The 144,179-nt window shown below is 41.8% G+C and overlaps 1 protein-coding gene across 1 annotated transcript; it reads left to right on the top strand.

The window, feature by feature from the left end:
- The first annotated feature begins 89,317 nt into the window (after positions 1–89,317).
- ADAMTS5 (ADAM metallopeptidase with thrombospondin type 1 motif 5) lies at positions 89,318–125,272 on the top strand. Its single transcript, XM_079321389.1, has 8 exons — positions 89,318–90,235; positions 99,298–99,430; positions 110,100–110,267; positions 114,605–114,888; positions 116,087–116,270; positions 116,689–116,864; positions 117,509–117,684; positions 121,297–125,272. Exons 1-8 carry the CDS (start codon positions 89,390–89,392, stop codon positions 121,838–121,840), a joined length of 2,511 nt encoding a protein of 836 aa, XP_079177515.1. The 5' UTR covers positions 89,318–89,389; the 3' UTR covers positions 121,841–125,272.
- The last annotated feature ends 18,907 nt before the right edge of the window (positions 125,273–144,179 follow it).

Here is a 144,179-nt window from a genome sequence, read left to right as displayed (position 1 = left end):
TTGTGCTTGCAGTTTACCTTGCAAACTCTCTTGGAGGTAAGGCTGAGGAGCAAAAAATAAAGAATATATTCTTCCAAATGTTGTCACGACCAGTTTAGGAAAGATTGGTGAAGAGTGCTTTTAGAAATTTCAATATTTAAGTGGCCACGACTGATAATCAAAATGCTTTTTAGTCTGATCTATGCTGAAGCCTTTTAGCTCAGCACTCCACATTCTGTATTTTTCATATAAACAAGGAATTTTATTCTTTCATGGTAGTTTGCTAGTATGCTTTAGAATTTCAAGGCAGAAGCAAAGTAAAGAAGGCTGTGGAAATGTTGGTAATTTTGTTGGTAATTCTCCACATCTTCCATTTTTAGCACATTAAAATGTCTATATACCATATACATATATCCATACAAAGAATTACTGATGCTGGCTGGCTTACAAAACTGGATTTACAAAAACCAATTTGTTTTAGAAGCCTAAATCTCAGAGCAGTCTAGATCTTGAAAATTATGCAGAATTGTGAGGGACTCTATCCCCTTACAGCATATGATATGTGTCAGATAATCCAGTTTGGATGGGACCAAGGACACCGTAAAAATATCTACAAAGACATCAGTGGAAATATCTACAAAAATTGCAGTTGATCTTGGAATACAATCTGAGGGGTTTTTTAAAGATATTTCCTTGAGCTATGGCAGTGGTAGTGCCATCTATAATGAAAATTCTCCAAGCTACCAGAAGCTGTAGGGAGCCAGTGCCTTTTTCTCCATTTCCTATATTCCCCTGTTTACCTCTCACTATGTGTTATACTCACCAAGGTATAAACATGGAAATTTGTTATTCCATTTGCACACAATGACTGGGATATAGTCTGGAATTTTTCTCTTTATAACCTCTGATTTATAGAATTATAGTCTCTAATTTATTCTCTTTTCATGAATATCAATGTCATTCCTTTGAGTCTTGGCAGCACCATTTCCAATTACATCTTTACAAAGATAATTTTCAAAAAGAGCAAGGTAATTTCAAAATTGCTGCCCAGCCCAGTTTGCTACCTTGGGTGAGGTGTAGGACCCTGATACCCAGAGCTTGAAAAGAAACTCTGAGCTGGAGCAGACAAATGCACTTGTGGCATTTGGATACAGCAAACCAAACCAACTCAGGGGCACCTCCTGGCAAGTGGGAGATTTTGTTTGGGAGCTGTGCTAAACACTCCTTTTGCTGGATTCTGTTCATTTTAAATACTGAAGCTGCTTCAGAGTTTATTTTAGCAATTTCTGTTAGCCTTGTACAACATGTGTTCCTGCTGGTGTGGAAGCAGCAGGATTGCATTTCACTTTAATGGCCAAGTGTTTTTCTAAGTCTTCTTTTAACACACGTGGGCTCCTCACACTGTTCAGTGCTGCTCTGCTTCTCAGGGAGCAGAACTGGTTCTTCCAGACTCCCCAGATTATCCCATCCAGGGTTATGTCATATCAGGAACAGTCTGTTGAGGATTTTGAGCCCAGAGGGAATCTGATTTTTTTAGTCTTGCCAGCACTATTACTCAGCCAGCTGTGCCACACACTGCCACAAAGGCAGCAGAAACCAATCTCCTGGTAGGGCACTACCTGATAATCTAAACACCTTGCAGAGATTTAGTTAACCAAAATTACCAAAAAGCCTTTTCTGCATTTATTTTTCTTGAATTTGTGAGGGTATCTAAAGTAATAAGGACTTTTATCTATAATAATAATAATTAATAATTCTTTTTAAAAATAATAATGATATTTCAATTTTTATTTCTCATGCTAACTTTTAAATCCATTTCACTGTCAATGGAATAAGAGGAAACAGCCTCCAGTTGCCCAGGGGAGGTTGAGGTTGATGGATTAGATATAGATAGATTAGATAATGATATAGATAGATATAGATATAGATATAATGACAATAGATTATATTTTGTATCAAGATTTCTTTGCTTAACTGTAAAATATGTAAGTCTTAAGATTTTCTGGGAAGCAGAGATTGCATACCTACCCATTTTGTTGCCTGGATTGTTTTGAGACTTTTCAAGCACCTTCTTATTTGGAAATACTGGGTGGCAAGTCAGAAACTGTGTCTATTCCATGTAGGTCTTCATTCTGGATGTGATGATATTGCCAACCCCAAAGAATGATGAAGTTTAAAAATAATCTTTAAAATTAATGAAAAATTTTAGGTTTTTTTATTGCTGACTGCTAAATCCAACAAGCTGTTGGTGATTAAGGCATTGTCAAGTGTGCTGGCTTGTGTTCAGCTGCTGCCATCACCTTGTTCCCAAATTTTAAAGAATTTAGGATCTCTTTTCCATATTTAACAGCACCAAGCACCTTGGGGCCCACACCCATACCTGGGGTTCATTGGCATTTTGATAATTCAATGGTGCTAAAAACAAGAAATTACACAATTTCAGTGTCACTGAAAAAACACAAGGACACCTCATGTATCCCAGGCCACAGCAAAATCTTTAGCCCACACTTCCATGCAGCTCTTGGAGGAAGATCCTAAAGGAAATAGAGCTCTGTAACAAGCTTCAAATTCCCTTCAGGGCCCCTGGTTCTCTGATTTAATCTTGACAGAGTCAAGACTTTCAGGCTCTCTTCAGACAGAAATAGGATGTGGCATCAAATTCCCCTCAAGGGCTTTGTCCTGGGCTCTAGTACAGCTAAATAGATTTTCTTCCAGCTTTTATGAGCTTCCTCTCATATCAGTACTGATAATTTAATGCCACAAAAGTGATAGCTGAGACTTGGAGGAATAATTTAAATGAAATGCCACACTCTCAACGAGGCATTTTGTTCCGAGCCTCTCTGTGACTGAAATTTATGTTTAAGTGGATAAAATGGAGGAAGCCTCTTGCTAAATTGTTCTGCTCAGTAATTTTTGATTATTGATTAAGTAGAACAGTGTTCTGACATATAATTCAAACTCTATTTTGCTTTCTTGCAAATTCCCAAGAAGCATATGCTGGCATCTTTTCATTATACAGAGGGAAGTTACATTAAATTCAGGCCACATTTTTTTTTCTGGGAATAAAGTTACATCAATTTTTCTTTCTTTTAAGAATGGCTCCTCAGCATTTGTGTGTTATGTAAAGTTCATATGTCCTTAAACCTGCTCCCTGGAGGTTATCCAGGAGATGGAATCTTAGAATACTTCCCAGGATTGCTCAGTTAAAAGGAAAGATTAGTTTTTCCTCCTAACCCCAGCTCTAAGGATGGAAACCTCAAACAGTTCTTCCCCAGATGATATGAGAGTCATGGCACCATCATCCTGGTAAAGGAGCCCAATTGCAATGTTATGTCATGCTCCATACTCCTAATTAATTCCTAATTAATTAATACTCCTCTTTGGAACTCACAGTGGGGAGAGGTAGGGAGGTTTCCCCTTTCTGCAGCAAACTCAGGTTAAAATCATTTAACCATGTGCAACTTGTCCTTAACACACTTTGAAATTTTCCTGAGCCTGAAAGTAAAAAGATGAAATAAGAGATGGAGACTGATAGGACAGATTTGTGTTCTCACATCTGAGATAGCAGCAGGTTTACTCTAAATGAAGTGTCTATAATCAGGATGCCATTAACAATCCAATAGTACTAACACTGACAAGATATTTGTATTTACATTCTTTTCCCTTATTTATATTCTTCTCTTTCAGGATATGTTTACTTACACAGATACACACTTTCACCTTTTTTTTAATATATATTTTTTAATTCATACATTCAGTTGTTCCAAGACAGTCTAATCCCATTTGTGGGATGTTTGAAGTGGTTGTGTCTAGGTCAATAATGCCAGGATCACTGCAGAGCTCTGACAAGGAACCTGAAAATCCCATTGGGGTGGTAATGGTTGAGGCTTCTTCCCAAACTTTGGAAAAAAATTCTTTGCTGCTTGTTTTGTTGTGCCCATAAAACTTGGCTGTTACACTTAGAATAGTGAGAGGAAGCTGTGAAAGAAATTGTAATTTGAACTGCTGTTTTCTTGATAATCAGCTAGAATAAAGTAGCCTGCTCAGGGTAGAGAAAAATACCTTTAGATACTTTAAGGTATAAAGTATATTGAATTAAATGAAGAGCTATATGATCTCATGAAGATGTGAGATCTTTACCAGGGCTTGCCTGAAGCCTTTGGGGATTGAGTTTTTCCTAATTTATTCCATTAAAAAGCATTTTATTGTCAGCTGTTAAATTTTTCTGAACAGAAATTGCTCAGTGGCAAACATTAAGTAGATTTATCACTGACTCATCAGATCTCCTCTGGTGTTTTGTTTTCTTTTAATCCCCTTTGATAGCTTTTTTTCTTTCTAAATAAGAAGATAAAAATTACTTTATACCCAGCAGGTGGGACAATTTTTGATTTTTATATTCATTTTAACAGAAAGTTTCATTTGGACATAAGGTAATAGAGAGGTCAGTAGGCAAAGTGACTCATGATAAATACCAAGGAAGTGGGGTTTTAAACTGACTGCTTCCTTCTGCAAAGGTAGGATGAATCAAAAAGTGTTTTTAATGGATAAAAAAATTGGCATGCATGACTTTGTTTTCCTTATGAACATATGAGGAAGAGAGGAAAGTGCAACACTTATAAAAGGTGCTTATTTCCAAATAAACACTTCCTTGATAGGAGAAACCATCTGCAGGTGAACCATCAGAAAACAGAGCCAGGAGTGGCTTCAGCTGGATAATTTTCTAATTTTTCTAGAAGAGAGTCATGGAATCACAGAATGGCCTGGGTTGGGAGGGACCTTAAAGCTATGAAAATATTCACACTGTGTATTTAAATCGAATTAATTTTCACAACCACATTCAATTATCGACTGCTTATTAAGGCTCAAATCACTATTTCTAAGAAATCCTTGTTTTACCTTTGCTGAGACAAAAAATGGGACAAGTAAGTGTTTTCTTCTTCTTTGCCTGTGGTAAGTTTGCTCACTTCATATGAAAAAAAAGGATTTGGGCAAAGACTCAAGAAAGCTGGTGAACAGACTTTGTATTTTTAGACTTTGAGTGTTAATGCAACTGCAAAACAATGCACTATACAAGTCAGTAAATAGGACACAGACAGTGGAATATACAAATTACCCAAAAAGGGGACCAAGGAGATGAAAAATGAATTTTACAGATGACTCTGGAGAGGAAATTAAGTATTTTAGTAAGACAAAAATAGACTAGAATAAGCATTTGGAAACAGTGAAACTACTACAGTGTTTGCTTGCAAATTCCCTGCAGGGCTGCCTTGGAATGAAGCAGGATTTGTATTTTTTTTCAGTTCTGAATCTCTGCATGTACCTGTTCCTCAGGTCAGCAGAGACCAGACTCAGGTAGTTTCCTACATGATAAGAACAACACAGAAATTTCATTATTTTGTGAGGTTTCTCTCACAAGAATTTTAAGACTGCAAGAAAGGTTTCAGCTCCCTCCCAGGTGCCAGCTGAAGAATTCCTTCTCAATACCTGGATTATTCTTTTCTTTTAGGGTGCCTGTTGAACCCAGGTGCCTCTTAGGGGCCTAACAAGAATGAATTAAAATATAGTTTAAAATATCCTTGCCAGTAATATTACCCAGCTAGGAGTTAGTAGGTCAATCAAGCAGGGATTAGAAAATAGTTGAATTGTTTGTGGAATTAAATACTCACATTCTTTATGTTTAAAGGCATAAGTAGGAATTCTGCAATTACTTTGAGGCTATGTAACAGCTTAGATATTCCATACACTTGGAAACTCCTGTGACTCTTTCTTTGTAGTGCAAACAGGGATTCCATTTGTCTATTTTAATGATGTTACAATGGGGTAGTTATAAAAGTTCTGGGTGCATTTTTCACCTTCAGCATTATTTGATTTTCAGGATTATAGCATGGTTTGAGTTGGGAGCTTACAAATTGAATTACTACTAAATACCCATAGTCATATGTGAAATTCACTTGTGTTTTCTTGTGGAGTACATCAACAGCAAGAACAAGACAAATATTTGAAATTTTTAAAAAGAGAAAAGCATAAAAGTAAATTCTGCCTTAAACTTTTAGGCAGTGAAGTCTGGTGGAGTACAGGAAAGGAATAGCACAGGAAAAGGATGGCATGGGAATGTTTTAAATGGCATTTCATGTATCCAGATCCTCCAAACTATGAGCTTTAAGGTGGATCCAAGTTTAATTTTAGAAATCAGATGCTATAACTAGAAGCACTCGAGGGCTGGAGAGGGGGAGGACAGGAGAGGGAATTGCTTCTGGAGTGCTCTGCAAATAGCTCTTTGAATAAACAGTATGGTAACAATTAGCCAGTGGTCCTTTTTTATTTTGCTGGATTTTGAAAACCATAAAAATAGATTATGAATAAGCCTAGTGTAAGCCAAAAGTTACATTGCAACAGCTGCATTATCCTACCAATATGCAGTAATTTTATCAGATCTATTCACAACTTGCTGCTAATATCTGATAGGTGGTAAGGACACAGCTCAGATTACTCCTTCAGGGATGAATTCTCCTTTGGTATTTTCAGCTTCCACCTTCTATTTCCTGCATTTACATCTTAATAGAAGGAAACTTGCATGGAAGCAATTCATTTAAGAAAGCAATAAATTAAGTCCTGGTGCACATCCTTTATTGTTTCAAGATACATGGAGCTTTCAGAGACCTTTGGAAACAAAGATTTCTTCGGGGATTTTCTTGGGAATTTTGGATTTGTGAGCCACACAAATCACCCATCAAGAGCATTTCCATTCTTTTATCCAAAGTGTCTTCAAAGTCTGGTCTTGGAAATTTTACAACTCTATTTTTAGCAATGCCAACAGGTACCTTGTTGATGTCTGGTTTATTGATTAGCACCACATCTGCCTGCATGTTAATTAGTGTTCAGCTTCAGTACAATATCCAAATAATGGTCAGATTTGGGAGGGTTTGTTAATTTCTTGTGGGTTTTTTGTACCCATGGTTTATACATTTTAAAGACAAATTAATGCCTGTGGAAACTACTTGAAATGCTAAAGAGCAGGACAGAATTAATATATGGAATACTAAAGAAAAGAACTCTAGGGTATTTCATTTGATGTGCATTGGAGTAAAATCAGATTTATTAATAACTGTTTGGAAAAAAACTGCTAACATTGAAGCCTTGAATAGAGGGGATTTTTTTAAATTACATAATTTGGAAGTTATTTTAAGCAACATAGTCAAGTTTTTTAATTTTCTAGCATTTAGTGATTGAATTTGAATTGTTCTCTGGTGATTTTTGAAAACTTTTCATCCCCACCTTGGCCATATCAACAACATGATTTGTACAGCCTCAGACCTGGCACATTCTGTTTCTACATGACTTCATTTTACTTCTTCTGTGCTTTAAAAACTCTTATAACCAACCTGACCTTGGACATTTCCAGGGATCCAGGGGCAGCCACAGCTTCTCTGGGCACCTGTGCCAGCCCTGCCCACCCTCCCAGGCAGGAATTCCTTCCCAATACATGTTTATTTATTTACACACACACACTGACAAGCAGCATGTCACAACCATCATAAACATGTTATGGGTGTTGTTCCATGGATTCTGAGTGAAGTCCTTTTAGAGTAGCAGGGATATGGATCTGATTATTCTTGTGGTTTGGTTTGGGTTTTCCAGGGTCTTGGTTGAATGTTTTTTTCTAACAGAGGGAGCAAAGTGCTTTTCATGCATTCTCTCCTTTTAATGGAAGGGAGATTTGTGGAGGGATATGGTTGGTACCTGCAATTCCAGCCCTAGCTCTTTGCCAAGCTTCCAACATTCTTGAAGATTTGCAAATGGGAGAGGGAACCCTTGAAACAGATCTGTAGCTTGTGGTATAATTGACTCAAGACAGCCTCCTGTAAACTTTTTTGGTTGCTCCTATTCAGCTGTTTCCTAAGCATGTGGGCCAAGCATTTTAAGATATTTAGGAATGAGAGGGCCACTTTAATTTGGATCATCTCCTTTTATAAGGACACTTCTTGCCTTACATCTTTGTCAGATTAGCAAAGCTGGATATAGCTGAAACTTGTAAAAGGACAAGTATTCAGAACTAAAAACAGAACACAAGAACTTTCAAACTTTTAGGGAAATATAGAACTGATAAATAATGATGTCCAGCTATTTTTCTTGGGTTTGAGGGGTGGGGATACATTTGCTGTGTAGACAAAAGTGTGAAAGAAATGAAGAACACCCTGACTATATCAGTTATAAAAACAACCTGATGGGCTCTGTGTGCATTTTCAGGGCAGCTCCTTGAGGAGTCAGGACCATCAGTGGACACCATTTCACAGATTCTCTGTCCAAGCTGAGTCCGTGGTGTAGTTGCTCATGGTAAATATTATCAACATTGATTAATTTTGGTGCAATGGTTGATTTATCAGCAAGGTACAGCAGCAAGGAAGTGCAATTACATAGTAACAATATAATTGCTTTCTGTGGCTGGGGAGAATTTGCTGACACCATATCTGCAGTGAGGACAGGGCTACTGAGGGAACTGGTTATTCCTTTGTTTCCTTCTGGATATGCTGATGGTTTTAATTTTCATCACATAGCTCCTCACTTTCTCCCCTCTGGATTCTCTTTGTGAGCATCCAGGGAGCAAGGTTCTGGCTGGAATTTGATTTCTCCAGGCAGACCTTGGACACTGAGTGTTGTCTCTCCAAACCTTTGTTGTTCACAGGCTCTGATTTTCAGTACTTGATGTTAAATACCTCCATGAGGAGATTGGGCAATGCCAGTGCTTAGCTGGGCTTCAGTCTGAGAAACCTCAGAGCCCCATGAAGGCTGCTTTGATGACACTCAGCTTTTTCTCTTCTCACTAAAGCAGACAGAGATGCCAGTCTCACAGTTCCCTGCTGCCTCTGAGAAATTAATTTGCAGCCTAATTGTCTAAGGCTTGTGATAGTTTAATAGTTTAAAAAAGTGTAGCACAAAGCCTGCATGAAGACTCCTTAGAAGTCTTAATGAACTTGAATGAGGATTGCTTGTTTGCTTTCTCTGTGGAAAGGCACAAAATTTGGGGTTTTTGTCTTCCACAAAGCTATTAGGTCTGTACCTAGGAGATGACAGCCTTAATATTCATCCAAATGAGAAAAGAGAAAGAATTTTGACCCCCAGTAATTACAGTGGAACTTACACACTAAATTTCTGCATGTGTGCCATTATCAATGAATAAACATTCATGTTTCCAATTCCTATTGGATATTCAATTCCCACTGAGCATAAATATCTCCTGAAGTTCTAGAAAGAACATTTTTTTGCTACAGCAAACACCAGAAGGAGCTTTTCAGTTCTTCTCACGGCTGGCACTGTTGCTTGTCCTGTTTTGCATTCCTCCCCAGCTTAAAGAGCTTTTTCTTTGTCGTTTCTGATGTGTTACAGTTTCCAGACTCTATTCAAAATACCATTTGCACATTTAAATCCACTTCAACCACTGCTTGTAGACAGACTGAAGGAAAGTGCAACAGGGAAAACAATCCATTCTGTCATCAGAAAACTTTTCCAAAACTTTGAGAAACAGCAGAGATCTTGCTGGAAGCAGAGGTGCTCTGCTTGAAATGTAATCAGTTTTCCTCTTTAGATTTTTTTTTGCTTTTTTTCCTTACAGACAGTTAATCATCTCCACTGCACCTTCAGCCACCACTACATCTACATAAAATTAATCCTATTCTAATGAGTTTGCATCAGAAAAAGTGTAGAAAAAACATGGAAGCAGGAAGATGGGATTTAGGTCAGTGTAGCCTACTGAAATTTTTTAGCACTGTAATTATTTTTGTCTACTGAGTCCCTCCAGCCCCACCAATGTGTCAAGATTTTATTTGTCCTACAAAAGCTGCAATCAGGGGTGACAAACTATACTGAGAGGTGCATCTGAAAGAGACACCAATATTTTCTGATCCAGCCCTCAGCTCAGCACCACCACAATCACCTCACCCCAAAATCATATCCCCAGGAGGATTTAAAAGGACCCACAGCAGACAGACAGAAGGGCTTGTGTCAAGATGCTGAATTGGCCTGCAAACACATGGATTAGCCTAAGTACTTCTGGTGCCACTGCTGGAAACTTGGAAGTGGGAATTGGAAAGTCACCTCTGATGATGTAAAAGTTAAAGGATTTCAGTTTGAGTAAGATCCTGAGAGAAACAGCTCTGCTAGTTCACCTCACACAGGGTTTTGTAGGCAAAGAAAAGCCACATATTTGTGTTGGTGACACCATCTCTAAGCTCATGTGCCTCACAATCTCCAAAGAAATTCTAAGTTTAGTTTAGTGTTGTCACAAATGAAATTAGAGCATGGATACAACTCATTCAGGGTAAGCAAAAATCTGAAAATATCATGTGAGTTTGCCATTTAGATTAGGGACTGGTATGTAGTGAGGATCTTAGAAATCAATAGAAATAGCAGGATATTCACAAAATTGATGGGACCTGTCAGTCTGGTGCTTGGAGGAGCCTGAAGATGCAACACTCCTGATGCTGTCTGATGTCTGAGTCCTGGGGTTCCTAATTTTAACACTTGGTAATCAAAGAACCTCCCTTTAATCAGAGCTTTGCTCCTCATTGAGCAACCCTGAACCAAACATAAATTCTCCTCTCTTACAGTCTCATTTCTTGCATCATTAACCTGTTTACTCTTCAGTTTATGAACTTTTTCAATCTCTGAACCAACTTCTCTGAACTTTCTCAACCTCTGAACCAACCTAGTTTTTGATGGAATTTCTTTGCTTATGGGACAGAATGTCAGTCCCTCAGTAGAAAAAAAGTGTAAGATTTCTTGTTCTGTGCAAGATTTTTACAAGCCTCAAATATTTTTGGGGGTCTTATTTGAGTATTTTTCTCTTTTTTGAGGAAATCATTGAGGATTCATTCCATTGGATTTTTCCACTGTTGAGTCAAGTCATTTACATGAGAGGAGCTTTCAGAACTTTTTATTGTTGTTTGAACTTCCCATGCAAAGCATGACATAAAACCTAACAAAGGGAACAGATTGTTTACGACTGTAGCTTTATTTATTATTAGCCTAACATTGTTTTTGATTTATTTTGTGCAACAAAAACAACAGCTTTCTGTGCTAGAGACAATTAATGCTACGCTCTGGGAAATCTGGTACGTTTTTGCAGCATCTGAATCCATTTCACACTAACAGATTCAAATGTCACAAAGTCAAAAGCTGCTACATAAAAGACAAAAATTATAAATATCAAGGGCATATTTGTCACCTCTCTTATCTCATTTAGCATTCCAGAAGACTTCTCAGCCATAACCATTTGCTAGCTTTTTCTTTTTGCTCTTTTCTTGCTAAAAGCAGCATTCTGTATCTACACCTATTCTACATTAAAATGAAAAAAAACTGAATTTCTATAGCCACTCACTTCTGCCCTGAAATAATTTCCACTTGTGGTGTCTACCTGAAGGCAGAACTATTAGGAAAGGTCTTAAAAATTATTTTGTAACAGCATATTGTATTTTCTATTATGCTGAATGTTAATGGCTTGATTTGAAGAAAACTCTTGTAAGGAATTATTTTAATGTTTCATGAATTAAATCTTATACCAAAATCTTCTTGAATTTTAATTTAATCTTCAAGCATTTAATTCTTCCATATCTCCACATGGTCTCCATTATGACAGCAGGGCTTCAATAATGGAATACGACATGTTGATTCTGATACTATAAAAAATTCACAATAAATTTTCCAGTAAATACTGACTGCCACATTTTGGTCCATTTTTCAAAATAATAAACAGTTGTATCAAATCTGGGTACAACTTTGTGATCACCAGGTTTTTCTGGACAGCAATGTTGGAACATCTTGTGCTCTTACATTGTGATTTCTCAGCATAGTTCTGGTATGTTTGAAATTTTTCTGGACAAACTCTAGAGAAACCAATAAATCATCACTTGAGTGGTGGCTGTGACTCCTTAGCTACACAAAGGGATAAAACTGAGCCCAGTTTTTCTCAGCTGGGCTGGGGGAAGACTCCTCATGCAGCAGAACTTTATCTACAAGTAACAGATTTTGCCAGACACTCCTTATCCTGCAGTTGCAAACCAGTTGCCTGGAAATGACACGAACTGGAATGACATAATGGAACACTTCTCCTTAAAACTGGAATATCCAGCCAGAAGAACTGGCTGTGCAACTGCCTGGCTCACCTACCTGCCTTTTGAACACGTGCCTGCACCAAAACTACATGGATTAAAGTACAGAAACTGCCTTTACTCACAAATGCAGCTCCATCTGAGCACCATTCCAGGAGTGAATTTCCACATCTGCTGATCTCCCCACCTCGTGCAGCAGCTCCATCCCAGGGAGCCTCTGCACAGGGCTGGGTGTTCCAGGCATGACATCACTGGAAATGGTGCCAGATTAAATTACACATGGGCAGATGGATAGCTCAGGATTCAGCACATTCTTGACACGAGCACAGGCTCTGTGTTTTTTGCATCTATGGATTTAAAAGTTACATTTTAAACTCAATTTGCGAGCAGTTGTTCTCACATGCAAGGAATCTTTTACTTAGGGATCCACGTTAATCAGAGGAAGACAACAGCTCCTTGGAGGAAGTGTTTCCTATCAGGATTGCATTCATCCTTAACTGTTTGTGCAAACACAGCCCCTAAAATTCCTTTTTTTCAGGAGAATATATCCTCTTTATCCTGTGGCATGGGGGATTTGTTGCTCACCTGTAATCAAGAGCATCAAGAAAGTCATTAGAAAGTGTTTCACAGAAATCTGATTTTTTGCTGAGTTTTCACTCAAGGTTTTGGTTGAGTTTGGACTTTGAGTAGCATCTTGGATTTCCAAATACACCTTGGACTTCCCTCTTGGGATGTGATAGGGAAGGGGAGGTGAAGAATTCCTGTACCTGAGAAAATTACTTCCAAAATTCCGGGCATCTTCCTTATGGCACTCTGCTTCTATTCACTTTTAAAATGCTAAAGCACCTGGTTAGCCTCTCCTAAAAGTACCAGCAGCAGAGAGGCACAGCTGAACCTCCACCCACTGCTCCTCACACTGCAAGATTAGGGCTAAATTGGAGCAGATGAACATTTCTAGGGAGAAAAAAGCATAGGATCCTCTTTGGGGCTTTGGCAAGGTAAGGGGTTGCAGGAAAACACTTTGTGTTGCCCTCACCTCTGTATCTGAATTGGAGCTGATGCCATCAGGCCTCAAGCTTTGTAAGAGAATTGTTAAATAACCAGGGAGAAGCACTTGGGCATCCAGCAAGCATCAGATCCCAACAGGAAAACATCTGGAGGTACCACATTATCCTTGACCAGTGCAGCTGAGGAGAAACTTGGGACTTTCTTTAAGGCAAAAAAAGGAATCACTTTTGCACTTTTAATTTTCTTAGCAGCAAAGTGAAGCAAAATATATGAAGGAGATTACAAATAAATGGTGTGTCCAGCAAATTCTGCCACGTGATAGCTCCACTGGATTGGTAGGTCAAAGGAGAATGCAGATGCATTTTGCCTATACTGAGTCTGTGACCTTCACTGTCCCAAGAAACACAAATATTTAGGGAACAGCATTTACTGAGCATTTGTACATATCCAAGTCAGCTTTTCAGAAGGGATAAAATGTTATGCACTGACCATAAATAACCACTCTGCACAGTGAAGCTGAGCCTTCAGAGATGAGACATGTTACAGTAAGAACTGAAAAATAAACAAACAAAAACCACAGCCAACCAAACAAGCAACCAAAAAACCCAACCAAAGAAAAATTTAAAAAACACCTATCTCAAGATTTTATTTTCACTGCCATGGGAGGAAAATTTTGCCCTATAAACAACTTCTTTGGATTTCTCTAAGTGCAGTCACCACTGTGGGATTGCAATTAGGCAAAGGAATCCAGAAGACTAAAAAACTTTGGCCACAGTTTTGAAGGCTGAGTTAAAAGCAACTGATTATAGCTTTCCTCTTCTTTCCAGCCCAGAGTTAATTTAGCAATAACAAATAAGGGTGAATCTAGTGCAAGCTAAGTAACTGAAATGCTGTTCCCTTACCTCATGTTGATTTTACTTTCCTATCCCTATCCAGATTCAGATTTCTAAATAAGTTTTTAAAATAAATGGGAACAGCTCAGTGGTTTGGCAATAGACAGAAGGATGGTGAGGGAAAACTGCTTTAGTCCAGTAGTAGAGATATTACCACTTTACTCTATGGTTCCTCCTTTTGTTTAGAAAGGAGCACCTTTGAGAATTCCCAGACACTGGGGAAGAAAACCAAACATCAATCCAGGTGGAGTTTTTATATCTTTAAGGATAATCCCTACTCTAAAAGCCATGAAAAACAAAAGAATCACAGTTTTCAGAGTGAGGGTAAGAATACAGTGTGGTCTGCAAGAAATGCTGAAAGCTGGCAGGGGTCTCCTGAGCCAACAAAAACCTTCACATCTCCAAAGTACCCAACAGGAAAGTTTTGATGACACTTCCCAAGGCAATGTCCAAGGTAAATCTTCACTCAGAATGGCAGATTTCTGTCTGGTGATATTTCCTTCTCTGGTGTAAAATCAGCTTCAGCTTAGATGTGTAGCAGCAGATCTAGAATAGCCAAAGTATTTTGTCTTTCTCTTAGCTGAAGCTTATTGAAGAATACAAATCTACCTAACCAGATTTGGAATACTTTTTCATTAGAGACAAAAAGGAATAGGATACTCCCAAATATTTCCCAGTTGTTTCTGCTTTTGTAACTGGACATATCTTTGGATTTTCACCTCTCTTAAGTTTGACAATTGAGTAATCTGTCACTGTCAACTGCTGGTAGATTTTACTAACTTGTCATAAGCAGTTTAGTTGTCATCTCCAGAATATCTTTTCTATCTCTAGAGTTAGCCTTGAATGGTATTAGAGCCTGTCACATCCTATTCCTGATCATTCTAAAAAGGAGGGCAGCCAAGTCAGCAGAGTCAAGTGTGAGGTCCATGGAATGATGCTCTAAGTGGGAATTTTCAAGTGCAGCTGGGATATCACTGAGCAGCTGCTGTTTCAGTTCTTGGAGGGCACTACAGGACAGGATGCCACAACTGCTCACAACTCTGGGTAAGAATATTCTCAGTAGGTTTTCCCTTTTTCTTAATTTATCACATTGCTGCTGTTCAGTTCTGTGTAGGTTAAATGTGCCATTACCTGTTTAGCTTTGGGAGTTGATCCCTCTATTTTTTTCTATTTTTTTTTCTCCTCTGAAATCTCTTCATTTGCCTCCTCCCAAAAATAAAAATTCCAGAAATTGACTCAGTGTTTTTTAGGAGAGGCTTTCAGCCAATGTGAACTTATGTGGGTCTATAAAACCCTATGACAATTTCCTCTGGTTGAACATCAGCACCCTAAATGGCAACTCTGCTTATTAAAGCAAGTTTATGACATCACACTTCTGTTTCATGATTCTGTTGCAAGAGTAGTTGAGTCTTGTTCTGCCCTTTTAGATGCTATTTTACTTTGTTTGCTAATGAGCAATTTGCTGTTTTATGTCTGAAGATTTTTAGCAACCAGTTTTCTGGTCTCATTCTGGTGTGTGTTTTAGATTATGTGAATACACAGCACTCTCTCACTTCAGCTGAATATAAAACTGAATCACCCTGGCTGGGAAATACAGAGTTTAATTAAAGAGAAAATATTTTGCAAGTTTAAACAAGCTTTGTGAACCCTAAAGATGTTCCAGAGTTTCACAAGCACTCAACCACATTGGATTTAACTTGCCTTTGATCCTGAAAACTTTAAAAAGATATATTTGGGATATTTTGATGTCTTTAAAGGCAGGAGGCCAGATACTGCTTAGTCCATGTGGAGGAATGGAAGATGGAAGGAACAACTTCCAACCAGAGTTGGTGTTGTCTTTTTTTCTTTAGTTGAAGCATTGCTTTGTGGGTTTTAAGTCTAAAAAGTCAAGATATGACCCTTCCAGCTTCTGAGGAGGCTGTGGGGGTGGGGAGGCCCCTGGATCCCTGGAAATGCCCAAGGCCAGACTGGAAAGGTCTTGGAACAGCCTGGGAGAGTGAAAGGTGCCCATGGCAGGGGGATTGGAATGGGATGAGCTGTAAATCCCTTTCCAACCCAAATCATGATTCCAGTCTGTGAGGATTTCAGTCCTGCAGAAGTGATGCTGCATCTCCAGCCCCCAGGGTTTCCTTCCTCACAGCTCTGGGTGCTCCTGTAAAAAGCTCATCCAGAGCTCAGCCATTCCTGACCTGTCAGAACACACAGTCAGCACATCTGACATCTGTGCCTCACACATCATAGAGGGAAACTGTGCATTTCTGAGCTATGCAACTGAAAATCCATTTAAAATGAAAGCTGTTGGTGCAATCCAACCCATCCCTTTACCTTTGCCTGGCAGGTGGAGCCTCCCTTTCCCATTTAATGAGCACTTTTGCAGACTGGCCTCACCCTGCATGCAAACAATGGATCCCCTTCTAAACACAGAGCATCCCTCCCTGCTGCTTCCAGGTCTGCCAAAGCCAGAGGAGCAATGCAAGTGTGCAGGAGGAAGCTGAGGCCAACCAAGAGCAATTTTAATTCCTATTTTTACAATCCACTCCAAATATTTTAAGAGTTTGTGTCAACAGCCCGGTGCAAATGCTCAGTGGCCAAGTTAAACATCAAGATATCTTACAGGTTTCACGATTAGAAAAAGAAGAGATAGTTTTTAAAGTTGCAGTAGAAGAGATGTTTCAAGGTAAGTGTACATCACTAATAAGCTTTCCATGATGTAAGTCAATTTCACCTGCATTTGTAATTGATTTTTATTTGATTTACACATATGTCACTGATTTTCATTCTAATCTTTGGAGTAGTATTACTCAGAAGGATTCTGGTTTTTTTTCTCATCTCTTCCAAACTATGCTGTAAGGGTAATGCATTAGAATACAGTCCCTCACCTGGTTTATCCTATCTCTTTCATAAATGGAGCTGGCAGAACAAATTAGCATTTAAAACTATGTCTGCAAAAGATGTGGGACCGTGTTTGCATTTCAGTGTCACATCAGTTGCTGATGTGTTTTAGCTTACAGCAGATTTAAGTTTCCCTCATTTTGATGTTTTCTCAGCTGGTAGGAGAGAAGGACAGGAGTGCTCTATCAGACAGGGAATATTAAATAAATGTACTTTTGAAAGCCTGTGTCTGACACTATCTGCAAAAGTGTCCTGCATTATTAAACCCTGACCTCTATTTGATTACTGCATGTGAGGATTTGCCTTTTCTTCCTCAACAGCCATTAGAATTTTAAATTTCTACTTTCCCAACATTATTTTTGTGTCTTCTCTGTAGCTACAAGTTTTTTGCCAATGGTAACTATAGAGCAGGGCCTGCTTGTGGTGGTGGAATCCAAAGGAATTTGGACTGACAAAGCTCATCAAACCCAAAGGAATATTTGGGAAATATTTACTCTTGAGAAGTTTCTCATGGTAGCCTTGCTGATTTGGGTGGGTATATAAGGTTTATGTTCTTTGCTTTAATTCCCCAGGGATCTCAGCATCTTCCCACAAAACAAAAGGCCCCTCCAGAGTCACAAGGGTTGTTTGATGTGCATGAGGAGGCTGAGCAGCATTTCCTTGAGGAACTTCTCCTGAGCTCAGCCCCAGCTCAGAGATGCTGTGGAGGGAGGCAGGAGCTGTCTGTGTTTCTCTGGGAGGTGACTGCAGCTCTCAGCAGCTTTGATGGTGTCAGCAGAGGCCAAGAGGTGTCCAACCACCAGAAATCCCACCAAGCACAAGTGGTATTTGCACTGTCTTTCTCCCACTGCCTTGAAAAGCCAATTCCCTCCACATCAAAAGTGTCCCTGTTGAGCAATTGCTGTGTGTCAGCACTCTCCAGCCCTGAGCTGTTTGCCTGCCTCTGAAACATGGAAAACACAAGATGTCATAAAAGGAAAACAGTGTCTGCTTCCAGCCTGTTGATTTAGGAGGCAGAGCAGAGAAATAAAACAAACATGCTCCAAAAAGCCTGAGAGTGCAATCAGATGAACTGAACTGAAGGAGGAGCAGCTACATTTTCAGTTAGTGGTTCCTCTAAAAGCTTTGCCTGGATCACAGGACCTTTTCTATCAGAGCAGCAAGGCAGACAGCAAAGTCACAGCTATTAACAAGTCAGGAAAACATAATTTTCTGCCTTAAGTAGGATAATGGAGCTGAGATACCTCCAAGTAATTTCAGCTCTACATGTGTGAGTCCTTAAATTCGGGGGGAAAGGCAGTGATGGATGAGTCCCATTTGTTCTAATCACTGGGAAAGATCCCCTTGCATTTCTGTTTCCTGCAGTTCTGCACCCTGTGATCTCTTTGCCATATTTTCTCCCAAATCCTCCATGATTGAGCATGTGATAGCAATGCTTCCTATCTTCCCCTGCTATCTCAAATGTTCTTTCCCCCATGTTGCTCATTTCAAGAGTTTAATCTGCTTCTAGAGCTAATGATTAATGAAAGGTGAGGGTTAATTCAGCTGGACTCCAATATGAGATGTGCAGCTTTCTAAGCAACTTCTTGCAAGTTGCCAGCCCTCATATAGATCATGACAGAAATGTGGGCTCCAGAATTCAAAACAACACCAATGCTCAGTGTCCTGCTGCTCTTTACTGTGATAAACAAAATCCTAAGGATGTTTTGAGTGCTTTGGAACAGCAAGGTCATTAGCCAAACTGGAGCAATCATTTTCTAGGCTAGCAAAGGCAGACAGATGCAAGTTATTAAATGGGGCTTGTCACAGATTTGAACTCTGCACAGAGGAAAGCCAGGAACACGATGAACTGACCTAAGAACACTAAACTCATGTCAGTAAATCATTTGGTTTTCCAGTTTGCAGGCTCTCAGGACCTCGAGGTTTAGAATGCATCAAACCAAAAAGTGGAGTGCAGGATGTTCTGTATGTAACACAGTCAAAGGAGGAAAGTGAGCAAATATTTTAACAAAAAAAGTCTCCTTAAAATCTGTTTCCTGTATAAGCATGACTTTCCTTGTATTACTAATATTTATATCCTTTATACACACATGTAGATTTTTAATATCTAGTAAAAAAAAAATAAAACCATCTTATGCAGCATTCTCTGGACTTGAGTATTAAAACAACATTATAAATTCAGGAGGGGAAAAAGACTCCAAAACCAGTGAATGTTTTCAGGGATGCCATTTAGTACAACTTTATTGTTTAATTATAGTCCCCTGTTTCTCAAAACAGGTTGAACTCAATGATCTTAGAAATCTTTTCCAACCTTAATGACTTTATGATTCTAAAACCAAAAAATCTGGATACCATTGGCTAAAGATATGGGCCAAAATTTGTGCAGAGTAGTTCTGAGAATGTGACTAAAATCATAATTAAAGTTGTGCCTTGTCAGAGCTGGAACTCCATTGCTTCCCTGAGCACACTAAATAAATAAGGAGTAAAGAATAAGGAATAAGGAAAGTTCAAGGAGTGTGGATCACAAGAGGTGCAGTGCAGGACACACCTGAAACAGCAGCACAGCTGTGACTTTGCAGCCAGTTGGAAAAGTTTGACTCAGTGCAAAATCTGCTCCTGAATCAGCCTGGTTGAAGGGAATTGAAATCCCCAGGAGGGAGATTTTGGTCAGTCAGTCTGTTTGAGGATGCAGCTGCTCCCTCCCTCATTTCCTGCCCCTGGGTGGAAAGGTGGACACAACAGGAATGCCAAAAACCAGAAACCCCTGGGTCAAGATAAAACTCACATCTAAAAAGTTTCTTCCTCCCTGCTTTAACCAAGAGGATGGGAAGATTACTTTTTTTTTTTTTTTTTTTTTTTTTTTTTATTTTTAATGCTGTGATTCACGTTGGTTTGGTAATTGAGGAAACAGTCAGATTTTGAAACCTAAATGCCATGAGTAAAAACACTGAAAAGAACTTCCAAGAAGGCTGGTTTGATTTGTGGTGTGTGAGCTGGATAAACTGGTGAGAACCCCAGGAGAAATGAGACTTTCTGGAATTAGGGTTTCAGGGAATAATACAGAATTCATTCCTTAATTTGATTAAGGCATGAAACACTTAAGAATTCATTATTTGAGTGGGAGAGAAAAGCATCCTGTTTATTTAGCCTCAGTCTGACCTTCCTCATGAACTGCCAAGGGGTATCCCTCTTTCCTGTATTTATACACAAGTTTTTCCATACCAGGTGTATTTGTTTTTATTTCTGGAAGGACAGGGGGAAAAAAACCAATACTGTGACAGAGATACAAACATCTCACAAGGAAAGAGCTACTGGGAAATGGGCAACACACATTGCTACTTTGTTTTTTTCTGGGAGCAGAATCCAAATGGCCCAGAACTTCTACTCCTCTTAGATTTCTTCATGATAATTTCATGAAAAACATGGAGATAAGAAGCTAAATAAGCTTGGCTGTATATGGGCAGGAGTGCAAAAGCAAGGGATTTAAATGCAAATAAATTTTATGAAAGATTAGGACAGTTGCACATTTTAGACTTCTTGTCCTTCATAAGGTTTTAAAAAATAATTTAAAAACCCAAAAAATCCAACAAGAAAAACACTACCACAAAACTCCAACCTCTTAACTGGTTAATAAGCAATGACTATAAGTGATCCTAATGCCCCCCAGCAGTTCAGTTGTGGAGGCTCCTGATTTCTTAATAATCAAATAATCTTTCTAAATTGTAAACTGGACTGTAGTACATATCCAAATTTCCTTTTGGTAATAAGGGCATTGTAAGAAAGCATATTCTGCAGAATGCAGAACAAAGAAATTTTCATAAAATTACTTCCAAAATTTTACTTTGGACACTTGTGGCTTTTTAAAAACCAACATAAATATTAAGACCAGCAAGACCAAAAAATGTGACCTTTGATTTTTAAAAAAATTATTTAGAGCCTCTAGATGTGAAGTTCAGAGTGTGTTCAGCCCATAACTGCTGGATGAGTTACAGCATGTCCTGCAGAAATTTATCTTGATCTTAACTGCTCAAGTAACACAGAATGAAGTTTGTCCTTAGTAAAATTGTTCTAAGGGATTCATTGCCCCCAGGATTAAAAACCAGCTCCTTCTTGGGTATGTCTGGGGTTTGTTTTTTTCTTCAATAATGTTGCTTCCCATTCCTGTCTTCTCTACAGAGAATTGTCTCCCCTCATGTTTTTGTTTTTTGTAGTCAGTAGGAATCCTATTTAGTTTATAATTACAAAAGGAAAGTGCAAGGTCCAGGCCCACACTACCCAAATCTTTGTTAATATGCTTTCACTTTGTACCACATAACGAGAAAAAGAGGGAGAAACATCAAGCAAGTGATGTTGATGTGTTTAAAGTGATTTCTTTGGCCAGTCCTGAAGAGCACCAGGTTTCCTACAGCTCTGAGAGCTCCTCCTCATTTAGGTCTGGCCTGCAGCAGCAAATTAACTCACATGTAGCTCATGTTAGAGAATATTTGAACTGTTTCACATAGAGAAACATTCTCTGCTTTCAAAACAAATAGTGGCTGTGAGTATCCACCTGTGATTCATGGCAAAGACATCTGAGGCAAAAGAGCAACTATTTTCCAAGAGGTGAACTGCAGTTAACTGGGTTCAAGTTGGAAACACTCAGAGGAGCTCCAAATATTGCTCAGATGGTGTGCACTTAGTTTGAAGGCTTGTTAAAGATGGATTCTGCAGGATTTCAGCAAAGGGAAAAATGATTTTTTTTTCCTCAGAGGCACATGCACTTGGGATAATTTATTTATATTTTGGAAGTGCCCAAATGCTCCTTTTCTGTTTCATTTGCAGTGCTGAATTTATTGCACAGAGTTGAAAACAGGGTTTGTTTTAATTTGAAGTTAATGCCACAGCTAAAACTTTTTTTGAGTGATGGGTAGCTATGGATGATACACTCCTATCTTATTGTAATTAACCAATTAACCAGGTTTTTATATAGAATAACTGCTTGGAAGTGCATGCATCAGGGCTTGTCTGTCATCTTTAACAATCATCTGCTCCTTTATATAACTTGCTGCTGTATTAAATCTATTTGGGAGTTAATTATGTTAAAACTGATTAGATTCAGAGGAGGGTGTGCAGAAAGTGAGAGGGAGGAATATCTTATTATGTGCTGTGACATGAAATAGGTGACTCTAGTTAATCAGAACTACAAAGAACTTGGACAAACACATAGAAAAGGCCTCCAAAAAGGAAGATGAGAGTGAAATGCTTCCATTTGAGGAAGGCAACAAGCAGTTTTCCTAGATCTGAAAGAAATTTTATTTAAGCAAAACTGATTCTGTAGCTTTGAGGTGACAACTATAGGATGTTAATATATACATGGAGTCTACATCAGAAAGAAATTATATTGAAATTTTATTGTTTTCTCTTTGTTTCCATGAGGTAAAATTTATTGTCATCACCAGTTTCCTAAATTTTCTATGACATGTTTTTTCCAAAAATATCTATAAAAAGGATTCACTGACTCTGATATTTGAAATTTAGCTCACAGTATCAGTTAGCTGACATTTCTTTACCCATTTTCACCTCTTCAGTGGATGATCAGAGAGGTTTTCATAATATTTAAATTTAAATAGAGTAGGTTTAAATGTGATATTGGAAGGAATTGTTCCCTGGAGGGTGGGCAGGGCTGGCACAGGTGCCCAGAGCAGCTGTGGCTCCCCTGGATCCCTGGGGATGTCCAAGGCTGGACAGGGCTGGGAGCACCTGGGATGGTAGAAGGTGTCCCTGCCATGGCAGGGAATGGCACTGAATAATTTTGAAGCCACTTCAAACCCAAACCATTCCATGAGTCCATGAATATTTACTCTAAAAGGTGTGATGAAAAGCAGAAAAACTGGGAATAAAAAAATAGCATCTTCCTTTTAGTGAAACACTACTTTTAAGAAGTAAAGGAAAAGGTTTATTTCCTAGTTAAATATTTCAGCTCCAGTCATAGCTGGAGGGCAGCTGAAAATATTCCACACAAGCACTAGTGAAGAAGACAGAAAGTTTTGTGAAAATAGAACAACAAGGTTAAGGGTGGAAGTCACTCACTAGAGGGTTGCAATTTATAATACCTAAAAAAACCAGTGAGAAATTAAATATAAAAAATCTTTAACTTCATGAATATTACTTTTTTTAAGGTCTACAGTCACTTTTCCAGTGGATAGGAAAAGGGATTATGCTTGGCCTCCCCACCTTATACTAGAAGGGAAAATTGTGTCAGAATAACTGTTCCAGATCCTAGATGATGATAATCTCTTCACAAAGGCAACATATTGCACCAATAATGCATTTCTACACCTCTGTCTTCTTGCTGTAGCAGGTTTTGGTAATTTATCAGCTAATACATCAGGCATGAAGCTGAAAAAAGCTTTTAAATCTTCCTGAAATGGTTTGTCTTTTCCCTCCCATTTTGCTTCAGATCAGCTCTCACTCTTGTGAATGGACAAATAATTGCCAGACTCATTAAAATCTCATAAAAAGGAAAATAGTGAGTGCAGCTATTGGAAAGTGACAATCAGTGGGACTCAATGTGGCAAAACATCTTCAGAGAGATTTAGGGAGATATGGTGGAAATTATTAAGTACTTCAGATGGTGAATGTGCTTATAGGTACAGTATAAATGCTTAAATCTGCTCCTTTTTTACTGTTCAGGAAGTTAATTCCATTTTATTTCACTTCATTCAGTGCCCAGGCAGGAGCAGAAGGTGTTTCTGAGGCAGAGGATGTGATTTAAGTCTGCTTGCAAGTGGCTGAGGTGGAGAATAAAGCAGCACTTTGTGACATTATCATCATTTAGTGCCACACCACCTGCTCATACAGAACTTCTTGAACTTAAGTTCTGAGGAGCTCAGAAAAGAAGGGGCAGGGGGAGGAAGGAAGAAAGAGTTACCAGCTCTTTATTACACCTCCAGAGTTTGATTCATGTCTGCATCTTGACAATGGGAAAGGCTGGGAGAGGGTGGTGAATTGATGGCACACAAGGAGCTCATTGTAGAAATCCTGCTCCTTCTGAAAGCAGCATTAAACCCTGCAGACACTGGAGACTCATCACAGTGCTTGGCCCAGCCTTTGCAGACCAAGGTCTGTTCCAAAAGTCTTACCAGCTGTGCTCTGTGCTCTCCAGCTGATGGTCATTAGCAATTCCTAGATAATATTCCACAGTATTTTGGGAAAGACAGGATATGATTAATGCAAACTCATAGAGAGTATTTCTATCCCTGAATATCTGTATCTGCTATTTTGCAATATTGTTTACAGCTTTCCTTTCTTTAGATGACATATAAAACTGTGGGTATCACCATTGCACTTTTTACTGGACAGATTATTATTTAAACCTGCTTCCTGTAATTCTTATTAAGTTGTGATCTTTACTTCTGCAAGTCATCAGTGTTTCTCATCTTGCAACCCAGATTGCCATTTATTGGCATTTACTGTATCTGTTCCATGTAGAACAGCTAAAATATAGCTGGGTTTCATCATATCAAGCCAATTCTAACAAAATTCAGTTAGAAGATGCACATCTGATTTGTACCCTCCATCAGGACTGCAGACTTCCCTTCATGTTAAAACTGCATGCAATTAAGACTTTAAATTTTAATTTTTTTATTCTCTCTCTCATATTTATGTCTTGTTTTCCTTTGTATTTCTGGAAAGTTTTTTTAAATAGTTTCATTTTCTGATTGGTACCCTTGGGTGGATTCACTTCACAATAATTCTCAGGTACAAAATGGGACTAAGTATTTTCTGTACTGGGAAGTAGTTTCTGCCATTTCTGAATGGGGCACATTTGAAACTAATTAATATTCCCAGCACCTCATGGAGAGAGCAGTAATAGTATTCCCATTAATAGTATTTCCATTTTGTTGATGGTACAAACAGACAAATTTATTTGTAGAAAGTCACTCTGGAATCAAGGGTAAATAGGAGAATAAATAACAGAATTATTTTACCCCAGAAAACAGTGTTCTGACCACAAAGACACTCTCTTTTTCCTCAATAATAAAGTTAAATATGCGAAGTAAAATAATGAAGTTGTTCTACAGATTAAATTCACAGCAATAACAGATGTTCAACAGTTTTTAATTTCTCTTTTTGAGTAATGTGGTCTGTGTACTGCCTGCAGCAGGATTTAATTTGTCTCCTTGCTGCTATCAGACAACTAAGCTGCTGTCAAAACAGGCAGATCAGGAATTAATGAAAACATTTCTCTGCACAGTTCTGTGATTACAATACAGGCAGCTGCATTTTAATTTCCCAGCATTTAAGTTTCACATGCACAGATCTCAGTCTTAAATTGAGATCAGATAAGAATAAAGCTCACCTCAAATCCGAAAATCTGATCTCATTAGGAGGGAATCTACAGAGAGACCCCATAAATGCTCATTGATAATCACATTTCCCTTCCACAGCTGGCACTAAGGGGACTTTTCTTCAGTGGTTCATCCCACCAGCCAGCACAGGGATACACAGCAGGTTTTGCAACCCACACAGGAATGCTTCAAAAACATGTCTAAGCCAGAAAGGATAAGAAAACTGCCTAAATTTTACTATAATTGTAAAAATCTGTATGACCTTGACTGGGTTATCTTCTTATCTCTCATGGCAGGCCCATGCCCCTCAGTCTGGAGCAGTGTTCAGATCACTGCACTGTTCCAGGGGAGGAAAAGGGATGACAGATGTTCCTCAGGGCACTTTGTTCTCACAGTGAGTTTGTAATCTGGTGTGGTTTGAACCTCGTGTGTAATTTAGAACCAGCCTTAAAGCCTGGTTAGTTCTGGGAGCAGCTATGGAATGGAACTTGTTCAATGTTGACCTTTTAATAAGCAGCTACAAGCCTTGGGTCCTTAAAACCAGCCTTTGGGAGGTGCCTCTCCCTTTATTCTCCACAGCAAGAAGCAGAGGCATTTTGTTCTGCTGTTATAAAGAAGAAAGCTTTGGTTTATTCCTCAGAAGCATCTGAGTGTAATAAAGTTGGTGGCTGTCAAGACCCACAGAGATGTGCACTCAGCTATACTCAGATTAGATTCAGTTTGAAGTTTGGGGGTTTTTTGGGTTTTAATTGTAACACTGCTCCTTTTCAGTCCAAATGAGAAGTGTTGGTGCTGGATTCTGTGAAGCCTGTACTGATGTGATTGGGTTTGTGGTTCCTGGAGTTCTGTGTAAGCAATCTCCCTCTGTTCTAGCCACTATTCCTTCCTGATGATCCCTTTGATTATTCTGTGGCAAATACTTTTACTTGTACATAGGGAAATGGAATGGGAGACTAATCTGACTGAATTAAAGTCCAATCTACCCCCTCCTTGCCTCCTGCTCAAAAAAAAAAAAAAAAAATTTGCTGGCACAACAGAGAATGGCAGAAGGTAGAGATACCAACTGTATACATCCATCCTATCACCAAAATCCTTGCTCAGTAACTCTCAGCCTGGTCAAAGCCCATTCAAGGCTGCCCTTATTGTGGACCAGGTATTTATTCAGTGTAAAAAACATGCTGTGATCTCTATTCCTTTTCAATTTCTCATTGTTTTCTGATAGCTTGATAATTTTTAGTGCTTCATTCACCTTTAATGCTGTCAGGATCTGAATAAGGGGAGGCTACACATTGATGCAAGTAATACTTTCCAGGTTTATTACTTCCAAGGAAAATAACAACAAGAAACAGAATTCCACATAGCTCAATTAATGAGATAACCACTTGATGCAGTTAAATTAATACACTGCATTTTGAGAGACAAAGAAATAGGGATGATAATTTTGTCACTTATTGCAATAAAGAAAGAGGTTGAAAAAAGCAGGAATGTTACAATCTATGTAAGAATCAGAGATTTCTTTTAAAGTGTTGTGGTTTTCATGTTGTTGTTTATTATAAAAAATTGATCAAACATTTTGTATGAAAGTTCCAGGCCTTGTTAAGTGTTCTTTCAGGAAGGAAATTAATTAATAACTTGGTGCATTTAATTGTCCTGAAGATAGGACTTAATATTCTCTCTCAGAAGCTTTCTATTTCTTCCCCACATACACAAAAATGAAGACTATTTTAATTGTTTATTTATACCACACCTATACTGGAAGAAATAGCATTCAAGTCATTATTTGACTTTATTTTAAGACATCTTGAGTCCATGTGTTCATCCAGTCCCAGACAGCTGTTTAGAAATTTAACTGTCTGGCTGCTGACCAAAATAAATGGAATGCCCTTTGTGTAACATCCTTGTAAAATCTGTAGTCATGCACCAAAATCGATAAATCTTGAAGAGAAATGAAGAACTGAGCTCCAGGATTGCAAGACATCTTAAAAAACATGTCCCCTGTTTTTCACCCTTCCTCCAACGTTAGAATTTAATATATGTGCTGGCTCCAAGTAGCTGGAATATTCTCTTTAAATCCAAAGGTCACAGTGCTGTGGCTTGATAACATACCATTCTTGATTGCTGCCTGAACAAAACAAAAAATGCTGTTTGGCATAGTCAGAGGTAGAAAACCAAAATTATAGACCACAATAAAGCCTGCCTGTAATAATCTGCAGTCTTTAAGAAGAGAGAAAACATATGCTGTGATTTCAGTGTTCTCAGCTTGGCTGGGGCACACCAAAGAGCATTTCCCTTCTTTTGCTTTTCAGTCCAGTCACTTCATTAATATTTCATTATAAACCTGCAGATATAAAGGCTGGAAGCTGCTCTTCAGCCTCTGCAGTTCCTCCTGTGCACCTTTAGGAGGACTTTTCCTCACCCACCCAGGAAGTGGATGAGAGAATAAGGAAAATCAAAATGTTTAAATGTCCAGGGGGCTGCAAAGCTCTGTGAAAATCCTGAGGAACACATTTAGAAAATAAATTCAGTCAGATGAACTGTTCCAATAGGAGAGGATAAAATGACAAGGAGAATAGGAAAGTGCAGGGAACTAAAGAATTCTTGCACCATTTTGTGAGCAAGGTGCAATTCATTTGAGATTAAAGCTGCTTGCAAAAGGTTTCAGCCTGATCTCATAATAAGGTTATCTCTGGGATCCTGAGGCACACACAGTGTGACTGACAGATTTCCGCCTCCACCTGTTAAGATAAGGAAGTTGTTCCAGCAAAAATTAATCAGTGATGGAAATGGAAAGTGTTCCTTTTCCTTGTACAGCAGTCATGGAATGGGGGATGCTGCAGCCACTGAACTCTTCCCTGCAGGAGGCTGAAATCACCAGGAAGCAACACTTAGATATTTAAGTCCCTCATTTTCTGTCACTAAAGGAGGTACCCTGAAACATTTGGGTGCTCCACCACATCTTCTCACTCAACTGTTGTTTAATTTCACTGCAGCCCATATGAAGCAGGGAATATTTCCAGAAATAAAGTAGGAATTCCTGGTGAAGCTGGGTGAGGTGCAAGTTGGAGACAGGAACCATGCAGGAGTTTCTGGTGGCAAGTAGTGATTTACACCCTGCTAATTAACTCCTGGTGGTATTAAGGATTTTTTTTTTTTTTTTTTTCTCCTCCCTGCAGTTAATAAAATAATGAGGATCTGGTTAAACTAGTCCTTCACAGCTGGCATACCACAGTGCTTAGCAGATCAAGGAGATGGATTCCAGTGCCCCAAATCCCTTCTCCGTGCCCATCTGATAATCTTTAAATACTGAGCAGCAGCTCCTGTGTGGTTTTGGGCACCACTGAAGGGCTCTGAGCTGTGGAGGATTATTTATCCAGTGTCCACATCAGCTGTAGTGGCTGTGTGAAACTTGAGCCAGGCTTTGGGATGCCCAGTGATTCCAGTCCTCCCAGTAAAGCCAGGTCTACCATGAACAGCTCATGCATGAACTTTCTGACACACCCTCTGGATTAGGAGAGCCCTCACAACTCTGTGGTATTTTTTATGTTAGAGCTTTGATGCTCACACCTGTTTCAGGATCCTACCTGGAATTTGTTATGGGGTGGGAGAAATAAAGTAGGAGGGATTATTTTTCCATCCCTGGAAGTTTCCAAGGCCAGGGCTTGGAGCACCCTGGGACAGTGGAAGGTCCCAGGCAGGGGGTGGAACTGGATGATTTAAGGTCCTTTCCAAGCCAAACTATTCCATGATTCTATGAAATTGCCCTGATGAATATCCCCTATGAGAAAATGAGTTTGTGCATCCTTTTAACCCCAGTGCTTTGCTACCCACGTTCAACAGACTAAAATGGACAGAAATAAGTATTAGGTACTTCCTCTGCTACCTATCTCCATGCAAAACAACTGTAAATTTTGTTTTCACTGTTCTCCAAAACCCAGATTGAGATCAGTGAACCCATATTTTTTTAATTAATTGTGAACTGACGCATGAACATATTTTATGGACAGTTTTCTATGCAGGCAAACCCAAAAAGTTTTGAAAGGAACATTGCAATTGCTCTCCTGCCAACCTGTTCAGCCCTGTCCTTGAATGCAAAGGCTGGAGCAGAGGGTCCCTCCCTCCCCTCTGAGAGGGATGTAGGATGGGAGGGATCCATCCCTGGCAGCTCCCAACCATCCCAGGCTCTCCTGAAGGGAAGAGAAACTCCAGGGCTGGCCCAGCAACCTGACCTGGCCCCAGGGCAAAGGAGAATTTCCCTTTCCAGTGCTTGGCAGAGCAGAGTCCAACTCACAAGCGGGGAAGCTTTGCTTAACAACTTTTAGAATTCCCTGGAAAAATGCCTTTTTCTGGGCTGGGGAGTGTTTTGGAGGTTTTTATAGGGCCAGAAGGTACAGGGATGAACTCATCCACCTCACTGGCCCTGTGGCTTGGGATGTGTTCACTGGAGTCAGGCTTGGCAAAACAATCTGAAAACACCAACCAAGAAACACAAATGTCACCTTTTCCTTCTTTATGGCCATGTCAAACAATGGAAAAATTATAAATAATTATAATTTCAATAGCCTTTTTTTTTAATTGCAGTTGTAGAAGTAGGAAGAAGAAATACCTCATTCTCACAAAGACTAAATACAAATGCATAAAGCACTGGCCTGCCAAAGTGTGTTTCTACTGTTGGGACAAGATGATTTTCAAAATATAACTCTGTTCTGAACAATTTACTGCAGTTCCCTTCTGTGCTATCTGATTTATAGCTCAGCTACTTATGATAAATGGGTGGTGTTCATCTTTAGAGGGAGATTGCATCTGCTGATAGGACAGAACCTGACAAATTCCACCAGGCTGTTTGCTTATTGGCAGGACTTGTAATTATTAACATGAATCCTCCAAGGAGCCAAATTCCTTATCACTGATGCTCTTCCTTTATGAGTCCCTCCCCTCCAAAAATTGAAGTTTTCAGCTTTCCAGCAATGAGCTCTGCCTTTATTGGGATTGCTCAAGCCGTGTCTTGGAAGCTCCTTCTTTGTTTTTTCTTCAATAATTTGCAAAAAGTACTACCATGTGTAACCATAATGTAGCAAAATATTTTAGTATATACTTAAAATTAATCCTGCAAACCTAGGAAAGAAAAATGAGAATTTGCTAAATCAGCTCTTCCAAAAGAAAAGGGGAAGAGAGAAAGTGCCATATCCATTGCTGAAAAAAAAAACATTTATGTGATTTATTTGAAATGAGAAAGTGAGGATCTGGGTTAGGTTTTTTAGTTCTTCTGCTTGATTTTTCTGAAATCAGGGTAAAGAACTGTTCTAATCTGATATTTTATATCTCTGTTTATCTGGCTAAATGGTTGTAAAGGAACCAGAGAAAATATAGTACCCTCAGTACTTTTCATTCTTGTGATGACTTAGTATTTTCATAATACAATTTTTTAAACTTTCCTATATACTTTTTTACCTTTAATATTGATTCATTTTTACTCTTTATTGAGAGAATTATCAGGTATTTCCTTATGACTGGGCAGACATCAACAGTGACAATACTTTCATTTAGTAAATTGTGTTTCTTGAATAATATACACTATAAACAAAAGGAGTGTTTTTTCTTACTCTATTCTGTTGGTTTTGGCCTTAATTGAAGCAACATTTCTGATGTGTTTTAATTTTAGGCACCACCATCCCTCTCACATCAGTGATGATTCTTCAAAAAGAAACTAATGTACAAAACAAGAAAAAAAATTCTCATATGAAGATCCTTGAAAGACTGACACCTGGAAATAGGAATATGGATCTCCAGCCATATCTCTGGTCTTGTTATCTCCCTTTAGGTGTTTTTACCTGTCCTGAGACATCTTGGCCACAGTGGAAGCTTTGTGCCCAGTTGGGGCAGCTGACTTGCTAATGGAGACTTTTTTCCAGGAGGTAAGAAGAGAGCTCTTGTCCTTTTTATGCTAAACTGGTATGAAATTCCCAGGTCAAAATACATGCTGAGCAACACTTGCTGTACTTTCTTACTCAAGCAGCTTTCTCTTAGTAAATATCTTTTCCACCACAGCTACAGGTTACTTTTTACTAGGGGAATATGACCACTGGCTCCCCAAAAGGGAAAGGCTCGTTTCCATATTGCTTTCCAGACCACTCCCTTCCCTGGGAATTAAATGTGGCCTGCTTGCAACAGTAAAATAGCTCTGAGCTCATGTGAAAAAGCCATTTGAATCCTGGATGGATTTCACAAAACTGCAGTTCATTGGGTAATTAAACAGGCAGTGACATAATGGGTTCCATATTTTATAATCAGCAGCAGCACCTTGCCTAATTAGATAAGATTCAGTAAGGCTGAAAGGCATCAATATATTGATTTAATAATTGCATGGGAGTCACTGCCATTTTATTGACCAGCTGCTGTACAGGACAACAGATTTGTTTCTCTAGATCAGTAACTTTGAAATCACATATTCCACACACTCCCTTGCTTCATTCACTGCGAGTATTTTTGATACAAGGACACGAAGTGAAATGGCTTCAAACTAAAAAAAAAAAAGTAGGTTTAGTATTTTTATATTAGAAAGAAATTCCTGGCTGTGAGGTTGGGCAGGGCTGGCAGAGCTGTGGCTGCCCCTGGATCCCTCTAAGTGCCCAAGACCACAGTTCCTGCCTTCTTTACCTCCCTAGCAGGGGATTGCCACAGTGTACCAGGCACAAAAATACATTTCAAGTCTATAAACAAAAATAGGAGTGTAAATGTTTCATTGGCATGAATGTTTTAATATGGGCTGTTGCTAAGGAGGAGCTAATTGCTTCCCCATAGTGACAGCCACTGAAATAAGATTGATTCATTTTTTTAATCCTGTTTATCCTAGCACCCAGTGGCTTTTCTGTTTTTCAGTGTAAACTGTTGGGCATTATCTTCTAAATGTTCTTGCAGAAAAACAAACCCAAAAAAGGCATTAGTGTCCTTCTCCTGTGACCGAAACTCTCAAGAAAATTACAATTGCCTAAATATTTTCCTCAAAATAGCTGTGATTTTTAACATTAAGTTACCAGTTATCTACTGTGGTGTCTAATCCTCTTTTAGGTCACTCCTTCAAACCCAAGCTGCCATTTCATGATTTCTCACCTTGGAGAGGAAAAACTGGTACAAACCAATTCCCCTTGCATGGTTACACCACAGAAAACACCAGCTCAGCTTCTACTAGCTGTGCCCACATAAATTTTTTCAGACTTATTAAAGAGGACTGGACACCAGCTGGGATTAGCCACACGCCTTTGAGGAAGTCTTGGGAGTTGGTGCTGAAGTTCTTTTTGCAGTTTAGTGGAGAAAAAAATCCCCTGCATTCCTCTGCCTTGTGGTGCATTTGATCTGTGGGCAAAACAAGGAGTCTAATTTAGTTTTACGGCGTGCTGTGATATTTTTATGGAGGGTGTGAGGCGTGCACTGTTTGAGGTTGTTTCCCTGCTCCTTGGGCCATCAGCCTAACACCTTCCACAAGCATTAAATCCTCATTTAAGATGTGGAAAGCCAAGCTTTAGAGGATAAGGTCCAGATATCAAACCCCTCTCAAACAAAAATTGAGAGGAGTTAGGGCTGATCAGCTCTTTTACTGACATTACTGTGTGCCTGTCCCTTACCTTATATTATGTAAAACTTTAAATGAAGAACAGGTTTGGATTTTTTTTTCCTGAGAGTCTCATTTTGCAGGTAAATCCTAACATAAACAAGGTGAAATACTGCCCAAAGACAGCTTATATTTCTTTTTTTCTGCCTGAATTCTGTTCTGCTCAGCCACTATGAACCACGTTAGAGTAGATGAAAAGCCTTTTACAGAAAAAGCAAGCTGACAGCAGCAATCAAAATCCATTTTTATAGGAACTCTCTACCTGCAATTTTTACCTCCTTTTCTCCTCTCTAAGTATCAGAGACCTGCTGTGACTTGCTCAAGTGTCCTGAGATTTGATTTTCAATGGTCAGTAACATACTTTCTTTCTAAAATCCTATTCTTCTATTTCAACCCTGGAGAAACAAACAAACAAAAAAATTAATAATCTTTTTAATACTACATTTCGCTTCATAGACTCCAAAACTTTTCACACTCTTCTTTCCTTAAAACACTTCAAGTGACAGAAAAATGGACCAAGTCCTCCAACATTTATCCTACCTGCAGGCTTGAAGAAATAGGAATTATACATCCTTGAATGAGATGTAAAAAGATAAAGCAGTTTATATACTCCCTACTGGCTGCTTTTGAAAACTAGATGTCAAAATCAGCAGAGAAACTTAATGAAATGCATATTTATGAGGAGAATTTCTTTAAAACCAACTTGCCCTATATGGAGAACATCTCTGCCCAGGCCATTAGTATCAGTGTTGATGCTTTTGCACTCCCAGAAAAGAGATTATTCAGCACAGGGGCCTCAATACATCTCCTGATGTTCCACCCCTCCAGTAATGGGTTAGAAATTGAGCCTTCTCAGGGCAGGAATGTTTTATCAGCTCCACTTGTGACACAGGAATTCTGCTCAATGCAGGGGGAAAAAACAAAATAAGAAGTACAAAGGCTATTTGTGAACAACACAGAAAGAAAACAAATCATGAAAGAATCAATATAAACAGTCAGGGAATACTGGATAACTAATAAAAACATAAATCATAAAAGGAAAAAAAAAAAGCTCAAAGACATGGTAGCAGACCAGAAATGCTCTTTGTTACTGCTGAATACCTTGGAATAAATATATGACTATTGAAGTTTTAACTGTGAAATTGTTACTCTTTAGGAGATAGAAATTACAGTTTCTTCAAATTTCTATGATATATAGAGGGGAAGAGAGAGAGAGAGAAAAAGAGAGATAGATAGATAGATAGATAGATAGATAGATAGATAGATAGATAGATAGATAGATAGATAGATAGATAGATAGATATAGATGCATGTATAAAAATAAATAGGCCTATTTAATATGAGAAAATTTCAGATTTGTACACTTTCTATGTATTCCTAAACATTTCAGGACAAAGTGCTAAAACATGAAGTTGGAACAAAATCCACAGTGCTTGCTTACATTGCTAAAGGTGATTATTTCATTGTTTTCACACTTTGAAAAATGAAAATATATTATCCTGCAAATGAGCCCCTTACCCCTGTTCAGAACAATTTATACATATTGACACAGGCACAGACTCTCCTATTAATACACGGGGTGGATTTACCATTTCACAAATATTTTTGTTCTGAATTTTCTTGGTATTTCCCACTGAAATAAGGTTTTACTTAATAAGGGTGGAAATCCCTTGATTCTTCCTATTCAAAAAAAACCCAGGAAGTTTGGCAAGAGTCAGAGGAGCCCTGACTGCTGTTAGGCATAAGCACCTAAGAGAAGGAGAGGAATAGAAATAGGTCCTTGCTCATCTTCCCCTGGCTCTTCCTGCCTTCCCAAGTGCCCTTATGGAAGAGGATTTAGGCTCAAAGAGCAAGAGATAAAGATTTTATTTGTTGTTTGTCAAAAGGAGAACAACTGTGGTTGCTTCATGTGATTATAAGTGCAGAAGGAAAAAAAAAAATAGGTCATGCAGTAACAAATGCTTCCAAGGGTTTTTTTTTCCATGGAATGATACTTCAGGACAGACTGTTGAAGGAAATACTGGTTTAATGCAGAGATTGCTTCAATTCACATCAGTTACCCAGTCTCTCCCTACTAAAGATCAAGTCCCATCCTTCAGGGTGACCTCCAGCAGAACTGTAGCACTGGGGAGGATTTTCATGGATTTCTTGGATTTTTCAGGCCAAGTGATCCATTTTTGCAGTTGGAAACAAGGAAAAAGCCTCATTTTTCAACAGCAGCCTCTCACAAGCCTTTCACCAAGGATTTGGGGAGCATGTAGTTATCCATAGCCACAGTTCAGGAACTGTGTGTTCAGCTTTAAAATACTCCAAATCTACCTGGGGTTTTTTTTGTCACCTCTATCTTAGATTTGAGGTGCAAAAAAGAGCTGTCATCAGAATTTCAGGGAGCTCCTTAAAGCAGTGTTTGAACAGCCTGGACAACATCTGCTGCTGCTTTGAACTTGCCCTCATGGGCTACATTTTCTTCCTTCCTCAAATCAGGGTATAAGAATATATAAAGACCTATTTAATATCTGGAATCTCTTGTTCTGCTCCTGCTCCCCCTCCTCTTCCCACAGCCCCTGTTGTTTGAGCAGGATATATAAAGGTACCTTTGTTACCCTTTCTGGAAAAGGAACAGCTTCTTCAGTCTTACAGTTCTTTGAGAATTTAAACACTTTTGAGTTTTTATTTGGCCCTTGCAAAGGAGGCCACGGCCTTGGCAGCAGAACTAGAGAAATGGAGAAAGGTATTTAAAGCTCCCTGATCCAGGCCAGTGGGTCAGAGCTCACACTTCTTTCTTTCTCAAAAAACCAAAAAAAAAAAAAAATTATGAATCTTGTTCTGTAATGAAGAAAACACTGATGTCTGTCTAGGAAACAAACGTGGTTTATATGGTTGTGTTGCTTCTGTAGCTGATGAAGGCTGAAGTGTCCCAGCTGTGATTTCTGAGATGACCATGGGTGTGACCCTGGAGATTCCAGCTCCACTTGGAGCCTTTGAACCACTTCAACATCCAGTGCCTGCCATACCTGGGCACCACTCCTCTTATTGCTACAGGCTGGTGGCTGAAATGCCAATTAACAAAGCAACTGCTTTCATGAAACACTTAAGAAAGAGCCCAAATTTCTAAACACAGATTTTCCCAATCAGCAATAAAGCCTGACCCCTGTGTACTTTCAAGACATTTACTGTAATAATTGTGGCCAGCTTGAGCATAAACAAAAATCATCCTGCAGGGAACCTTTCCAGAGGCCAAAGATGGGTTATTTGAAAGGCTGAGGTCTCAGTGTGTTGTATCAGAAAACAATCAGAGTAATTCCAGTGGTTTATCCCTACAGCTCCTTCCATGCCTACTTCTCCATTCCACTGGCAAATGGATTTCATATTTCATTTCACATGCACCTCATCTGCACAACAATAATCTGTGTACCTTTCCTGACTTTATGGAGTGAACTGGTTTAGCTTTTCCTCAGGAAAAAGCACCATAAAACGAGGTGTTGGTATGCTGTGTCCAAGTGGTTTTCCTCAGAGCAAGCTCAGGCTGCTCCTGCTGGCACCAGGCTCTGATAAGAACAGAGCTAAGATTCATTTCAGATGTAACCCGGAGGAATTTGTTTCCCTCCACAGAATTTGTCCTGCTCAGCACAGAGCACTGGGAGGGTTTTTTTTCAGCACTTTACACACTTGAAATAATCCAGTGGGATTGTTGGCTCAGTTATTTCTCTAATACACCAGAAGAAATGTTTTGATCTTCTGTAAAAGTGCCACATTCTTTGTTTTCTTGATTGCTGCTATTGAATAATTAGGCCTTTCTAAATTTTGTTCTTGTCTTGTAACAAATACTAATGGCAAATTTTGATATTTCTGATTGGCAGAGAAGCCTTTGCAATTAAGTGGAAATACAGACTAACAAAGGCTTGGCTTTCCTGTTCACAGTGTTAGACTTTTCTCTTTCCTATCAAAATGTTGGGTTTGGTTTTGTTGAAATTTGCAATAGCTGAAAAGAATTTGCAGATTCATGACTCAGAAGAACAAATTTTTTATATGAACAAGACATTCATATCTTGGTGTTTTTCTCTTCTTTAAGAAGAGGAAAGAAAATAAAAGATCCTTTGTTGGGGTTTTTATTTCTCTTCATCAGATATATTTCCATAGAATGTAGAATCTAACCCTAAGTATCAGGGATTCTTCCCAGCCATAGATAATAAACATTTTGCAAAATACTCTAATGCTTTGCTGGTTTCCTGAGCACCTCATACCTCCATATGGGAAATGAGTGGTCTCCTGTTACCCATACCCATATCTTTGATTAAAAAACCCAACTAACTGTAAATGGATTAAAGGCAGCACAGGGATAACTTTGTTTGTTAAGTCAATAAAAGCCTAAATTGAAAGGATTGTAAATCTATGAAATATTTACTGACATGTTAATGTAATCCTGCTATTTCCAAGCACACTTGGAGCATTTCCTGTCATGTTAATTAAATATTTCTCATTCTATTTCTGCCACTTAGGCCAGGTGGCTGCTAAATCAATCTAAACACAAGGCTGGGAGGGGGAAGCTACAGGGGAAGGATTTGCCCACCTCACTACAGCTCACAAATACAGAGGGAATTGTCCTGAAAGAGACACTGATTCACCTCTGGATGAAACAGTCAGGGATCCATTCCCTTTAAGGAGCTCTCCACTTTATTGTAACTCTTGTCCCATTGAACTTTAAATAGGAACTTTTTTGGAGAATTATTTTCTCACTCTGGTTTAAATTTGAACCCATTTATATTGCCATTACCTAAAATCCTTCCCCCTGTTTTGTTTTTTTTTTTTTTTTTTTTTGGAGGTTTCTTTTCCCTAGCAGTAGTTAGTTTTGTTTTGTTGTCCTTAAGAAGAAAAGTAGTTTTCTTTTCTCCTCTATTGCATTTTATTTGAAATTGTGGTTTCCAGGGCCAGCAGCCAACTCTGCAGTTGCCTCTTAGAATAGAGATTTCACTGGAATTTATGGAAGAAATATAGGTGTGAGGCCTGTGAGCAAGGGCTGCCTGGGACTGGGTTTATAACAGCCCCCTTTGTCCTGCCTGCCATGGAAGTTGGGCACACAAACACGAGATTGCTGAGATAGGGGAGAAACTGGATGTATTTGAGCACAGAGAAAAACAGAGGGGGGAAAAAAAGGACTTTTGGATATAACTTTTGAATGTGCAGACAGAGCAGCTTTATTAGTGCCTCTGAATCTTTCAATTCCTCTTTTTCAGAGCATTTCAGAGCAGTTCCAGAGCTGGGCAGGAGCCCTCTTTGTACCAAAAATTGTGGGAATTGCACCTTGCTCTGGAGGCAGAAGGGCCCAGATACCCCTTTTTGTTTGGAAATGAAAAATCCTCCCATACAGTGGAAGAAATCATGTGGTGTTTTTAATTCAGCTTTCTGCTACTTGTGTCTGCATTGGAGAGGGGTAAAGGCTTTTCCAACTGTGCTAAACACTTGCCCCTAAAATCTTCAAATGCAGTTGCTCTTTACTTTGGTTGCACTTACAGATTTGTGCTAAAGATGTGACAGCTCAAGGATAAGGGCACAGTGCACCCACTCTGTTTTAAAGGTGGCAAAGCTTGACAGCTCTTTCAGAAGGATCTTGGCAGGTCTCTGGGGCTGCCTGGAGTTTGGTGCCTGCCTCAGAGCCAGCACCACAGCAGCTGCAGGATGAGACAGTTCCTCCTTCTCCTACCCACCTTTCTGGGTTAAATAGAGCTCAAACAGACCTGACAGCATCCTGATTTAGCGACTGCACAGTGTCCTTCAGATTCACACCATGCCCTTAAAATTCCCTGATATTGGAGTTCGTGGTGAGGGATCACAGACTGCCCTGCTTGGTGACAAATGTACTCCTGAATGACCAAACCTGGCTGCTGCTTGTTCTTCCTGAGAAATTCTTCTAAGGCTTATCCACAGTCCTCTTTTCTCTATACTTTAATCTTTTCTTTTCCAAAAGAATTGCATTCTCTCATATATTAAAGAGAAAAAGCTGCTTTAAAATTCAACTCGACCCAGGCTATGGCTGTTCATCTTCATATATGTAATGAAGGTTAATGGGAATCCCATTAATTTGGCCTGCTCATTGTGCCCAGTGCCCTCAAGCCTTGTCAAAGCCACTGATCTCAGTCTCCTTCACTTCAACACTGGAGCATGACTTAACTTATAAATTCATTAAGTCAGGAATACAGCTCCTGACAAGTGCTAAATGCATCTCACATCTAACAGCATTTGTCAAGTCTTTTCTCATTAAGCTCAATTTGGGTTTTACAAGAAGTTCCCTTGGAGATGCTGGCTGTTTTCATCTTGCAGCAGCAGTAAAGAGTATAATAGTCCCTTAATTGATCCCTGAGGAACTGCAAATGTGCAGAATTGCTGCTTTGTCAACTGAATTCTCCCAGGGACAGGAGCTCTTGGGAAAGTTTAAGGCTGTGTGATGAACATACTGTTTGTTTCTGAGATTCTCTTCTGATTTGGCTCCTAAAGAAGAGAGCTGGGTGTTTTGCTCTGTGCTTGTACAAGGAATCAGAGAATCACAGAAGGGTTCTGGTTGAAAGAGATTGAGGATTGCACAGTTCCAACCCTGTGCCATGGGCAGGGTCACCTTTCTCTAAACCAAGTTGCTTAAAGCCCCATCCAGCCTGGCCCTGGGCATTTAGAGGGATCCAGGGGCAGCCACAGCTGCTCTGGGCACCTGTGCCAGGGCTGCCCACCCTCACAGGGAAGAATTTTTTCCTGTTATCCAGTCTAAACCTGCTCTCTGTCCATATGAAGCCATTCCTGCTTGGACTGTCATTCCAGACCCATATAAATAGTCTTTCCCCATCTTTCTTGCAGGTTTCCTTTCAAGTACTGCAGACCACAATTAGCTCACCCCAAAACTTCTCCAGGCTGAGCAATCCCAATTCTCTCAGCCTTTCTCTCTTACCAACTTGTGGGCTCATTTTCTTCCAGAAGCTCTCACAAGAACACTGAAGGATGTGCAGAAAGAAGGGGGGAAACAACCCGTGGCACAGACTCTTATTTCCAATTCCCTCCTTGAATGGAACAAGTTTTTCCTCTGGCCCAGGCTCTCCTTTGTGTTAGAGCAGATACTGCTTGTTATCTTCCTTACTGCCTACAGTGGGTGCTCTGTGGTGCTCAAAGAATGTTTGTGTAAGAATTGTTTGATAGTCCTTCTTTGGAAACCCATTAGGAACTATTCACACCATGTTAAAACTCGGGAGACATTACATTTCACCTAATGCTTCCTGAAAAGCTCTGGCAGCTGGCCTGTGTTTCAAGAAAGAGTTAAGCAGGGAATACACATGGCAAAAGAGCATGCATAAAGCTGTCCCCACCTTCCCCTTTGCAGTAACAAAACACAGATCTCTTTTAGGGGAAATTTAAGAAAGTCATTCAAAAACAGCTCTTTCATAACTTATCAGTACCTTACATATTATATTGTACAGGTGTCACTGTGTAATCCCCCACTCTCTCAACAATTTTTATACCAAACTGAGGATGTAAAAGGTCCATCTGGATTTCCTCTGGCTTTTCCTCCCAGCATTATTCAGTCTCCGTTCTTCAATCTTTGCTAAGCTGATGGAACATGCCCTAAAATGTCACTTGCAGCACTTCCATATTCTACACAGAAAAAAATTTAATGGAATAGAGTTTGCAATTCAAATGCTGCCACTGACAGACATTTGCTGAGGCAAAGTCAGGAGGTTCAATTTAGAAGCTGTAAACTGTTACAGGGCTGTAAATTCCTATTCCATTAATGTTAAATGGGGGAAGAAAAGAAGCAGCCCTCAGCTTTTTAGAGCCTATGAGTTCAGGGGTGATCATGGTGCTTCTACAGCTGCTTTTTCTACCTGTGCCACTTAAAACTCCAGTGAAAATCCAGCTCCTTGGCCTTTTAATTGAACTGTAGATTCCTGAGTGAGAGGCACTATTTCTATTTTCACATATTAGTGCCTCAGTGAACACTGGCACAATTGTAATTCAATAGAGATCTATAAATAATGATTTGCAGATTATTTCATTTACTGAATTATGTTTTCTCTCTGAGACATCAAGATTTTTATTTCCCAAGACACAGCAAAGCCAAGCACAAGCAGAGCAGAGAGGCAACTAAAAAACACAATTCACCAATTCAAGATAAAATTCAGCAACAGCCCAAGAGTTGTCAGGTTTTGTAGGTTTTATATTAGCAGCAATCTCCAAAAATCCTACTTCTGCTGTTTGACTCCCATCCCTCTTCATGGCTCTACACAGTTAATTCTGAGTTTGAAACCAAGCTAAGGTATTAAGAGTCTTAGAAGGTTCTCCTTCCGTTTTTAATTTCCTTCTCTCTCACCACTACCATCACCATCATCACAACAAACATCTTTTTCCATCCAATAAAAAAAGGAGAGGGTTGTTAATAAAATGCTACAGATGTTTCCACAATATAGTTCTGATACATTTCTTTTATTTTATAGAAGTCCTTGAACTCTATATTTTTTGTATCTTGTCATGTTTACCCTGCTGCAGTGCTTTCCAGAGAGAATTCTGAGTGTCTTAATTAGAACGTGATCTGGATTTCTTTCCGTCACAATTTCTTGTGATTGGAAAATAGGATCAGACAATATAATCTGATTATTTCCCTGTTCCTGTTGATTAACTGTGGTGTTTCTCCATGTCTGAGCAGTCTCCTTGCTCCTGGAGAGGACAGACTGTCACCAGAGATTGTTTTACCACTCACTGAAATTTAACCTGGATGAATAATGGGAAACCACGAGAACCAGTCTCCACGGGAGGATAATGCCAAAACCAGCTTTGAGTTTCAAAGTCAACAATGAATCAAGAAGGGTGAGAAATTATGTCTGAGGATCCATTTCCTGCAAGCCTTGTTCTTGCACAGCAACAAGGCTTCTTGCAGTACATCTGCAAATTTTACTTCCTTCATGGAATCAGTCAAGGGTTTTCACAGAAGCATTTGTCATCCATTTAAATGTTTGGAGTTTGGGGGCTCTTTTCACTGCAACTTTTAGTGTGAAGGAAAAACAGGGAGAATAAATTTTCCTGAAAATTTTCCACATCATTACATTTATTAAAATTTTCGTGTACAGTTTTAACTAAAGTCAAACAATATTGTTCTGAAACAACTGTGGTCATGGATTCAGTTCCAAACTAACAGAAAGGGAAGTGCTTTAACTTTTAATTTTGTGAGCACCTCTGGCTTTGCACACTCTTCAGAAACTCACATTGGCTCAAACTAGGCACTGATGTGTTACCTATGCCTCAAATAATGCACGTGTTTCTATTCCAAAGATGTTTTGAGTTGCTCTTATGGTTCAGGATTTTTGCTAAAGTAATAGTAGTTATTTTGGGCAACAGCTGCTGCTGCTGATAAGAAGTCTTTGTATGAAGGCAATGTATGTTGAGGTTGGGTGTTGTCTCTCTTTTCAATTTTAGCTTCTTATCCAGTTTCTTTATTGGTGAGGCCTTGTCCACCCAGGATCCCAGAGAAGCACATTTTTCTCCAGGCTTATTTTCTCTGTTGAGCAGCAAGGAACAGCTGGTAGGGGATTCTAACCCAGAGTGAAAACTTGGACTCCCTGCCCCCATCCCCTATTCCTCCCAAGAAAAATTACTTTGCTTTGAAAGCACACTGATTATTCTGGAATAAAGTAATATTCCAGCTACAATATTCCCAGGGGATGGGGGTATGCTGAAGCTACTACTGAAGGATACTAGCCCAGTTAGTTTTCCTATTCAACTTTACTTGCTTTGAAAACAAATCCTTTCCACTTCAGTTTCAAAGAATCAAATGATTATGAGCAGGTGGAGAGAGGGAAAATGGAAGTACTTCATTTTAACAAGAAACCTGGCAGTTTTCTGAATTACATCTCGTAAAAGAGGGAGTTAGGAGTTTGCCTCAGTCATCAGCTTGAAAGGTATATTTCTTTTCTCAAGAAGTATCAGCTCCTGGTGATGGAATAAATCAGGAGTGAGGAATTCAGTGGAACTATTGGGGAGGATTTTGAAGGGAGGGCAGATCAGTCCCAGGCTCTGCTCCAGATCCCAGCAATGGCCCCAGAGCCACGGGCAGGGGCTGAGCCCAGCAATTCCCCTGCACAGGAGGCAGAGCTGAAGCAGAGACCAGAGAGCTGTGGGCTCTCCCTCTCCAGAGACATCCAGAGCCATGGGACACTCTCCTGTGCCCTGGGATGACCCTGTCTGAGCAGGGAGGTGACACCAGTGACCCTCTGTGACCCTTCCAGCCTGACCCATCCTGGGATTCTGTGAGTAAGAATGTCCTACCCCACCCATAAAAGCTGTGACAGCAGAAATAAATGGACTTAGATGACTATGAATGGAAAATGCCAATTATCAGCATAATTAACCTCTGATTATTTTGAAATATGTGAGGTTTTACACACAGAAACTGCGAGACAGGGTATTAACAGCTCTGTAGGTCAAAGTCATTTTCAAATTCAGAGTGTGACTTTTAGCTGTCCCCTGCTGGGTTACACAAGGATTATTCTCTTCCCATTTTTGTGCCATGACAGCACAGAGAGGTTTGGAGATGCCAGCACCCCAAGATGGTGCTGGTAGCTGGCTGGCCACTTTTTTAGCTAGGAAAGAGGTCAGGCATGCAAACTATGCATACACAAGGAGAGATCAGCCAGAAGCCTTTGATTCCTCTGGGACCTTGACTGCAGGAGCACTGGGGAGAAATTGCCAGGCACACATTGAAGCAGAACAATAACCCAGCCCATAATGTGATGAGTCTAAAAGGTTCTGAGCATTGCCTCCAACTCAGGCATGAAGCAGCAAGATATTTAAAAGCTTCCCAGCTCCCAGAATCAGAAGAGTGCTTAATTTCACATGTTTGGGGGTGGGTTTTGAGCATACTGCTCTGATTCCACAGATCTCCATACATTTGCTTCTTCCTGTTCTCCCCAGCCCCCAGTAAACTGGATTAAAGGCTTGTATGATTGATACATGCAATAGGTTGAATTCATCAGGCAGAAGATTGGGGTCAGAAGGAATTTCCATTAAAAGCAAACTGGAAATTATCTGAGGAAGCCTGGAGGAGCTGAGGGGAAAGCAAGAGGGGGCAGAACAAGGAAATATTTCTCTGGAGCATTTGGAACGGATCACTCTCGTATTCAAATTAAAAGTAAAGCAATCTGACATTGCAATTTGGGTTGTTTTATTCCAATACAGTTTCTGAGGAAGCCCAGAATTCTTTCTTAAGACTTGCAATGCAGCATGGAGATGCCATAATTTCAGGTCTGATTTTGCTGAGGGAAGGAAAATGTCAGGATCTGGAAATGTGTATGGGGAAATTAAGACAGAAGGCAACTCTGTTTTATCTATTTCCATGGGAAATAGAAAACTCTAGCCACTCCTTTTAATGGAAGGTAACGGGAGAAATAATTTGGTTTTAATTTTAGATCACTGTTTGCATAGTTTTAGGGTTTTTTTCTTTTCACATCAAATATCCTTCTAGCCAGGTAAACTTTAAATAAAGACACAGCCTTTAATTGTTTTAATTGTATCCCATTTGTTTGAAAGAGTGATGCACTGACATAACTCAATGAAGTGCTTGCTTGACATGGTTCATTTCAAATCATAATCATGAAATATTTATAATAGTTTTGATGTTTGTTTTTTTTCTCTTGTATTTTCCACAGTCATTGGGGAATTTCCACCAGGATGCTTCCTGGACACTCCAGGGACCAGTTTGGCTGGAATTTCTGTTGTGTTTTGCACAGCACATGGTGAGTGCTTCATATAAATGACCTTTTGCATCTGTAGCATGTGGAGGCAGGGGTTAGAAACAAGCTAATACTTGTTTGATATTATTACTTGTGTTATCACCATCTGGTGTACAGCTAAAAAAGTACCTAAAATTATTCTGTTACCACCTGGCATTTTCTGGCAGAGCAAAATGTTGGATTTGGCCAATAGAAGTGCAAAGTGAGAGTTTAAACAGATTTTGAGGTTCAGCTAATGCTGCACCATCTGAAATGTCTTTGATATTGTATGCAGTGGAAAACCTGGGGGGGGGGGGTGGGAAGAAAAAAATTAGAAGCAAAAATAGATTTGGGCCTCCAAAAATCTTACTGGTTTTAATTTATCTGCAGAAGGAATTTAAGTAAACAGAAACATAGTAAAAGTAGAAATTGAAAAAGTTGCAGCACACTAAAACCAAACGGTATCAAACATTGGCTGTTTTATCTCAAAAATGCAATAGATTGGGGGCTGATGAAACCAAAGAGCTTCATTTACAGATGAGATTAAGCAGTCAGGACAAATTTATTACTTTTGGATTAAAAGCAATCACACAGCATTTGTAATCAACAGAAGAAAAAGCAAATGTGATTCTCGTGATCAGGGAGAATCTGAATTAATTGCCACATGTGTTTGTGCACCCTCAGTGTCACCAATCACTCCTGACTCACAGGTATCAGGTCACAGATGTTTGGTTTTTTCCAGTGTTTCTACCAACACATACACACACTTTTCTTTTCTAAATGTCTTGAAATGAGAAAGTCCCTTCTGGCCAAGTTAGTATTGAGGAGAAAAAGTGCAGTGCTTTGTTTTAGGAAGCCAGTTTGGGGACATGACAGCAGCACATTCTGCTGTGAACTCAGAGACAGCTGTGGAATGGATCCATGGCATTCCTCAGCACAGGGGAAGGGTGGGGCTCTGCTTGCAGCATCCCTGGCAGAACACAAACTCCTGGAGCAGCTTCCCTTTGGCTCTGGGGAAAAGGCCCAGCAGTGTCAGCCTGCAGAGAGGAGCAGCAGTGCTCTCCAAAGTGCAGAACTTCAGTACTCAAGGCTGGAAATTGGGTTGATGATCAATGGCACAGGAGGGGATCATGGCACACACCTTACAGGGTCTTGGTGGAGGAAAGTTTTCAAGGAGATTCACAGCCCCACACTTCTGCTGTTAATAAATACACTGATTTTTATTTTTTTTATGGCACTTGCTTGGCCACTGTTAGCATCAAGATGTGCTGGGTAATAAATAGAAATCAATGTTGAATTTAAAGAAGGAAATTGATTGTTTTGTTTATTTGGCTCAAAAGTGAATGAGCTGAATTTTATGTTAATATTGTACCATGGTTAACATTTCTCCAGTGAGGGGCCAGCAGACATAAACAAATGACTTCTGCCCAAAATTAAGTTCAGCAGGTAACTATTAGAGAGTTCAGATTTTCCTATAGAGTTGCAACTTCTGTTATGGAAATTGAGAACATAAATGCATAACTTCTGTGGAATTCATGAATCTGATTTAAATCTGTGTGATTTATTAAGAGCTGGAAATTGAAACTTTTCTGCTGAGTGGCTTATTTTGATTGGTGGTGTGAAATTCCTTCCCTTGGTTTAGAAACTATTTGAAAAATGTAAGGTAGGAAAAGAATAGCTTGAGCTTGCCAAGAGGCAGCCCACTGAACGGTGATTCTGTAGTGATAAAATTAGGATGCTCATCAGAAGCACTAAGTGAATTGCCTTTTAAAATTGGTTTAATGTCATGTCATGTTACTGTGACCAGATCACTGGGGGGAAATCCTTGTTTGAAATGGTTTCACTGAGGTGAACTACAGAGAAAACTCTCTGGTTTTCTCAAGAAACCTCTCATGTGGAAGACACAGCAACTTTTTAGTTCAACTTCTTTAATAAACTATGTAAAAATAATACTGCTGGGAGAGGATTTGGACTGCTGCAAAGAGGGATTTGAAGACAAATTGAACTCCAGTACTTGGGTATGAAGCTGATCCTGTAACCCAAGTGACAAGATTTACTTATGGGCTGAACTGATTGCTGTGAGCCAGGAAGGTCAATGGAATACTGGAATGCAGGAATGGTGTGGCAGCAGGAGCAGGGCACTGATTGTCCCCTGTGCTGGGCACAAATCCTGGCTCCCATTCTGGACCCTCACTCCAGGAGAGACATGGAGAGGCTGGAGTGTGTCCAGGGCAGGGAACAGAGCTGGGAAAGGACTGGAGCTCCAGGAGAGGATGAGGGAGCTGGGAAGGGGCTCAGCCTGGAGAAAAGGAGGCTCAGGAGGGACCCTGTGGCTCTGCACAGCTCCTGACAGGAGAGGACAGCCAGGGGGATCAGGCTCTGCTCCAGGGGACAGGGACAGGAAAAGATGAAAAGCCCTCAGGCTGTGCCAGGGGCAGGTTTAGAGTGGAGATTAGGGCCAAATTCCTCACAAAAAAGGATTGTCAAGCACTGACAGGAGCTGTCCAGGAGTGCTGTGGAATCACCTGGAATTGTCCTAAAAACTTGTAGCTGTGGTGCTGAGGGACGTGGGTGTGTGGTGGGCTTGGCAGTGTTGGGTTGGTGTTGGACCCGATGACCTTGGGGGTGTTTTATGAACTTTAGGACTCTTCTGCAGGTTCTGCAGCCCAGTTTCTTTTGATGTGCTGTAAGAACCAAGCACACTGTTGGAGATGTCCTCCAAGGGCACTGGCAAAGCTCAGACACCTCAGTTTGCTTGGAGAAGCTCAGTCCTGGATTTGGATTTTATAAATCTGATTTTACAAAGGCAGGAAGGGAATGGGTTGAAAGAACTGAAATCCACAGGTTTCAGCTGAGGAGAAATGGCTTCAATCTTTAACATTTAGCCAGGTTATGATCTGAGCTGGTGAAATCCTCAACTGCTCACAGCAGTGGAGTTGGGGATCTGCATAAGAGATTTAAGAAATGGGATCTGAATTCTCCACCCAGCACTGTGGGGGAAACCAGGAGCAGCACTGGGAATTGAACCCAGAATTCCTGAACTTCCACTCAGTCCCTCCTCCTTCAGAGAGAAAATATTACCTGAAGATAAACACTATCCTAAAGTAGGTCCAGAATTTATGTAATTTAGTATTATATCAAGAAATTTTGAATATTTGAAATTCAGGAATAATTGAAAATTTAGAGAATCACACTTTACTTTTATTGTAATGGATACTTTTACAGTATTTTCTACCAACACACCCTATCTTTAGCCCTACAGTCATATGGTTTCTGGCCATAATGGGGTCAGAATTAATGAGGGGCAACATGGCCTGAAATTCTCCCATTAGCAGCAACTCTCAAACTTCTTGAAGAGTTACATTCAAGCAAGCTAAAAAATACACTGAGCAAACAAGGGAAACATTTTGAAAGATAAAATATTTCAAATACTAGCAGATGAAGCACTTATTGTGAAAAAAAGAAAAAGCCTTAGGAATAAAATAAAAAAAACGCAATTTGTTATACCATAATTATATTATTGCCTCAGAACAATCAATCTATTTTCTTTCTGAGAATATTTCCAAGCAGTTGTTTTTGAGCAATTTTTCTTCATATGAATAATCAGTCTTCTGAAGCATGACTCCAGTGTAAGGTCAAAGTTGTTTTTTATATTCTCCAAGCAGCTGAATTGCTTTCTGCTTATGTAATACAGATGTCAAGCTGTTTGAAATACTTGTGCACTTTGGTGACTTGTAAGAAAAAGAAGCAAGAACTTTGTCAATTTGAAATTTTGTTTCTCATTTTAAATGGATTTTTAAACCTCATGTTTGTGGAAATTCTTCCCACCTTACAAACAAGATACATTAATGGCTCAGTTTTTCAGCAGTGACTTTTTATCAGCATTTAACTCTGCTCAAAATGGGGTGACAGCATTCCTCAATTTTTAGTGAGCAGATTTTAGGCAAACTGGAGTCTTATCTGAAATGCTTTTGAATCTGACAGGCAATTGAAAGTTTCTTTTTCATCTTGTGAAACACCTACAGGTAATTCTGCTCTGCCAACAAAAAAAATTTTGGTCCTACTGAGCCTGTGTAGGTTATGTAAGTTTTATCTTTTAATAGACATCATAATAATGACAAGACTGGGGGTAACAGGGACATGTTTTTGTCATGTTTGAGCTGGGGTGGGTGGGAGAGGAGGGCCAGATACAGAAGCCATGGATTTGTGTGGAAGCTTTGCCTGCAACAAATCAAATTTCCAGCACAGCTTCTGAGGAGAGGCTTGCACAGCACTGCTGTGCTGGGACAATGCAGATTCTCCACAATCAAAAGGCTTAATCAAACATAATTATTGCTGTTGTTGAGGGCTCCAGAGCCAGCCCCTGGCAAATTGCCACTCCACAGTGGTCAGGCTGCTCCCAGTCACACAGCACTGGAGCATCCACTGCATCACAAGGCTCAGCTTCCCACCCCCAGCATCTCTGACACTTGTCTGCTGGGCTGTGTAAATAACTCCAAATGTTGCAGTAAGACAGCAAATATTCCCCAAGTCATGAAATTCTAAAAACACCATCATCCAGAATCTCAGATGCCACTGGATAGAGCTGGGGAAAGCAGTTGGTTGGTAGAGCCACACGAAAAAACCCAAAACACCTTTTTTTTTTTTTTTTCATGACTGGAATAGACAATGCATTTTGTGAACTTTGCATCCACATTCAATGGATCTTCACCTGTTTTGGTGGTTATAAATTGATTAAATAACATAGTTGTAAATTGCACCTTCTCAAGAGGAATTAAGGATCAGCTTTTGCAAAAGGTTGATAAATTTAATTTCAACAACCACAGAAAATGAGTTGATTTGATGGTGTATTTAATTCATCTTTACCTTATCCTCCTCTTACCATGACTTTGATATCACATTAAGGAATTTGAATTTCTCAGTGTTGTAAGCTGTTAAGATACAGCTCCAAATGCATCTTCAGTGGTACTCAAATGATCCTCTTTAATCAAAAGAGCTTAATTTCATCACAAAGAAACTCATTTAACAAGGTGTATACTCAGAAAAGACATTGGTAACTGAATTTGAATTGGGTCAGAGTATCTGAACCCTCTTTATCCACTTTGGACAAATGCAAACCATTTTCATTTTCTTTAAAGAACATTTTTTTACTAAGAAGATTTATTGATAAATTTCTCAGTGGGGTTTTTTTACTTTAATATTTTCCTCTATGAAGGGACACAGCAGAAGAACAGCCTAAATTAAATTAGGAAATCAGGAAATAATTGATTCAAGCTAAAGTGATACAAATGAAAAAGAATTTATGCTCAAGAGGTAACAGAAGCAACAGTTTAGGTATTGCTATGAGAAGTTTGGGGTTTAAGAAAGACATTTAGCTCTACAAAGGGAGAAGGCAGACTCTGATGTTGCCAGGAACAAGAACAGAGAAAACATAAAATTCTAGGAGGGAAACATGAAGGATGATATTTGAGTCAAACATCTCATTAAAAGAAGAAAACTGGGAGGGGAATGGAAACACAGAGAGGAGAATGCTTTTCTCTTCAAAGCAAACAAAAAAGTTAATACAATATAAAAGCATTTTTAAAAAAATATATGCTGAAGAAAGGCCAAAACTCTAAAGGCAACTTATGTTCCCATATTTATGAGACTGTATCATGAATACAATTTGAGCAGGGATAATTCCCACTAAAACCCAAAACTTTAAATGATAGCTCTTCAAAATGTTTTCCAGTGCTTTATGTTTCCTGTAATGGAAAATGTTATCCTTCATTAAAAGCCAGCTAGACTGTCAGTATTTTCCATCATCCTCTATTTTCTCCTAGGCCTATATTATAATTTAACAGCATTCTTGATCTTCATTTTCCCATCAGAAGAACTATACCAATTTTCCCTTCTATGTTTTCATCAGTATGGAAAAGGCTCCTTTTGTCTGTGTGGAGGCCAAACCCAGAAGAGTTTCCAAAAACTCACAGAAGCACAAAAAGGAGAGGTAAAGAATAGATGTGCTCATCACCCTCCTCAGGTCAAACTGCCCATGGAAATGTGCACCTTTCTGAAGTTTTGCCCCAAATCTCTCTATCTGGGACTCCCATGGGTTCTGCCTTTTGAGAGCTTTCTGTGGAAAATCTTACTTGCTCAGATTTAGGCACCTGTTGTAGGAGAACTGAACTAAGCCAGCTGGTGGAAGATTCAAACAGAAACAGAAAAAAAAAAAAGAAAAACAAAAAACTCCCAGTAAAGAAAACAAAAATATTACATTTCTTCATATGTTTCCTCATTGACCTGGGGAATTCTTTGTGGATCCTGGGAGTTTATACAGATTCAGAAAGCAGCTGGGTAAAATCCTGGAATAAAGAGCTCACTGAAGGTCTTTAAGCACAAGAACATTCATGGAGTGTTAGAATATTTCTCAGCTACAAATTGCCAGAGGCTGAAAGTGAGTCCTGGGGGGAAGGAATCCTCCACACCCATTATCATGACCTTCCTTCATTGGTGAGAATAAAAGAAAGAGCTCTGCAGGAAGATTTGCTGTGATCTAGGAAAACAATTGTTTTGTAAGTGCAAGTGGTGACAATTTGCACGAGGGGAAAATGTCTGGATGGAGAAATCTGACCCCTTCCCATCTCTGCTGAATTTTAGAGCTGGCTGGTTTCACAATATTTGATTTTCTAACACAGCCCCTTTTAAAGTAGAAAACAACATTTTTCATCTTTTCTAGAGACAATCAGCAGAGAATCCCATGGGATTCCTTGTTTCTGGGTTGGTGTCTAAATGAGCCTTTTGGGGACACCAGCCCCAAGCAGCAGTGTGCCATCTGCTACTCTCTGAGCAGCTTTCCTTTTCACCCTCTGCTCTGCTCACTTGCTCTTCCTGCTGTCACCTCTGCAGAACAAGCTGTCTGAGAGGGTGCAAGGCTGCACAAAAGGGCACAAAACCATAAGGGACACAATCAGAGAGAAATGTTACACCAGCTCAGAACAGAAGGGAAAAGGAGATCCTCACATGCCACTTTTCTTTTCTGCCTTTCATTCATTCAGGGCTTGGAGCAGGAATAGAATTAATCTCAGCTGGTTGGAGATCTTCATTCCTGGATTAGCTCAACTGCTTTATATTGTATTCAGACAGTTATTTCCAAGGCTTAGCTAGATTAGTCACCTGTGTTTGTGTGTTTGAGTCACTGACATTTGTCCAGCTTTTGTTATACATAGCGAGGTGAAAAAAGAAAATTAATAATAGAAAGTGTCTCCCAGGAACCAAAAAGAGGCTGCAGAGTGTATTAAGTTACAAGAACCCTTCTAAGGAGTTTTAGGATTTCTGTAAGTTGACATACACAAAGTGTGCCAGTCCTTTTGTCTTCCAGAGAGTTTAAGTGATTAAGCTTTTTATCTGGCATGCCTTCTCACCAGAGAATCTGCATGAAATCCCCCTAAATTCTCTTCATGTCTTTCCAAAAAATAATATGAGCTTTTTTAACACAGCCTTTTTATACTGTCTGGAATGTGTTTTCATTTTCTAAGTGCTTTTCAAGGTTGAAAAGAAGAAAGTTTTGGTTGCAAATGCAAATCTCCAGGATTGAACTGGAGCGAGTAGACTGAAGGCTCATGTCTGGCATGTCCTTTTGAAACCTGAGGCCCTTCTAACCCATTCCATCCTAGATGCTGCTCTTGAATCCTACAATGTGAACTTCCTCCCTCTGGCAAAGTCAAGCTGATAAATGATGTCACTGGAATGAAACCCTAGCACGTGTGAGCACAGAATTTCTATTACTGCCCTCTCCAGCTCAAAGGGGTTTCTTTTCCTAGCAGAGCCAGGAATGGATCCACACAATGTACAAGGGAAAGTTGAAGCTGTACCTTCTGGATTTTCTCCTGTGAGTGGATTTGTGCATGAAATCTTGTGATTAAAGGCCATATGGAGAATTTGGGTACAAACTGGCTTTTAGCAGATGCAAATCTCTCCTTGCTTGAAGCAGTGCACCTGGAGGGCACAGTCAGATATCCATGGCTGCAGGGGGTTTCAGATGGAGGTGGGGGGCAGATGGAGAATCACAGAATGCCAGAATGGTTTGGGTTGGAAGGGACCTTCAAGATCATCCAGTGCCACCCTTTCCATGTGCAGGGACACTTCCCACTGTCCCATTGCTCCCAGCCCTGTCCAGCCTGGCCCTGGGCACTGCCAGGGATCCAGGGGCAGTCACAGCTGCACTGTGCCAGGGCTTCCCATTCTCACAGGGAGGAATTCCTTCCCAATATCCCATCTAAACTTGTCTTCTGTCAGTGTAAAGCCACCCCCTTCTCTGTCCTGTCACACCCTGCTCCTGTAAATAATATCTGAGGAAGCAGCTCTGTGAATTGCTGGATTCAGACTGGGACCTTGAGCTCTGCCTTCCTTCTCCACCAGCTCCCATCCAGCCCTCCAAGGCAGAAAGAGAAACAGCATTTTGGTTGAAGTGCCTGGACATCAAACTTTCTTGTGCTACTTACAAACCTTGTTATGAAGGACTGAACTGAAATTCCAAAATCTGTTGGAGGAGCAAGGAAGGAAAACTCCCAGCTAGCTACTGAATATATTCCCACTGAAGCAAAGTTCAGCCCCACAACTGCTGGGGGAAGAGAAAAACTTCAACCCAGAGCAGAGCCCTGAGGTCAAACTGAAGAGAATATTCAGCCACTCTCCTAGCAGAGCATTGTCTGAACACGCCCAGTTATAACTCTTAACACATTCTGTATTCCAAAAGAATACCCTAAAGCTGAAATCTTTGCATTCAAATGTTTCCTGTGCATTTCATCTTTCAGAGTTTTGAGGATCACCAACATTAACTGCACTTCAGTAATGAATTTAGACAGAGCTAATCAGGCCATTCTGCAGTAAGCTTGGCCTTTAAAATTCTGAAGTGTGCCAGTCTAATTTTGGCAGTCAATTTTCCTCTTTAGTGCATTTTTACTATTTCTATTCAAACCAGCTCTCCAGATATACAAGTTCCCCAAATGCTGGTTCCAGTGTAAATTATCAGCCTTTCCACATTTAGGCACTGGAGATCAAGCTTTGCAAAACATGCCTACATAAAAGAAGGAGAAATAAAACTCTGGGAGTTGCAGAAAATAAACATTTATAATTTTATGTCTTAGCAGCATATTGGGGTTAAGCAAGAAAATATTTTTGGAAACATTCTTTGCTTGGAAATGGAAAGAAATTGTCATTTCAGTAATGCCTCAGGGGAGAAAGAGGAAAGTTTATTTCAAATATTCCTTTGGAATTAGAAAATGCTATTTTCAAGCTCTTCCCTACCAGTCTCTAATGTTCACAGGAGACAATTTATATGCTGCACTCTAAAATTGTTTTCCCTTTTTTTTTTTTGTGACCAGAAATAATTCCTGCAGCATAGAGATCCTGGAGTGGATGGATGCATCTTGGGAGAAAGGGTAATTTCCTTATAGGCATTGGTAGCATCCAAGATACAGATGGGTATAAAAGGAAGTCAGGTTGCCCATGGAGACTCTTAGGATCCAAAAGAATGTTTTCTCATACCGTTGTTTGTTTTTTGGGTCCAAATAAGGTTTTTTATTTAGAGGGAAAATGATCATTTTTCTGTTAGTTCAAATACAGGGTATTTTTTTCTTTATATTCTCCCTATTCTACATGTCAGGAATAACATACAGATGGCAATGATCATATAAAATTCAGGTAAATTAAAAAAAAAATCACCATTTCATATTTCTGCAATAGGTTCAGTGGCTCTTATGATTTCTGAGATTGCTGAGTCAGAAAGCTTTAAGAAAAAAAAAAAATTTAAAAAAAGGTGGTTTTTTTCTTTGCTGTCTTCCAAAAAAACATGATCCAAAACAAATATCCTCAGATTCCTTCAAAGTCCTGATCTCTGCCATGTCTGAGCAGCTCAAAGCAGAAAAGCAAACATGTTTCAGTGATAAAATGACTGTAAATTATCAGTACTGGATGAGATATCTCTGTGGCCAAGAACATTTCTGACAAAACCCATGAGTTGTTGCATGGTTGGGTAACAAGTGTAGATTCTTGTTCTGGATGGGACAGGGTTTGTTCAGGACTGCAGGTCCTCAAGGCTGATATTTCTTTGTGTTCTGATATTTCTTTGTGTTCTGAGGGGGAAGTTCTTACGTTAATCAAATGGGCTGGGAGGGGAAATCAGTTCCTTTTGTTCTGCATATTCACCATAATCCATCACCAAAACAGGTCACCCACATTTTTTATTGCTTCTTGACTCTGCCAGAAGGGATCCCTGTACTGTGTGAAGCCTCTGAATTTACCTTGGCATTTCAATGGCTTGTGTTGGGCAGATTTTAATGGGAAGAAACAACACTCCATAAGATCCTCATCTTAACCTATGTCCAGGATAACAGAAGCTTGAACTACAAATGCTGGAACAAAAAGACAATCTTTGAAAATGGTGTTTCAAAATAAGACACAGCCAGGAAGCCACTGCACTTACTCCCAAGTGCTGCTGGCAAATGTGAAATCCAAGTCCAGCTGGATCTCACACTGGACAGTGCACAGAGCCAGGCATGTTTAAACATCCCTGCTGGAATCAGGGCAAGGAGAAAGAAAAGCAGCAGTCAAATACACTGATCCAGTAATTTCCATGCTTGCTTTGGCCACTGCTCTGCTGTGGTAGGTTTCTTCTTTGCCTCCAAGCTGAGACAATCTCCTACCATCTGTACAAGCACAGAGCCTGTTCAAAACAGGCAAACAGAACTGGGTCAAGGACCTGAGGGCAGATGCAGGGTTTAGATCCAAGACAAAATGGAGTTTGGCTGCAGTGTTACCCCATTAGGCCATTTTCAAATTTCATTTCAAACTGCCACCAACCTATTATTTCCTTGATTGGAGTTTTATTGCCTAGAAACAGTTTTATACATACCCACTGAAATATAATATTCAACAAGTGCCAATACAGTTGAACGTGAATATCTTCAGGGTCTTAGCATGGCTCAAATATATATTTCATTGAGCAGAGCAAACTGAAGAGGAGAATCCACTCATTTTACAGGGGAGCAAGGCTGTGAGGGTCTGAGGAAGAGGACTTTAATTAGTCAGCTCAAAAAGATAGATCAGGCAGGTTTTGTATTTTGTGGGTTTGAAGGCTGTTACAGCTTTTGTGTCTGCACATTTTCTGCAAGGACAGAGTAAACTCCTTTCCATGCAAAATTGTCTTGTCAGCTGCACATCTCGAGTTTTAGTCCCCCCTCCATGCATGTTATGCCCATGCAGAGCATGTTACATGACCAGGATCTCTTGTGTAGGGAAAGCAGGAGCAGTGTCTGAGGTTGTTTGCAATACTCTGGTTGATCAACTGTTCCTAATTTCCCCAAATTGTTCCTTTTTCTAGCCCGTTTTCACTTTGTTCTGTAATTAAGCCCACATGTCCCTATTTTTAACTCCTCTAGTCCTCAGGCCCCAAACATGTTTCTGATTGTAGATGCTGCCCTTCTTTGAACTTTTGCCTCCCTGACTCAGCTGCTGAGTGTCTGAGCACTGAACTGCCCTGGTGCCACCTCGTTCTGTGTGCCAAAAATCAGAATTTTTGTAATTTACACCACCACAGCCAGCATGAGAGGACAGTGGGCATGGGAAGGAGGTGGGAGTGCAGTGATGGAGGTCACTGTGCCCAAATGTTCTTCATTTCCACATCAATGTGTTATCACAGGACTGATGTGGCACAGAGTCTTCTCAGGAAAAGCAAATTCAGCTGTTTTATGTCCTCTGACTCTTTATGTAGCATTTAAGGTGTTTGTGTGTGTGTAGCCATGAAAAGTGATTTTGAAAATAAATAGAACAACATAGCAAAAAAAAGAAGCCCCACCTGTGAGGAATGAGGTGAGGATAACTGAGAAGAGGTAACAGGAAAAATGAGTGAATAAGGCAAAAATGATATAAAAGGAGAAAGTGGGAAGGAGTACAAGAAGGGAAGAGAGGAACATACATGGCAGCAGCACTCTAGTGAGCAGGGATCAAGCAAGGGGGTACTGGAAAGGGAAAAAGAGACACAGAAGGAAAAATCAAGGGGAAATGGATTCAGAGGGAACAAAGAAAATCACCCCAAAACATTTCTTTGGAGTACATGAAGTTCCTGGGAGATTTCCAGGCTGTTCCAACAGCACCTCCAGCAGGTGTGGTCCCAGCCAGGGACCAGGAAAACACATCACTGCTGGGACACTGGGATCCATCACAGCTGATTTGGGCACCAGCAAGCTCAGGATGGGATGGGAAGGACATCACTGCACAGCCAGGAGTAGGAAACCTGCAAAAAGGAAAGCAGAGCAGGAAAGCCCCAGCAGAGTTAATTCAGCCTCAGCATTGCTCCCCAGCCTGGGGAGGAGTCAAGTTCTATTTTTGTGTAAGAGGTCACTGGCTGGGGATGCTGTCACTCCTTCGAGGAGGCTGTGCCTGTGGGGAGTGTGGGCTGGGGCCATCCCATCCCATCCCATCCCATCCCATCCCATCCCATCCCATCCCATCCCATCCCATCCCATCCCATCCCATCCCATCCCATCCCATCCCATCCCATCCATCTCATCCCATCCCATCCCATCCCATCCCATCCCATCCCATCCCATCCCATCCCATCCCATCCCATCCCATCCCATCCCATCCCATCCCATCCCATCCCATCCCATTCCTGCTGCTCATCCAGCTGCTGGGATCTTCCTTGTAAACAACCCGATTGTTTGCTTTGGGTTTTTTCCTCCCTTCTCACTTGCTTCCAGTTCCCCATTTCTTTCAACATAACAGGAAGGGTATCAGACACCTTTCAGATTTGCATTTTTTCCCATTTAGCAGGGTGTTTTTCCTACTTATTTTTCATAGAAGGAATAAGTAAGAAAATTTTCCAATTGCTTTTTCCTATTTCTTTTCATTAGCCACTATGTCATTGCCTGTCTATAGCTGTCCATTACAGCCTTGTGACTTGTCTCCAGCAGGGTATAAATAGTCTCTGTTTACCTGGTTCCTGCTTCTGCTCCTACTTCAAACATTCCCAGTAGCCTGAGGGATGTCACCTTTCACTGTGGGCATCACACCTGTGTTACAAAGACTAATAATGAAAGGCCACATGCAAAAAGTCACTATGGGATGAAAAACAAGTATTCACTCAAACTGAAAGGCTTTTTTTTTTTTTTTTTGCAGTTGTTTAAAAGGATAAAACTTTGTTTAAGGTGGCATCAGTTCCATCTTTTCTGGTGTCAGGTTAAGATCCTGTTGAACAGATGGAACATGAGGACAAGACCTTTGTCTCGTGGCTCTTTGAATCATGATGCAGCATTGCCATGTTAAAAAAACCCTAAAACACAGCTGAGGGGGCTGATTTGAATTAGAGGTAGCAAAAATTGTGAGAAAAGGGAAAAATATTTTCAAAGAGATCAGTAGGGGTACAAATTGCAGTGTATTTCAGTGGTGGGTTCCAAAATCTTCCTGAATAGATTTGGGAAAGGTAGAATAGTAGTAAAAAAAATGCACACATATTTTTTTAAAGGCACATTTTTCTCTGAGCTATGGACAGAAAAATTATTACGTTTACACTCATTAAGTCTCTGTGAAGTTGGAAAAATCCTATATAAAGGAATACCCCATTTCTGTCTATAAATCCAAGCTAAAAAGTGAGAGTAAGGATATAGCTGTGAAATTTCATGAAAAGAAGGAGAAGGTAGTGCAGTGCTTTAGTGAGATTATATAGATATTATTCCCCACCCACCAGAAGGAAAAATAATTGTTTAAACGTTTAAGACCTGTCTTTTGTTCTAATATTTAGGCATATTTCTCACTTCATATTTCCTGATAATAATCCTCCTCTGATACTGTGCAGAAATGGGCCTATATATGAAATGCTAAATGCAACCTGCATTCCCTGATTGTGAAAGAATGAACAAATAGAGTACAAGATTTTAACTGGAGAAAAACTAGCAGGGTACAAATGAGATTTGAAGTTCTTCCCTTCCTGTTTAAAGGGATGTTGGACTTCTTCATTCTGAGAGTGGCCAAGCACTGGCACTGGTCCCAGGGAGGCTGAGAAGTCTCTCCATCCTCAGAGATTTTAGAATCACTGATCCAGTCAAGATCCTGTCAAATCTGTAATTAGTCTGGAGCTGGAATTACAGAACCTGCAGAAGCCACTTGCAACTCATTTTTTATAATTCTTGAATATCTCACTGCTCTCAGTTCTGGAGCATCCCAAGTAGATACAGGTTAAATCCCAGCTAGACCACTGGCTGTGCTTTCCTTACACTCCAACAGTGCCATGTAATGGTGGGAAAGCAAGAAATGTGAATGTTTCCCTGCCAGCAGCTGGCATTGTATAAAAATGTGATAGAATGGCTACATTAGTTTCTCTGAAGGAGCTGTTGCATGTGGGGTTGCCCACTTTTCAGCACAGATGTGTTTGTGGGCACAGTTTAGCATCCATCTCCTTCCACAGCCCTGCAGGATGCTCCCATCCACACTGGAGAAACCCTTTGGATGCTGTGACAGCTGTGCTCTGCAGGGCCCTCCTGCATCCATCAGTCCCCACAGAGGGTCTGCACATGCAGCAGCTCTGATGTGCCCTGGGCTCATTCTGCACATGCAGCAGCTCTGATGTGCCCTGGGCTCATTCTGCACATGCAGCAGCTCTGATGTGCCCTGGGCTCATTCTGCACATGCAGCAGCTCTGATGTGCCCTGGGCTCATTCTGCACATGCAGCAGCTCTGATGTGCCCTGGGCTCACTCTGCACATGAGCAGCTCTGATGTGCCCTGGGCTCACTCTGCACATGCAGCAGCTCTGATGTGCCCTGGGCTCATTCTGCACATGCAGCAGCTCTGATGTGCCCTGGGCTCACTCTGCACATGCAGCAGCTCTGATGTGCCCTGGGCTCATTCTGCACATGAGCAGCTCTGATGTGCCCTGGGCTCAGCCTGCACATGCAGCAGCTCTGATGTGCCCTGGGCACAGCCTGCACATGAGCAGCTCTGATGTGCCCTGGCACAGCCTGCACATGCAGCAGCTCTGATGTGCCCTGGCACAGCCTGCACATGCAGCAGCTCTTGGGGCTGTCAGCTCTCTGCCTGCCCCACCATCTGGAACACCCAGCCAGACCCTGCTCCTTCTGTCCCCACTCTCTGCCCTCTCCCTGTGTGCTCCAAGGAAGCTTTGGAGGAGGGAGCTCTGCAATTCCAGAGCATCATCTTGGCACAGCTGCACAAAGACTGGGCAAAGCTTGCTTCTGCATCACTGCTTAAAACACTTGCTGGAGAAACTCTGTGCTTTTTATTCAAGGCTCATGTGGCTCCACCACAAGCAGGTGGCTGTTTCCTGAAGAGCAGTGTTTTCCCAAAGATGGCAGCTTATCTCCAGTAGACTGGTACAGGTAAAAAAAATCCATTTTTAATTAATTTTTCCTCACACCAAATGATCCTCCTCATGCAGTCTCATGAGCATCTTTTGATCTTTTCCCTCTACATCCCTTGACCCTCTGCAGTTCTCGACCTCGCTCTAATAAATAAACATTTAATGTAAAATATTGATGACTGAAGAGAGGTTCATTATCAACCCAAGGTCTGTGCTATCTTCTGTCAGCATGTACCCTGGCAGAGATCCCAGAATCAATGTGAATTTTGTGCAATTACATCCAAAAGCAGATAAATCTGAACATGTGGTGCCTCCTCAGCTTTTCTGTGGAGAGGAAGAGACAGTGAGAGGAGTTAAATTTCAAGTCCCAAAATTGGAGGATAAACAAAGCAGGAGTCCTCATCACTGTTCCATTTCTGGGGTCTTTCAGCAGCAGATGTAATTCAGTGTCCTCTAAACTCATCCATGGAAAATGGCCTGTCCTGCCATCCACACTCCTGCTTCTGTAATTCCATTTCTTTTGAGATCACTAACCACCACTAGGAATTTGGAATAAAACTATACCTAGCAGAAGAAGAAAGAAAAATTACTTACCAAGTCCTGACTGTTCCTTGGAAACTTTTGCACATGTAACCAGAGAGAATATGAAATGATCATGGGGAGGTTTTACAGATTTCAAAAGTGAAGAAAGCACTTGAGTCACCACCAAGAAAAGGCAAACAGCCCAAGAGGAAAAGACCACCTAGAACTGATGAGGGGCCAGACACCTGCCTTTAATTGAGTTCCTAAAGAAAACAGTATCTGGCCACTATTTAATGTGTAAGGAGCTCTGACTGGCTTTGACACACACTGTGTGCTCTTGGTTGATGCTTAGAAGGAAATTCTTATGCTGGAGCATGCTGTGTGTCTTGCAGACCTGAAGTATGAAAATGTGAAAATGTGAACATGAATAAAATCCTGCCTATCTGTACAAAAAAAAAAAAAAAAAAAAAAAAAAAAAAAAAAAAAAAATTGAAAATGTGCAGTGCAGTATACACTGAACAGGTACAATAATCCCATGAGTTCAAGGGCAATAGCAAAAGTCCTTTTGTCACAAAGCTGTTTATTCTGTCTTTCCTTTTCTGAGGCTAATGAGGGAGAACATTGTGATTTTGTGATCTAATAGGGACAAACAGATTCCTTGTTATCCACTTGGAAATGAAGCAAACATGGACAGTAGAAAAGAAAAATGCTGAATTTATTTTTTTTTTAAACTGCCTCCCATCATTGCTTCCCATCATTGTATTCCTGACAGTTACTCCTGAGGAATTTATCCTGGATATGTCATGGCCAAGGTTCTATCCCAGTTTTGTGTTCCTACCTCATTATCACTGTTAGAAATATTACTGTTAGAAATATTAGAAATCTGTGACTGCTTTCTCCATCACCCCATACATCCAACTCTGCTTTCAATCTATTTCCAAGAGCTTGTTCCACTGGCTAAACAGCTTTTCTCTCTCTTCCCTCATCTCTCCCCATCTCAGCTCTCCCTCCTCTTGAATGCATGAGTGCACAAGCACTTTCTGCCAGAATAATCTTTCTCTGCCCAGCAAACCTGGCTGTCAGGCCCTTCCCTGCACTCCCTGATCTGTTGAAGCTCTCAGTCACTCCATGGAAGCTTTCTCAGCTGTTCCTTCCTCTCCTGTTCCCACAGATTCTCCCCTTTTCACCCATGGAACCACCTTTCCAGCTCCTCTTGCCCTGGCTCTCCTGCTGCCACTGAATTCCTGTGCTTCTACATAAGGAATAATGATTTTGTACTGCTGTACAAAAAAAAAAAAAAAACAAAAAACAAAAAACAATTATGTTCTTGTCCTCCTCTAAAGGAACTAAATAGCAGCTTGATGGTACTACCAATATCTGGACTTTTAATCAAATAACTTTTTACTCTTTGAAGAACACAGCAATTTTTTAAGTCAGTGCCATCACACAGGTCAGACAATGACCCTGCTAATTCACACCAACATCATTCCTTTGCTATGGACCTTCTCCTGTCCTCTTTTCTGCTGCTCTACACACTGACATCTTGATCTTCAAAATGTTTTCCTTTTACTCTGCTGTGGTATTGCTGTGCAGTTTCTGCTACAGGGAGTTCAAGATACACAGAAGAGGTGCAACAGCTGAGGGAGAAAGCCATGTCACTGCAGGGAAAACCAGTCAGAAAGGAATTTTTCCACAGAACTATGGAATCACAGAAAGATTTGGGTTGGAAAGGCTCTTAAAGATCCATTTTGCAACCCCCCCCTGCCAAGTTGTGTGTAATTTTAGGGCTCTGACAGTGATGATTCACAAGCATGTTGATGTTGAGGTTACAAATGAAGCCCTGAACCTTCCAATTACATCTGTTTGGGAAGATCCCTAGGATTGAACAAAGCAGCACTGGAGCTGGAGCAGTTATTCTTGGTGTATATTTAGGGTATAAATCAAAGCAGAGTTCATTTAAGGCTAAGGTTTGAGTGCATTTTCATACAAATTGAGAAATATGAGCCCAGGTTTTTGGAGTGCTTTGTGTTTGCAAGCTGCTCTCATCCAGGTAATTAGTTTGCAAAAGATCTCCAGAGTGCTTGATATGGGAGACACAAACAGGCCTTTCATCCTGCTCATTATTCAGCAGCAATCTTTCTATCAAGTACCCCCTGATAAATGTTAATAGCTGTGATAAAACTCGGGATAATGAGAAGAATCTTCCAACAAACTACAGCAGGGCATGCAAAGCAATTCACCTAAAACCTACTCCAAATCCTCTCCTTGCACTTTTACAAAGCACCATGGCTGCAAGTTGGGTTTTGCAGTAAATGATCAGTGCAGGAGGAAAATTGGGCTTGAACTCCCCAGCCATGAGCAGAGGGATCATTTTACAGTGACTGTCCCAGAACAAATGCAGAGGCTCTCACACAGACCTCTGTGTAGCAGACACTATTTTCTTCTCATCTTACAGCATTAAAAGATGATGTAAAACAAGATGTAAGTGATCTTGAATTTTCTGAGCTTGCTAGAAGGTAATTTTCTCTAAAGAGGAAGCATTACTTAAAAAACAAAGGATATATTCTTAAGAAATATGTGCAAGTTTGCTCTAACTAAAAGAGAGGGGAAATATTTTTAGGCTGTGTCTAGTTTGATTCTTTGTTTGACTCTTTTTATAAAACATCAGTTTCTTCTGTTGCTGCTTTAGCATCTGGGAAGGGCCTCCAATAATTTCTTCTGAGAGTAAAATAGAATAGAAAAGAGTTTGTAGGTTCTGGAGTAAGAATAGAGTTACAGTTGAGAGACTTTGTAGGAAAAATCTAAAATTTCAATGTTTTCCCATTTTTGTTCTATGAGACAGTAATGAAAAAGGAAAATACTCTAAAAAATAGCACAATTTTCATACTCTCAAAAAATAGCAAAAGGGGCTCAGGCAGATGGGTTTCAATGATTCAAAGTCCAGTGAAATCACCTGAGACTCTGCTGCTGCAATATTATGCTCTCATTTGCTATGGATTAATTTAACTTTTGAGTATTTAATTTAATTTTTTAAATGGAAGATACATTTTGAATGTAAATAAACACACTAAAGACTCTTGCCTCATTCCCAGCTCCCTGGAAATTTCCAGCAGGGCAGGAGCAGAGTGTCCTTGTCAGTGCCAGGGCAGGTCAGGATTCCCACCCAAATCAAATCCCACAGACCCCAAGAGGAGGGAGGATAAAGAATCAGAGTCATTAAGGTTGGAAAAGGCCTCTCACATCAGGATCAATCAAAAATGTCACAATTCCAGGTCCACCACTAATATGTTCTTTAATGACTAATAAAATGTGTTTCCCTCCAATGCACCTGCCAGAAAGTCAACAAATATTTAAAAAACCAAACAAGCACCCAAACAATATATATTCTCATAATGAACAATTATCATTTGCAGGTGCTCATGGATGAATTAATTCATCCCACAGGATTCTGCTTCCTCTGAAGATGCCAGCACTGTTCCTGACCAAGGAGCTGGGGATGAAAATTATGTTTTTGTCCCATGAGAAGCTGGGAAGGAAGCAGGACCTTCCCCAGGAAAGGGATGCAGTCACCTGGAGCTGAGCCCCAGGTGTTCTCCTGCACACCTGAATTTGGGATGAAAGCAGCTGTCTTACCAAAACAGCAATAATAATGATACTTGCAGGGGAAAGAAGGAAATTGAGACAACTAAATCACACTTCCAGGCTTTTCCAGATTTTCCACTTTAACCAAGCTGCCATCCTCCCAGATTTCTGCTGTGAGCACATCCCTGAGTCAGAGCTAGGGACAGTTTTTGTTACATGTGGAAAGCCTCAGGCTTCAGCTTTGGAGAAACAGATGAATGTGGTACCTGATAGAAAAAAAAAAAAATCTCTCTGCTGAGCACAGCTGAAGGAAAATCAGGGAAAAGCCACACATCAGTGCTGAGGCTGCTCCCAGCCAGCAGAAAATCCCTGTTTTCACAATTATGTGGGAACAGAGTGGAGCTTGTCTGCTAGAGCCAATTTGTGTAATATTTTTCTTCTCTTTATAACTGTTTTACATCAAGTGTGTGTCAAATAACTGAGGGAGGCAGTAGCAAGGTGGCAAAAATGTAAGAGAGCTTTAAAATAACTTGCTTTAATAATTGTTTTAGATGTTGCAGCCATGCAGATATGATTTGACTGTTCTGGTGATTCAGTGGTTGCAAGAGCTACTCCTTTCCCAGCCCAGGAATTCATGGAAAGCAGCGCAACCTAAATTTGAAGTATTTTTTTGCAATAGAAAAGCTGACAATGCTTCACTCAAAACTTGATAATTTTATTTATTCTTGGAGTTAGGCAGGCTGGCAATTTGAGAAATTGCTTTTAAGGGAAGTTATTTTTTAAACAGTAAGCACTGTTTCCAGTGCAGCTTCACACAGGGTTTTGTGCTCATTATTTAGTTTGATTATGACTAGTTTTAAATAGATTTTTGGGATCCCTAATTAATTTTCTTGCTGAAAGGGTTTTTTGGTGGGTTTTTTTTTTGTTGTTGTTAATAATTCTCATCTTCTCTGCAACTGAAACATTCTCAGAGATTAGATTACCATCAAATGCCCCTTCTTTGTCAGGGCCACCTGTCTGATAAAAAGATTTCTTGATACAAGCCCTGGCAGCAAGGCAGGAGTTATAAAGTGAGGGGGTTTTCTGGGCCTCCTTGGCAGTTTCCACAGAGCCTGGTTCTAATTTTGATTCATTGGGGAAAAAAATATTCTTTCAGCTTTTTAAAATGCTCTTAAAAGTTTATGTTGCTCTGACTTTTCAGTTTCATAAGTATCCTCCATACATCTGCTACAGAGGTACCAAATACAAATGAAAAGTGGATGCCACCAACCCAAGACTGCTGCAAATTGTTCTGCTCCTTCTTGAAAGAATCTGAATTAAAAGTGATTATTTACTAGACCCACTTTCACTCCAACAGTCATTTATCTGCATGTTATTTATAGGTAATAAAACCTGGGATAAAGTTTTAACAAAACCTCAGTAAGAAATGCAAGCTTTTCTGAAAATCATGTTCTAACACATCCAGTTCTTCTAAGTCTTGAGCTGTACAAAGTCAGGTTTAATGAGGACAGCTCCAGGGTTGGAAAGATTTGTGGGGTTTTTTTGAATGTTTCATATTGGAAGTTTTGTGATTTTTTATTTTTTAAACTTGTATCTCCTACAACAATGCATGTCCTGAAACACCAACAGTAAACTAAGAAGAGTTTCCAAGCATTTAGGATTGTAGAAAAGCTGGAAAACACAGCAAAAATGGCTTAACACACTAGAAACAAACCCAAGGAATGAGAACAAGATTTTCAGTCATTTTTTATAAAGTATAATGATTTCAAAGAAGAAGTAAGTTTGCATTACATGTTTAAAAATCTGGTGAGATTTTTTTTTTTTTCACTTTTCAGAGTAATTCTTTACAGCCTGGAGTTGAAAAACTGTTCCTTATCTCCTGTGCTCTATCAGGAGTGGCATCAGTGTGAGTTTAACCAGAACAGCCCTTCTGCAGTGGGAGTGTGCCCTGCAGGTGCCAGAACAGGTGTTCAGGGACACCTGAGATGCCCTGGGGATCCCACCTGGCCTCTCTGCTGATCCAAAAGGACACAAAATTCCCAAAGGACCTTTGCTGGTGCTGCCAGCCCTGCAGAGGCATCCCAGCTACCCCAAAGCATCTCCAGTGGCACAGAGGTGCACTTACTCTTGAAGGTTTGGGGGGGTTTTTCTTCATTTTGAATGTCATTAATTGGTGTTTGAATTAAAGCAGTGATGTCCATGTAGCTCCAGGTGTTTTATTGCCCAGCTTTATGTGGATTTTTGGGGATCCACTACTCTGGAAGAAGGAGTGTGACCTTGTTTCCCTGGGGCAGTGGTTGGTGCTGGTCACTCTAGCACAAGGAGTCTACAGTGACATTATATTTTTAATTGGTAACTGCAAAGAAATCCAGAGGAATAAAAAAAGGAATAATAAGACAAGAACCTTTGGAGCTGGAAGGAGTGGTGAGAGGAAAAACTTGCAGAAGTAGAGAGGTAAAGGAAGAGAAATGGCTCCTCTGGAAGGCACAGAGCAGAGCAAAGGCTCCCCCTCACTCATGGGGTGCCTGGTGCAACACAACTGCCCTGAGAAAATGGGGAGGTGAAATGAAGGCAGTGGAAGGAAACAGATTATAACAGATTATAACAGATAATACTCAGGGAAATGTACCCCTTTGACAAGGATTTTAGTTATGAAAGTGCTTTATAGGGTAATAAGTGCTCAGTAGCAAGCTTAAAATAAAAATAACAGGGCTTTAATGCTTAATAACAGCAATCATGACATTGTTATTAAAGGGTTTAAATTGAAAGCTTGAACTCCCCAGCAGAGAAGAAATTCTTTGGCCAATTCTGCAAATATGTTTTAATGCTTTTTAAAAAAACATTTTTAATGTTTTCTGGCTACTTTACATTAGTTTGGCTCTGTAAGGAAAGGGTTTCTCAGTTCCTACATGTACATCATGGGTGATAGGATTAATTTGAACTAAACTAGGCTGGGTTTCTAGGAAAAGAAAGAAAAAAAAGAGAAGAGAAATAAAAGGGAGATGCTGGCAGCCATAAAGAAAACATAGACAGTTAAAATCTGTGGAAACCATGTGAAAATGAGTTCTCAGCTGAAAGCATTTGGGGCTTTTAAGAACTTTTTTTTGTTGTTATTTTTTTAGAAGGCAAGCACATGTTCACAGGGTTTGGGTGTTTTCTGTGAAAACTCACAACTTTCTGAAGGGATGGAGGTGTGGGAAACCAAAAACAAGGAGATGCTCTGGTGGATCTTGAGACATTTCCCAGTGACCTATGTAAATGTTATGTTATACAGCGTGGTGTCTGCATTAGAGGATCTTGTGACATTTTTTTCTCCCAAGAAAAGCTTAGGGAGGTAATTTCCAAGTCAGATTAAATTTCAGGACTTGTTTTTTTGGTCTTGAACAATCTCCTGCAAAGGCAACAGATTTGTTTGCAGGCCACTGCAGTGACTGGAAATTTGGAGGGTAAGGCTGAGCAAGATAAACAAGATGTCTGCTTCCATTTAAATTTAAAGATTTATTATTTCTGTGCTTGTATTACCTCTATTTAGCATTTCTGGGCTTGTTCCTGCCCAGTGCTGCAAGGCTGAGAGGTTCTCCTGTCTGCAGATGTCAGGAGTGACTTGAAATATTGGGATATTTGTGATGTTCATCTGTGAGGGGCTGGATTCCAGCAGTCTGCCAGTACCTCAAGCAGTGTCATGGCTTTGCAGGTAGTGCTGCTTCAGCAAATGTCAGGAAGTCATGTGCTTGGCAGGGGCCAAATGGAGAATCCAAAAGGGGCTGAGCACTCCACTTGATTTCCTTCTGGGAGTTTCGGGTCACTGAGGACCAGGCAAAGCTGAACCATTTAGCAGATTTAATAATGATTTTTTTATTTTTCCTTTTAAATCATTGAGTTAAAAGAAGTAGCAACACATGTGCTGGCTCCAACATTTCCATTTCAATCCAGCTGAGCTTCTGAGGATGTTTGAGAGCCGTGGCCTCTTTTGGACCTTGGAATTAAAAAGAGTATCTGAATAAAGCTTCCTTTTATTAGAGAAGAGAAGCATTCTTTTGAAACAGTCTCAAATATCATCCTTGGCTGCCAGCACATTTTGGGAAAGACAGGTGAGAAGTGAAACACATTCCTTCCATTATGCCTTTTGCCACAGTGTCCAGCTTTATCATCTGGGCAATTACAAGTCTTTGAAAAAAGAGCTCAAATGCCATTACACTTCTGACTTAAACCAAGAGAGGCAGAAAAAAAAAAAAGGTATTTTAAGCTGCACTTTGATAGGACCAGAATAGTATTAAAGGAAAGCAGCAGATATTTTATCACTATTCGTGGCCTGAGTTTTTCTTAGATGATTCTTAGCACACCACAATTTCAGTACAAGAGGGTGAGAGAGGGGAAGAATTCCTGGGGTCTGTTTCAAGTGTAAATAGTTACTTTCAACTGGGTTTTTGCACATCAAAGATGTGCAATTATTTATTAAAAGCATGAGATGGGTACATGTGAAAAAACATGGTGTTAGAACATGCTTTGGGAGGAGTTACATTACAGTGCTGAAGACAGAGGGAACCTTTCAGAGCATTAGGATCACTCCTACTATTCTAACCCACATTTTTGAGTGGGTTTGTTTCACTATTTGCGGGGCTTCACTGTCCCACACGGGTATTTTCACAGCCCAGTGCATGTTTCAGGGATGGTTTTTGTGGTTCCTGGTGCTCAGTGCCCCTGCAGGGATTAACAGGCTCTACAGGAGGGAGTTCCTGTAAGGGGAGAAGACCTGAACTGTTCCATGCTGGATGAACAGTGCTTACATTGCATGCCAGCTGTTCCTCAGGCTTTGCAAGGAGCTTAGACCCATCTTAAACCCCACTTTGATTTTTTTTGCATGCATCTCCCAATGCAAACCCACAGTGACACCTCTGTGCAATAGCTGTGAGGAGCTGGCCACTTGATCTGAGAAATGCTAATACCTGTGTTGGGAACTGCTTTTTTAAAGGTTTGTGGTAGGAATATAAAAACCTCAGGATGCTGAAAATGCTCTCCTTCACTCTTACTTCTACTAGTCCTTCCTCCATTTAATTTTGTTGTTCTGCTGTTGTTACATAGATAATAAGTTCCTTTCTGCATTCTTCTTAGTTACCAATTCATAGCACCACAAGTCTTGTGGGGAAAGTTTCTTCTCAGAGGAAAAGTGAGTTCTGTGCCATGGAGTGTCTTCTACTTTTATAGCCCTGCCCTTGAGAGTTGTCCCTGCATTCTCTGCAAAACCTTGAACTGGAGAACCTCCTGACAATGAAGCCAACAGAAGAAAAGGAGGATAGGTGATTATCATTTTCCTAGCAAAATCCAGCTGAGTGGCAGTAGCCTATGCTTTTCATTTTCAGGACAAATACCAAGAGTTCTTAAAGCTGAGGCTGTGCCAAGCCCATGCTGTCTTTTCACAATCTCTGCTCTCTCATTCCCAAGGGTTGTAGATGAAACCAAAGGGGATGAGAGGCTTAGGGCAGGTTGGGGCTATTGCATGGTTTTCATTTTAGTAGACTGGAGTTTTATCTACATTTACACTTACTCAGAAAAGCAATTCCACTTAGGGCTGTTTCTCAAATCAGAACTTTACAAATACAATATCCTAACAGCCTGTAAATAGCTGTGTCTTCTTTAACCAAACTTTACCAAAGATTCTGTGGAGTTTCTGTGAATCACTTTCAAAGAGCAGACCTTGGGTCTGTCTGATTTCTCCTGATTGTTGACAGATATTCCTGGTGCAGTGTAACAATATCTGCAAGGATTTTCAAACCTGCACCTCCTTGTGTCTGTCAGCAAACAGCCTGTGCACCAAAGCCCTTTGGCACATGCAGGCTCCTAAGGAGGCAGGAGCTTGGATGCCTGACTTTCAGTCATGCCTGCATCTGCAGCTGTGTTCATTCTGTCCATAAACAGCACAGGGGAAACCTGGAAAAAAAATTGCCATAAAAGGGGAAAAATTTTCCCTGACAGATTCAATTGAAGTTGAGAAGGAATAAGAACAAATGGCAGGTCTGTGTTAGTTGTCCAGGAGTTATTCTTGCCATTGGAATAAAGAGTGACAAAAAGATAGGGGAGAGATAAAAGTGACTGCTGGGTGCTTGGACAAGCTTGATGTTGATATTTCTCATTAATTCATTGTTTGGATTTCTATCATGGAATCCCAGAATAGGTTGGAAGGGACCTTAAAGATCCTCCAGTTCCAAGCTTGTGCCATGGGCAGGGACAACTTCCACAGTCCTAGGTAACTCAGAGCTCCAGCCAAGCTGCTTTTAAACAATCCCAGAGACAGGGAACCCAAGAACTCTGGGCACCCAGAGTCTCCCCACTCTCACGGGGGAATTTCTTCCCAACATCCCATCTAAACCCACCCCTTCAGCTTCAAGCCATTCTCCCTCATCCTGTCACTCCTTTCCTTGTAAATTGTCTCTCTCCATTCTTCCTGTATCTCCTTCAGGCACTGGGAGGCCACAATTAAGTCACTCCAAAGCTTCTCTTCTCCAGGCTGAACAGCCCCAAAGTGAAGCACACACGTGTGTATAATTTGGATACACAATACCTTGTGAGATGTGGCTAAAGAAACAAAACCAGCGTGACATTTTCTGAAGGACATTCCCAGTTAACATTCCTTTAATTTTTTTTTTTCATACTCATATGGTTTAGTTTTAGGCAGTCCTGTGAGGAGTGTTGAGTTGGACTCTGTGATGGGTCCCTTCCAACTTGAGATATTCTATGAATTCATGGTTCCATGCCAGGCTGGATACAAAGGGAAAGGGTTTTTTTCACCCAAGCACAGCACAGCCACAGAGCTGTGGGCAGATAACAGAGCAAGAAGGGAAGTGCAGGTTCCACCAACCTCCCAATTACTTCTAGTACAATTAACTGGAAGGAGAAAATTCTCCAGTGCATACCTAACACAGGCAGCCCCAGAAGAAAATGCTCTTGAAGAGGCTTTGCTGAGAGTTTATGTGAGCTCCCAGTTGAGCTGAAAGCTGTTCCACCTGCTCCCTGGCAGAAAGGCAATGTGCATAATTAAAAGCAGACATTTCAAAGGCTAGGAATACCCAGCAGGGTTTTGAATGCTGAGAGGAGCGAGGGGTTCTACCTCATCTACACACTGTTTCCACCCTTTAAGGACTCTGGAGAAATTAACTAGCAATGTTTGGTTATTATTAATCCTTTTTACAATGGAAAGCATCTCAAGGAGTGTCTGGTGCCAAGAATCTTTGTTGTTTCAAGCAGCCTCAGACACTGCAAGCCCTCCCCAGTTAAAATTTCGAGGGTTTAATTTATTCCAGAGTCTGGATCAGCACTGGTGGGAAGGTGAAAATCCTGTGTTTCAGTATTCACTTTAGTAGAAGTGAGAGTCTGTTTTTCTTTCCAGGCTAAGAAGAGAAGCTGATTGCCACAGAATTAGCTCTTCCTAGGGAAAAGGGTTTTATTGGTATCAGAGACAAATTTGTCCTTAAGGTTACTAATTCCAAATTACTTTTTTTCTTCCACAAAGCCATGTTATTAGACACTACAGATTTATGGTTATTTCATCCCAAATGTAATCTGTGCTGGCTCATAAATTATCTGCCTAGAAGAGCTGATAACATTGCTGTGTGAGGGAGGCTAACTTTTTCAATAAAATATAGAGAAGCAATCAAACTTAAATGAAAATACAATTGCCCACCCACTCTAAGTTTTCTATACTGGTGATATTTAAAGAAATCCAATGCTGAGACATCCTCTATCAAACACCTAGTGACAGAGCTGTCCTTTTCTCCTAAAAATGTGAGAACTAATCACCAACTAGTAAAAGTGTATTTTATGTTAATATAATTAATTAACACCAGGCAAAGTTTTTCTCTCATTGTGTCTCCTTAAAAGCCAGTTCTCGGAGACATGGATCAGATGATGACTTCACAACTCTCCAAGACTCAGTTTTATGCCTCTAAATTCAAGTGAACATTTTTTTGAGGTTCCTCCTCTCCATTTAGAAAAATAATATAAAAAGTGCTTTCTCCATATGAGGGAAAATAATAACAAATCTCCCATCTGAGCCTAAGGAACACTTTGCACTTTTGTCTGCACACAATGCTATCTTTTCCTCAGAAGGTCTAATTCTGGAATGTGTGTACCCTGTAATAAAATACATTGATTTGAAACAGTTATTCGTGTGAATATCTGTATTTCCATGTGAATAGGGCTGCAGGATCAGGCCAGAACCATGCAAGTCACCACGGAAGGATGGATTATAGGATTGGAGAGGGATAACTGCATGAACTTGTAAACCTCATTGTGTTTTGAATACAATCAACCTTGATTGTATTTTGAATCTCCTTTTTTATTAAAGGTTTACAAGTCATAGACACCCCGTGAGAACTGCCAGACAATGCTTTAATAAACAGATATCCTGCTTGAATAACCCTTCTACAGACATAAACCCAACTCATTTCCTCTAGGGTCTGATTTCAGCTGAAGTTGGAATCTCTCAGAACAAGAAACAAGAGAACCAGGACAGGAACAATGGAACAGAGCTGAGCTACTCACAAATAAATAGAATACACAGGCAATAATAATGGATTAAGTGGGTGTCATTCCAGAATGGGGCTTCCCTATTTTCTCCTTTTTCTCTCCACCATCTCTGTCACTCCCTGCTAAAGCCATGCTTGTCTCCACAGTGCCAATGTGAAAATCACACATGTCTGAACACTGCCCAAAGAGCAGCACAGCTTTAAAACTTGCAGTCATTCAGACTCACAGAATGCTGCAGGTCACCAGAGCAGATCCCCTGCTAAAGCAGGTTCACCCAGAGCAGGTTACACAGGATCCAGGCAGGTCTGGGATATCTCAAGGAGCAATCTGAGCCTGTTCCAAGTGCTCTGTCAGCCTCACAGGAAGGAAGATGTTCCTCAAATCCAGACAAAACTCTCTAAGTTTGTGCCTCCTGCCTGTTGTTCTGTCTCTGGTTACCAAAGGACAGAGTCTGATCTCTTGTGTCCCCTCAAGGCTGAGCAGCCCCAGCTCCCCCAGCCTTTCCTCATAAGGGAGATGCTCCAGGCCCCTCAGCATCTCCCAGACCTCAGCTGGCCCTGCTCCAGTAATTCCTTCTCTTTCTTGAGCTGGGGAGGCAGAGCTGGGCACAGCACTGCCCAGAGAAGAGGGGAGGATCATCTCCCTCTGCCTGCTGGCCACACTCTTCCTCCTGCAGCCCAGGATCCCCCTGGCACATGGCTCAGTTGCTCATTTCCCACTCAGATATTAGGGAGCTGGAATGGTCACAGAGCTCCCTGAATCAGGATAGATTCTCCTCTCTCCATCACCATGGCTCACTCCTGTCTAGCTCCAAAGGACAGAGGAGTTTTCTGTGGCTGCACAGGTGGGGAGAGCATTGATGTTTCTTTCATGGAGTGCTCTGCAAGAGTGCTCTTTGGCTTTGGATACCTGAATAGCAGGGTTCATTTTTTGTAAACAGCAGGCAAAAATAGGTGGCTGGCTAAGAAGACTGTTCCTGAGTTTTATGGGATCAATAAAAGTTGTTGTGCAGAGCACTTGGCTTTCTCCAGTGGTCTCTTACAACAGCTTTAATCAGGTTCCTCCCTGCACCAGGATGCACTGTGAGTTTGCTTGGCAGCTGCTCCACAAAATCCAGTCAAAATCCAGGCTTCCCACTGGAGTGAACAGAGCTTATGGATGCACTTGAGTGCTTTGCTGAAGCAGGGCCAGGTTGGGTGAAAACATCTCACCCAGGAGCAAGTCTCACCTTCTTTTGAGATAGTTTCAAGCTATGAGATTTTTATTTTCCTTTCCAATGTTTTGGGGTTGGATTTTATTTTTAGGGTTTTTTGAGTTTCTTTTTTTTTTTAAGATTTGGTTGATTTGCATTGGTTTTTGGGGTTTGGGTATTTTTGTTGGGTTGTTTTTTTGGTTTTTTTTCCAGTCAGGAATAATCTCTCTAGAATAAAGATGTATGCTATCCTCTTGCATATGAAAAACTGCATAAATAAGAACAGATGCTTCCAGTGCAGAGGCCTGAGAAAGGCATTTCTTTTGAAAGCAGCAGTCAGAGGCTCTTTCTGACTCTCCCCTTTTTGGCTGATGCTATGGTTGAGCACTGAGACCTGGGCTGGGAAGCCTCACTAACCAGTTCCTTCCTCTATAAAACAGACACTGCAGAGGAATTTGATCCAGATCTCTCCTGCACATTCCACCACACACCTTGGGTCTGAGCTCCAAACCACTGAGGGCAGCTGGATGACTCCACTGCAATTCAGGGAATATCCTACCTGGGGTAGGCTTGGAAAATGTCACAGCAGCATTCCTGGCTTTGCTAAGGATGTGGGCTGCTCCCATTAATCAGGGCTTTAGAAACAAACAATCAGGGCTGCAGTTAAACTAAAAATGTAGAGGAAAAATAGAAAGGAAGATGAGGATAAATAATTGGCTCGTGTGGATTCAGATCCCATTCTTCACATCACCAAAATATAAAGCAGATCCTAGAAGGAACAAAGATTTAATGCTGTCTTCCTTCTAACAAAGCTAGCACTAATGGCATTATACCTTTTTTATCCTATTTCTTGAAACTGAAAGGAGGGAAAAGAAGGAAAGAATCCTTCCAAAAAGAGGTTCCTTGTGCCTATGGGCTCTCAGGCAGCCTCCAGTTCCCTGGCTGCTCCTGGTTCATACAAACACTGCTGCTCCTGTGGCATCTTTTCACCGAGGGAATTGCATTTTCCCACTGTTTGGGAACCTGGATACAACTCCACACCTCCAGCAAAACAAACAAAACCCTCACAGTGCTCATTTTGCAGTGCCAGCCTAGATAAAACACCCTTTGCAGACGTTTTACTCATCCTTTCCCTCTGAACAAGAGCAGCAGAGTGAGGTTGTGGACAAGCTGATCATACACCAATGTCATTTTAACTGGTTGGAGTTGATGGGTAGCAACATTTACTGCAGTATAAAATCATGCCTAGCTCAAGACTGATTGTAGTAAATTATCTCCCCTTCCACCAAAAGTTAAACTTGTATTTTGATGTATGTGAGAATTCTTTTTAATTGTAAGTGACCATTTAAATGACCTCATTCGGCTGGGTAAAACCTGTTGGAGTGGAAACCCAGCTTAGGTGAGCCAGTAAATATTTGTACAACTACCAGAAGTAAAGGAAAAACTGGGCAAGTTTGCTTTTGTTTAGGCAAACAGAATGATAAAAATAAAATTGTATCATGTAGGATTAATGGTTACTGAAATCTTACTTCTTCAAGCACTGCTATTAGGTGAGGCTGCAGATCTGTCAGCACTGTCCTAATATCAAATGCATGAAAGAAAACCTTTTCAGTGTCATAGCAATAATATTAACAGGTTCAAGATGCTTTCAGACATGTCATTTGATCTGTAAGAAAGCTGTTCTTGAATGGCTTGGGCACCAAAGTGTTCTTTTGTTGCAAGATTTGGAACAAATTGAGGCAGAGATGCAGGAGAAGATAAAATGTCATAGCTGAGATCTTCCAAGCCAACAAAAAAAATTCCCCTTTTCACAGGTTTTCCACAGTTGTCTCTCATTTGTAATGATAAATCCACATCGCTGGGATTTTCCAAAGCAAGCAGTTTCAAGGGATTACTAAACCTGTTCCTAAATTATGTAGGGCTTTTACAGAACTGCACAGCCATTTGTCAGTGACTTTCAACGGGTATTTAGGATTTCCAGGATGGCCTCAGGCACTTCTCTGGAATGCAAGAGTGGAAACCTGTGGGGATGGTTTTGCTGCCATTTCACAAGACCTGGAGGTCATTTCTAGGTGCTCCAGCTCCCTGCAAGTCTGGATGCTTAAGATAAAGATCTCTATATCCAAGTCATCCCGAATAAGCCCAAACCCCAGGTTTTTTCTGTACATACAAGAGGCTCTGGACATTTCAAGCCACTTTGCTATGTGACTTCAGCTTGGGGACTCAGCTGGTTTCCAGAAAATCTCTCATCAAGAGTTTCACTCTTTTAAACTTACCTAAGCAGCAGTGAACATTTTCAGATACCAAATCCATATTTGTTTTTAAAGGATGAACTTTTATTGCTGTCATACTAAAAAGCAAGAAAAAGTTTCAGCCCTTAAAAAAACCCAAACCAACAAACAAACAAAAAAAAAAAAAAACCAGAAATCAGGATGGTAGATTTTAAGCTGAAGACAACTTATTTTTTTTGTGAAGTTATTTTCCAGCAATTGGTCTCCTGCTTTCCAACAATCAGCAGGTTCCATCTCATTCTTGCTCCTGGAGGTAGAAAAGCTGGAAAGGGCAGAGTGGAAAAAACTCAACATCACAAAGATCTCCCAGCTTTTTAGCAAAAATTACAAAACTATTTCCCAGCTTTTCAGGAGCTTTTTTTTATGAAGGGAGTGGAGAAAAAATAGAAAGCAAAAGCAAATGGGGGTTGAACACTCACAATCACTAAATACTGTTCACAACCATTAAGCATTGCTGCCTGAGTCAGGAAAACATCAGTTGTCTCAGAACTCTGCTTAACAGCCTTTTGGAGAACATTCTTTACAGAATAGACATTTCATTCTTTCCAGTTTCATTTTTGGGTGTTTTTTTCAAAGGTACAGACAGTATCAACAGGATGAGAAAGACACGATCAACCGTGGGTCTGATTTCTCAGAAAAAAAAAAAAAGTGGAGAGGTTCTCCTGCACAAGGCTTTAAATCCAACATTTTCATAACTATTCAGCAAACCTCCCATGGAAAGACTTCCCACTATCACCTTCCTCCTACTCCCATCAAAGTGTCGTGAAAAAAGCTGGTAAATGATGACTTTAAATCATATTTCAGCAAAGAAAGTAGGCTGCCAACAACAAGGAGTTTTACATAAAGTTATCTTTCTGAGTCTCAAACAAAACAAAGTCTATCTTATCTCCACATCAATTTACACGCTGTAATCTGGAGTGGTCTCACATTTCACTTAGCTTGAAGAAACGGGGGGGGGGGGGGGTGAAAAATAAAAAAAAAAAAAAGGTTTTGCAGGAATTTCCCTTATTTTAAAATGACCTGCTTAGTGCCCAGATTTCAGCCCAAAGCTCAGGTGCAGCGAGGGCTGTTCTTTGCTTTGTTTGCCCATCTGTTTCTGTGCACTGGGAGCACAGGGGAATCGTGGCAGAACCGTTTAATGCAAATGGTGCTGAGAATGTGGAACAAGTTACCCGAGGCAGGAGCCAGTGCAGAGCATACATGTGTTCAAATTACCGGAGATTTGTTTCTCTGCTAGGGAGGATTGAGGGATGAAAATGCAAAACCATGGGATTCAGCTAAACTAAACAAAGGAATCCATGCTGCATTTTGGGCCAGATGCCTTTTTCCTGAAAAGATTTTGCTTCCAAATGATTCAGGTGCAAACTTGTTGTCTGCTGAGACTGAGAGCCAAGAACTCTTGATTTTGCTTGGGGTGTGACACGTGACTGCAGCAAGGGGGTTTCTGCCTGGTTTTCTTCTGATTCAATTTGTTGGGTTTTTTTTTTTAATCTGCTAAATATTTGCACTAGGAAAGGAGTCCTACAGGCTGTGGCTGAGGGCTGGATTTAGGTAGGACTGAGTGGGTGCAAAGCAAGGCAGAGAAAGCTGGTGGAGGTTAATAAAAATATGTTCCATGTTCAATAGGGTGCAAAGAGGTTCCCTGAAACCAGCTGTAGCCTCTGCAGAAAAACCTGCTGGGCCAAATCAATGGTTATGGCATAGCAGAAAAACACCTCCTCCCCTGAGTGCTTGTACTCTAAGGTGGAATTCCTCTGACATCCACGAGGCACCAAAACCCTGGATCACCTGAGGACTGAGCTTTACCTACAAGGCATCATCTCAAGGCAGATGATTGCAAGGGCTTTGATATTAGCTCAAACACAGAACTGAGCTAACATGTCTGCAGGACTCCTAAATTAGAGCTGGCTCGTGTCCAGGCAGCTCCAAGCAGGAGCAGAGGAGCCTCAGGTCTGTCTGAAATGTCCTCTGATGCATTCTCAGATAGGATGCTCTGAAGTGTTGCCTCTTGTGGTTGCAGTTGCCGTGTGGGTGGCTGAGCTCTCTGAAACACATCTTGTAAAAACAGCACCTTGACAGCCCCATTAACAATAGAGAGAGTTCTGGGTTCAGTATGAAAACCCTTCTTTTCAGAGTTCCTCAGATCTGAGGGATGGTTAGAAGGGAAAAAAAAAAAGATCTGATTCAGAACTTGAAAGGAATTCATGTCTTTGCCACAACACTTACTACTGGGAAACATTACTAACTTTTACTCTAAGAGGTATTGACCAATAACTCCTCAAGTGTTTGCTGGTAGCACAGCAAGTAAAGAAGCTGGATAAAGAGAGGGTTTTGCTTTCCAACATTCAAAAATAAAGTAAAATGCCCCCCTTACATGCACAATGAGTGCCCTAAAATCTGCAGAAAGAGCCTGAAACCCAAACTAAGGGCAGAGCTTGCTAAAATCCATCAGGCCATGTGAATGCAGGGCATTCACTCCACAACATAATGAAAACCATCAGAGCTCAAACTTCTTGTGGCTTCCATGGACCCACAGCATCTGCTGGCTTTGTTTTGGAATTGTGCCTCTGCCCCATGGGAGTCTCTGTGTCAAGAGCAGGATGTGAGTGAGTCCTCTGGGGCTGCAGGAGCATCACAGCTGAACCTTCCAGGTGCTTGTTGGAACAGGGTCAGGCAAATGAGGGAGGAGAAAGGGCCACAGGGGTTACCCTGCAGACAGCAGACAGCCTGATGGGCCTTGCATTTTGTGCATTCATTTCCATATGTGCATGCATGCTGCATTCCTGCAGCATTCCTTGACTACTCAGAATGGGAACTACTCAGTATCACTGTAAATGAGCACACAGATCCAAAAAACACCAAAACCCAAACAAGACCAATAAAACACTGCACCTCACCCAGCATTTGCTTCCAAGGACAAGTAAAGCTTGTGCACAGGGATGTGCAGTGAGGTTTTTTGTCAAGGACTTGCAGATTTTCCTCACCCACTAAGTGTTTTCTCCTTGTGCTGGTTTAAGCTGGGGTAGAGGTAAATTTTTCCCCAGTGGTTGGTGTGGGGCTGTGTTTTGGGGTTGTGCTGAGCACAGGTTTGATAATACAGAGGTTTTTGTGTTGCTGAGCAGAGCTCACACAGAGCCAAGGCCTCTCCTGCTTTTTGTGCTGTCAGGCTGGGGAGGAGACACAGCCAGGACAGGTGACCCCAAGGGATATCCCAGTGACATCCTGCTCAGGATATAATGTATAGAAGGAGGAAGAGGGGACATTTAGAGGGATGGGGTTTGTGTTCCCAAGTCACTGTTAGGTGTGATGGGGATCCCTGCCCTCCTGGGGATGCTGAGCGCCTGCCCATGGGAAAAATTGAATTAATTCCTTGTTCTGCTTTGCTTGTGTGCAGCTTTTGCTTTCCCCATTGAACTGTCCTACTCTCAACCCATGAGATTTCCAGCATTAACCTTCCAATTCTCTCCCTGATCCCACTGATGGGGGAGTGAGAATGTGAGACTGCTATAATGCTCTTCACTAGAAAATTGCTCTGACCTCATCTACACAAAACTGCAGACAGACTGTTCTAAGTAAGACAAAGAAAAAAAAAAAAAAAACCCTGCAATTAGAATTTACCAAAATGAGCTCTTGAGAAGATGCAAACAGGAAAGGACATGGGGGCTTTTATGTCTCTGTGAAGTGCAGGAGGGAGGTGCTACCTAAGCCCTATAAGTAGAAATGTGTCCAAAACAGGGCTGGAGTGAGGTCATGTCTTTGTCAGTGGCACTCAGGAAAGCCTGACTCCACTCTGAGGGACCCCTGCAGCCCTGGGCCTGGAAGGCAAATGCTGCAGCTCACAGGGGATGAGGAGGAAGTGACTGTACAACCAAGAACTATTATTCACCCTCATTATGCTGTGGTTGCTCAGTGTTGTTCATGTGGATTTACTGAGGAATAGAAAATATGCAGCAAACGTTGACTGGATTGGGAAGGGAGAGACCTCAGTGTGTGATTGTAAAGAGAGCATCAAGCAAGGCTTTACTTCTCCATTGCAAAATACACAATTCTTAGCACAACACAGTTTAATAATTTTATCAGTGCCCTGCAAATAGACAGAAAATCATGGAGTCACAAAATGGCCTTGGTTGGAGGGGACCTTAAACATCATCTAGTTCCAACCCCACTGTTGTGGTTAGGGACATCTTTCACCATCCCAGGTTCCTCAGAGTTTCATCCAAGCTGGCCTTGGACACTTCCAGGGGCAGCCACAGTTTCTCTGAGCCCCCTATACTAGGGCCTCCCCCCCCTCACAGGGAACAATTCCTTCCTTTTATCTAATTTATCCCAGCACAGACCTCTGAGGGACACCACTGGCCACTGAAGTACAAATTGAGAGTCACATTAAGCACAAAATCAGCTTTGGAGGAGTCTAAGCTTTAAAATGGGCTGGACACTGGCATGAAGAATTTAGGCTCCTGCTGATGAAGCATGGAGTAGAGCAGTGCCTCTGGAAAGAAAGGCTGTAAACCATGGCCTCAAAAGAGGAACATTCTCTCCAGAAAAGCAGAATAAAAGTGTGTAAAAGCAAAGGGAGGAGCTGCTGCTGTTCCTCAGGTAATGAGATCCTGGTGTGGTCTCTCCCCAGCAGAGTTATGGGAGCCAAGCTGCAGCACATCTTTGTCCAGCAGCAATATCCACAGCTCAGAGATATTTCTGATTAGCTGAAGGAGGCCAAAACATGGAGTGAAATATTGAAAACTTGTCCTTTGCACAAGCACAAAGTCCTTACTGTGCTTAAGCCTTGCAAGAAAAGTGTCAGAGTGACGAGCTATTATCTATAATTTGACTAACTAGGAAAAATAAGTAGCAAAGTCTTCAGACTGGCAGGAAAATGTTTAATAAGGTGTGATGTCTGGGCACTGCAGCTAAAAGGATTTCAGATTAGGAGCTGGATGCCATTTTTTACCAGTTAAGGTTAATAAGCATTGGAACACCTTTCCAAATGCTCTCATTTCTTCCCTGAAAATACCAAGTTTTAATGAGTCAGGTGGGTCAATCTGCATGTTTTGGGTGTGAACACGTGGCACAAACACAGTGGTAACACTCATCTTCCTCACACAACAGCAGCTGGGACACCAGGTGCCTGCCCTGGATGGGGCTCCAGCATGGAAAGGGGAGGTTTTTGTTGGGAAAGGTCATGGGTGGGACATTGCTTAGTTATATTTTCTCTTAAAACACGTCACCAGATGGTTTGCATGTTTGGAAGTGGTGAACTCCTGCTCTGAGCAGAGGAGAAGGGTTCTGCTGCACTGGGGATGGGTGAGTTTTTATGAACCATGGAAAGTCGTGCTGTTCACTGGCAAGGGCTTGAGTACACACATTTGTCAGTTCATATTGGAGCACATAAACCCCAGTAAACATCAGGAAGGAAATAAGGTTGCCTGGTGTGGTTATGATCTAGACCATGACATGAACATTGCAAAATGTTCCCCTGGGAGAAAAAAAATCTGAAAATATTGCAGGCAAGAGAGCAGAGAGGCAGAAGGGTTCTGAGACAGAATAGGTGATTTGGGAAACAGCCTTGGGGCTATGACAAAATCCCTGCAACTCAGACTATGAAGGAGAGCAAAAGTTTGGTCTGGTTGGGAAGTTTCTTGCTCTGTTTGAATGTCCTGAAAGGTGGGCTGGATGTTTTTATACTTCTTTGTAGATCCATTTCAGGCCACAAGAGATTTTATAGCATGATATAGAGTGGAAAAGTGTTTTTGTCTAGTGGACAAAACTAGACAAAGTTTCTCCTAGTTCTAGTTTTCTCCTGCTGAAGGTCAGGAGAGAAGGATTTTGAAAGGACCAGTTGTTCACATCAACTCAAGATCAAGCTGTTCTGTGCTCTGCCCATGTATTATAACTGTTAAACACTGCAGTTCTTTATTTCTTTACCAATTTCTTTGCATCATGGCTGCTGTAGACTCATATTTGATGATATTCTGGGTGTCCAGTAAGGAGGGAAATCATTTCCTCTTGCAGGAATTCTTCCACTGCAGTATCAGGTAATGGAGCTCCCCCATCCCTTTCAAACACACACCCTCCCGGAACAATGGTGAAAAAGGAGTCGTGATATTCATCAATTTCCACCATTTAACTTCCTGAAATGGAAACCCTAATGACAGCCCATGCAGGCTGTATGGTCAGGAAAACCAGACAAAGTCTCCCATTGTACCGGTCTGGTTGTTACGGGAGAGGATCTGCCTGCTTTGGTGTAACAGGATGTACTGCATATTTTGTATTTTTGCCCAGTGCTCCAATCCCTGTGGGCTAAACCTTTTCAACAGCAGCAATAAAAGAAGAAAAAGAACTGAGGCCCTTCTCTTATACCACTTTTATTTTCGGGGGATATTAAATACAAAGAGTTTCACTCTCGGTGGAAGTTGTCCAACTGACTCCAGGATACTGTGTAATCATTAGGAACTGGAAAAACTCAAACTGCCTGTCTGTAGTGGCTTGGATAAGACCTGCTGGGTGCCTTCCAGAAATGAATATTGCAGCTGTGATGAGACTTGTGTTTGGGCTTCTCTTTTGGGGTGAATCGCACCCTTACGCCCAAGGCCAGCCTGAGCCTAATGCATCATTGGAGACCCATTGAAGCCCTGAAAATAAGACTAAAATAGCATTTAAATATCACATGGACCTCCCAGCCCTTCTGAGGGAAGTGAGTGCACTGCAAGATATGTGCTAAACATTAAAATGTATGTGCTGATCATTAACATGTCTGTGCTAATCATTAAAGGGATGCTTTCCACTGCTAGAGACAGGAAAATATATCCCAAAAGCTGCATCTCTACATTACAGATGGAACATCTCAGCCAGCACAGTGTCTAAAACCTTTGAAAAGGAACACTGTGCAGGGCTCAGCTGACACTGCAGCCTGGTGTTCCTCTAAAGCAGCAGGACTGGCTGCTCTAGGAAGGAGTGCAGCTGGGTGGGAGATCTGGATGTGGAACACTTGCTCAGGATGTGACACCCACACAGCACGCCTTTAGAAGGGTTGATTTGGTCTAGCTCTCCATCCCTGTGCCCTGTGTGCCCATGGGAACACATTTCTGGTTGAGTTTTCACCCCAGAGGAATCCTCTGTGAGCCCTCCCTGGTGCAAACCAAAGCACAGGCAGTGCAGGTAACAGGAGAATCCCTCCAAAAGCAGGACCCTGACCCTAGCCCAGAAACACCCTGGGAGCACCCACAACCCTCTGAGACAGCAAGAGCTCTCAAAATGGTCTCAAAATGGAATACTTGGGGATTAATGTTGGCAGAGGCAGCTCTGGTGCTCCACCTTCCCCTTCCATGGCAAAGATTTCTCTCTGGAGCCAGATGTAGCTCTGGGCCAGGCAGTGGTGCCACCTGAGAGCATTCCCTGCTTCCTCACAGGAGCTGCAAAGCCCTTCCTTCCCCAGCTTCAGGGCACCCAGGAGTGAGATGGAAAAATCCGTGCACACAGCGAGCAGAACCTGATCTCTGAAGTGGTGCAGCGTGTGTATTGATGCCAGGTGAGATCTGGCAAGAGAATGTTTGTTTTAAATTTCTCTTTAATCACTCTTACAGTTTGGACTTTGAAGTCTAGGGAAGTACATTTTCTGGTTTATGCCTCAGATGACATGGAAAAAGATATTCCACCTCCAGTACTGGAATATCATTTATAGATGTGTAAATTCATAAAGCTATGCCTGTAACAATTTGCCCACATGGAACCATCCCAATTTGCAGCAACTGAAAAAGAAAATAATTTTAAAACAGTAATATTTGAGGCATTTTTTTTATTATTATTATAGTTGCCCCAGAATTTCAAATCTAGCTATTGCAGAACATAGGATCTATATCCTGTGCAAAAGAAGGGACAGGGAGAAGCTGAACATACACATCTTTGGAAAAATATTTAAAGAAATAATGACAAAAAGTGGTAAGGCTTGGAGGGCTACAAGAGAATGCAGATTTATTTGAGCTCTGTTTTTCTACTACAGATGTTCTGCTAACTAGAGCAGAGATGTTCAGAGACCACATATTGGCTGTAAAATTCTAGGACTGAGATTAATTAAATGTCTGCTGCTCCTCATATAAACTACATTCAAGAGTTTTTCAGGCCTTCCACTCCTCTGAAGGAACAGCTGTAGAATACATCACGTGCATATCTTGCACCCTTAAAATGTATTTTTATAACAAGTGTCTTTTTTTTTTTACAAGGAAAATTTAACATTTTACCCTTCCTCTGATTATCTTGCTGCTGTTCAGAAAATGAAAAAGGAGAAGGGTCTGATGCTTACTCTACTAACATGTGATACTTCCTGCAGAGAACTGCCTCCACCCAACATGTGTTTTTCAACAAAATTCATGGTAGGTTCAATGGTCACAATTATTCACTGGTGTTATGGTTTATGTGAGTCCATTTCTTGCAGCAGTTGTTGGAGGGTGAGGACCCCATCCCAGTCTGTTCTCCAGGTTAATGCCTGAAAATGTAAGAAATACAATTTGTCATTTGCACCTCCTTCTCCTCCTGACTGTTCAATTGCTTCTTTTGATCCATCAGCTCACCCCTCTCCTGGATACCTATACACATGTACTTTTATTACATGATATATTTTTATTTACGTTTAATCTTGCAGAAATATCCTTTTCTCCTCCATGATACCTCAACAATTTGATTTCTAGCCAGGCCTCAGAAAGTTTCCTATTTTAATTTGATCCAGTACCCACAAACTCACAATATTCTTGTGTTGTTACAGTAAAACAATACAGTATTTTAAAAGTGCCCAACCCACTTTAACTCCACACCCCTCATGACTGTCTCCTCAACCCTGACAGAAAAACAAAGCTGATGTTAAATATAAAATTTTTAGCCTACTGGAACTGTTATATCCTTGATCCACTGCTTACACATGCCACTTATAAAAACACAACACCCAAGCAGAGGCATCTCCTTTGCTCCCTTGAAAATGTCATTGACCATAGAGAAGCAAGTAAAACATTTTGCCTTAAAGCCACAGCTGGACCTGCTGAAGTGCCCCACAGCTCTCAGAATACACATTTTTTAACTAATATCTAATCTAAACATGCTTACTTTGAATTTGAAGCTGTTCCCCCTTGTCCTGTCATTACAGGCTCTTATAAATAATCTTGCTCCATCTTTCCTCTAAGTTCCCTTCAGTGACTGCAAGGCTGCATGAGGTCACCCCAAAGTCTTTTTTCTCCAGGCTGAACAATCCCAGTTTTCACAGCCTTTCCTTATTATCAGAGCTGTTCCACCCCTCTGATCACCATCATATTAAAATTTCCTATAAAATAAACAGAAGAGAGGCTCTCAACCCTTGGGAGGGACAAAGCTGTCCTGTGTCAAGAATTGTGTTCCTACAGGTAGATTTTTGAGCAGGATCTTAGCCAAACTCAATCACAAGTCTATCAAATGCTGATTTTTAAAAAATTTTATTTATTTAGAGCATCTTGGGCAGGCAAATTACTTGGGTTTGATTCAGCCTTCTTATAATTTTACAGAACAAATGTTACTTCCCACAGGAATTGCCATCTTCCCTCTGCAATGACATAGAAATACCAGATAGTCCTAGCACCAGAACAATGAAAACAGAACAGAATTGTTTTAATTTCCAAGGAGGAAGAGTTCCATTAATGGTGAAAGACAGTTTCTGCTGGGTAGGACATCCCTGCTAAGCCTTGACTACTTGTCAGGGAGCTGTAGGCAGACAGGACCTTGGATTCACAATTTTCTGTCCCCTTCTAATGTGCCTGAGCATTGAAAAAGAGGTGATGTAAAACAGAACCATTTTATAAAAAATCAGAAGGACACCTGGATAAAATCATCATCAACTTTTGCAGTATCTCCACATCTCTCAAGCTGCTCCTTCAGGTTTACAATGCTTAGAACAAAGTTTCTTATGTGACTAAGACACTATAGGATCAGGAATCCCCTGCTACCCAGGCTGTTATTTGCAGGATCCTAAATGGTTTCATGGACAAACCCAGGGGGTGAAACAACTTTAATGACAGCAGCTTGTAGCTCCCAGAGACTCCAGAGGATTGGGTTTTCTTTCATCAGGATTGAATCCCATCCATGGTGTACAAGATTTGTGTTGTGCCCCAAAGCTAATCGAGGATTTGTGGCTCTCTATCTCTCAGCTGGGAAAGGGTCAGCCTTGAAATTTCCAGGTCAGAGCTGTTTGACAAGGATTTAGTGTCATCCACGACTTGGGACATGCTAACAGGATTTCTTGTTTAAAGGCAGTGCTCTAACTGTAAAAAGAGGCTAAGAGGGCAAAAGTGTGAGGAAAGAGATGACTCATTCCAGTGATTTATCCTTACTCTTCCAGCCTCTCAGACTAAAAGATGTTCCCTCTCATTGCACGAGGCATGACTGACCCATCTTTCCATTATTGCACTGCTGTGCTGAGTTATTGCAGTTTTGCAATGCAAACAGGACAGATTTCCTAATCCGTGGGATAGTTTGCACAAAATAATTTGTACCTTCCTGGAAAGCCTGGATCCGTGTTTGGTGTAACAGGGCAGCCCAGCCAACTTCTTCTGTCATTTGGGAAATCAAAGACAACTCCAGAGATGAGCAGTGGGACACACCATTTAATTATCACCAGCATTCCTGTTTTTCCAAGGTTATATGGCCGGACAGTTGGAATTAGGCTGCAGCCTGGGAGAATATTACACTGGCCTCTTGTGCACCATATGCCTTTTCATTGACAAACTAACACTTCTTTAATGAGATGTGCTGAGATTTTTATCCAAAATACATTCCTTATCCCAGATCTCATCTCTAGCACCTCTCCCAGGGGGATCTGGGAGTTTGGACCCAGACAGATTTGCAAATCCAGGGCTCAATCAGGTCCCAGTGAAGTCAATAAAAATATTGTTGGTGCTGAGCAGACGTGCATTGGGCTCAAAGGAAAAGTAAAACCCATCCAAGAAAATTACAGGTTCTTTTTTCAATCAAAATATGTCTTTTCTCTTTCTTTCTCTCTCTCTCTCTCCCTCCCTTTAATTTTTTTTCTGCTGTTTTAACTTTATTGCAAGTTTAAGTAACTGAGAAAATGTTTAAATTTTTAAATGTTGAAAAGTCCTGGCCCAATGCCCAAAAAAAGTTAATGTGACCTTCCTAATACATAATTCTTAGTAATTTTGAAACTAAGTGACTCTAGTCAAGAATTTTTGGGGATGATAGAACACTGAAATGTAGAAAAAGAAATAGCAGGAGGTCGAGATTTGAACTTTAGTTCACAGGTATCACCATTTCCAGAAAAATGGAAAAAGAAGACTGAACACTTGTAAAACTTTGGTGAGTTAAACATTTCATAAGCACAACCTCAGGGTTTTTTTAATGCAATCATTTACACGGGAATATTAATTTTTGAAGCTTTTGTGGCTTTAGTTAAGCTGTTCCTTAAAGAAATGGTGGGCTTGCTAAGCAGTGCCTGGAAGCTACAGGGGCAGGTCTGTGCATCCCACCACCTTTCCTGACCCTGCCAAGCATTACAGGTGTGCACACCATGCATTTTCCAGAGTGCTCAGGAGTGAGATGCTGCTTGCAGGTGAGGGGGAGGTTGGAGACCCGCATCCCTGCAGAGCCCCGCAGCCAGAGAGCACCTGCTCCGAGGAAACGTGGGACAGGTGAGCACTTCTGTTTGTCGCTGTGGGGTCCGGACCTCAGCGGAATCCTCAGGGGTCCCCTTGCTCTCTTTCCCTTCCCAGGACCTGGCAGGGAAGGAGCTGTTTGCCGTGTCCGCTGAGCGCAGGGCAGCGCGGAGGGGCAGAGGTGACTCCGTGTCGCTGCTGCAGCCCCAAGCAGGGGGCGGCAGACGAGGGGCTCGGCGGGGCTGTGTGACGGCGGGGGGATGATCGGGGTCCGCAGCCACGCCGGGGGTCGCAGCCAGCATCCCCTCGTCCCGCCCAGCGCTGCGGGCAGGGCAGCCCGCCCGGCTGGATGACAGCTCGTAATGACAGGCTGGGCGCACCGGGGCTGCCGGACAAAGACGGGAAGCTCGGGCACGGCTGGGGCCGAGCGGGGACACGGCGGGACCCCGGGGCTCCATCGGCCCGGCAGAGACAGCCAAGCCCGCTCCAAGCCGGGCACAGACCTCCCTCCTCCTCCTCCTCTTCCTCCTCCTCCTCCTCGTCGTCCCCGAGCCCCGGCAGGACGCGAGGTAAGCGGCGGGCACATCCCGACCCGGCTCTGCGGCTCCCGGCGACCCGGGGCAAACCTCGCCTTTCTCTCACTCACTCACACTCACATATACACACACACACACTCACATACACACACACACACCCCAATCTTCCTCCTGCCGGCTCTCTCCGCCCGGCTCTCCTCTCCTGCTTCCCTCTCTCCCGCTCACTCTCGCTGCTTTTCTCCGCCCCCCCTCCCCCTTTCCGCCTCCCCTCAAGTTTCTCCTTCTGTCTGATTAAATGAGAAGGAAGTGTGGGAGTGGTGGTTTTGAAGCTCTCCCTTTAAGAGGCAGCCTGCAGTGACGAATTGTTGAAATTGCCATTGCAGGATGGCATTCCGCTATAAATTCATTGTTCCACCTCCTCTCATCTTCACATTTCTCTCCCTTCTCCTCTTGTTCACATCGACAGACTGGGGATAACAACAACAACAACAGGAAAGATACAGGGAGGGGGCTTTTACAGAAATCCAGGACGTTTTCCGCTTCTTGGGCTTTTTTCTTTTTTCTTTCTTTTTTTTTTCTTTTTAACCATCTCACCGGAGGCGATCGAGGCGGTTTTGGGTGCCTGAATTTCTTCTCCTCCTTCTCTTCAAAACAAAAGAGGGCAAAAGAAGCCCACGGGAGCCCGACAAAGTGCCGAGTCGCAGCAGACCTGCCCCTGCTGCTGCTGGTGATGATCCGGTGACCACAGCAGAGGAGTGGAAGAGGAGTGGGAAGTGCTCAAACTTCTCTACTTGCCGGCTCCGAGCCGCCTCTCCTCCTTTTCCTCTCTCCTCACTTTGCCTCCCCGGCAGCAGAGACTTGGGATTTTTTTTTCTTTTTTTTTTCTTTTTTTTTGCCTCTCTCTATCTCTCTCCTTCCATGTGCTCCCGGCTCTTCCCTGCGGAGAAACACAAAGTTCACACGCGAGCGGCTTTTGTTGACGTTTTTACCTCTCCCACTCACACTTGACTTCGGGAGGGAGAACTTTTTTTTCTCTTATTTTTCTTTTTTTTTCTTGTTGTTCCTTTTGATTTCTTTTTTTTTTTTTTTTTTTTTCCCCGCATCTCTGCTTTTCTTCCCATCCCTCAACTCCGCCGGCCGTCTCCCGTTATTACCACCTCCATCCCCAGCAGCACAGTCCCCCTCCCCGCCGCCCCGCCGCCCCGCGCCGAGGCGAGGATGCTGCGGGCGCTGCTGTGGCTGCTGCTGGCCGCCCGCGCCGCCCGCGCCGCGCCGCCCGCACCTGCCGAGCCCGGCGCGCCGCCCGCCCGGCCCCCCGCCCCCGGGCCGCCCCGCGGGGCCGTGCGGCGCCTCGACCCGACCTACGCGGGGGGCGGCAGGGCGGGCTACGTGCTCTACGCCGGGGGACAGCGCTTCCTGCTCGACCTGGAGCGCGACGGGCCGCGCTGCCGCTACCGCGGCACGGTGGACGGCAGCCCGCGCTCGCTCGCCGTCTTCAACCTGTGCGGCGGCCTCGACGGCTTCTTCGCCGTGGGCCGCTCCCGCTACACCGTGCGCCCGGCGCGCCGCGCGGCGCGGGGAGAGGCCGGAGCGCGGATCTACGGCGAGGGCCCGGCCCGCGCCCCGCACGTCTTCCGCAGGGAGAGCTTCAGCTTCGAGACGGTGCCGGCCCGCACCAGCTGCGAGACCCGCGACCCCGCCAGGCCGGCGGGCGGCGACGGGCGGCGGCGGCGGCGGCGGCGCTCCGTGTCCCGGGCCCGGCAGGTGGAGCTGCTGCTGGTGGCCGACGCCTCCATGGTGCGCAAGTACGGGAAGGGGCTGCAGCACTACCTGCTCACCCTGGCCTCCATCGCCTCCCGGCTCTACGCGCACGCCAGCCTGGAGAACCACGTGCGGCTGGCCGTGGTGAAGGTGGTGGCGCTGGGCGACAAGGAGAAGGGCCTGGAGGTCAACAGGAACGCCGCCACCACGCTCAAGAACTTCTGCAAGTGGCAGCACCAGCACAACCGCCTGGACGACGACCACGAGGAGCACTACGATGCCGCCATCCTCTTCACCCGCGAGGTAGGCATGGCCGGGCCGCGGGCACGGCCGTGGCAATGACCGGCTGTCCCTCGAGCTTTGCCCGCTCTGCCTCCCGCTGGTGGATCCGGCTCGCCGTCCCAGGGAGCAGAGCCCTGGGATCCCTGCGTGTCCCCTGCGCTGTCACCCTCGCTGCGGGAGGTGAGAGCTGGCACCCCAGCCCGCTGGGGAGGTGAGAGCTGTAACCGTGGGGCTCAGCCTGGCATCATCCCTCTGCTTGAGGCATGACTTTGCCCTGCCCGTCCTTTTGAGATGATGTTTAACACCCGGCTCCTGTCTCTCTGCAGAGGTGGTCCAGTCGGGAAGGGCTGATAGCACTTCCTAGCCTAAGTTAGTCCCCAAACAAACTAGTGGAAGTGGTGGAGAGCACCCTAAGACTACTTAAGCCTTGCTTGTGGAGCACCTTGGGCCGCTGTTCCAAGCAAGAACAGCTGCACCGCCCTGGAAGGCAGCAGCACTGGTGGTTCAGGGGTAGGACACAGGTAAACACACAGTGCAGACACAGGTAAACAGAGCTGCTGAGTGAGCCGGGCTGGGACAGGGCTGCAGTCCCTGTCCTGTCCCCGATGGGTGCCCAGATCATCTCTGGGCTGGGTCTGCTTGTGCTGCCCATGCAGAGCCCAGCCTTGTTGCTCCACGCTGGGTTGTTGATTAATTGCATTGCCAGAGGTCGTTAAGGGACATTGCTCTGGTAGACATGTGGCCGAGTTTATGCAATGAAGTTCTGTAAGAATATCCCTTCAGCGGTTTGGGTTTGGTGTTTTCTTTTTTTCTCTTTCCCCAAGTACGAAAAAAATAACTGCATGACTTTCCGTTCATTTGAGTTCTCCGGCTTTGCTACATCGGAGGAGCCTGCCAAAAAGGATGCTTTGGATGGTTTGTGGAAGGAGTTGCTCCAGAAGGGGGAAAAAAAAGCGCCTGGCTTGCTTTTATAGCTGTAAATAGTTGAAACATTAGGTTCTGTGTCAGGCATCACTTGTACAACAGGAGCCCTTTTTAGCACTTTAAAGCCCTTCAGTGCAATTCGCAAGCTTTCATTTTTTAATCGCTATGACCTGAATGGAAACAGACTACCTAGACTGGGCCAGAATGTTTTTGGGTTTGCTATAAACATCTTTTCTAATGGCTTATTAAGCGTGCCAAAATCCATCACTTCTCTTTGAAGAGTGTTTCTCTCTGCCCGTATTCCCACTTATTTTCCTGGGCTATATGACAATTCAGAAATGCTTAGGGTGGTGACCGTGCACCTTAACATCAATTATTAAGTTAATTTGGATTGAGATAGGATGTGACTTTAAAGTGCAGTTGCTTTACAGATGCTTAGCTTTGCATGGACATCCTCCTGCCAGAATAAGAGGGTGCTGCTAATCAGTTATCCACAGTTTCAAAGATTCATGAGCTATGCATAGAATTACCTCTCTGGGATGTAAGTGGTGCATAGAATAAATAAATCACCGCAGTGCCTGTGGTCTCCCTCCACTCTTAAGATGCAAATGTGGCTTGCACTGCTACTCAGGGCTGCTTCATGAGAAAAAAAAGCACAGGCTTGTGTTTTCTTGGTTTACATTTTAACAGCTTTAACTCTGGGATTAGCTGCTCGATGCAGTTCAGGACAACTTAATCTGCTTTAATGCTTTGCTGTGTGCACACGGACATTGTTTGGCAGTGTTTGACTGGAGTCTCTTGCTACATGTGTTCATGATGTTCTTTGCAGAGAGTGTGTGTGTGAGCCCACACGATTTTTATATGCTTACCCTCCAAACGTCAACACGGATCTATTTTCTCCCTGTGGAATGTAAACACGAAAAGGGTTAAAGGATGAAAAAGCAGCGGAGATGTTTCCTGGAGAAAACAGCCCCACTTTGAACTAAAGGAGAGATTTTTTCCAGTTTAGCTTTTCAATGAGAGTGGCAGCAGTTGGCAGGAGAACACCACTTTTACAACTCTGTTTTGGATGGATGGAGTTGGTTGCTAAGCTCCAAGACGCCGAGCCGTGGCTGCGTGTTTTGATGGGCTCTGAATATCCTCATGCTGATTTTTGAACATCCAGATGTCTCTTTCTAAGTGCCTTGGGTTTCAGGCTTTGGGCAAACACGTGAGGCACATTTTCCATCGTTGTTTACTAACTCAGGCCACCTTGAGCTTCATGTCTCTCCGTCAACAGAATAATATTTGCAGATGGTTTGTCAGCTGAATGCATGGCCTCAGCTGTATGGAATTGGTTTTGTGTAGATACAATCTACATTGTGCATGGCTGGTGCCATACAAATCCCTAATATAATAATTGCCTTTGTTCCAGAGTGACATTTGATTGGATGTTGTTTTTTTACACCAAAAGAGGGCTTTATTTGAGTTCCTTATAAAGGAGGAATCGTAACAGAATTCAGGAGTGTTGCTTCATCCTCTTTGGTTGTGTTTACTTCTTTAAAGATATATTGATAACTGTTGGTAGAGTGAGAGTGCATTGGCAGCTCTCCTTTATTAAATTAGTAGTGGTTCACATCATATTATATAAGTTCAAATTATGGTTGTCATCATCATCATTCATACTAGGAAGTACTTCCTATGTTAAAAAAAAAAAGGAGATTCACTGACTATGAGTTAAAACAGCTACTTAGTTCTGGTCATAATCTGTATTTAATTGGATAAGGGCTTTAAAGCAATTATCTATCCTGCAGATCATGTTAAATCAGTATGAACATGAATTCAGTTTGGGGTGATACAGGCAACATCTTAAAGCTGTGTTGCTTGTCAGTGAAGGCAAGAGTCCATTAGCTGCAATGGGTCCTGTGTTTACTCTGTAAATGCAAGGAGCCCTAGAGGTACATGTCTGGCCATTGTGAAAACCTTCAGTGGACACAGAAATTATCTGTCACTAAATACTGCAGAAATGCAGTTGGGTTCCACAGTATTATTTAAATCTGATTATGAGAAGTGTATTTTCTCAGTGGTCACATTTTGACCCATGAGGAGCAGGATAAGGCATGACACTGATTTGATAGTAAGAAAACATGCTAATTTCCTGATATTTCTAAATTTCCTCAAGGCAGCTTGACCATAACAGCCTTAGAGAGTACATGGGTCCCCTGCTGTTGAACTGCTTTGTGGTTGAGTCCTTGGCAGCAGCTGTAAATCCTTGGGCCACCTGAGTCCTAGAGCATCCTCCATGGGATGTGGTGCAAGGATGCAGCTCTGGTGACCAGGTGAGACCTCCACCCCAAAGTGGCTGTGTGGTGGGGAGGAGAAAGAGCTTGCAAAGCCCTCTTTCCCTGGAGATCAAATCACTTGTTCTCAGTGGCAGTGAAGTCAACAGCAAATTGAGAGTTTATTCTGTTTCAGCCGTTTTTTATAGAGAACAGTTTGCAGAAGCTGGAAGCAGATTATCTTCAGATTTTTATGGGTGCTGCAAAACACTTGCCAGATTATTTGTCACAGCAAAACAGATTAGATGGGCCTTGCAAACTGCAGTTGAACTCACACTGTTCTTTTTCTGAGGTCCAGCCTTCTCTGCAATTATCCTCTAGAATTCATCCAATCTATTTCATTAGTGGCCCTTAGTTAAATTTCAAGTGAACTATTGAATGCATTTGGACAAAATCCAGCTCTCTTCCTTTCCCCCCAGTTCTGAATCATCTGAAGATTAAAATAGATGTTTCTCACAGTAGATACAGACATTAGGAGCAAAAAAAAAAAGTCCTAAGTGCTTGTTAGCATCATCTGTGATAGTGCCATCATGCCTGGCTCGAGCAGAGGGTTCATGCTAGAGCCAAAGGCCACTGTCCTGCCTTTTTCTACACAGTAATTATATGGGACTGGTGTGTTTGATTTAGTTTAACTGTCCATCTGGCAGTGCTGTTGAAATTTAACAGCAAGCTTTGTATTATCTCAGCTCTGTAGATGATAATTTCATTGCATGGAGCACATGCTTTCTTTGGCTCTACTTCTTTCTTCTTTCTTTTTATTTCTTTTCTTTTTCCCTGTTATCATCTTCCAACAATTATTATCCCCTAGTAGTAAAACAAGTCTCTGTACCAATGGTCAGTAGAATAGATTTCACTGTTAATTATTTTTACTGTTGTAGTGTGATGTGTATACCAGTTTCATAGTGTTTTCACCAACTTTCTTGCACATCTAATATATTTAAATAATGTCCCTAGGGAAAACAAAGTGGGACATAACTGATAGAGGAGAAGTTTGATTCACCCTGATCTGGAGGGATGCTGTGGAATTTCCCCACAAAGGATCTGTAGCTTAGGCAGGTTAAATCACACGTTTTTACTTGGTCATCAGTCACCAGTTTCATAACTGAAACTTTTCCTCTTCATGCAGATTGCAAAGGCTTTATGTGCATTTTGTCAATATTTTGAGTAACCTCTAGTTTGCTGTGGTTTGTTGGTTTGTTGGTTTTGTTTAAGCTAAGCTACTGGGGAAATATATTTGGGGTTTTTTTTGGTAGATATGGTAGGTATCACCATTGTGGTTTTCCTCAGAAGGTGACCAGGCTTTGGCCACCCCCTCAAAATATGGCCAGGAGAGGACAGAGCAGTGACCCAGTGAGTCTTTCCCTAGCCAGAATCCCTTCTGCTCGTGTGAACATTACTTTTTGAAACCATGTGTGCCATTCCACCTTGCTGTGACACCAGTGGGAGCTCACCCCCTTTGCAGAGCAGCTCTGGAAGGTGCATGTGTGTGTTCCTGACCATCTCACCCCAGCCTGCCTGCCCAGCCCTGCAGTGGGAGCTGCTGCAGGAGTTTGGAAAGTTGTGCTTAATTCCTTGCTCTGCTTGAGGGCTTTTAGGTCTGTATGCCCACCTCCCAGGAGAGGTCCTTAACCAGCAGGTTGTAAGCTGTTCCAGGTGTTAAGGAAACTTTCCACCCCTCTGACCAAAGTTTAGTGAATAATTCATTTGGTGAGAATGAGGAATCGTGACCTGAAGCTGCTGAGTGGAGTGCAGGGCTTGGAGTGAGGTGGTCTGGGTTCCTCAGGCACAGAGAGGAGGCTGTTTCTGAGATTTACCACAGATTGTTCAGTGGGAAAAGAGAAGGATGAGCAAAAATTGGATCCCTTCACTGCCTGCACTTCAGCTGCAGCCTGGGCTAGAGAAACCTTGGGCTCGGGGCTGCTCCAGGAGGAGCCACAGCTCCCTGTGTGCATGGCAGGAGCTTGGTGTAGACCATACAGCCCTAAAAAATGTGCTTCTAGCTGGCAGGAATATGTAGCTGGATCACATTCTTACTGGGAAGAAGCTCTGGCTGATGAGCTGCTGCAAAGGGCACAGAAGAGCAGTGAACAGAACTGTGAAGGTTTTAGCTGTGTTTCTCTATAGGTTTGGCTTCCTTCAGGACAAAGGTGGAGAAACATGAAACATCTGAACCCCAATAAGCAAAGTGCCCAGCTGTTCCAGGCTGTGGGACTGTGGCACTTTGGGGCCCACAGGGTCCCAACTGCAAGCCCTGTGAGGGGTAGATAACTCAGAAAACCTTAGGATCTGTTCTTCTGCCCTTAAATCCCACCTAACTCCACGTTGGTGCTCACATCATGTTTTGGATCTGGTCAGTGGGCTCTGACCCAATACCAGGTTTCACTGAACAGTTTATTCTTGTTTTGAAACATATTGTAGAACACATTTCAGGTGAAATGTGTTCTGCTCCAGGCAGGACATGGTGACAGTTGTCTCCCTTCACAACAAGGCCATGTATACATGGCAGCCAGCCAGCTGCTCCTGATGGATTTAGAATGCCAAGAAAACTTGGCCTCTAATGAGCTGTCTAATTAACTACTAGACTTGTGATGTACAGCTTAGTTTTACTAAGCCATTCCTTTGCCAAAACTTAAGCCTTAACATCTCTTGCCTCCTGCATAGCAAATGCATTTACTTGTCATTCTTCTGTTTTGAAACTTCTGCAAAGCAGCTCAAGGACCATGCTGCTTTCTTTCTTTAGAAATATCAAAAAAACATTCTTTAAGGCTTCTGCCACTGTTTGAAGGCAATTGAGCATCCAGATCTGAGTAGCTGGTTAACTTTCTGATAGAAGCAAAAAAAAAACCACAGAGTGGAATAATCACTGGAAACTGATTTTATGTATCACGAGTCCCCTCTTGCCTCGTGCTTTAGCTGGAGTATGAAAAGTTGAGGCTACCCAAACAGATTTTTTAAGATTGCATCATTACATTGAAGCCTGTTTTTAACAAAAAATTAAAATATTTTCATGGGAAATAAAACATTCTACTGTACTCCCAAAAAGTTTACTTTATGAAAGTAGAAGACTGCTTTCCAGGACTGCCCAGAAAAGCACAAAAACAAATGAAACTTGATTCTGGTAATGAGTAATCCATAGCCAATGTTTGATGGCTAAGCAGGCATGATTTTCAGTAACATTACTTGCAGGTTGTTTGGAAGCAGATATTGGTGAATTGGCCCAAAAGCAAACTTTTAAGAATATTTGTCTCAGAGATACCACTTACAGGCTGCAGTTCTCTTTTTTAGTATATACTATGCATAGGAATAGATTCCAGTTCAAATCATGCAGAGGCAGGAGAAGCACAGAAGTGAGTGACACAATGACAACATAGAGGAGCCCTCAGTAATTTGCCTAAATGATTATTGATAATGTCAGCCTTAGCTGAATATGAGCATCCTCAGGCAGTCACCAAGAGCTGGAATTGGCAGGGAAAACCAGGATGCTCAATCCATGCTCTGCTGGAAGCACAGCCATGGCATGCCCTGCTCTAGCAGCAGATGGGCAACCCACAGACATCCACATAACAGCTTCTTACAAAGGAGCTGTTGCCACAAAATATTTCCTGTCCTTGTTTCTAGAATCCTGTACAAGCCCCTCTGCTAGGTCCTGAGGGACCAGGGCTTTGCTGTAGCACTGCCCACCAATTTCTGCCCCAGGGTGGGCACTCCTCTCCTTCTGAGGGTGGCTGATCCCACAGCATCTGAGAATACCTGCTTGTCCATGGGGAGTTGGAGGAGCTAGGTGATTTTACATGTAAGCACTTTGGAGAATCATGTCTTTCCTGCTCTGGGATTTTCTAGGACCAGCCTCTGGTGCAGCCCTGATACTTAGGGAAGACTTTGTAATGCAATCCTGTGCACAGCTCTTGAAATGCTGAGGTGAGATGATGGTTCTGTGCTCCATACATCCCATCAGAATTAGCTCTACAGAAGCTTACATGATTGCCTGCTTAGAAAAGTTCTGTTTTTTTAGTTATATTAGGTGAATCACTGTGAAGTCTGGCTGTGCCTGCTGGTGTAAATTCCCAGCATATCTGCTTTTTGTGTGCAAATAGGAATAAATCCTGAGTGGCATGAGGCATCTGGGTGCTGGTACCATTGTGCCCACACTGGGAGCAGCACTGATGTCAGTACCTATGTAAGGACTGAGTGACATGGAATCTGCATGCAGAGACAAAGCCTGAATTAATGCAGTACATACTGTTTTGGCCCTGTCAACCTGTCTAGCCCTCCTCCAGCAAGCTGCTGTCTGATTTATGTGCTTTTTGATACTCATGTAAAAATGTCAGTTCAGCTGCTTGTGTGGATTCAGATCACATTGCTCTATCACAGAATCACAGGGTCAGTTATGTTGGAAATGATCTCTGAGATCATTGAGTCCAGCCTATGAGTGACCACCACCTTCTGTTATACCATGGCCCATCCAGTCTTCCCTTAAACCCCTCCAGGGATGGTGATTCCACCCCCTCTCTGGGCAGCCCCTTCCAATATCTAATCACCCTCTCTCTGAAGAAATTCTTCCTAATGTCCAGTCTGAACTTCAAACTTAAGGCTGTCTCTTCTTGTCCCATTCATAGTTTGCTGGAAGCCAGGACTGACCCTGAATTTTCTCCTCCATATATATAATACTACTTTGTGTTTTTAGCTTGAAAAAATTCTTTGTTGGGGGAAAAAAACCTTTTCTTCCTCTTTTTTTTGTATTTATAAAGAGATGCTCTGTCACAGTATCTGTGCACTCAGTGTGGTTTTCTTTGACTTCAGTGGGATTTGAATCTTGTGCATTTCCAAGTTTGCCTAACCTGTCATAATCATTGAACACTGCTGCTCTGAAGCCTCCTACAAGGTGTCTCTTACTTGGATTAATTATGAAAGGCTTCATAAAAGGAAGTTCTTGTAGAAAGAGATCTGAAGGGTAGAAGAGAATCTTGAAAATGAAGGGGGAAAAGTGCTCTTTGATCATTTTGATAATAACATTTGTCATGCCTTGAAAATGATGATTTCATTTCAGCACAATGAAGTGTTTAAGAGTTCCAAATAGCATGGCCTCACTCTTCCTTCTCATCCAAAAAATGTGTATATATGCACATTGACACTAACATTCTTCCCTCTGCTTCAACAGAAGCATGGAGGAATTACTGCTGGTGATAAAACACAATGTCTGACCAAAGACAAAACCTGATGCTACCTGCATGGTTTTCATATCCACACATGGGAGAAGTGGTTAAGTTGTTGGGATGTTGCACTTTGTCACATCACTGGCTCTCAGCAATTTCTGAGAATTGCTAAATACTTGATATATTATTAGGTAACACACTATTAAATGTACTGCTTGACAGATGTGGAATGAGGTTGCACATGTAACAATCTCACTTCTGTTAAGTGAGAGTGTAGGATTGGCTTCAGAAAAGAAAAGTGATCTCTGGTTGAAGGACTGATCAGGAAACTGAAGCTTTCTCTGTGCCTTGGTTTACCTTCAGTAAAGAGAATGTTGTTTTTATTGTCAATAAGGAAATGCTTCCACAGCATGTTTTCAGTACCTACCTCAATACAAGCGTGAGCATCGCAGAAATACAAATTTACCTAACAGAATGTATCCAAAAGCTGTTAAAGTCCATTCAGATACTGCCACTGCCCTTAGCAGGGATTGCCTTGCTGTGCTTTTACCATCTCAGCTGGTACCGTTCATCCAGTCCTGCCACTGGCAAAGGCGACTTTAACCTCTTGTCACCACTGGTCGTAAAAATCCATTGTGACGATTTCCCTTCTTTTCTCTTTGTGTTTCCTTCTCCCCTTGCCGGGCAGGATTTGTGTGGGCACCATTCCTGTGACACCCTGGGGATGGCAGACGTTGGGACCATCTGCTCCCCCGAGCGCAGCTGCGCCGTGATCGAGGACGACGGGCTCCACGCCGCTTTCACCGTGGCTCACGAAATTGGTATGCAGTGCCTCTTGTGTGTTCCCCTGCCAAGCCAAACACTCCCAACAGCTGCATTAGCAACCCAAATACCCCGCAATTAATTCCAGATTTCCCCCCCCCACCCCCGGCCCCAGCCCCGCCTGGGGATTAGGGTTGTGTACATATGCACTTCAGGGTTAACTAATAAGGGATCAGAAGGCAGGGGAAGGAGCACAGTAGGTGTTTCCTCCCTGGCAGTGGCCTTTCTAAGCAGCAGTTGAAGTGAAAATTCAAAAGCTGCTGCTACTGCCCAGAGATGTCAGTGCATGGCCCTCCTGAGAAAGCTTTGTAATTTGCATGCACTTATTTACTGGAAAATAAGTCACATTTTTCAACTTGTTGCATGCGCTGCTGTTAGGAAGCTTTTTTTCGTTGTATTACCTGCAGAAAAAAGTTTTTGTGGCAAAAACCCAAAATAATTCTAGTTTCCTTGTGAGTGTAAGGACATTTATGAATCCTGTAATAAGTGAAATAGTATAAACCTGTTTAACTTTGTTTCAGTTTCCACATCAGTGGACAGTAATTAAATTAGGTGCCTTGCAAGTACCCTTCAGAAGGGTTTAAGCTAGAATTAGTGACAGAAGAAAGTCTGTGTCCTGGGATATTGCTTCTGTCATGATATATCTCTTCAAGACAGACTGCTGCCATCTTGATCATGTTTAATTTACTGATGTCTTGTGAACTGTGTTCACTGGAAATACATTTGCTATAAGGGCTGTTCGCTTTGGGGAGTGAACAGCAATTTGAAAGTGGAGAATGTTCTTTTTTTTCTCCTTTTAAGAAAATATTCTTGGAAGGAAATAACAGGGAAAGGAGAACTTTCACAGAGAGCCAGCTGCTGAATTGCCTTCTACCTCGTGCCAAACCAAAGTAAAGTTTGCTTTGGGAATATCATTGCAGTGGTTCCATTTTCAAGGAGCTTGCAGGTAGAGTTTGAGATCTGAGTGCCTTATACATATGGCTGAGGAAACAGAGATCACCAAGGATGGAAAATGACCTGACTCTTCAGTGACAAGTGATCCTAACCCTGCTCCTCCTACAGCTCTGCAAAGGAATTCCATCAGGAGTGGCTGGAGAAGGGATCAGGCTTTGCATGAAAACATGAAAACAGTGGCAGGATGAGTCCCTAAAGCAGAAATTTTAATTCAGTAAGCAGTAATGTCACAGTAAAAGAAAAAATCCTCCAAAATCACTAATCCAGTGCCTTTAGAAAGAGCTACAGCAGTGTGGAAAGACAGATTGACATGGGGTGTGGATGTGGGTGCTGTGAATGAGCTATCCCAAACCTGGGAAGTGTTAAATGGCAAACAGCCTGCCAGCCAAAGCCAGGGTGCTGGGGACACTGCTTGTGTCCCTTGCACCCAGAAGTGATGTCTCTGCTGAAGCTCAAAGGGTAGGGTTGGGAGAGGAGCCCTCTTGTTGATGGATCTGGTCCATGAAGAGGAGAGCAATGTCTTTCCTGCCCTTTTATCAGCAGTAAATACATTTTTAGGTAGATTGGAAATGAAAGAACACAGATCAGTAAAGATAGGGATGAGCAGCAAACATTCACATTGTTACCTTGAATTCCACACAGAGAAAATATAAGCAAAAGTGAATTATTTTTGGTGATCTAGAAGCACATTTTGGAGAAAGGCCATTTTCATACCTAGGCATTTACAGGAATCTCTAAAAACTATAATTTTCAATGTAAAAAAGGCATGAATTGAAATGAATAAATAAGAACTCTAATGGACATAAAACCTCTAGTCTGAGGCTGTTTAAAATAACATCCTCTTTTTTCTCCTCCTCACCAGAAGTTTTTAAGAAAGGAGGGGTGTCAAGTCACAGAATGATCTTTGTGTGTGTGGCCTGAAGTGGGAGAAGCTGAGAAGAAAACACAGCTAAAATTGCTTGAGTACTTAAATTAAATCAAAGGTCAAAAAAGGATGAAAAATAAAAGTGTGGCATGGATACCCTTTAGTTAAGCACTTTGGGGAAAACCTTGCTTTGTTTTTTTTGGAGACCAGATTTCTTCCTACAATCCAGAAATCTCCCAAGTTCCCCTGTCCTGTGGGCAGGGTGTAACTTTAATTTTACAGTGGCTCAGTTCCTCAGTCAGAGGGGATGCTGTGAGCCCCAGATGTTCTTTTCTGTCAGCTGGAAGGTCAAGAATGAAGCAGAGTCACTCTCACCACTTTTTGTGTGTTGGGAGCAGATGCAGCATCTTTAACATGGACTTGATCCTCACTCAGAGTGTCCTCACTGTGATTTCCAGGGGGTCTGAATGTTCTTCCTTTCCCCCTGAAGGATCCAAGAGCATTTTCCAGGCTTGGATTTTTCTCTCTGGAAGGCAACCAAAGTAAATTGAACTGCAGCTCAACCCATCAGGAGGATGCACATCCCAGAGGCTCAGGTTGGATTGGTGCACAGGAAGCCAAAAAGCACCAGGGTTTCTGCCACATCACCTGTGAGGTGTTTGTTTTATTTATTTCAGATAAAATAGGTGGATTTTGACCAGTGGTTTTTGAGGGGGAGGGAATGAATGAGCAGCAGCAGGCAAAACCTCCACAGGCCTGTGAAGGAGAGCACAGGAAGGAATAGATGCAACCAAATTCTTATAAGAGGTGGAGATCTTTATACAAAAATTGATAAGGTAGGACCTGAATCTTGCCCTACTTGTATGTAGGAAAATCAGTAATAGCTTGTCTCCAGTGTCAAATGGAAAAAAAAAAAGAGGATAATGCAACAAAAAAGCCAGAAAGAAACCTTGTAACTTTGAATATGATCACCCAGTTTCTCCTCAGAATACAGGGGAGCAGAGCTCGTACTATAGATGGTATTTTGAAATCACAGCTTGCCAAGACATCCAGCCACCAACAGTAAATCCATATCTGGTTATTTTCCTGCAGGAGACATGCTGCTGTCAGTTGGGAGTATGTTGGCATTCTCCAAGCCTTTGTTGTCAGCAGTCTATTGTCTGAAAAAAAAAAGATGTTTCCTTGCTTCATGCATTTCCCTGCCTCTTGGAGATGTGGAGGAGAGCATTAAAGAACCTGAGATTGCCCATAATCTCAACAGTTTACTTAATGTTTTTCATTGGGCAGCACTACATTGCTTCTCCATGTATCCCTTATTAAAATAACCATCAGGAAGCAAAAAACAATGAGATTTGCACTCTGATACTCTGGACTTTTGGATCACAGATTTGTTGCTTTGACAGTGCTGAATTAGAAACAAGTGAAGATCAGCATGACCCAGCATCAGCAACAGGCACAGTCAGTCAGCTGGAATGACATTTGACATATTTTGTGATGGGATATATCCATGTTTTGCAGCCTGGTGCTGTGTCATGGGCAGAAGTTTGTGCTGGAGTCCCACTGTGCTTTGGCACAGCCATACCACCACCCTAAACAGTTTGCCATCCACAAAAGCAAAATGAGAAGAGTTCAGGGGGATCTGAGTTGAGCTACTGCTTGTTTTATCAATAGGGAATTTCCCCAAATCACAAAGGGAATCCCAGGGAAAGCCAAGAATTAAATTTGAGTTTTGATCTAGAGTCTCCTGGGTTTTGATCTAGTCCTTAAATACAAAAGCAGCCTTCAAGCAGGCTCCAGTTCAGATCAGTGGGAGTTACATGGATCTAACTCCTTAAATTATATCTATCTTTGTTCTTTCCATCAATCTTGAGAAACTTAATTTTTTTTAAAAAGAGGCAATACAGCCTTTTTTCTCAGTGATAATGTTCATTTGACCTTTTGCAATGTTCCTACTCCTCTGTTACACAAACACTCTGGCATGCAATTACTCCTTCTGTCCTCCTGAGTAATATGGTTTACTGATGTTCTTTCCAAGGACTTTATTTTTAGGCTGTAGCTGTAGCATTGCTACGTGGAACTAATTAAACCTTTGTTCATTAGTTTCCTTTTATCTTTCACATGTGACTTTGAGGGAGGGAAGGCCAAAGGGTGGGATAAAAGCAGCCTTCAAATATGTTTAAAATATTGCTGCAAAAATTTGCATAATAAATCATTCCCCATGTCCACCTGGGACAGCACGAGGGGTAATGGCCTGAAGTTGCAGCAGGGGAGATTTTCTTTAAGCATTAGCCAAAATCCTCTAAGCAGGACAGTGGAGGGCAGGGCTGAAGTGCTTGGGGAGGTTTGGAGGTTCACAGGAGCCAGCTGGTCAAAGCAGCTGTGGCTCAGGGGATGCTGATCCTACCCCAGGGCAGAGGGATGCACAGGATGCCTTTTCAAGGTCTCTGCTCAGCATCATTTTCTGTGGTTATGAGGAGTTATCACAACATCCTTCACAGCTGGGCTGTGTCATGCCTGCAACCAAGGGACTGCACAGAAACTAAAGCTTGAAAATCATGGAATGCTTTGGTTTGGAAGGGACCTTAAAAATGGTCCAGTTCCTCCCTGTGTCATGGGCAGGGACACCTTCCACAATTGGAGGTTGCTTCAAGCTGACCTTGGTGCCAGGGTCTCACCACCCTCATATATTAAGGGATGATTAAGTGATTTAATACCAAATCTTTTCCAGCATGGCATCTTCTGAGGCCTCTGTCACCACTGAGGACAAAAGTGTCACAAGTGCCATCAGCAGAATGTATTAGAGAGCATCGTTTTCTGTAAAAAAAGCCATTTTAGCAGTGAGGTATTGCTCCTGGCATTCCTGCTCATGTGGTTTACTGAAGTCCATCAGAATTCCATGAACTCTGAGTGGATTGGAGCTGTTTATTGAGAGCCTGAGCTGTGTTTGAGCTGCAGGCAACTGAGGAAGGATTGCCATGTCTAACTTACAGCAAACTCTCATTCTGACTTCTTCAGTAACAAATGAAACTGAGAACAACGTGTGTGATACTTAAAGGAGTCTTTTGATGTCCCTAGAAGAGTCAAAAAATCCTCCCACTCCTTGTTTTACCACATGCAGTCATTTTGTGTACACTCAAGAGTAACTGAATGCAGCAATCTTTTCTTTGCATGTTCTGCTGAACATGCAGCCCTTTGATTTTTGAGGCTGTCAAGATAAAGCAGATAAAGACAAGCTTCAGACCTGACAGCTACAAATCTCCTGGAGCCTTTCATTTCAAGGGGGATTCATTGCCAAGGGCACAGAGTCTCACAGCCACATGAGAAAAACAGTGGAGGTTGTGAGTCTCATGTTTCCTTCATGGCTGATGAAGTTTAGGCAAATATCCAGATAATCATAATTAGGCAGATTTGCTTTCTTTAAGCAACACAAAAACCAGAGAGTACACTCATCCAAGTCTTTTCTGCTGACATACATCAGGAAAATTGCTTGATTCCTCCTCTTTGAATCTTTTTTCAAAGTTCTATCTTGACTTCTGCTTGCAAGAGCTCTCAAATTAAGCTTTCATGAACATACCCCTTTTGATTAAGAGAAAAGGTGGGCAGACAAAGCTAAGCCTTCACAAGAGCTGAAGGTGGGGCAGAAAATTAAGCTCATGCCTCAGAAAGCAAATATCAGCTGTTTAGAAGGTTGCTGGCTAAAATTTTGAATAAAAATTCTTGGCTTGCCCAGCAATATTTTTAGTAACTTGTAAAGTTCTATAAAATATATCATCATTCCACCTGCAGCAGACATGGTGCTTAAAGCAAACTGTAAAACTTTGTGTTTTGCCTAATATTTCACAGCAGTCATTATCAGAAATATGTTATGGACCTGATTTAGTGGTGGATTTGGCAGTGTTAGGTTTATGGTTGTGCTCAATGGTCTTTTCCAACCAAGCTAAGTGATCTCTGATTTTATGATCCTAAAAGAAGTTCTGTGTTCAGCCTGGGCCTCCAGGGTAAAGTAGGGATTACTTTCCTTTATAGGTAGATAATACCAATACAATAATGTTGTTTTTGTGGAGGGAGACTTCTGGTGCAGCAGAAAATGCCATTTTTACATTCTTGCACTGTGTACTCCCACAGAGTTCATTCATTTACCATGAGCTGCTGGGGATTGTGTCCTTCCAAGTTCCTCTTGAGTTAAACAGGTGTGAAATAGGTGTCACCATCTCCTGCTTCTTCATCAAAATGAACATTTCTCTTCTACATGCCCCATTAATTAGTGCAGTGTGGACCTCCAATGCCACATCTCTTTAATGATTATTTATAAAGTCTGTGTGGGCACAGTGGTCTCTGCCTGGCCCACATTTGACAGGGTGATGTGTCTGTGATCTCCCACAAGTCTGTTACAACAAGCCAGCTCAGCACAGGTTTGTTTTGTGTAAAGTCTGCACCACTGGTGGGTGAATGTCTGATTGGGGTTTTTTTTTTAATGTCTGCTCCTGAGATGAAGCTGCACTCCAGACTATTGTTTCATTGAGTCTGAAGAACTCTTTTAAGCCAGAAATATTAAAAACTGCCTCTGGGCTGGAGATTTAAAAGAGAGATTTTTCTTAAATTCTTTTTCTTTAATAAGTGAGTGATAGCAGTCAAAGAAAAGAAAACTGGCAGGAAAGTTCAAGGAAAAAAATATAAAAAAAAATTTAAAAGTGGAATGGCCATTTTTATATTCTATGCAATTTTTGGTAAGCTTGTGTAATTCAAATCACATCTGTTTACGAAAAAAACCACCAACTTTATTAATTGTTATTGCTTAGGTCCATCATGACTTCAGGAGGATTCCTGAGTGATACCAGCATGAAGTTCTCAAGAAGGAGTCAGATACTCACAGCAGTTAGAAAAACAGCCCATGCCAGAAGAAATGGTTTTATTTTGACAGAGTTCCCACATGCAGTCTTTGTTTAGCCAAGGGGAGAGCAGGAGCCTAATGCAGAAGGTCTGGGCTGGTGATTAGCCCAAGGAATGTTGAGCCAGGAGCTTCCTGAGCCACTGACTCACAGGGGAACCTGGGGCAAATCTCTTGACCTTTTGCTCCCCAGTTTTCCCAGCTGGAAATGAGGTGAAAGGCATGACCTCACTGGCAAACGTGCTTCATCTGATCTGAGCTTCTCTGACAAAACAAATTACAATGCCTGCAGCATTTTTTAGCCTGCTGTGTCACCTTGCATGTCTCCTGTGGTCAGATGGAGTGCCAGAGCTGCTCCAACATGCTGTCCAAGTTCTTGTCCATAAGCAGGGATTGGTGGCTTTTTTCCAGGAGACCCACCTTGGCTTGCTGTATGTTGTGGATATTTTCTGTTGTCTTGTTTCTAATGCTTGAAATACCAGTTAGAAATGTATGACAGCAGAGTAATTTTCCATGCTGTTCACTCAGAGAACCTCTGCAGATAGTCTAGAACTGTTTTTTTAAGAAAAACTAGAAATATCCAGACTTCAGGAAGTGTTAGGACAATGCTGTCAGGCACAGGATGGGATTCTTGGGGCTGGCCTGTGCCAGGTCAGGAGCTGGACTTGGATGATCCCTGTGGGTTCCTTCCAGCTCAGGATATTCTGTGATTCTGGTTTGCTTCCCAGTGTTCCTGGGAATGAGAGCTGCTTCACCACACATCCCCACAGCTCTGCTGCACTCCTGCTTTCCCTGCAGGGCTCTCCTGATCCTTGGAGAGGGTGGAAGTTTTCACTGACTTGTCATAATTGCTCTGAAGTATTCCCACATTGGATTAGGGATATGCCCCCCATTCCTGCATAAGGATCAATTTTGAACCCCTTGCAGGTTTTATTTTCTGTTGGGCTGTAGCAGGTGTTGGCCTGTGAGGGGAGGATGTCACTCCATTTGGGTCATTGGTTTTTTTGGAGTTTGGGATGAATTTACAAGCATCCTCAGCTACAAGAGGGCAAACCTTGCCTCCTCTCCATCTGCTTCCTTCACCATTTCATGCATTCCTACAGCATAACTTAACTAAACACCATCCTGCTGGTAAAATTATATTATGTCATTTTCACTCAGTGGGAACTGTCAGCACCAGTAAGATGCTTCATTAAGTAGAAAACAGCAGATGATCTACAGTCCCATTCTCAGTCAGTCATCATTTTGCACAGCTGCTGGGAGCCTTTTCTTTTCCTTCAATAGCTTGGTTTGACGTTTGTACTGGTACAAAATGGGGTGGGGTTAAAATTGGCATTGTTTTTGAAAGCTGCCTTTGGAAGATTTGTATTCCTCGAGTCTTCACTTCTGGCCAGAGCTTTCTCCAGAGCTCTGCTTCCATGCAGGTCACTTGGAGGATCAACCTTTGCAATTTGGAAGGGAGGTACCCCACCAGAAAATGCCAGAAACCACCCTAATGTCCTGTCACAACATCTGCATGTGAGGGGTGGTGGGAGAAACTTCCTGAAGAAAGAAAGGGTCTGTTCCTTAATTTTTGGATGCAAAAAGATGAAGGGTACAGGTGTTAAAGGACTTTGATGTTCTCACTTCTGTGCTAAAAAGAGCAAAACTTAGCCGAGCAGTGTTTAGAGATTACACAGCCCTGTGATATTTTTGGATTTTGATTCTTTTTAATGAAATGCAAAACCAGATTTCAGCATCATTGGGAGTTTGTCATATGCTATAATCTCTTCTAAGTCTGGTCAGAGGACCTTAAAAGGCAAAGTTAGGACAGGGAGAAATTAAGGTTGTGGTAAGAATTAGGAATTTTAGCTCCATAAAATCCTTAGAGAGTTGCATTCACAGTGTTTGTAAGTGAATGTGTTTGTCACCCCACTGCTTAGAAAGTTAACTGGCAAATCAGTATGGAGAGCTAAAATCCATATATTTAATGCTGTTATCCCTACTGACATCACTGGTGGCTAATTTAAAAGCCCAAATACTGACAATCAGAATTATGTATTTTGGGAATTACTCACTACTTACTGCTTCTTTCCTTGTCACGATGGCTTCTTAAAATTACTTTTGAAAATTTTAAGCATAACAAGGGAGATTCACAAATACTTTGGGAAGCTTCTCCTCCAGAAGGCTGAAGTCTGCCAAGTAAGTGACTTAGTTCTTGTCATGCACTGGAACAATGGCCTGATTTAATATGACAAAGTAGTTGCTGCTAATGAGGTGTGTCCTCAGCTCACCCCATTTATCAGTGTAAAGCAGAGAAGTTATGCTGCTCTCTAATTAAAGGTGAATTCAGTAGCCTGACACTTTGCAGGAGATGACCCTGTTTCAGATTCCTCTGCTTTTGCCAAAGTATTTGGGATGAAATGTTCTGTGCTGAACAGTGGCCTGAGAAGCATTTCATTTTATTTATTTACTCTCAAGTTCTCCACAGAAGCTGTCCAGCCTTTTTCTGAGGAGGGAGGCTAAATTGCAACAGTGCTATGAAGAAATCCTCAGTCTCTCTGCTCAAAGTGGAGAGCTTGAAATTTACCTGCAAGCTTCCTCATAGCTAAAGGATATTTTATTATTTGTCTCTATGGAGGAGAAAACAGAAAGATGTCATAGGTAGCAGAGAAAGTCAAGCTGCAGAAGCATTAATAGGCCTGTGAATATGTGCACTGTATTGTTTAATTATGTACTTGTATGGGATGTGCTTAGCAGAAAATGAACAGCTCTGAAGAGTGAAGTACAGTTATGCAATAAGGGATTTGTCTGGAGAACAAAAGTGCATCTTCCATGGGTGAGGTGCTGCAGAGTGCTCCCAGGGGCTGTGGCAAACTGGAATTCTGCCCTGCAGCACTGAAGAGTTCTGGGCAGTGCTGAATGCTGCTGTAAAATACTGAGCACTCTGAAAAATGACATCTCCAAGTTGCTGGTGTGCACCCAGCAATCATTCATATCCCATCTGAACCAGAGCTGATGGGATGTTAATCAGCCAAACTCTTTGGATCAGTGCTCCAGCTTTTCTTTATTCACCCAGGGCTGTTCAGTACCAAGGCAAAGGCTCAGAAATTAAACTCCTTTTCCACTTGGAAATCCTCATTGCCTTATTTCACAAACATTCTGCAGTGAGGTAGTTTCTACAACTATGAGCTGTTTTGGATCAGTAAATACAATGTAAATACAAAGTATTAAATGCTCAGCCCACTTGGAGAGAATTTGCTCTGTGGGTTAGAAGTGGTGCACTGATTATTTGGTTGCTCTTGTCAGAGGAATCATAATCTTAGCAGTGGATTGTTTTGCTCAACACCAGCATTTGTCTGAAATGAAGCAAAGCTGTTATCTCTTCAGAGCAAGTCTGTGTATGTAGTGCTGTATCAGAATGACACTTGACATGAATCTCCTGATACTCAGTGTCTCAGTGCAGCACAGAAACAACATTATCTGGTCTTATAGAGGAAGTATTGCCAAACAAAAATGGTTTTACTTACCTGAAAAAAGGCCAAATCCTGCAGAATGTGTCCCTTTCAGGACATGAGTCTTTTTTTCTGCAGTGGCTTAGATGGGTGGTCCTGTTCTTATTGTTAAAGCACTCTTGGTTTAGCCCTGCATATCTCATTAATCAACTTCTGGCTTCTGAGCATTAAGTTCAATTTCAGCTCTCTGCAGCTTTATTCCCATTCATTCTTCTAGCCTTTGTTTAGTTGCATCATAAATACTTTTTGTTTTTAGCTGTTTAAAAAGATGTAGCACCTTTCTAGACAGTTGCAGAACATTTTCACAAAGTTTTTCTTACTGAAGGTGATTTAGAAAAACTTTGTAAGACTTTGTAAGAAGTCAGTTGATGAATATACAGGAGTGCAGTTCCCTCACATGGCCGTGAGCTCCAGCTGGTAGACTCTGGATAATCATATAATTTTATTTATTTGATTCCTTTCCACAGGGCACTTGCTTGGGCTTTCCCATGACGACTCCAAGTTCTGTGAGGAGAACTTTGGCTCCATGGAAGACAAACGTCTGATGTCCTCCATTCTGACCAGCATTGATGCTTCCAAACCCTGGTCCAAGTGCACTTCAGCAACTATCACAGAATTCTTTGATGATGGCCATGGTATGTGTTATCACTCCCACTGTCAGCTACATGGCACTTTTTACTGGCAATCTGTAGATTTTAATCAGAACATTTTATGGCAGCTTATTTGCTAAATATGACATTTAAGCCTTGGGGTATAAGGACAACAATTTAGTTTTCCAAAAGTAGGAATAGAAAAGCATAGTCTTCAACTTCACTCTTTAATGGATTTTAAAGTCTTCACTGTGCTCCCAAAGCAACTGCAGTTATTAAACAAACCACTCAAATTCCAAAATGCTGAGATAAAAATGACATAATTGAGTGAATGGATCAAGTTGTTATGGCAACCAAAATGCTTATGGATAAAAAGTATGGTGTGTCTGCTGAATGTAAAGGTTTGCTTTTAAATATTTTGTCGTTTGATTTCAGTGCTCTCTGAAATATTTTTCTCTGAATGACTTAATTTTTTCTCTCGATTTTATTAGCTCTATTAATCTGTAGTATCCTGTTTTATAGTCCATATTGCTCTGGCATTGACTTAATATTACCAAATTAGTTTCCACAAATGAAGAGAACTTTCCCTTTTGAGTTTCTGAGGTAACTCTCCCACCATCCATGAAAGATTTCTCAGAGAGTGTAAGGAACTGATTTCTCCTCAGTTCATGAGTAGCTATCATTTAGGTGTGTGGTCTTCAAGAGTTATTGACATGGTGAAATTATTAATAGAAAATTTGAATTTCTTGTCAAGTAGGTTCATAGTTCTCTGGGAATTAATTTTATTACTGATGCTATTGGTGTGATTCCAAATACATCATATTTAAGGAATCTTTTCTTGATGGATCAGCCCTTCAGAGACCTTTTCTGAGTAACTATCTTCTTTCCTGTAGAAGTTTATAATTTCCCAGTTACTTATTTTAAATCACAGATCCCTCCTAACAGAACAGGAACCCTGTCCATGAAATCAATGATTTGGCTTCAAATGATTTGCAAACTTGATTTGGCAGTCAGTGGCCTCAGCAGCACTGTTAATGAGTGGTGCTAAATGACACCCTAACTCACTTTCCTCAGCAGTGGAGCACCTGGCAGCTGAGTGCAGTGCAGACACCAGCATGACATGAGGAAATCCCAACAGAAAAGGCTGGTCCAAGGTCAGCCAGGGGGCTGGGGGAGGATCCAGGTGCTGATTCCCTGTCTCCTGAGAACAATAAACAGCTCTGTCATGACATCACCATTTGTTTCACACTCACGAGATGACCCCAGACAACAGTTTGACATTTAGGAAGAAAAGGCTCGGTTTGTGTCCAGAGGAGTGACATTTATATCCATCTGCTTTTAGCAAAGCCTTTCCAAAGGTACTAATTGCCTTTATTGTCATGCCAACCACCAGGCTGTGGGAGGGTTGCTTGGGACTTGGTGTGTTCAGTCCCAGTGCTCTGTGCAACCTGGAACAAGGACTGTCTGTATTTTAATTAATTTACATCCTGCTTATCTGCTTCCTGCACAGATCTTGTTCTGCCTTTTTTTTTTTCCTTCCCCCAAGATATATTACATATAGCATTGAGAGAGATAATGAGATGGCTTAATTAGCACTGTCATCAGCCAACAATGTTGCTCTATTCCAGGGCACAAAGATGGTCTTTGGTGCCCAGGACAAAAAAAAATGGGAGCAGCAGTGTGTATATGCTGTGAATGTTGAGATGAAATGCAGAATCTTTGCTGTGTGAGCTTGAGAAACCTGTTTGTTACAAGTTTTAACTGAAATGATTGACAGATGAATATATGCAAGGATGAGACTTTTCTCTCCTTGTTCTCTTAATTTGTATTTCCAGTCGAAGTGTTATTCTGGTGTTGTAAAATACTGAAAAACAGCTCTTTGATTAACTTCAGCATAGGTACAAAAGCAGTGTATAATACTGAATATTGACTTGTTACAGCCTTCCCATCACTGCCCTCACATTTCCTTACAAGGTATATGAAAAAGGATTTCCACTGTTATTTACTTTTACACAGTCTATTTTTGCCAGAACTTTTCCAAACTATATCCAGAAACTCTAGGAAAAAATATAGGTGCTTCCTTACTCCTCATCATGTCTCTAATATTTTACATTGCAACAATGCAGGGTATTTTTTAATTATCTTTATATCATGGCAGCTAGCATTGACACACTTTGTCTGCATTAAAAATTCAGCATAATCCAGATTAAATATATGGCTAGGGTAAATCAGGGTCAGCAAATGGAACAGGTTTAACAAGACAGAGTTTTTGGTTGCAAGTCATCATGCAGAAAGAATTTTTGGCTAATTTGGCTAATTGGCATTGGTCTTTAGAAGGGCAGAACAGTTGCAGTAAGTGTGTGTTTTGGAAGGAAAACTGAAGCTGTTGAGAAATGGAGTATTTGGTTTGCTTAGACTCCCTGCCATAGCTTGAAATTCTATTCCATTTTGTGTAAATAGTGAGGATTTTATAGATAGGCTTTTTTCAGCTGTAATGCAAGTGAAGAACACTGGTGTGGATTCCAAAGTGAGGTAAATTGCAGTGAGTTATTTTGGCTGAGGATGAGTGAAGCTTGCCCAGACCACATATGCCTTTCATGAAGTGTAAAAGAGGTTACACTGAATAAATACTTCTGCATGTCAACAAGTGAGGTTTTCAATAGTAAAAAAGCCCAGCTATCAGAAGATACCTAGAACATAAATGTGAATTCTCATTTTTAGGGTGTGCCAGACAAATCTTGACCACTACAGACCTTAAAATACATCTACAAATCTTCACATTCTTGCAATTTTTTCTTGCTGTTATTTATGGGGTTTTGTATAAAATGGATAACCCTTTTCAAACTAGTTCTATAAGCAGCCAAGTATCACTCCTTAGAAGAAAAATGCAATCCAGCTTTAGTGCCAGCATTAATTTTGATAGGCAGGTTATATTTTTCCTTTGGCCTGGTAGAAATTTCTATTTTTTGATCTTGTTTTGTCTGTGCTTTTTGATTTTTCTGGCATCCCTTTAGTTGCTTTACTATTTCTGACATCCTTATTTAAAACTCTAATGACAACTGAGTCTTACACGAGTCTTGCTCACTGCTTAAATCACAAACCAAAAAATAGCACAGAGTATTGTATACAAGTCTTGTGTACAAGACTTCTTGTATACAAGTCTTATATAAGGATTGAAAGCCCAAAAGGACCTGGCTAAAACTCATTTACCCCTCAAGCTGGGAACAGGCAGCTCAGCAGCGGGGTCAGAAAGTCAGCAGGTGACAAGCAACTTTTCCACCTGACCCCAACAGCAGCACTGCAGGGAAAACTGACTATAAATAAAGAATAAAGCAGGAAAAAAGGGAATAAAGAGCAGCTGTGCTTGCTTGTTATGGGTTGATGTTTTGAGCAAGTCAGAGGAAGTTTTCATATTGTGTTTAGTGAGTGTGTATCCCAATCGTGTGTCAATGATCATGATATGGGATAAGGGGTGGAATGTTATGGGTTGATGTTTTCACTAGCTCCTCTCCTTGCCCCCCCATGAATGTTATGGGTTGATGTTTTCACTAGCTCCTCTCCTTGCCCTCCCCATGCTGCTTTGGCTGCCCCCCTGCTTTTGCTTGTCCTGGGCTCTCTTTGCCTTGTCCTGGGCTCTCTTTGCCTTGTCCTGGGCTCTCTTTGCCTTGTCCTGGGCTCTCTTTGCCTTGTCCTGGGCTCTCTTTTGCTTGTCCTGGGCTCGTTTTGGCTTGTCCTGGGCTCTCTTTTGCTTGTCCTGGGCTCGTTTTGGCTTGTCCTGGGCTCCCTTTGGCTTGTCCTGGGGTCGTTTTGGCTTGTCCTGGGCTCTCTTTGGCTTGTCCTGGGCTCTCTTTGGCTTGTCCTGGGCTCTCTTTTGCTTGCCCTGGGCTCTCTTTTGCTTGCCCTGGGCTCTCTTTTTCTTGTCCTGGGCTCGTTTCGTCTTGCCCTGGGCTCTCTTTTGCTTGCCCTGGGCTCTCTTTGGCTTGCCCTGGGCTCTCTTTTGCTTGTCCTGGGCTCGTTTCGTTTTGCCCTGGGCTCTCTTTGGCTTGCCCTGGGCTTTCTTTTGCTTGTCCTGGGCTCTCTTTGGCTTGCCCTGGGCTCTCTTTTGCTTGCCCTGGGCTCTCTTTGGCTTGCCCTGGGCTCTCTTTGGCTTGCCCTGGGCTCTCTTTTGCTTGCCCTGGGCTCTCTTTGGCTTGCCCTGGGCTCTCTTTTGCTTGCCCTGGGCTCTCTTTGGCTTGTCCTGTGCTTGTTTCGTCTTGCCCTGGGCTCTCTTTGCCTTGCCCTGGGCTCGCTTTGTCTTGCTCCCAGCTGCCCCTTCCCCTCTGCATGGAGGGGACAATGAGAGAAGCTAGTCACAACCTGAACGCATACCATTGCTGCTGCAGGGAACTGCCTGCTGGACCAGCCCAGGAAGGCCATGGCAGGCCCCGAGGAGCTGCCGGGACAGACGTACGACGCCATCCGGCAGTGCAAGCTGGCGTTCGGCGCCGAGTACAGCGTGTGCCCCGGCATGGACGTGTGCGCGCGCCTCTGGTGCGCCGTGGTGCGCCAGGGACAGATGGTCTGCCTCACCAAGAAACTGCCTGCAGTGGAGGGAACCCCCTGTGGCAAAGGGAGGATCTGCCTGCAAGGGAAATGCGTGGACAAAACCAAGAAGAAGTATTACTCGGTAAGGCGGGGGGATCCGTCGGAGGTGGTGGTTTTGTGGTGTGGAAGGCGGGCTGAAAGCTGCCTTGGTTTTTAACAAAGAGCTGATGAAATTAATATAGATTATAACTTCTGGATCAGAAAAGTTTGTGCTTCCAGTGAAAAATCCTCAGGCTCATGAGAGCTGTCAGCTGCATGTAATTGGGTGCTGTTGGTGAGGGATGTAGGAAAAATGCTGCTGGAGGTTCAGGAAGTGTATTTTCTTCATTAAGGAAAGCCTTCATTCCTGGAACAGTGGAAATCCTTTCAGAGGAGGTGATTGGCACATTCAGTAAATGACAGTTATCAGGACATGGCTTTGTGACTTAGCATGGAAAGCAGGATAAATCACATCTCCATGTTTAACTTACAGCCCTCATCCAGGGCCTCAATTCTAATGAAGAAAAAACCAGTTGAAATTAATCCAGAATATAACTTCTGGATGGAAAAGTGACAGAAAACCCCTGTCTCCTTTATACATCTAAAGAATCCCCAGGCTCATGAGAGCTGTCAGCTACACAGCATAGCTGCTACTTCTAAATTCTCTGGGTAGACAGCAGCCCCTTCTGTTACACCCACAGAAGAAATGTGGTCTTGTAGAGCTTTGTGAAAATATTTGCAAACTGTGGGAGCCATTCAAATCAAGCTACAGCCTTTATAACACTTTTTAAATTGATTTCTACACCCTTTTTTATGGATTTCTGTACTTCTGCATGATCTTGCAATACTGTATTCAATGTAGCAGAGCTGACAACTCCATCTCTTGCCAGTAATTCCAAGCAATGCCTATGCATCACAGTACTTGGATTTAATCTCAGACTAGCATTATGGATATATTCTGGGAGTTCACCCATTGAGCCAGTTTAAGGGGCCTTTTTGGTAAGAATAGCAAAAAATAAGAGAGCAGTCCATGTGGGTGTATTCCATGAAGAGGCTGAAGGCAGCTGTGTGGAGCAAGGCTCAGCATTGACTTTGCACCCGCAGTGCCTAAGTGAGATGTTAGCAGTGTGCAAATAAAAGATAGAAATTAACTTTTCTGGGAGAAGGAAGGTTCCTAAGACCTGAATGACCAGTTGAAGGAGTTGCCTTCAGCTGAGAAAAGCATTTGCAGTGACTTTGAGGCAACAACTCCATTCACGCTTGAACGAGAACTCAGCTCCTGCTGTTCCTGTGTTTTTCAGGCTTCAAGCCATGGCAACTGGGGATCCTGGGGACCTTGGGGACAGTGCTCCCGTACCTGTGGGGGTGGAGTCCAGTTTGCCTATCGCCACTGCAACAACCCAGCCCCCAGGAACAACGGGAGGTACTGCACGGGCAAGCGAGCCATCTACCGCTCCTGCAACGTCACTCCCTGCCCTGCCACCGGTGAGTGCCCTGCTGCTCCAGCCCTGCACTGCCTCTGAGTGCTGCTGATCTGCCCTGAAACCACACAGCAAAGGCTCACTCTGCCCTCCCCACGTGCATTTATTTATCAGGGCAAGACATTCAGCAGTAGTACAATGTCCTAATTCTTCACCCGCACCTCGCCCCGGATGCCGTGGAGAAAAGAGGCTGGAACAAAAAAAATGAAACATCATGCAAACTTTAGGTCTTTAATGCTTGTTATGCCATGGGGAGATTTCCAGGCTGAAACAGTAAAAGGATTGGAAGGCCAGTTCTAAGTAAAGAAGTGGTGTGACATAACTTTAAAATGATGTAGGAAAGGAATTGAAATAGTAGATGGACATAATGATATTTGCAGCATGGTCTGAAATAGCCACTAATGATGTGAATAATTCCACAGCTAAATCCTTTCGACAAGAGCAGTGTGAAGCAAGGAATGGCTATCAGTCTGATGCAAAGGGGGTCAAGACTTTTGTGGAATGGGTCCCCAAGTATGCTGGAGTGCTGCCTGGAGACGTCTGCAAGCTCACCTGCCGAGCCAAAGGAACTGGTTATTATGTGGTATTTTCTCAGAAGGTAATGGCAGCTCCAGTCAGGGTTTCATGCTCCAGTTTAGGAGTGTCCCATTCTTTAGAAATCTTTTCCTACAAGCAGGGAAAATAAGTTAATCATATGATTCAGATATTTAATTGTGTGATCAGATTTAATGGTTCGATCCAGTGATTGCACCTTAGGGCCAGAGCTGGTCTCTAAAATGAGATAAGTTTTTCCACATCTCAGTATGAATGCATGAAAGATGTGGCTTTCTCTGCACTGGTTTGTTTTCAGTAATGGATAAAGGGTTTTCTTCCTGTAGTTTTTTGGAGGAAAAAGAGTACTAGGAAAAAAGAGTAAGTCTGACTCTGAACTGTGTTTGAGGAGTCCAGGGTAACTCCTAAAGGACCAATGAGCATATGGCAATTAGTGGTACAGATGTGAACTGAGGTTAGTTTGTTCTATCAGATGCAATCCAAACTGAGAATTAGTTGTCATTTCTTTTGTCCTTTTGCTAAATTTCATCTCCTTTTTTGCCATCAATATTAGAGCAGCTCAGTCTGGTCTCTCAGGAGAGGCAACCCGCTCTGAGTTGGTGACTTAAACAAGGAGCTGGGTTTTGCCAGGTGGATGCAAAAGCTCAGATTTCTGTGGCAGTGTGAAGCAAGTTCTGTTTGCTTGCCCAGGTCACTGATGGCACAGAGTGTCGACCCTACAGCAACTCGGTGTGTGTGCGAGGGAAGTGCATCCGAACGGGCTGCGACGGCATCATCGGCTCCAAGCTGCAGTATGACAAGTGTGGGGTGTGTGGGGGAGACAACTCCAGCTGCACTAAAGTCATGGGAACCTTCACCAAAAAGAGGTACTGCCCTCAACAGCAAGTGCAAATCTTCCTGTGCAAATAGTTACTCTGCATGTGCCGCTTGCTTTCTGTCTCTAAACGCAATTTGTTGTCACGTGGGGGGAAAAAACACACTGCCCGGAGCTTATTGCACTTTCCAGATGTGCACAGCTGGCTCCTAGCATTATCCTGAAATTGGCAAAGCATCAGCTGGCAAAACACTGCACCCAACAGCTCATTTCTGACACAGAGTGCCAGTGGAACAGGTGAGCAATGACAGGAATAAGCAACTCAGGCCACTTGCAAACCTTGCTGTGTCAGATAGACTGTGGTTCCTGGAGGACCCAGGAAAAGTAGGAGAGAAGTGAATCAGAAAGTTGTTTGGATTTTGCATTTCCCACTTGTTGCTGCATTGGCAAGGTTCACCCTGATGATGCTTTTTCATCTCATCTATTTTAAATAGCACCGAGGACATCCCACCTGATTTTGTGACACACATTCCTTGTATTAGAAGTGCAGAGAAGCAGACAGCTGTAAACACCTTCCTTACAAACTGAGAGAGATTAGACCTAAAAATTCCCTTTTCCCACTGCTGAGTATGTGTGGAGTTCAGGTAAATAGATGAGATATCAGAAGTATCATAGGTTTACCCATTACTATATCCCTTCATATCCTTTCATATCCACTGGCATAATATCAATCTCCAGATGGATTTTTTTAAAGTCAAAATACCTATTGCAGTTATCCACAAGCCATTTTTCTCTCAGAGTTCACCTTTTAACTGTTATAAAACTTAATACATGTAAAATAAAAGGAACTCGTGCCATGGTTTTCCCTCACCACACTGGGGGCAGTACTGATAGACCTATCTCTAGTCCTTTCTTTCTACTTATTTTTTCCCTCTTCAATTCTTAAGATTTGTAGAAAAATTGGGATTTTAAGTCATCATTTATACAGATTCCAAGGTCTCAAAGGACTGATCTACACATAGAAACTTTTAGTTGACAATTTCTACTCAGAATCAGTGACTGCATTAAGCATCTTTTATACATGAACTTGATTTTATATCTTCCAAATTCTTACATAGCATGTTGAAAGCTACCAGAAGTTGAAATCTGACTCCTGGAATGATCTTTTATTTCTATACATTTCAACAGACTGATTAATAGCAGTCAGAAATGGCTTGGAGAGTGAATTTATCCTAAAAATAAACATAACAAATCTTCTCCCTGGTAAGCCAATGATTGCTCACCTAATGATGCCAAAACACCTCTGCCAAAAAGAATTGCTTTCCAACCAAACTAGTGATTATATAAACCAAATCTTTTCCAATTTGTAAATACTGGGATGTCTGGGAATGTCTAAATGAAGATGACAGGGGGAGATGTATTTAATCACATTTTCATGTGATTTGGTAATAATCAAGCTCCAGGAAAAGTGTTTGAGGGGCTCCATGAATTTCAGGGAGGCCAATGTGTCACAGATACACTTGGAAATGGAAAGATTTATTCCAATTATCCCTGTGAAGTTACCATCTTACTCCTCAAATCATGCCTTTAAGTGTCATGAGACTGGCCAGAGGGTAAAGTTATGTTCTAATATGATTCTGATTGGCTTTGGGACTGCTGATTTATTTTTACTGGTAAAGTTGTTTGAGGCAATTCTTCTCTGTGACTAATTGATGTTAAAATAAACCCCCGATTAAAATAGTGAAATCTTAATTGTCTGTAAACTGTTTTTACAGTTTTGTTTGAAAAGGCAGGGCTGGTAGGAAAATTGTCATTCCTCCACTGAAAAATGGCAGCTCCCATTTTGCTGTCCACTATAAACTTTAACAACCTGTACATTAAATGTACAGGGAAATTTAAATGAACAAGGCAAAACAAATATTTCCCATTGCCATAACAACATTTATTTGTGCTTTTTTTTTTTTTTTTTTCTTTTAAAGCAGGCAAAACAGCATCTTCTGGGAAACTTGCTTCCTAAGATTTTTGTTCAAAAAGCTGTAAAGCCAAATCATCAGAAGTTGGGAAAGAGGGGAATTAATCTGTGCACATGGAGCATTACAGCTCTTTGTGCAGACAACTTGAATTCTCCAGGACTGCTTGTAGGTTTTGAACAAATGATTTTGTAACTTTAATGACATGTTTGAACTGAGTTATTCTGGCAACTCTTGTGTAAAAATATTTGTGCAGTGCTGTAGAGCAGAGTCCCCAGTCTGGGATTCACACCATATTCCCCCAGTTTTATGGAGGTGCTAAATCAATGGAGTCTTAAGTCATTGTCCCATAACTGCTGGAAATAGCAGGGGATCAGCACAAATGTTTCATCTGTAATATGTGCAGTCTCTACTTGTGCAGCCAAAAGTTCTCAAAATTAGCAGTCTGTTCTTTAAACATTCCCACAGGAGATGCCATCACTTTTATGTATTTTTAATGTATTTTCTCATTAAACCTTTCAGATATGAAGTACTTTCAGGGTGGCTTTGTCATGGTTTTAGGAATGAAAACACATCTCCAAAGTCCAGCTGGTAGCTTACAGCTATGTAAAGCCTTTAAATTTTTTTTCTATATATCAGTAAAGTTAAAATAACATACTTAAGATAGTGATAAATTCCAGCACCATTGCAGGTTTTGAATGCTTGTCACTTTTGGTAAGAGAGTTTAATCTCTTTTTCTAAATCCCAGTTAAGGTAGTTCATAAGTAGTAGAGAACTCCTTGATGGTACAAATGAAGCCTTTGGGTGCCCCTCTTATTAGACACTTGACGATTAATCTTTGGCTTTATAAATTTCAAAGTAAACAAATTTTTTCTCGGTGATCAAGACTATTTTTAAATGTTCCCAAGGTACCTCTACCCAGCTGTTCCTCTGCTCGTGCTTTCCTTAATCATTATTATAGCAAAGACAGCAAGAAACAGCTGCAACTAATGCATATCTCATTATCTTTTCCTTGGCAGGCAGCACGTGCATCATATTTCACATCTCCCACCCTCTGCTGAAATCTATAAGCTATCTGTTATTTTTTATTCCTCTGGTATCTGACCCATGTCAAACTGTCCCTAAAGCTAAAGATGAAGCAATCTGCAAGAAGTGCAATAGAAACTTCTTGGAGAACATGAGGAACAGCACAGTAGGCCAAGAGTGGAACCTGGTTAAATTAATCTTGGGGAAAATCCAGGTGGCTTGAACTGAAATGAAGCAAGGTGTTGTTGATTCAAAGATCTGTGCCAGTCTGGTTGATGCTGTGATTCTGTGTCATGCCAGATGTTGGGGTGGACAATATATAAAGAGATGCACTACATTTCAGAAGGCTAAATTCTATTTATTATTATTCTGTTTATTATAGCAGCATGCCCCCTTTTATACACCCCACTTTATTCATTGCTTACAACAGATCAACATAACATTCATTGGTGCAAAGCAGTGTCCACCACTGTTTTTCACAAAACTTTTCTAAAAATACTTTTCCCAGCTGCAGGTTTCTTCTTGCTTATCTTCTCTACTTGGTCTCCACACCAACAGCTTTGGTAAAATTTCTTTCAGAAGTAAACTCAGTTAAGTGTCTGGCTGCCAGAGCAGCTGTAAGCCCCTTGCACAGCCAGTGAGCCTTTCCTTTCTTTCCCTCCCTTCAGCAAGGGCTACACGGACGTGGTGAAGATCCCGGAAGGGGCGACGCACATCAAAGTGCGGCAGTTCAAGGGCAAGGAGCAGAGCAGGTTTACAGCCTACCTGGCCCTGAAGAGGAAGAACGGGGACTACCTGCTCAACGGCAAGTACATGATCTCCACCTCGGAAACCATCATCCACATCAACGGCACCGTCCTCAACTACAGCGGCTGGAGCCACAGGGACGACTTCCTGCACGCCATGGGCCACTCTGCCACCAGGGAGGTGCTGCTGGTGCAGATCCTGGCCACGGACCCCACGCAGCCCCTGGACGTGCGTTACAGCTTCTTCGTGCCCAGGCAGCAGGGGCAGCTGGCCAACGCCGTGCCGGGCGGCGGGGCGGCGCCGCGCTGGGTGACGGGGCCGTGGCTGTCCTGCTCTCGAACGTGCGACACGGGCTGGCACACCAGGACTGTGCAGTGCAAGGACGGCCACGGCAAGCTGGCCAAGGGATGCCTGCTGTCCCAGAGACCCTCGGCCTTCAAGCAGTGCTTGCTGAAGAAGTGCTAACCCGCGGGGGGGACCCGCTGTGCCAGAGCTTTGAGTCGGCCCTTGCTGGCGCGCCCAGGCTGAGAGAGGCAAAGGCTTCGGTGTGCTTGTGTTCAGTCTCTAATTATGGGCAGAATCTGCCTGTTTGGACCAAATGAAGATGTGCACTGCTTTAAATGATAGTAGGGTGGTCTTAATGTGTCAAAGAAAGTGAGCGTTCAAAGTTGTTCTAAGCCCTCTGTGTCTGCAAAAACGTAAAATAAAATAATGCAAAAGAAGAAAAAACTAGTGAATGGAGGATCCTGGGATATTTGAAGGTTACAGAATCATCTCCCCTTTTTCACCTACCTCTACTACAGTATGTCCTTAGGAAAAGTCACGTGTCCCCATGATCCCACAGTAGCTTATTTTATACTGTTTTGTAAATATCTTTCGTTTGGTATATCACTTTATATCACTTCCTTCTATTAAAGAAATCAAAAGACAAACTACATAAGCAAAATGATTGACCAAAGTATATCTGCAGCCCTTGTGGACTAGGTCCATCCTTCAGAAAGGGCCACAGATGTTTTACTGGAAAATGAAGAGCTTGCTGCTGGTTTTCAAAAGTGATACCTTTTGGTTTTGACAAAAGGAAACACGTTTTCGTGGTAGGAATTTCCTGACAGTGTATCATTAATGTCTGACAAATCCTGTGTTTCCACCCCAAAATTCTCAGGAGGAGCCTCACAGCAGCTTGCAGAGCAGGGAAACCCACCTTGCTCCATCAGCAGGAGCATCAGCAGCTCCTCCCCATGTGTGTGTCAGGCATGCACAGAAGGAAGGGGCTGCCAGGAGGAGTTTGTGTACACTGTGTTTGTAAACCTTGGTTCCAGCTGTGTCACAGCCTGGGCTCCTTGTTGTCACTGAACAAGAGCTGCTCCAGCTGCTCCTCTCCACAAAACAAAGGCATACTGTACTTTGTAGAAAACTAGTTAGAGAACCAAAACTTACAGGTGAGCTAATCAAGTGTCTTCTGACTCAGATATTCTGAGGTTGTGTTCAGCTGCTTTCTCTGGTATTTCCTCTATGGCTTCTGCCTTGAATTTAACAATGTGTAATGTACCTACATCTTTTCAAGAGGCTCTCAAGGTCATAAAAACACAGCAAGCAGTTAATATTTTATCACTGTTTTGTCCATCGTGTCTAACTCTGGTATTCATCTTACCAGCAAAAGTTTGTAACTATTTGTCTTTTTTTTTTTTAATTGTTTTTTGTGTGTTTTGGGTTTTTTTTAACGCTATAGATGGCATTCATGTTTTGTATATCTACCACATTTGGGAGGAAGAGGGGTCACTAGGAAGTCAAACCACATCAGGATGTGGAGGACTTGTCCAATATCAATAAGACTGTTTCCACAGCACAGGCAGTAGCTGGTGACAGTTTTCCTTGGCAGCAATTCCTGAATCCTGTTATTGTCTTGTGGAAGTTCTGTGACTGAGGATGGGCATTTCACCCTGTGCAGGTGGAGGCCTGAGAGCAACCCTGGTAAAACTGTTCTGTTTAATATCAGCAGGCTTTGAATTGGACCCTAAGATAACAGGTGCCAAAAGAAATGATAAAAAAAAAATTGATGAAAGTAGAACCCTGTTTTTTACTCCTTTGTTCATCCACACAGGAGAGTAGGAGACTGCAGGAGGATTTTCAGAGAAGCCTCAGCTGTAGGTCAGTGATACTTGAGCACTGAAACACCTCAGGCTCTTCTGAAAATCCCAGGCATGAAATCAGCAGGGAAAACTTGCTGGAGTGTGGAGCAAGAAGGGCAGGTCTGACTCCAGGCTGACACAAACATGTTTTTGCAACTGTGGCATGTTTGTGTGAACTCTCAAAAATCATGTGATGGTTTCAAAACAGCATAGAGTTGCTACATCTACAACTGTGAAATCTGGAGAAGGATCTGGTTTTTTACCCTGTTTTAAATAAACAGTTCCAAGGGCAGGGCCTCCTCCTCTGTTAAATGGATTGCCAACAAATGTTATTAATCAGCATTCAAAAATGGTTTGGCCTTCTGTTCAGGACTAGACCCTGTGCAAAACTGTGGATATTGAGGAATACTCCCCATTTATTCTTGATCCCAATCTAAGAGCTGAGATCAAAGCTCAGAAAATTTGCAGAGTGCTGGAAACTAAACATTTATGCCTCCTCTGCCTGGTAAAATAAGATCACTTTGACATGCCTTATTTTTCCTTCCAAGTAATCTAATTTTGATGCTTATATATGTATTAAACATGTCCTAGAACCTTTCCAAAGAGTCCATAACAAATAGAAACCATCATGAGAGGAAAAATCCAGAGATTTAATGTGCCTCAGCATAGACATCATTTGTCTCAGCATGCAGCTGCTGCATTAAGTGGTGTTTGTGTTCTGTCATAATAGAGACAGAATGTGCAAGTATTTGTGTTTGCATCATGGTGATAATTTATTATATATTCAGCAGGCTGAGTAAAGCTTTTGGATGCTATCTAGGCATGCCATATGTGGGTCTAAATTCAGAGCTTCCTTACATCAGGAGTGTCTTTTAAAAATGAAAGAGTGTGCTTAGAAATAATTATGAGAACACAGCACTGAAGTGATTCTCACCAGTGCAAAAATGAAGCAAATGAACACAAGCAAAGATGTGAGGAGGCAAAGGGGACAGGACCCTAAAAGTGAGATAAAGGATAAGTCAGCACTTGCTTTTCCAGGTGTTCCTGAATCAGAGTGCAGTTCCACACCTTGCCTGTGGCAGGCATGGCTGTCCCATGTACCTGCTGAATGGAGAATGGGTGCAAGGTCTGTTCTCAGCTGAATTCTGTGTCACTCACACTGTGACATCATTGTTTACATTTCTACCCAGTGTTGCACAGCTGGATTTGATGGAAACCTGGAATTCTGCTCTTGGCACAGCCAGCAACCATCTCAGTGTTAAATTCACTCTGTCCTTAGGTGGATCAGGACCCCTGAGCATCAGTGGGGCTCACAGCATCTGCTTTTCAAGCAGGATATTCTCATTTAGGAAAAAGCCTGGCATCTTTGCTTTGACTGTGTACAAGAAATTAAGTTCAGCTGCCCTCCTGTGGAAACAGTTTTATCACAAGGGGAAGAGGGAATAATCTTGTGGATTAATAACAACTGTTTAAAAAAAAAAAAAAAAGCAACACAGCACTGAAAAAAATAAAATAATTTATTGTTTTTACAACTGGTATGTGAACGGATGTAATGAATTTATTTATTCTTATTTAACAAAATACCAATTGTGCAAATTCTATATTTAAAATGTTTTGCTATCGTCTCTGGCTCTCTTTCTGGCTCTCTTTTAATTTATGCTTCAGATTTGTGTTGAGTTTACATAATATATGGCACTGGTCATTTTTTGTACGATTTTATTTAGAAGACCTTCTGCATGGAACAGGAGTATATGTGTATACACATGTATGGATGTATATTCTTTTTCTACTGCCACCTTTTCCTTAGACAAGTTGTAGCTTTTTAATTTGATGACACTTTGTGCTCCAAGCTCCTTGTTACACTTCAAAAAGCTCTCAACAAGCAAGTCCCAAAGGTCTGCAGACCAAAAAAAGCCCTGTAATGGCTCCTGAAGGAGTCAGAAAATAATTAGTGTCTCAAAGGCACGTGCAATTCATGCTGGAGGCCTCAGTGATTGACCCCCAAAGCTGATCCTACCCCTTGCTTAAATTGTAGCAGAATTTCAGTACCTGGGAGTCCTGTCAATGGGAGTGAAGTTCCTCTGAGTTCCAGCACTCTTCTCTCATGCAGCTTCTTATGTTTGAGACAACACTAAAGAGAAAGCTCCTGGTGTCTCCTTATAAAATAACTTGATTAACATATTTGGTTTATGAGGACTGAACCATTAAAAATCTGGTTTTGCCATGTTATCACTGTTTATATACATATATAAATATGTATATATGGCTATAAAAAGTCAAAAGCCCAACTTGGAAAGCTTTGCAATGTTTTACTTCATTGTATTTCAGCTCTTTGCACCACTTCAGGCAATGTTAGATGAAAAACAAAAAAAAAAACCAGCAAAGCATGTTTCCATGAGGAAAATAATACCTGTTTGTTTCCACTTTTCTTCCAGTTCAACTTTTGCAGACCTCCAGGGAACTAGAATTGGATGCAATGTGAGGGAAAAATGTGATGTAGACAAGCCCCCAGCTTTTCTGCAGCCAGTTCATTTACCAGTGCAATGGTAAATTCCAGCTTTAGAGGGATCAGGGATGGCCAGAGGGTGATGGTTCCTCTCTCAAAGCCCAATCCAAAATGCAAGTCTGGTCTCTGATGATCTCAAGGGCAGGCTTTGAACAGGGTTTCACCATTAGCTGTGGGCTTTCAGCAGTATGTTCAGGTGAATGTTCCTCCTCATGCCATGCTGTTGTCACTGAGGAAGTGCCTATAGCAAGAGGCAAAATCAGATTGTCTGGGCATAGACCAAAATTTTCAGGAAAAAAAAAGTTATGTGGTTTGGAGGGTTTTTCCTTTTTTTCATGAAGTGATTTGATTTTTATAGAGCTGCCAGAATGCCTCATTGCATTCATACTTGCCATGTGCAACATTTTCAAGAGTTTTTTTCCTGTGGGTGCCCTTATAGTAACTTGCATAGTAAAACTACTTCAATTTTTGTTTCAAATAACACTGCAAATACAGATATTTCTGATTTATTACACACACCAGCAATGTCTCTTAATGTCAGTGAGATTATTGGGTCCTCAGCTGGCACCCCAAAAGGTGCTTTGGGGCTTGGAAGGTTTAACCACAAGCACAAGTTTTCATTGATAAAACTGGACAAGCCCTGAACACAGGTGAGTGGTGTAAGAGCTGCTCCCCACACCACACCAAACATCCCAGCATCTGGAAGTTTTCTGTGGAGCCTCAGAGTCAATGGAAGGACAGTAAAATCGTCTCCACAAACATCAGCCTGGTGCAGACCATGTTCAGACACCCGTGGCTAAGTGCCAGTGCATATTTTGTGTGTGCTTGTGTATGTGACTGCTTGGGTCTCCAGAACTCCCACTCACAGGGGAAAAAAAAAAAAGTTCCACTGGGTTTAGTAATACCTACATAAATTTAGAATTACTTCATGGCATTGTTTGGCTTTGCTGCAGGTGCTTCAGACTTACACCACTGTGAAAACATAGTTTTTTCCCTGTATTTATAGTAACTGGTTTACACAATTTACCATGTGAACTGTGAAATCTGCAAATAGATTAACTTATGAAACATAGTGACAGGCATACAGGCATTATTAAAATCCCATCAGATACAGGAAATAATGTGCTGAATTAAGTAAGTTGGAGACAGGGTAAATTCTGTAGAGCAATAAATTTAACTTCTATTGCCAGGTCATCTGCTTAGCATGAGATAAGAGAAAATGAGCAAGGTATTGCAGGCAGGGCTAAGGGGAAAGCACAAAGTTTGGGTTTGCTTAGTTTACTCCATGTGCCTCTGTGCACTGTTGGTGTCAGCACACTGTGGGAAGTCACTTTGTCACCTGGCTGAAATGCCAGTACCCTTTCAGAAACCATGATGTGTCACAAAATTTATTTTTCACCCTAGTCTGTGTCTAATCAGAGGGAGTTAATATTTTAGAGCACCACTGTCGGCCACTTTGCATCATAAAAACATTTTATGCAAAATATGAATTCATTTGAACTGAACTGTGCAAGGTCTACACTGTACAATGACACACAGAAGGCCAATATTTTGTTTTGTAAAGTATTACATATGTATAATTTACCAGTTGTAATCTTAAAACACTCGACTCTGTGATTTCAGTAAAAGTAATAAATACAAACTGTATCATAGGTCCAAAATATTTGTTTATATGGTATATTTGGGGGCCTCTGTTTGCTCTTTGTGCCCCACTGCAGGCAGATAAGCATAAAGATCTTGAACATAAATTTAAGACCTAAATATTCTTTGTATATGGGAACACTGTGTTTTAGTTGTGGTGGGGTGGAGTTCTAAAGTGTTTTGGGGAGTTGTGAAACAGATAGAAGTGCAGAAGGTGGTGTTTGTTACAGGATTCATAATTATGCATCTAGGCCAATGTGAGAGCAGTAAAGACCTGCCAGAAGGGATGGTGCAGGTGCACTCTGTGCTGAGGTGGTGGCACTGAAAGGTGAGAGGTTTTTGGGGGAGACAGAGCTGCAGACACTCCAGTTGAAGTGTGGCTCTTCAGAGGCACTGTTACAAAGATTTACTTTTCTAATAGGACCTTATAATTCATTTTTCATGCTGATTTCTCACTTCTCCTTTCACATTCCACAACACTATGTTGGGAGTTTATCTTGGGCTTTCCAAAAAGATATTCTTCCCTAAAGTAAAAGCAAACTCATCATGTCTAAATCTTACCCCATGTGTGTGTCCAATCTATTGATTGCTGGCATTTTGTTGAATTTGGGATTTTGCCTTTTATTAACTTGGTGGTTTTTCTTGTGTTTTACAATTTGCAATTTACATTGTGAATGAAATTGGTTTTCACTTACAGAAACAGTTTATATATACCTAGGAACAGCTTTGCTTCCTGTTAGGCTGTTAAACAATGGCAGTGCAGCTGTACAGAGCTGTCAGTACCTGCAGAGGGGCCCAAGCTCTTTACAAAAGTAAAAATGATGGATCCTCAGGGATACATCAGTGCCTCCACTGCTTTGCATAACAAGCTGCAGTGTCACTGTGATCATGGCAGGTCCTGTCTTCCCAAAATTCCAATTTCATTTCTCACTTTAGAGTTTGCAGTAGCTCAGAGAAAGCCATTACTGGCAAGGGAAATCCATTGGTGTACAAATCAAGTGGAGCAGATACAGCATTACAGACTTTCCCAAATGTCCAGCACTGCCATAATCCCATTATTGTGCAGGGACTGTTCTGTATCAGGAAGATGAACTCATTCTCTCTTAATGCATTTTCCATCTCATCATACTGTGACATTTCACCTCTTCAGAAACTATTTGTAATTACATGTGAGGAAGGAGATCTTTATTCCCAAGATTCTCAACTTGTAGACCCAAATCTCATTTTTAGGTGCGGATGCAAGATGGATTTGATCCAATTTCAGTATTCTAGCCAAACTGAATTTTTTTTAAGGGAAAAAAAAAATCAAAAACATCAGTTTTGGACCTCCAAGTATATCCAGCAATCAAACTAAAAAATGTACAAGTCTTTCCATACTTCTTATGCTGTTACCTCATTCTCCAGTACTCTGTGAAGTTTAAAGCAATAAATCCATCATACTTAGACCCCTTGCCATTCTAAGCTGACCCAAGAACAGGGTTGAAGAATAAGTGCATGGGAAAAATAGTCCAACAAAACCCAAGGAAAAAATATTATTTTCCACGCTTGGAGGGCCAGGGCGGCAATCTCTTTGCTTTCCTTTGATTCTTCTGGGGAAAAAACCCACATCTAAGTGAAAAGTCACAGACATTTTGTTAAGCAGCTGCTCAAGAACTATGTTTTTTGGGGGGATAAAACATGCAAACATACAGAAAGGTGCATTGGAAAGCAGCCCTGTAAAGCTGTGGAGGTACCAGAGAAGAACATCACCATGAGCACCAGTGATGCCTTGTTTTAGCTTTTATATTTTCCAGATTCTGCACTGCATTGGTGTGTGACTGAACTTCATACAAAGTGTTAGCAAGTTCTCCTCACAGCTCAAATAATCCTTTTCCAGCCTGAGGATCAAGGACACCACTACAGCTTCAGCCCCAAAAAGTGCAAACAACAGTGAATTGAGGAGAGAATCTGGGAGGATGGGATGCAGAACCTGAAGCTGGAATTGGACAATTAACCCCAATATGGAAATGGACCAAAACTTACAAAAGTGTGGAAACTCGTGACCCAGCATCCATCTTAGACCCATCTTGGGCCCAATCTTGGGTGGTGCCATGGCTGGGCTCTTGTTCTGCCCAAGGGGAGTCCTTTGAAGGCCTTTTCAATAAATATCTACTTTATTCCTCCAACACTGCCTAGCTGTGTTCCAGGTAACCTCTGCAGGCATCACCAGCACGGTCCCGTTGTACCCCAGAGCATCGGGGAACTCACATCTTGAAATAGTTGAGAGCTGGCAGCAGGCCACCCATGCAAGGGCTGAGATGGCAGCTGCCCAACAACAAAAAAAACAAAACCTTAGTTACCTTAGTAAAGGTGGTCTGTAACTAAAGGGGAACAAAAATTGCACTGGAAACTTTCCGAGAGCACTTTAAAGTGGTCGATTCGAGGCGGGCCCTGCCCACTGGAAGCGGCCTTTGCAAAGGGTTTTGTCCAGAACAAACAGCACTGGGTGCATTCTGTGTGGGCTGAGAGGAATGTTTGCTCTCTGATATTTATGTGGCATGTTAAGATCTGACAGCCATCCCCAGTGGGGGGGTTTGGGCCAATATTTCATGTTAAATAGACGCTGCACAGGGAGGAAGGAGAGCTCCACGCAATGGCGCTGCCTGTGAGGGGTGATGGGGCAGCAGAGCCCAGACAGGCTCCGTGTGGAGAGGCAGAGATAGAGGTTGTTTCGACAGGAATTTGAGCTATGAAGGGATTTAAGGGGAAATTACCAACCGGTCTGGCATTCAGATGCCAAAATACACAGGCAGATTTGGCTGCACAGGCTCGCTGTAATGCTCCTCAGCTTGGTTTCAAAGGGAGAAGGGAAGAGGCAGGAGCTGCCTGTGGAAACCTCAGCCTCTCCATGCAATACAAATAAAAAGGGAATAAAAAAAATCTCCATCACAACACCACCCCTTTGTTGGGATCAAATCAAACTCTGAAGGATTCTGTATGGAGAACTTCTCCTTCAGTGAACAGAATAAAAAAACCAAAGGATGCTTTGCTTCTCTCTCCATATTTAGTGTTTTGGGATGAATTTGTTGTGCATTTTTGGCTATTTGTCCCCACAAATAGGCCAGGTAGAGATGCAGCCAGACCCCAAGGCAAGTTGTGTGTTGCTGCTTTGCCTCCAGAAGGTCTTTGCCTGCCTCAGCCTGCTCAAGGCTTTCCCAGTACAGCTCCAGTGTCAGGCTCCTCTTCCCCAGAGCCCACATCTACCCCTGGAGCCATTTCCTTTGGCTGCATTCATAATGTGGATTTAAATCATCACCTGGTTTGCTTTCAGAGCTGGTCAGGTTTCTAGAAATATGGAAAAGAGGATGTCTAATACCAAGTAGATTAGGGGGGAAAAAAACCCACATCATAAAAAGAAAAGAAATTAGGGGGTGTAGTTACTTCTCATACAAAAGAGAAAAAGAAGGGGAAAGCTCCAAGAAGGAACAATATCTATGAACTGTATCTCTTCTCTCTCAAATCTGGATGTAAGCCATAACCAGGCAGAATCCAAAAACTTTGGAAAACTCATGGAGTTAATTTAGATCTCACAGAACTCAGTATCTTGGTCTAAGCTTTAAAATATAAAGCAGAACAGCTAAAATAAGAGAATAGAGCAGAGACAGAGGAAAAAATACTTTAATTTTCAATTAGATATAACAAGGAGGGAGGTTTAACTAAGAAGGGATCCCAGATGGTTTAGGATCATTTCATAGAAAGTTAAAATTAACAGATAAATATAAGGGGAAAAAATTCTGATTCCAAAAGTATAACTGGATTTCCATTAGACGCAGTAGCTGGAGAATTCATAGCCCATTTTTTATGAGAACGTGGATATTGTTACTAAAAAACTGAAGGCTGCAGCCCAGATAGGTCTAACATTTTAAGCCTTTTTAAAGCCCAGTTGATTTATTTAATTAGATATTCCAGGAGGCTCCTACTCCTGCCTGGAAGCAATGGTAGCTGCTATCTGCATTGCAGTTCAGGCAGGGGTAGGAGTGAGTCAGTCACTCCTGATGTGCCTCTGAAGGTAACACTGGCTTTCAGAGCAAAGGGTTAGCAGGGAAAAACAGAATTTCTTGGTACACCTGCTCAGGCCAGGAAAATGCACCTCAGAGACATGGGATTTAGGCATCAGCTTGATTAACAAGATTAACCCCAAGGGCTCTTGGTTAAAAGAAAAAGGCTGGGACCAGGGTGAGGGTCCCTGCTGGAGGCACATCATGGGTTGCAAAGGCTCCCTGAGGGATGGTGTAGGTGCTGACCCCAGAATCTTGTGAGGATGAAGGAACAAATCCTGCCTGGGAGCCACTCCTTGAGCAGGGGTGTGAGGCCAATTCACCTGACTTGGTCCTGTGAGTAAATCATTTGGGATACAGCTGGAAGCACTGCAGGGGAAGTAGCTGGAGGACCACAAAAACTACATTGGTGTCTATATGGCAACAGACAGAGGTTATTTTAGCAGTGTGAAATGTTTTCAGATTCCAACAGCAGGCAAATAGTGCCAGAGTAATTTGCCAGTGACAATAATGTGTGGTGTAATGCTGAGGATGAAAAGCCTTCAGCTGGGTTTGGCCCAGTATAAACCATCCCTGGGTTCTACTCCAGTTGTTTGCAGTGTTTATCAACTATATCTGGGCTTTTTATCTGGGTATTCTCCATCACTTGAACAGAGATAAATATTAAATTATGTCTACAATTAGATTTACATTTAAGATGTAACATTTATTTCTAAATCATTCCAGCAGATTTGTAAATCCCATCCATAAAGCTTTTGAAAAACATACTCTTTTTTTACTCTGCTATTAAACACCAGAGTGGGGCTCTGGCCAAAACCTGAAATCTCACGCAAGGCAGATTATGTTCAGCTCTCTGGCTGTCTGTGTATTTTCCTCTTCTATGTACCTTACAAGGCAAAGCCTGAATTTAGCCCTAAAAGCATATCCTGAGCATAAACTCAGGAGACCACATTCAGGATCCTGCCACCCATCAGATTGAACTGATGGATTCTACCAGCATTGGTAGTAAAACCATCATTTCAAAAATGGCTCTTCACTTAAAGCCTTTCTTTTTTTTTTCTTTTTTTTTTTTTTTGTTTTAATGGTATAGTAGTTATGGCAACTGCTTCCTGCCACCTCTGCTGCCAAAAGCCACAATCCATCCATGAAAAAGAGCTCCTCCATCCAAACACATTTTTCAGTGGACAGCAGCATTCCCTGGCTGGAGCACACTCTTCCCTTCCCTTCTGCCAAACAAAATGTGCAACGAATGTGAGCTAAGAGTGAGGAATTAAGTGAACTCCTTACAAATGACTTTGTATTTTTCACATACATGCAAGAGACAAGAAATAAGAACACCTCTCAGGGAGGGTTGAGGGGGAGAAAAGGGTAGTGAATCCCCAGGGCTGTTCAATGAAAGAAAATGTTTTCCTTTCTTAGAACACGTTTGGAATTCAAACTCTTAAAAGTCTTGGCATAATACTAATTTAAAAATTGGTGAGTTATTTCCCCTATTCCCTTAGTTTTATTCTACCTTTGAGGTCAGTGGCAGGATTTCTCAAGTCTGGGGTATTTCCTGCACAATGATCAAAGTTTGCTGTATGAATTTGAAAATAAAATGTTCCTATTCTTTGCTAGTCCCATAACTCTGTTTCTGTGGGTAATTCTTCCTGGTCTTGACACAAAGTAAGGCTTAAATTTTTTGTTTGACAACGTGGTTTTAGAAAAGCTTTACAATTGCTTTTATAGGCTGTATTAATAACTGTTCTTTTCCCTCCCTAGGTGTAATTCCAATGCAGAGCTATGTGGATCTTGCTTGTCTTTCCCTTGCTTTGTCGGCTGTGACCTTTCACCACTCAGAAAATAATTAGTACATTTTCCAGCAGATAGGATGTTTTCATGCCCTCTTATTATGGGAAAACATTGTAACAGAGCACTGGAGCAAACAGCTCAATATGCTGCTCTTTCAAGCCCCTGTGCAGCAAAACAATTTGAATTTCCAAGAATGTCAAAAAATTGAGGGAATCAAGAATGAGCAGCGGCTCATAAAGCAGGAACATTGTAATATGGACATTGTAAATTGGAAGGTGTCTCAAAACCATCATGACTCAAGTCCCTTGGAGATTTTTTGGCTGCCTGTGAGAAGATAAGGCATGAGCTGCAGGTCTAATTAGGCATTGGGGTCATTAATGATTTCCACCACAGTAGCTTCAGCCAACGAGATATTTTGCAAACAAATGGCAGAAGCACAGTGTGGGCACCCAAACACACATACAGGACACAAGCTGGAAATCATGGGAAACAGAAGGGAAGGCAAGAGCAGAGACACAGATCCAATCCAAAATTTGAGGTCAGTATTATCAGCTTTACTTCCAAGTTCAGCAACACAGGAGAACCAAAAGAAATGAGAAGGAAAAGCTCATGCATAGGATGCCATGAAATAAATTGATGTTTCCATTTCCAAGGACTGACTGATTAATTCTTTGCTTGGATTTTCTCCCAAGGAAGTTATGGCTGGGTTGATCCAGGCCTAGCCTAGCTAGAGATAGGCTAAAGATAGTGCAGCCATTCAAAGCCTAATCCTAATCAAATATCCCCAAGTTCCCATTAACTGTGAAGTTGAGCTGCAAGATTTCAGAATTTGTCTAGGCTTGCACAGGTCAAATGAAGTGGTGACAAATAGGCACCAGAAGATATCCTTCCCCCTGATTCCCTGCTGAAGCAACTGGAAGACATAAAAGTCATAATTATCCTGGTTTAAGTCACACAGTAAGCAGAAGCACAGCCAGGAATGCACCGTGGGCTCATAGGCTCCAAAATAGTGATATAAAACAACTGTTCCTCTGTTACCAGGATTTTTTACAGCTGCTTTCAGCGTCAGGTTTACATTCACAGTTATTTTTTCATTCCAGCCACCTCTTGCAGCTGCATCCACAGAAGCAGCTCCCCACTGCAGACAGGAGCACAGGCCCTGCCTACAGCACCTTTGGTCAGTCGAGCCAGGTACCTTTGCTAAATGACAGGGAGTTCCAGAATCACTGAGGCTGGAAAAGACCTCCAAGGCCAATGAGCCCAATGGTCACCTTGTCCCCAGCCCAGAGCACTGAGTGCCACCCCCAGACTTTCCTTGGACACCTCCAGGGATGGGCACTCCAAACCTCCCTGGGCAGCCCCTGCCAACGCCTGAGCACCCTTTCCATGGGGAAATTCCTGCTGGTTCCACCCTGAGCCTGCCCTGGTCCAGCCTGAGCCATTCCTTCTCCTCCTGTCCCTGTTCCCTGGAGCAGATCCCAAATCCCCCTGGCTGTCCCCTCCTGTCAGGAGTTGTGCAGAGCCACAGGGTCCCTCCTGAGCCTCCTTTTCTCCAGGCTGAGCCCCTTTCCAGCTCCCTCAGCCTCTCCTGGGGCTCCAGCCCCTTCCCAGCTCCATTCCCTGGACATGCTCCAGCCCCTCAGTGTCCTTCTTGCAATGTGGAGCCCAGAACTGCCCAACTTCATTTCTTCTGCAACTGACTGAGGCTGCCCTCAATCTCTTCATCCAGATGATCAATAAAGAGATTAAACAGGACTAAAGGTGTCCAACAGGACTGAAAAGCAAGCACCTAAAGGATACAGTGCTTGTGACTTCTGCCCCTGACTTTAGGATCAGATGAGCAGTGCCCCACAGGCTCTTGCTTCTCCCCAGGGGTCTAGGTCCCTACAGATGGAAAATGCAACTCCCTTTGACCACACAAATCCATCCCTGGGCTCAGACTGCTCTACAGGCTGCATTATGGAGCAATGGCTGACTTTTCTGGGAGTACATCTATGAAGACAAACAGTGCTGTCATAATTTATTCCAGTGGCACACTGTCTGCCAAGGCTGCACTACACTGCTCCTCTTATTTATTTATTTTTTAAAGCCAAAATATATAAAATTGTTGCAACGGTTTAATGGAGTTTCAAGAATGTAAAAAAAAAAATAATAATATTTTGACACTGAGGAAAGGATTTCTCCCATGACTTTTGGATGTGCCTCTGAACAGTGTTTATAGGTGTCTTTTGGATTCAGCAGGGAGAGAACGGGCACTTCACTCTGCTCTTCTTTGCAGCCTGCAGTGGATGTCTGCAGTGGGTCAGCTGCACATTCCAAATGTGTGCTCCTTTCCAGTGACAAAGGGCTGTGGGTGCAGATGCAGGCAGCCACAATGCAGATGTCTGAGGCTGAGTGAGATCAATCTCCTTCCAGGTCTCAAAGGGCTCAAAGAGCTTGGGAGCAGTATCCTGTTTCCAAAGAGTTTTCAAGCAAGAACTCAGTTCCAAAAGGCCATAATTCTTTCCAAAAAATTGACTGGATGAAGGCAGGTTTGTTCTGCAGCATTTTTGTTCACTGAGCTACCATTGTGAGAATTAGTAATGTTCCAATTCAGCCTCTCTCCCTCCCTATCATCCCCTTGACATCCTCCAGCTCTTACTTCACTGCAAAGTTATCCTCAAGCCCAAAGTAAGAAACTGCACCTCCTCTCTGCTATAGACAATATCTGCAGTGCATTCAAATCCACTCCAAATGTGAAGGTTGCAAGGACTGTCAGAAAACTTCTTTGCTCATCTACCCCTGTCCAAACTATGTTCCTGTGAAATGACCTAATTTTCAGAGGTTTTTTTTTTTTTTAATTAAAATATGAAGTTGTTTAAAATCAAATTAGGAAGGCCTTGGAGAAATGTTCAAGTATTTGCTTCACTTGGCTTTGACACACATCATTAGAATTGTAAGGACAGAGCTTTTAGAGTCAGTTATTGAATTACATGTTTGCAGTGGTTATTAGAAGTCAGTATCCCTATTGCACATCCAATACTGACAAGCCTTTAGCTTCAGGGAGCTGGACTGTGAGATCCAAAATGTGACCATGAAATACACAGAGGCTTGGACTGTTCTGCATTGTGCAGAATCTCTCGGTGAGGAACTCCTGTTGCTGTGCTACAGCACAAAGGGAAGCCAGTCCTCACCCATTTGCTGTGTCTGGACCTCCACTCTCTCTCCTCTTTTGCCTTCTTTATTCCATGCTGAATAAATGCAATTGAGCCAGCCTGCTTTTATGTGCAGTTTTTCTGCAGGTGGCACTCAGTTCTCTTGAATGTGCTCCAGCTCATTCCCTGAAGAAAACCTCAATATCCCAGCTTCTTATTTTGATTATAACCAAAGAGTTAGGCAGTAAGAAAGGCAGAAGTGAGCGAATTATTGAACTCATGGAGGGACAAGCTTTGGAGCAACTGGTGCAAATTTTTGTGTCTGGTTCATGGGAAGCTTCTTTTCATCCTCCTACTTTAGCTGTAGTTTTACAGGCAACCACATTCAAAAGAGGAGCCTCATAAAAAAGGGGAGTCAAATATTTGTGGAAGGTGTTGGATCTCTCAGCTTCTTTTTCTACCCAAATGATTTGTGCTCCAAGCAAAGGTGGTGCTCAGTGTTCTTTCATTTGTATCATTTATTATTAACATGTATTTGATTAAAATCATGAAACTGAAGTAATTGTAGAAAATTACTCCCACAGGATGTAGGATTCCTCCTCTAGCATTTTCTGTGAACACTCTCATCTTTATGGTTTGGTATAAATTAGAGGCCACTTCTGAGATTTTAGAGGTTATAAATATGAAGGAGTGGTTTTTTGCCTCCTTCAACTATTACATCATAAAATAAAAAGTGACTAGCAAAAACATGTCTTGCTCTTCCCATTGCAGAAAAATAAGCTAATTTAAAAATCAAAATAAGCAGCCCTACCCATTAAAAAGGTAGTGACAGTCAGCCCCTTGCTAACACTTGTCATTCCATGTAGCTCAACAGGCTTTGGTGGGATGGCTCCACATTGAACCCACATAAATAAAATATATAAATAAAATACCTTGGGCCCAATAACCACAGATTTATAAAGGTCAATGTACAGCTCCTAAAGAAACAAATATTTTAAACACAGTGCCTAACTCTGGGTAATTTTAACCCATTTTCACAGCTCACCAAATGTCACATTGTCATGTTTACAAAAACATGAATGCTTTCATGTGGGCCAAGGAAAGTCATATTTGCTGTGCAAAGTTTACCTGCTTACATAAAATCTCCCCACTTTTCCTGTTGGTCTAACATAGAATTATCTAAAATGATTCCTACTTTTGCACACAAAATTACAGAATTAAGCTAGTGAGCTATTTTTGAGTACTATTAGCAAATTTTGTGTGTGTGGGTGCCTGTGAGCAGGACTAAAGGTTGTTTAGTGCCATCTTTTGGGTGGTCCTAACAGTACAGAACAGATTAATCAATTATAGATTTGCCAACATTCTTTGCCTAGGAAGCCACGTGTTAATTGTTTCTAGAGAGTGCAGGGATGACAAAAACTCAGTGGGAGCAGCAGTTGCTGAGAGTGTTTCCATGCTGCATAAAGAACCAACCCTTCCAGCCCTTTCTTAGCACACAAATCCCCAAATCCCCAGCAGAAAAATATTTTCCTATTTAGAAACACTGCTTTTTTCCAGCTTTGGCCAGTGTTCATGCTGTTTTATAAGTTAATTATCTATGTATTCAGTCACACCCTATAGCATCAAATCTCCTTCTCCTGCCTCTCAACATATGATCGACAATAAACTCACTAATGTTTTTTTTTTGTCTTTTGTCTAGTATTCCTTGCTAGCCCTAAAAGTAGATCTGTCCCAAAACCAGACAAAACCCAGGCATTCCAAACTCCAACTTAACACCTGCTCTGCTAATGCAAGAATTAAAAGAGTATATAAAATACTGCTTTCATGGTACCTAGTACATGATCACTACAAAATCTAGTCATAAACCAACCATTTTCACAGGTTTTTAAATAGGATTAAATTACAATGTCTCTTTGAAAAGGTTGGTGGTCAACTAACACCACCTTAGGCAAGAAGAAACTGAGTGTACTGAAGTAGGCAATGCTTTCCTTCTGCCTTAATGGGATGAGAGGGATTTCTACCACAGCTCCTGGAGAAATGAGACACTTCTACAGCAAATCTTAATTTCACCTGGCAGGGACAGCCCAGGGCTTGGAGGCAGCTGGGCTTTGGTGCCCCTGAGGAGCACAAAGAGCAGATCAGGGTTTGTCCTGTGTTCCCTGACCCAAAGGCAGCACATACAGAGCCAAAGGAATTACTCATGTGTGGAGCAGCATTGATTTACAGCACTTGGCCCTGGAGTCTAGAACACCAGCTGATCCTTCTTGTGCTATCTGTGAGGGTCAAAAACGACATACAGAGCAAAATTTTGGATGAGGCAGCCTCTCCAGCAAAACGCTGATGTCTGTAATTAAATTTATCTCTGTGTGGTAATGTTCCCCAGGCACTGCTTCCTGCTCCAAGTGCTTGCTGGAGCCTTTCTGGAAGTGTCAGAAGGTTTGCATTCCCCTACTCTTGAATAATCAAAACTGCTTGCAAATTTGTTTGGATGTTGAAGCAAACTCAGGCTCTATGCACGTTTCATGCAGTTTATGCACGGATGGTTTGCAGCATTTTAGGGACATGGCTCTGGAAGCTGCATCCTTTCCTCTGCTGGGGTAGGAGGTAGATATATGAAATTCAGCAAATTCAATTCTACAGCTCTCTGTCTCCGTCCCTCCTGCTGGAAAACACATCTAATCATGTGCCCTCCCTGAAGCAAAAATCACGAGTTAATGTTGTCACTTTTTGCAGTTTCTGAGTGCCTGATGTCATAGCTGGAGTGTTTATAGCTTTTCAATTTGTTTCCGACACCATGTTTGAGTTTGGATCCTTTTGAGGAGGTAAAGAGAGAATATTTTTCTTGGAGAGCTTTGAAATCCAAATTGCAAAGCTGGCAGGGCCCTCTCAGTTAAATTTGGGTTCACTTTTCTGCCTTATTAGCAATTTCTTTGCACAACCTATTTTAGCTGGTGTATTTACCATATAAAGCAAAGCCAGCTCAGCTGGCATCACTAGAATTATATATATGTATGTTTTTATAAAGTGGAAAATTTTTACCTATTTGCTAAAATACCTGATGATGCTTTGGTTTTAAAAAGTGTGCTGTATGTGACAGCTGTGCATATTTGCACTGGAGCTGGGATTTTTATAGCACACTCAGTTCATAAATGGTATTGAGCAACAGCTTCTGAGATTTTAAAATAATCAAGAAAGCAAAGTGGGCGAGGGAAGCTTGGAAATTGTGCTGATCTACTCTGGGACCTTGGAGGTCTCAGGGAAGGGGCTTCCCTAGATGGCTTTGAAGACACATAACATACAAACAGAATGGTTATTGGAATAATTGGAAAAATTGAAATGTCAGCCTCAGAAGTCCAAGAGATGTCCTCCAGTCCATATCCCTCATTAAATCCCACATTTACTGGGGGCCAGCCCTACTCCTGCCAGTGCAGCCCTGAGGATCAGCCCACCAGCAGCCCCATGACCTCAGCCCAGCCCAGATCAGCCACAAAAAGGACTCTGTGTCCTCTTCCCCCACTTGCATTTCCCAAGGGACACGTGGATGTCCCTCTGCCCAGCGTGCAGCCAGAGCCAGCTGCAACCCAAAGAATTTGGGGTTGCTTCAGCTTTGTTCCCCACGGACCCAAACTGGGCACCAGAGCCAGGCCCTTTTCCCAGCAGGGGAAGGGCAGTGATTATGATGTCCACCTTTCAGTCATGTCCATCTTATGGTTATTAAGGATGGCTGAGTTTGTGCAGGCAATTGAATTAATTATTCTGATAAAAATTATCCCATGTGAAACAGTGATGCATCTTTCTGCCTGCAATATTTGAACAGCAGACCGAAGTATATTTGGAATTAAGACTTATAGTCCTCTGATTAAATCTAAGGTGGAAAACAACTATGAGAGAATGAGTCAAAATACTGAGAGTAACTGTTAGAGTAATACTGGGAAAAGTTTTCCCATGCCTGTTTTACCCCTTTTCTCTATTCTTAGGTCCATGACAGCAAGGGCTTTGCATAAGGGTTTGCACATCAAAGCAAGAGGAGAAATTGAGTGATGCTGAATGGAAGCTGTACGTTTTGTCAACCCACTTTTTTGATGTTTGGTCTTACACAGTAACAACGTTTCTTTCAGAAGCCCTAAGAACAACAAGAGTGAAAATACAAATCTGGTTTGCCTCGGTTTACTACTGTCTGGTTATTTCCTGCTGTGTCTGTGGGATAAACTGACGTGGAGGATGGATGGGTGTTTGGATTGAAAAACTTCATTTCTTGTAGAAGACACTGCACATGCTTCCTCCCGATACCATTTGTAAACAGAGCGTTTCAGCCAAGTTTTTATGAAGCTTTTGGTCCTGTGAGGGGTTAGCACGATGCTGGGAGTTAAGCCTGACTATAAATATTCCCAGGGATGGGGCTGACGTGTCTGCTGAGTCCCCTCTGTTCCCATTTTGTGCCCCAGCCCCGGGTCCCATTGCTGCACAGGGGGCTGCTCCTGGGGGGGAGGTATCAACAGAAGGATTTGCAGTTGTGCAAGAGACATTTTGTGCTCAGCCAGGGAGACACAACCAGAGAGGTCAAACCTTCCAAAAACGGGAGGGAGCAGCAGAGGGAGGCTCTGACTGCCACTCTCAGCTCCCACCTGGCAGCCAGAGGCTTCCTCAGCTCACCCCCTCCTTGGGGATGTGCCAAGAAGGGGCAGAGCATCAGCTCAAACCTGATGGAAACAGCCTGATCGATTTTGGCAGCTCCTGGTGGTAGATTTTGGCATGACTGGTAATCACAGAGTGGGAAAGAGGAGCTCTCCTGGCCTTAGCTCATCCCTCCATTCCCCATCCTCCTGCACCCCTTGAGAGCAAGGCAGAGGAGTCAGGAATCAAGGGGGTGAAAAGTAAGGCAGGCAGGCAAGATCTTGTCTTTACTCCTCAACATCCCACTCTAATTTGCCACAAATTAAATTAACTTTCCCCAAGTTAACTCTGCTTTGCATACATAACTGGTAATTGAGCTCCATGCCTTTATCTCAATTCATGAGCTTTTCTATCTTATTTTCAACCTCCTGTTCTGCTGAGGAGGAATGAGGGATCAGCTGACATCCAGACCACCATGATACCCTGCAGTTCTTTGCCTAAGATCAGTGTTGCAACCTTTTATTTCTCTCATTTAATTGATAAAATGAAAATATTAGGCATCCCAATGTGTCAGGCAAATTATGTGATGATGTCTGTTCAAAATGTGCATAAAACTGCCAAAAAGCAAGAACTGATCAGCAACATTATCAGCCCCATTCTGAAAACTATGGCAGAGCTACAGGTTCTGCAAAAGTCTAAGAATTGCATTGATATAATGAAGGTATTTTGTCTTGTTGCTAAGAAATTGCTAAATCTCTTTGTGCCTCAGTTTTTTTGCCTGTTCAAGAAGGACAGACCTCACTAGGGGATTTTAGGAGATACTCAATACTGGCAGTGAGTTGCTCATTTGAGCCCCATCCCTACAAAGCAAGGGGAAAGCCCATCCAAGCTTTCAGCAAAGCATGGATTAGATGAGTCTAAGCACGTTTATAAATTGTTTGGAGAGTGGAGAGTGGTTAATCACTTTCCTTAAAGGTTTGTGCCCTTTGTTAAATACACACACTGCCAATCAACTTTTGATTATCCAGCATAACAGGGAAGGAAGGGTGGGGGAATAGGGGATGAGCCAGAGTGAGGGAACAGATATTTAATTCCACTGAAAATGCTTGCTGATAATGTTTAAATTTCTTGACACTTTTTATAAGGTGTATCAGAGCATTATATGGGCTCTGGTCAGAAAGAATGACCAGCACATCCAGGACAGCATGGAAATCTTACTGGACAGTGGCTTGGGAATGAGTGTGGCATCACACACAGAAATCTCAAGGGTAAAAAATTATTAATAGGTGCTGGAATGAGCTTTCATTAGGATGAACTCCATGGAAACTGTATCATGTCTTGCAGTGCTTGTGAAACCCTCTGTCCACAGGAGAAAGTGTGGGATCTGTTGAAATCCCAGTGTGATAAAAATATCAAAATGTCAGTGGAGCTCAGGGCACTATGACTGTGCCTCTTGCCATTTGCCATGGGGCTTCAGAGCCATTGTTAAAGTTATATTTAACTTCTGGAACACTTCCAAAGCAGCCATGCCATAATGCACCATTTTGTTTTGCCCATTTGCTTTTATTTGATCCCTGGCAGTTGTTTTGACCATGAAAATCCAGATTTAGGTCAGCTGTTCACAAGAAAATTTAGATGGTGGTGCAAATTCTTCAGTGGGAATATTTCTACTACCAGAAAGTGAGACGCAAAGTCAGAGCTCAACAGTCTTTTAAACCAGACATTGTGAATTTATGATATTGTGGGCTATGGACAGATCAGAATTCACATTGTCATGCAAACCTCCTTCTTTTTAAATAGCAAAATATTTGACTCACACAGCCAGAAGTGCCAGTCCAAGCTCCCAATGAATCCCATTTTGATAAAAGTTTATAAAGGAAAGTAGAAAGAATTGGAAGCAGCTCATTTAGAGTGCACACAGGCCTACATGGGCTATTTAGCAATAAAATTTGGAGGCTGCTCAAATTTCTGCATCTAATTTTTTTAAAGTAACTTTGATAATCAGTAATGTAAAAGCAGAAATTACAGAGAAATGCATCACCACGTTAAACCCCATGATTCTTCTCCAAAATAAAAATGTATATTTCTCATTAAATTGATGATGGACATTGTTTTGCTTTTCTCCATTTCTGCTCATTATCAAAACAGGCAAACTTAAAGATTTTCTCTCTCAACCCACTTATCCTACTAAAAAACCCCAATGGTTAATGACTTCTAAATGAACAATAAATGGAAATATATAAATTAATTAAGTACAGCACAAAGACATCATAGAGAAACAATCTCCAGAAATAATTTTGGACGTGTTTTTCGGAGAACTTTTTCAACAGCATTAGGTCTTTTATTCAATGGGCCTAATGTGCCATCTGCTGTTTTTAATTCTAATTTAATTCTTAAATCATATTCTGAAAGAAGCAATCATTCAGCAGCACTGAAACAAATCAGGTTGAGGTGGTTACTTGTGGTGACTTTTTTTTTTTCTTTAATTCTGGAAGCAGCCATTATTGCAAACAGTGCTGAAGAAATTAAAGCATTGCTAATCCTGCTCAGAGACTGACAGCACTTGGGTGTGAGCCATAAAAACTGTTCTTGCAGAGGACGATGGCCTGACCCAAAAATCGACGATGTGGTGGCGCTATCTGGTGGCTTATTTGGCATTACACTGTCCTGGACTTCTGACAGGATTTGGTGTCTTCCTCCAAGCGCCAGAAATTTCTTTTTAAAAAACCAATTATATGCCTTTTCTGGGTCTTTATCTAAGTGAAATCCCGCGAAAGGTCAGTGAGTTTCTTTCTAAATCTTGATTCACACAAACTGTGATTGGAGCTGGCACAGATTTGGTACGACAGAGATTAAAAACACATATACAGAGGTTTCAGTGCCCTGAATAATCCAGCCAGACTCACGGGGGTTTCTCACAAGAAGCAATTCAAGCACTTTCCCGATGATCCA

This window comes from Erithacus rubecula, assembly GCF_903797595.1.
Source record: "Erithacus rubecula genome assembly, chromosome: 1".
Taxonomy (NCBI): Eukaryota; Metazoa; Chordata; class Aves; order Passeriformes; family Muscicapidae; genus Erithacus; species Erithacus rubecula.
Note: the sequence above shows the minus strand (reverse complement) of the source record. Positions and strands in the feature narration are given on the sequence as shown.

Coding starts and splice junctions, on each gene's coding strand:
- ADAMTS5 (XM_079321389.1), top strand. CDS start 89,390: ATGCTGCGGGCGCTGCTGTGGCTGCTGCTGGCCGCCCGCGCCGCCCGC. Junction 114,889..116,086: donor CCAAGAAGAAGTATTACTCG/GTAAGGCGGGGG, acceptor TGTGTTTTTCAG/GCTTCAAGCCATGGCAACTG. Junction 117,685..121,296: donor GGAACCTTCACCAAAAAGAG/GTACTGCCCTCA, acceptor CCCTCCCTTCAG/CAAGGGCTACACGGACGTGG.